Source organism: Ictidomys tridecemlineatus, chromosome 16 (genome assembly GCF_052094955.1).
Source record: "Ictidomys tridecemlineatus isolate mIctTri1 chromosome 16, mIctTri1.hap1, whole genome shotgun sequence".
Lineage (NCBI taxonomy): Eukaryota > Metazoa > Chordata > Mammalia > Rodentia > Sciuridae > Ictidomys > Ictidomys tridecemlineatus.
In genome coordinates this window covers 18,215,083-18,359,261 of record NC_135492.1, presented here as the reverse complement: position 1 = coordinate 18,359,261, position 144,179 = coordinate 18,215,083, and the positions used below count along the sequence as shown (strand labels likewise).

Here is a 144,179-nt window from a genome sequence, read left to right as displayed (position 1 = left end):
TACCCCAAAAGCTTACATGTGATACAATGCAGATAGGTTTTAAGGAGAAATTATTTGGTCATAGCCTTAACCTAATCAGTAAATTAATCCCTCAATAAATTAACTGTTGTTACTGGAGTGATAGTGTGTCACTGTAAAAAGTGGAAATTGGAGATTCGGCTTTGGAGTATAAATTTGTATATTCCCCCAAAACAGAGTCTGTCTCTGATTCATGATCACCATGTAAGTTTCTTCCCTCTGCCACAACCTTCTTCCATGATATTCTGCCTTACCTTGAGCCCTGAGAAATGGAGAAGTCTTACATAGACTAAGACCTCTGAAAGCCTGGAAATAAACTTTTTTCCTCTATAATTTCTCTGGTCAGTTTCTATAGTCATAGTTGTAAAAAAGGGTGATTAAAACAACTTCTAACTTCACTTCATCTGAACATCTAATTTTTGTGATGAGTTTGAACAAGTACCTTACACAAACACTCCGGAAACTATGACCCCAGCCCAAACATTTAACTTTAGATTGTATTTTATTATCCATTTACTTCGAGTGTTATTTTGGATATGGGTAAGCTTAGACCATTCAATTGCTCTTAACAATACAAAAAATACATGCATATGAATTCATCTTTGTGTTTGGTTTATACTATGACTCCTTGCTCTTTATCATTGTAGTATAGTTTTATAATATACATCAATGTCACGTAATGATACTACTAGTTCATTTGCTTCTCTGAAGCAGAGGTTTTAGGGGTATTTTATATACAGTTTTTTTCCAAGGTATTTTTTTCTTTAACCTCTTTCCTTTAAAAGCAAGGTATGCTGAAATTTGTTAATTTTTTTTTTCTTAGTTGTGGCTATACATAACACCTTCATTTTATTTATTTATTTTTATGGGGTGCTGATGGTAAAAATCAGTGCCTCACATGTGCTAGGTTAGCACTCTACCACTGAGCAACAACCCTACCCCACATGCTAAAATTTTCATGAAAAATATTACAGATTACATTCAGGGAAAATTGTTAATTTTGTATTGATGTGTAGTATCTAAATACATTTGTGTAATTGGGCCTTTTATGCCCTTGTTCAAGTTTTTATTTTCCAATAAATACTACAAAATTTCTTTTAAAACAATATACACTGTGTGAAGTAGTATACAAATGTGACATTTATATAATACTGATGTGGTGTTTTGTACTGTTGGTTAGGGTGAATGTAGTGTGGCTAAAATGTGTCTCAACCTTAGAAATAATTTTACTTGCACTTTATTATTTGTATCTTCTTATATGCACATTCTCTTTTCCTCCACCCTACAGATTTCAACTGTATGGACCATTCAGCTCTACTTTTATGTTGTTATGGTTTATAAGGGCAATAATTTCTGTAATTTAGTGCTACTGGTGGGGAAGAATCATGTCCTTCAATAGGCACACAATTTTTACAAAATGACAGCAACTTATACTTCATCTGTAATTTATCAGAACTTTTCACTCCACATCTTCATGAATACTATTTAATTTTATGTATTTGGTTTTATTATATTTAATCTTTTTTCTAATTTCTTAAAATACTAAGATTTCTATGAGTACTGAGCACTTAGATATCACCTGTATAAAGAGGCTACTCAAGTCTCTTGGCTGTTCTTCTTTTGGTGTCCTTGTCTTTTCTTATTAAATGTATTTCGTCATGTGCCAAGTAATTTATCTTACCCTTTAATGGTATGACTTCATTGATTAATTATTTTAATGCCCAATTTATTAATTTGGTAACATTTTGTTTTGTGCAACTTTGAAAAGAAATAAGTTTCACGTTTCTGTGTGGTTCTTATGATTGAAACAAAGGTGCTCTTCTATTCAAAACTAGACCCCAGTCTTAATGTTATACAAGGCAGAGTCTCAGTAAGTTGTTCATCCTCCTCTTGATATTTTTTTTTCCTTATTATTATTTTTTTTATTTATAAGAGACAGTGGAATGCATTACAATGCTTATTACATATATAGAGCAGAGCACAATTTTTTATAACTCTGTATACAAAGTATATTCACATAAAGTTGTGTATTCATACATATACTTTGAGTAATGACATTCAACATATTGAACCATCATTTTTATCCCCATGCCCCCTCACTTTCCCCCCATCCCTCTGCCTTATCTAGAGTTTGTCTGCTCCTCCCATGCTCCCTCTCCCTACCCCATTATGAATATTTCTCTTTATATCAAAGAAGACATTCAGCATTTGTTTTGAGGGGATTAGTTTTGCCATAACATCTCAAGCAGTTGATATTATGAGCATGTACCAACACATTCACAGTAAATGTCACCTTTTTTTGGAAGTGGGAGGTGAACTCAAACCCTCCATCTCCGCCCACCTGCACTCACTTCCCCCCCCAGAGGAAAGAGGATGGGAGGGAGAGGGAAAGAGAGGGCCTAGTGCCCCTGATCTACTTTCCCTGGGCCTTCCCAGCCATCCCCAGGCTGGACTCAGCACCCTGCAGCGGTGGAAATGTGGCTGGGAGCAGTCTCCTGCTGACCCACCCCAGACTCTGATAAAACTTTCTTTTTTATATAGTAACTATTGACTGTTTTATAGTTACATGTTAATTATCTCTGAAAGATTAATTATGTTATGCTAAGAAAGATTATAATCACTTTGTTATGTGTCACACAGATATCCCATAACTTCAGCAGATTTTTTAGAAAGGATGGATATTTTCTATTCTTCATTAGTGGAAACTTTCATTTTTCATTGTCTAATTGTAAAGTTGTTTTTCTTTTTTCTTTTTAGGGCTGGGATTATGGCTCAATGATAGAGTGCTTGCTTGTCACATGTGAAGCATTGGGTTTAATCCTCAGCACCACATTAAAGAAATAAAATATAGATATTGAGTCAACCTACAACTAAAAAATAAATAAAAAATAAGATTCTCTCTTTATTTTCACAGATCTATTTATTTATAACATTGTGATGTGTACATGTTTAAATTTATAACATACAATAATGTGTAGCATAATAAACTTTTAGTCAGTGATGGACATTATATACAACAAGAGCTACACTATATAGCTTAGGGTTGTAGTAATATACAGTCTAAGTGTCAGTTTACAGTATTATATTTGCAAAAAGAACAAAATCACTTTGAGTGCATTTTTGGAGTGTATGCCTGTCATTTAATGAGGCATTTTTGTACACATACCATACGTTGAAACAATAGATACAATTTTTATATGACTATTATATCTCAGATTTACCAGAGCATACTTGCAGTATTTATATGTCTACAAAAGCACAAACATTTGTAACTAATGACATATTAATGCCCATTACCGAGGATTAGATTATTTTGAATATTTATTTATTTATATTATTATTATTATTATTATTATTGTTATTGTTATTATTATTATTTTAGTATTGAGGGTTAAACTCAAAGACACCCAACCTCTGAGTGACATCCCCAGACCTTATTTGCATTTTATTTATAGACTTGCTTTTAGTGCCTCACTTTTGCTGAGGCTGGCTTTGAACTTGCAATTCTTCTGCTTCACCCACATTGTTAGTTGCACAAGATTCTTATCCTCTTTCTTCTTTGACATTGAGGCCCTACTAAACTCACATGGTGTCTATTACTGGACTCGGCAGTTTCAGGTATGCTTCCCCTAAACTTTTCACACCATTGTCGGCAGAACCAAGATCCTAAACTACATAGTCCTTAATACACAGTTTCTCATTTTGACTTCTTGGTGTTCAAGTACATAAAGAACTTGGAAAAATGTTTAATAGATAGGTAAAAACGATCTAAAATGAAACAAAAAAACAACAACCTATAAAAAAGTTAAAACAATCTGACATTTTTATTTGGATAAATAATTAATTGTAAATTAAGGTAGCACCAGCACTAGCTTATGGAGAAAAGTAAACATCTTCCAAAAAAGATAAGAACAAAATAGTGAGAAAAACCATAGAATAAAAATACATTTTGACCTTGAGGATTTGATCTTTGAGAATTTTCTCGCTAAATCTGCCACATAATTTTAGAGAGTTCAGAAATTTATGCCTCACAGGGATCTAAACAACCTCATGGTAAGAAAATTTTTGAAAGTGATACCTATAAAACATGAGAATAAATCAAAGAAGGGTCACCAATACTTCCCTGGAAAAGTAATTATCCAATAATATTATTTATTAAATGATTATTTATATACATAGTGACTACATAGCACTTTTTCCAGGTGTACAACTATGCTCAAATGCTGATTAAGGCCACATTTTCCAGAATCATATGGAAGAGAACATAATCAAATTACAGACAGAATGCTGTTTTATTTGAGGTTCTTTTATTTATTTGTATTTGAACTTAATCCTCCATTAATGTGATATGCAATTCAAAATAATTAAGCCATTTCTCTGAGTTTCTCTTTTATTTCTTATAAAATGAAAAAAAATTGGACTATATTATTTCTTAGATACTTTATAGCAAAAATCAGAGAGCCAAAGGTAAGTCTAAAAATACTTGGAGCTGGGATTGTAGCTCAGAAGAAGAAAGCTCACCTAGCATGTGTGAGGCACTGAATTTAATGCTCGGCTCCACTAAATAAATAAATGAATAGATAAATAAATAAATTAAAAAATGTATTATGTTTACCTATAACTAAATGATAAATGTTTAAAAAAATTAAATTAAAACCTCACTGATCTTTACTCAGAAAATAACATTTTATGATTACTTCTTGTTTATAAACAACTCCATAAAGGGGTTGGGGTTGTGGCATAGAGAAACAGCACTCACATATCATGTGTGAGGAACTGAGTTTGATTCTCAGCACTACATATAAATAAAGACCTATCAAAAATGCATGACAAACATCAAAAGAAAAGAGACTATTGATTTATGAAAAAATATGTAATATTACAGACTTCATGGGACAGTTTTGATTTACACTTATAGTAGCACCAAAAAATTTCAGAGTCCTTTTGACAGAATTATAATTCTTTGTCTTACAAGAGTAGAAGATAAATCAGTGTATTTTTGTTAGCTTAAAAGTAATTGTTCCCTATGTAATTATATACTATCCTTTTTTTAACTTTATATTATTTTTTCATACATTTGAATCAAATGGGATACAATATCTCATTTTTCTGAGTATACAGGTTGCAGAATCACATTGGTCATGCATTCACATATATACACACAGTAATAATAATGATGCCTGTTTTATTCTACTGTCCTCCCTATCTCCCCAACCCGTCCCCTTCCCTCCCATCACTTCTCTCTACCTAATCTAAGGTACCACTATTCTTTTTTTCCTCACATCTTCATACATGTATTTTGTATAACAATGATGGTCACCTTTCATCATCCGTGCAATGCCATTTATCCTTCCCTTTTCCTCCCACCCCTTTTCCCTATATAGAGGTTTTTTCTCAGCAAGGGTAATAGTATGTGAGGTGAATAAGGAGCCTATATCCTGGGAACAAATTTTTACCCCTCACACATCAGATAGATCTCTAATCTCTAGGGTATACAAAGAACTCAAAAAGCTAAACACCAAAAAATAAAATAAAATAAAATAAAAAAATAACCCAATCACCAAATGGGCCAAGGACCTGAACAGACACTTCTCAGAAGAAGATATATTATCAATCAACAAATATATGAAAAAAATGCTCATCATCCCTAGCAATCAGAGAAATGCAAACCAAAATTACTCTAAGATACCATCTCACTCTAGTAAGAATGGCAGCCATGATAAAGAAAAACAACAACAAATGCTGACAAGGATGCAGGAAAAAGGTACACTCATACACTGTTGGAGGGACTGAAAATTGGTGCAGCCAATTTGGAAAGCAGTATGTAGATTCCTTGGAAAGCTGGGAATGGAACCACCATTTGACCCAGCTATTTCTCTTTTTGGACTATACCCAAAAGACCTAAAAACAGCATAGTACAGGGACATAGCCACATTAATGTCTATAGCAGCACAATTCACAATAGGTAGACTCTGGAGCCAACCTTGATGTCCTTCAGTGGATGAATGGATAAAAAAGTGACATATATACACAATGGAATAATACTCAGCACTTAAAATATTAAGATAATTGTATTTGCAGGGAAATGGATGGAATTATATACTATTCTTAAGAATTCCTGACTTTTTGATGGTTATGTCTTAATCAATTTTTAAATAATGAATTTTATATTGGATAAAAGATTTCTAAGGCTTTAAAAAAAATGGCAAACTGGCTGGGCATGTTGGTGCATGCCTGTAATCTCAGTGGCTTTGGAAGATAAAACAAGAGAATCACAGGTTCAAAGCAACCATCAGCAATGGCAAGGCACTAAGCATCTCAGTAAAACCCTGTTTTAAATAAAATACAAAATAGGATTGAAAATATACCTCAGTGGTTTAGTGCCTTTTCATTCAATCTCTACTATTCATCCCCTCAAAATTGATAAAGTTCCAAGTGCATGCCTATCATATTACCAACTTGGGAGGTCAAGGGAAGAAGATCATAAGTTCAAAACCAGGCTTAGAAACTTAGCATACTTCATGATATCCCTAAGCAACTTGATGATAACCCTTTCTAAAAATTTAAATAAATAAATAAATAAATAAATAAATAAATAAATAAATAAATAAACCAATTTGGGGATGTTACCCAGTTAGTTAACTGTCCCTGGGTTTAACCCCAGACCTCCCCCAATGGTAAACTGAATATCATGTAAATGACAACAACCAAATGCATTTACATTTTAAAAATCATTTTGTTGATACATACATTCTATTTTCAAATGCCACACACAAGCAACTAGACATATAAAAACAGGTTTTATATTAAAGTTTTGCCACTTGCAAATTTCTGTCAAAACTAGATCAAGTCTAGACAGTTCTAATTGGGCTGCTTGTACTTTCATTTGGATGTTTCCTATCTAAACTTGTCCTAGATAAAGAAATCAAAACTGCAATAAAATTATAAAATGAACAGGGCTATGCTCCCTGCAAGCCTCATAGAAATGCACATACATATATAGTCTTGATATTATATACCTCTTTGTGACACTTCATAAATTATAAAATGTTAGTGATAATTTAAATTGCAAGAAAGAAATATTTTATAATCATATGCCATGGGTAAGCTGTATGTGTACTGTAAGAAACAAGATATCTTTGTTAAAAAAAAAAAAGGCCACCACTCTCTGGACAGAAGAATCAGAACTGTCAAAGAATTCAGACATCCAAAAGATTTTCTGGAGACAATTTATTTTTCTGTACATACCATGTTTTATCACTTATCAGCAATCATCTGAACATGTACCATCTATTTTTATTTTTGCAGACTTTTAACCACACAATGACATGGAACAATTCTTAAGTCACAGGGAGTGATAAATACTTCATGACAATGTCCATTTTAGAAGCATGCAATGATATCACCATTCAGATTTCTGTGACTTGTGAATTTTTACTTGTAGGAATTATATTTTTTTTTAATGTAGGATACTCAGCATTCAAAACTAATACTTACTTTTTAGACAAATACATCAAATAAAGATTATTTTTACTTTTATTAAAAATTATAATTTGATATGCTCTAATATATACATTTAAATTTTAAAAAAATCTTAATGCCTTTACCAAGTTAAAACACATGATTCTGTTCATATTTTAAGTATAATTGTGGTTGCAAGAAATCTTTTTTTTCTTATACAAGCCTTAAAGTGTAAAAGATTACAGAATTGACAATTTCAGATGGATTTCCCACAGGCAATTTCTCACAGAAGAGTTAATTAAAGTACACTGGGCAATGGTCACTGCATCCACACATCATTCTTAATATAGATCTAAAAAATTATCAGGAAATCATGTTAAGATTTACAACATTAAACAAGGCTGAGATATGAACATAGACATCAGGCCAGGGTAAAGAGTTCATAAATACATCTTGGAGCATTTTAAAGTAAAACAATTGAACATATACTTTAAAATTTAAATAAATTTATAAAATAAGACTCATATTTCACTCAAAAAAAGTGTCTAACTAAAATATAGGATCATAATTCTATACAGAGCTAAGTAAATTCCACAGAAGGTTGCACTAATAAACATCAATTGGAAATGATCAAAATGCTCATGAAAGTTAAATGATAAACCATGTTCTAAAAGAAAAGCACTGTGAATCAAAAAATCAAAAATGTTCATGAATATGAATCATTAAGAGAGGTAACATGATGCTGCATGTGGAAAGATCCACACCAGGCCTTATGTGACAGGTCACAGTCAAAACACAGGTGTGAAAAAATATTTCATAAAATTACCTTCACATTATTTGTAAAAGCTATCAGCAAATTATAAATTTTTGTAAATTAGAATGTCATCCACAAGACATTCTTCTCTCACTCTCCCTTTTAAAATAAATTTATGATATCCAAATTACTTTAGATATTCTCATTTGAAAAATTTTGGATAAAAAGTATTGAATCCTCACAAGTGAAGACTGAATGAGTCTACTGAAATACTCAGAAGATGAATAAGTATCAAAAAATTATACTAAATAAAATAAGTCAGACACACACAAAAAAAGTAATGAGTAGTTTGATTTATATAAGTTCTTGATGATCTGAATTTATTATACAAGGTCAGCAGGAGAAGAGGCATGGTTGCTGAGAATATGGAAATGGATCCATGTGGGTATATTTACATCAAAACATACCCCTACATAGAATAAATGGGTACTTATACTTTTAAGTATACTTCAATGAAGCTATGGGAACATTTCAGTTATTTTAACAACTTTTCACTTAGTGGACAACTACTACCTTACAAATGTAAGAGCTACCTTTTAACATTTCCTCAAGTTGCGAGCATGCCACACTAGACTTAACTAAAAAGAAAGGAGAAAAACAATGTTAAAAAAATTGGACACTACAAACCTTGTGTTTATGAGAAATCAATGACCACACTGGGTATCTCAGTTAGGGACTGGAGCTCTTTGCAGAGCTATGAATGCCATCTTCACCACTACTTCAAAACCTTAGAGTGTTTTCTTGTGGAAGCAATTGTGGTGAGCAATATACTGGTAGCATGTCATACTGGTTTTTCTTATTTACTTATTCTTTCCTTATTATTTTTTGGAAGAAAGCCAATTTAGTGTTCTCCATGTGTTGAGATTGTGGAACTCTCATTTTTGTAGGCTTTGGTTTTCTTTAAAAGGGATGGGGGTATAGAACTAATATAATGCTCTTTGGAGCTGACAGGGGACAGAATGGTAAGAGTCCCCCACCCTGTGTTTTCAGGGATGTGCAGGTGGAACCATCAAATTCCTGGGTGCCATGTTAAAACTGAGTTGATATCATAATTTTCTAAATTTAGACTATGCAAAAAATAAAGGGGATAATAAGATAGGCTTGGGTCCAGGTTGACTAGGTGGCAGATAAAGTAGTGTGTAGTGTTGGCTGTAGACTTCAGCTTATTGAAATCAGCGTGTGTGGGCTGGCATCATGGCTCAATGGTAGAACATTTCCCTAGCATGTGTGAAGTACTGGGTTTTAATCTTAGTACCACCTAAATAAATAAAAGTTTTTCAACACTAAAAAAATTACAAAAACAAAATCAGCATGTGTGGGTGATTAGAGCCTGGCACAGTATCACTCTGAGAATATGGCACAGTATCACTCTGAGAATATGGCATAGTATCCCTCTGAGATATGTTTTTTCTAGTTTGGGGAAATGGGAAACAAGAGGTTATAGATAGCAGAAGGCAGGTATATATGTGAGGGTTCTCAGAGCTGGAAACACACCTTTGTGTAGGGAACTAGGCAGAGGGGATTGGCCTATGCTCTTGTGTGTAGGGGAGGCTTTTTTTGTATGGAAGCCAAGTCACCTAAAAATTGCCAGCCTCTGTAGCTGTACTTTTATATATTGTCCTTAGTCTCCTGGCTCTCTCTTGACTCAATTTGAAAACTCATACTACACCTTCTCTGGGTTGAACTATGGATGCCAGTGTACATTCCTACTCTACACACACCTCCCTTTTTTGAATCTCCCATTATTCTTAAATTTCTGTCTGCCTTGGGGTAGGAATGTTGCCATCCATCTAGGCCAGCTTACTGCAAACTCTCCCACACAGTTGTCTCTACCCATCCCCCACTCACAATTAATAACTTTTTAGCAGAAAAAAAGTACCTGTAAAGGCTCAGTGCTTTCACTAGACAACACTTGCATGTTCAAACTAAGTCATATTATCAATGCAAGAAAATAATTAAACCACCAAAATATATTCCTGACAAATTATAGTATATTTGAATTTAGTGGTTTAATTTCCTTTTAAGATGAATTATTACATTTTTAAGAAAATTTATATGTATGAATAAGATGTTGGGGATGGCTTAAATTAGGATACCACTTGAAGACCTAATAATCATTGTCTGTTTTTTTTGTATGTATGCATTTCTTTTTTATTTTATTAAAATTTTTAATTTGTTATATATAAGAACAGAATGCCTTAAAATTCATATTACATGTATAGAACAAAATTTTTATATATCTGGTTGTACACAAAGTAATATCCTTTGTGGCTTCATAAATGTACTTAGGGTAATGATAAAAATCACATTCCACTTTCTTTTTTACACCTATGCCTCCTTTCTTTCCTTCCATACCCTTTTCTCCTTTGCTTTATCTGGAATTTATTTAACCCTCCCATCCTGCTCCTCCCTCATCATGTTATGAATTAGCATCCTTAAATCAGAGAAATCATTTGGCATTTGTTTCTTGGGGACTGGCAAAATTCACGTAGCATTGTATTCTCCAGCTCCATCAATTTACCTGCATATGTCATGATTTTATTCTATTGTAATGCTCAATAATATTCCATTGTGTATATATACCCACATTTTCTTTGTCCATTCATCTATTGAAGGACATCTAGGTTGGTTCCACAGTTTAGCTATTGTGAATTGTGCTGCTGTAAACATTGATGTGGCTGTGTCCATGTAGTATGTTGTTTTTAAGTCCTTTGGGTACAGAATGAAGAGTGGAATAGTTTGGTCAAATGGTAGTTCCATTGCAAATTTTCCAAGAAATCTCCATATTGCTTTCCAGATTTTCTGCACCAATTTGAAGTTCCACCAGCATTGTATGAGTATGTGCATTTTACCTACATTTTTGCCAACACTCATTGTGTTCTTATTCTTATATTATTGGAGTAAGATGAAATCACTGAGTATTTTTGATTTCCATTTCTCTAATTGCTAGGAATGTTGAAAAATTGTTCATGTATGTATCGATTGATTGTATATCATCTTCTGAGAAGTGTCTGTTCAGTTCCTTGGCTCATTTATTGGTTGGGTTATTTTGCTGTTGTTGTTTTTGTTATTGTTGTTGTTGCTGTTTATTTGTTTGCTTTTATTTTTGTTTTAAGATTTTTGAGTTCTTTAGAGATTAATTCTATATCAAATGTGCATGTGGTAAGAATTTGTTCCCAATTAGAAGGCTCTCTATTCACTTCACTGATTGTTTATTTTGATGAGAAGAACATTTTTAGTTTGAATTCATCTTATTTATTGATAATTAATATTAATTATTGTGCTATGGAGTCTTATTAAGAAAGTTGTGGAATAATCAGATATGATGGAGATTTGGGCCTATGTTTTTTTCTAACAGACACAGTGTGTCTCTGGTTTAATTCCTAGGTCCTTGATTCATTTTGAGTTAAGTTTTCTGCACGGTAAGATAAAGGGGTTTGATTTCATTTTATTGAATATAAATTTCCCATATTCCCAGCATCATCTGTTGAAGAGACTATCTTTCCTCCAATGTGTAGTTTTGATGCTTTTGTCAAATATAGGATAACTATAATTAGGGGGGTTAGTCTCTGTGTCATCTATTCTCTACCATTGGTCTACAAGTATATTTTGGTGTCAACACCATACTGTTTTTTTTTTTATTATTATTATTTATTATTTATTTATTTATTTATTTATTTATTTATTTATTTTTTTACTCTTGATCTGTAGCATAGTTCAAGTTGTGCTATAATGATGGTTTCTGCTTCAATCTTCTTGCTAAGGATTGCTTTAGCTATTCTGGGTCTCTTATTTTGCCAGATAAATTTCATGACTGTTTTTTCTATTTCTGAGGAATGTCATTGGGATTTTGAGTTAAATAGCATTAAATCTGTATAGTACTTCTGGTAGTATGGTCATTTTGACAATTTTAATTTTACCTATTAAAAACATGTAGATCTCTCCATCTTCTTATGTTTTCTTTGATGTTTGTTTTCTTAGGATTCTTTAGTTTTCATTGTAGAAGTCTTTCACCCCTTGCATTAAGGTGATTCCCAAATATTTTATTATTATTTTTATACTATTGTAAATGAGGTAGTTTTTCTCATTTCCCTTTCAGAGGATACATAACTGATATGCAGAAATGCCTTTAATTTATTGGTATTAATTTTGTATCTTGCTTCTTTTCTAATGTCATTTACTAGTTCTAGCAGTTTTCTGGTAGAATTTGTTGGGTCTTCTAGGTATAGAATTATATTGTCAGCAAATAGTGCTAATTTGAGTTATTCTTTACCTACCCATATCCCTTTAATTTCTTTCATATCTCTAATTACTCTGGCTAGTGTTTCAAGAACTATGTTAAATAGAATAGTGAAAGAGGGCATCCCTCTGCTTTTGCCAAAATATCATGTGCTTGAAGCTACTAGATTAGATAGGATAGACAGAGGACATTTCCATAATAGCAAAAAACATTGAATGATGATATTCTAAAAATTCCCAGGTGCAAATATTACAGACAATATGACCTAATTAGAGTTAAAATCTAGTACCTTGCCACAAATAAATGATAGTAACTGTGTTCCAATATACATTTTTGCCAGAAAGAATTAATTAATAAATAAAATAGAGTGGTGTATATACAGCCATTAGGTGCTACTTTTAAGAATTCTTTCCAGAGTATCTACCAGGTTGAACCTGAACTCTTCCAATTACAGGATTTCAAACCCCTCCCTGGGAGGCCCCCTCCCATTCAGGTAAATGTCAGTGACTCCTAAGGTGTCTTTTGTGAGAATGCCTCTTACCTTCTAGGTTAATGAGGAAACTGGCCAGGCAGAGGGCCACTACCACTGCTACTCCAGATAAGTCCTGTAAATGGGCATTCATAGCCATTCTATGAGTCTGAAACTGATGGGATTGGGACCACACTTAGGGAATCACTGCTCCAGCAGACTCCAATATTTAGGAGATTGGGCTGTTTTTAGAATAAGATGTAGAAGAATGTGACTCAAGCCAACTCTGTTACAAGCAAGGGGTGCTGTTAAAATAAGACACATACCACCACCAACAACAACAATAATAACATAAAGCACTTGAATTGGTTATTGTGGAAATAATGGGGTAACAGTATTCCATGTCATTTTTAACTATTGATATCACATTTTAACATTTTTTCTTACCTAAGCCTTTATGAATCAATCTCTCTCTCTCTCTCTCTCTCTCTCTCTCTCTCTCTCTCTCTCTCTCTCTCATCCCATTATGTTTTACAAATAATCTGTCTTATCCTTCTCTCCTCATTGCTTTTTCTTTTATTTCCACAAATGAGAGAATTTGTATGGTACAAATGTTTCCATGACTAATTTTATGTGACACGGTAATATAAAATTCCATATATTGTCTTGAAATGAGATGTTTCATTCTTCTTTAAGACAAAATATAATTCCATCATGTGTATATGCCACAATTCTTTCTACATTCATTTTTTGAAAGGCATCTATGTTCATTCTATATCTTACTGTGAATAGTACCAAAATAAACATGGTTGTGAAGGTATCTCCTTTGTATGCTGAATTTATTTCCCAAAAATATATACTCAGCAGTATATATCCTTCTGCATATATGGTTATATACGTGGCATCCATATAACACACACACACACACACACACACACACATATATATATATATTTTTTTTTTCTCCATACTGGCTAAAATAATTTATATATCCACCAACATTGTAGAAACATTTTATTTTTTCCAAATTTTCACCAATTTTCATAATACTACTTCTTCTTGGGGTGAAATAAAATCCTAATAAAATTTTGATGTGAATTTACAAAATTGAAGATTATGTTAAGCTCTCCTATCACTCCTAATTCTTTTGGGCACCATAGCATTTACTTTCTTGCCCCCCAGTCCCCTCACCCTGTGGCCTAGGAAGTGGATATGACCATCGCCTTCTAAGATAAACCACAGACCTTCTACTGCCATACCATAACAAGACACCCTTCTCTTAAGACCCCTTTCCTGAGCTCCCAGGTTCCCTGGGTTCATTCAGGCCTGGGTCTCACTCCTGGTGCCAACCTCCCACTGATTTCAGCATTACACAGAGGTCTGGTTCACTCCTAGGAAGCTAAAACACACACTGGCTCCAAGCTGATCCCAGTCTGTCCCAGAGCACAACCATTCATGTGCAACCTCCTATTCCCTATCTCCTGCTGAAGTATGGAGGTGGTGCACTCTCCATTGCCATGAGATAAGAGCCACTAGGGTTGTGCAACCACAAATTTCTGCCACACATAGCACAGTATAGCCACCCAAAAGTCCTGTTGGCAGTTATATGGCTCCTTTTGTGTGAAGACATTTGGAAAGGGACAACAAGGAGGCAGCCTTCTGCCCCCACACCAGGCCAAGGCATGGCCTGAGCAGACCATGAGACAGAATCAGCTTTTCTCCTAGGGGAATGTAGGCTTGGCATCCTGGAACCTGGGAAAAAATGCCTACAGAATTAAAATACAAAAGTGCTACAGAATTAAAATTTTCATCACTCTTATTTTCATCCATGTTTCCACAATCTTCATGCATATGCATCACTAATTAGTAATGCATTTTACCATACACATACCTCAATGGGGACAATCCCCAAGAACCTCCTACACAACCAATTACATAATCAATCCACATTATCCTGAGGCAAAAAACTCACAAGCATTCTTAGAATACTCTTGCATTAACTACCATCATAAAAAATTAACTATGTATAGGAACATAAAAACAAACAACGTTGGAGATGTGCTTGAAGCTATTGACACCAAATATAAATTCTCAAGAAAAAATAGCAGAAAATACCACCTTCACACATTTCAATAATTTCACACATTATACTAATAAATCATATCTTGCAACAATAAGAAGGAAAACTATACACTAGAATCAGCATGAATAAAATTCAACTTAATAAACCATACAATAGGAGAACACTTATAATGTTTCATGGAATTGGAAACACACATAAACACACAGTGTGACACATTGGAACTCAACTAAGCCACATTTCATGCTTCTAGAAAAGAGTCTAGTGGCATTATTTGACTATAGAGCACTTCCTATTGCATCATTCATAACACCATATAGTCCACAATCTGATCTCCAAACAGAAACCCAGACATATAACAAAATGTTGGTCATGTCTCTATAAGAACTAATGAGAGTAACAAGATTTATGAATACATCTCATAGTATAGATGACAACAAATGTACATCCATATTATCTGTATTTTTTTGGGGTGACCAAGTAGGTGCAATACACATGGACAACAGATTAGACTTTGAAATTTCCTTATATATAAAAACAGAAAACCAAACATACATAATATCATAACCAGACAAAGGATAAGACCCTAAACTTAACATAAATGGAGCTCTATGGATAGATGATTATGTAACACCAGACATACTGATAGGATTTCTACACTGGAGTCAATGTAAAATTCAATACACCTACTTCTACCCCAGGTTTAAGATAAAAGCAGCAGACAAAAGGCCTTAATCATGGTGGAAAACAGCAGGCATGAATTTTGATTGAGTATCACAATATAGAGTAGATCATAATATGCCCTACAATTTCTACATGCTACTACAAAAATGGAATAAGCCATGGGAATTAAGTCAATATTATTTTGTGGCTCACACAGCTCTATTTAAAAGAACTTTAATTGCTAAAAGATCATGGCAGAAACAGGAACATGTATTTATTTGTATTATCCATGTCCTTTCAAAGATGTTACATCAGGGACCAACACCAACCATGTATAATTGATAGAAGAGGTATTAATGCCACACATAAACTATTTTCAGCACATTACCCATCAGGAATGAAATTATATAGAGAAAGTCCAAGGCTAACAACAATCACCTTATGTAATACCAAATATACAAATTCCTTTACAAATAATTGTAAATCCCATAATTCAGAGGATAACATTAACTATTGACACAACACTATATGCTAAGGAGCTATATAAGAGATGCCATTAAAAAAAGCAATGCATATTCCAACAATACAAAGACAACACATTAGAAAAACAAGGGAGATTTTAGAATAGATAGCTATAGCTGGACAGCTATAGCATTAGAATAAATCTTTAGTGCAAAACATAGACGACATGGATGTTAGAATTACAGCCCTGGAACACATTAGAGACAAAGAAATTCATAGACTAAAAATAATTTCCAGATCTTTATATACAATCACAGATATTATACATCAAGCTGAACTACAGAGGTGAACTATAGTTCAGACACTAACAGCCCATAAAGAATATTATGATGCTTTTATACAGAAAATGGATAAGAGAATGAACTAAATAAACACATAAAACCACTAATATCAGAAATTAGCCTCAATGGAAAAATTTTACTGGAAGTTTCAGTGATACCAATTGACACATTAACTTACCTATACATAAACCATCATATAAACCATCATGAGTTACATACATCTAAGGTCACTATAATTGACGCACAGGAAGAAGTAACACGATTCAGAAATAATCTTTTTGCTGTCTGTTCACCTAATACCGTTAGCATAACTATCCATGTAAACATATATACCCTAAACACAAACAATTACAACGACACAAAACACATCTGACAGCAACTCCCATAGTGAGGATTATTATTATTATTACTCTGAATATTCTGACACCAATATATGTTTTGGTAAATGTAAAACAACCCATGAAGCACATGGAAGTTGACATTATACACTAAATCAGGTAAATGTATAACAGCTTTCTCAAATCAACAGATACAGATAAAACACACATTACAAACTAATATGGTATTTGAAGAAAATTAGAGGATAAACCAGACATACAATTGGAATGTATGAAGCAACTTCAAAACCAGACTTAACATATTATACAACAACTACAAAGACAGGATGCCCAAATAATACTGGATATAGCACACCTTAATAACAGAAATCACATTGTCTCACCAGTAGTACATGTAATAAAAACAGATTATTTATCATACAAACATAATGTAGTCAATAGATTATGATGCTCTTGGGCATATTAACTCTATAAGCTCCTCAAGTTTGACACAGTATGCTGGCACATTCCAAAATGGTTCCAGGACATAAAAGAAATTCTCCACTATGCACTGCTAATATGCATATTCATGATAGCCTTAAAATTTTTAGTATGCATGCTAAATGGAATAAAAAAATTAAAACAAGACAGAAAGATCTTTAAACACATGTAGGTAATATTAGATGGCTATGGGACCACTCTACAGTCACCTCTGAATAAGGAGAAGTGGATGTAACATATATGAATAATACCTGCACTTTACAGCACACTTGGATATAATTGGACCCAGTTATCTGTGTTAACACCCACCTGGATTTCCTGAGAGACAGACTGGGAAACTGAAAATACCATTTTATGACATTGATTGAAAATTACTTCTGCCTTCCATTTGATGCTAACATTTTGATATATATTGATTGTAATAACCTAATGATTCTTGCAAAATTGTTATAAGTAATCTTAAATTTAGGGTTAAGACTTTGCTGTGTGCTTAAAAAATTTGGAGTACTATATAGACACACCTTAGTTTAACTGCTGTGGCAGATAATTCCTAACAGGTTCACTGAAAATTAAGATATTTAGAATTTAAGAGAAGCTGGGAACAATAAAAAGTTAGACCATTTATCAGAATTTGACAGATGTTTTAATGACTACCAGACCAGATGTTTCTGACCCCAGGATAAGGGATGCCATGGAGAAATCCAGTGGTAGCTGATAAGGATTGCTAGGGGAAGGTCAAAAGCCTCAAAATATAGTGTAAAATATAGAGCTAATGGACAGGGATTCAGCCAATAAAAACAAGGATGCACTTGAGCTGGAGAGCCTGATGAGGACCTGAACTTCCAGCACTTGTCATCATTCTCCTGATCCTCTGTGTGATCCTCATCAATCTCAAATTCTACAGCCTTGTCTGAGAGACTTAACATCTCCCTATGACCCTCTCCTCAACTGATCACCCACTCTATGCTGGGAAAAGCCTTCCTTGGTTCCAGACCTGATCACTGTGATTTGAGTGAGTATGCATATGCTAGACATAATACCTAAGACTTGAGACTTTTGAATTTAGCATGCAGAGAGAATGTCTGTCACTAGCCTCTCATGACTAAGTGTGCTTTGCAATTCTTAGTATTAATCTAGAATTGTTTGCTGTGAATTGATTAATGTCTATTGCAGTGCCTAGCAATAAGGATTTCTGTTTTCTTGATTAAGAACCTATAGAGTAAAATTATATTGAGTAATTTGAATGAATAAAGCATTGAAAGGGGCAGAAGCATGTGGACATTCTTTATTTCTCCCTCGACTTTATAAGTCACAATTTTGCCCCGCTGTGACAGGTTGTTATTATTTTTAAAGTATAAAATTAAGGGATTCTTATCACTAAAGATTATGTTTGTCTCCAATTCTAAATGTTGACTTTATTTTTGGTATTATATCTGTATTTTGAATGTTATTAGGTTAAAGATGATTGATAGAAAATACTTCCTAAACTTGTACATGTTGGGTTATTGGGAATATATGGCTATGTGTTTGCTCTCAAAGCAGAAAAATAAAAAATGCAGAACTTATGATACCAGAAAGACAAACAGACAGACATCACACTTGCCAGAACATGCTGTCTTGGTCTCCAGCACCCACTTGAAGGATTTCTAGAATTTAATAAATAATATAGTTAATTTTTCTCAAATCTCAGTATTTGAATAATCCTCTTTGTTCTTCTGTACATTAATGGAATAACTACATTATTGTTTTGGTGAGAATCATGTCTGTTTTGGATAAGTTATAAATGAACTAGTATGATACACAGACTTTATAAACATTATGTAAGTTATAAGAACATGAATCCAATTTATAGAAATATAATTCTGATAAAAAGTGAGATCACATTATTTTGATGTTTATTATAATGCCTCTATTCCTTCCTGTAAGTAAATCAGAATTTTTTTATATATCACTTAATTCAAAGGCTTATCACAATTATTCATACTATGTATCATAAACTGAATTAGAGAACAAATTAAATATAATTGCTTTTATATGACTGATAGATAGTCAACTTATTTTTCATTGCAGAATAGCAAATGAGACTGTGCAGAAAGATGTATTTTAGTCTTGGCCAAATTTCATTATGGATTTAGACTTAATGACGTGGATTTATATACACATTTGTCTGTTGAAATCTCAAATTTACGAGTACAGTTAGTCCATATTATTTTTCCCAGGTACTCACAGTCAGCTATGACACATAGAATCGGAAGAATTACCCACTAAGACTGGTTTTTTTGGGCTCAGTGGTATAGTACTCACCTAGCATGTGTGAGGCACTGGGTTTGATTCTCAATAAAATAAAGATACTGTGTGTCCACCTACAACTAAAAAATAAATGTTAAAAACAAATATCCAATAGAAGCATGTGAACTCATGGCAGAATAAAGATGATAGTCAGGGAGACTCCCATGGCAGTTGTACTTAATACCTCAAGTCTTTGATTTTATAACATTTTCAATGTTGGTTAGTAAATCAGTGACAGTGCCAGTCATACCATGTCCTTGGCAAAATAGGGTGCAGCATAATTACAAAGGAGTGAGGAGGGATGGAAAAGGGATGCACTGAGGTACAAGATTGACCAAATGATGTATGTGCGTATATGAATAGACCCCAGTAAATTCCACCTTCATGTATATCTATAAAGCACCATTTTATTAAACAATATTTAAATGGAAGAAAGACAAATAAGGGGCATGGAGTAAAGGAAGGAGAAAAAAAGCAAAATAAAAGTACTGGGAATAAAATGTAGCAAATTATATTCCATGCATGTACGCATGTCAAAATGGACCCCACTATTAAGTATAATAATGTCCTCTAATAAAACTTTTAAAATGAGGAAAAATATATATACACTGCCAATTAAACTGAGACTTTCTCAACCAAATAAAAATGTAATTGATGTGTTTAGTTCCAAAAAAATGGAATAAGTTTTTAATAAATGCTGATATTATTAAGAATGATAATATTGGGGGGCATAGGGGAAAAGATTGGTTGAGAAACGAGCAGCAAGCAGCACTAGTGAGGAGAAGAACTCCAAATTATATTGTACTCTAGAGGATCCCAAAAGACAACAAAACTCCAATTTCTGCACACCCATTCACACTTTCTCACAACATTTATTGGCTATCAAGCCTCATAAATTTTCTAGTCTACCCGATATATGATTCTGCACAGAGTTTTTAATGGGAAACTTTTTTACAGATTAGGGGAATAACTGGCCATTCTTACCATACCTTTGATAAACATCTGTTCTTGGGCCTGAAGCCTGCACAGGTGCATTTACACTTCAAAGGGGAGTGGTCAGACCCTCAAGAGAAGTTCTCTACAATCCAAGTTGTAGAGACCCACAGTCAATCAGGCTTCCTGGAGAAAGACTGAGAGATGGCAATGGAATTGACACCTTACCTATTAGTAGGTTTCTTACCATAGTATTTTTTTTAAAGAGAGAGTGAGAGAGGAGAGAGGGAGAGAGAGAATTTTTAATATTTATTTTTTAGTTCTCGGCGGACACAACATGTTTGTTGGTATATGGTGCTGAGGATCGAACCTGGGCCGCACGCATGCCAGGCGAGCGCCATACCACTTGAGCCACATCCCCAGCCCCATTACCATAGTATTTTTACAATTTCATTTTCCAACCAGGTCTGTTTTGTCATCACAAGGTAACAAATAACTTAGTGATCTTAACACACTTTTCAATTTTCAATATTTTTTCTAATACTTTAACACTGAAAAAAAACAACATTAATACATCAAAGAAAACAAGTAATTAATTGCACTTGGGACCCATCCCCTCAGGCTCAGGAACCTCCATCAGCATTCCTGCTTATTCCCTACAGATTCACAGAAACCAGTGAGGTCAGAGTGTTAAATGATGAGAGTCACAGTCTCAAGAAACAGTACTTATTTTCAATGATACTGTACAAAATAGTGAAGGAGAGAGCTGGGATCAAGCTAGTTTTCCCTCAGATCTCAGGGCCAGGATAAGCCCAGCCTGCATTCCTAGCTTTTATTTATTTATATATTTATTTTATTATTTTTTTTACAAATCTCAATACAGCTTTCCAGAGTTGTGCTTATTTGCATTTCTACCAACAACATATAAGTGTACCTCCCCCAATGCTCACCAGCATGTAGTATTATTTGTATTCTTTATGTTTGCCATTATAACTGAACTGAGATAAAATTTCAGTGTAGTTTCAATTTTCATTTACCTGTTTAAACTTTTTTATGTATTTCTTGGCCATTTTTATTTATTCTTTTGAGAAATGCCTATTTATTTATTTTGCCAATTTTCATTGAGTTTTTTTGTTACTGATATTAAGTGTTTTGAGTTCTTTTATCTGGATATTAATATGTGGTTGGAAGAGAAGCTGCCAAAGATCTCCAATTCTGTAGACTTTTTTATACTTCTGTTTCTTTTGCTGAGCAAAAGCTTTTACTTCAAATTCATGACACTTATTTATTCTTAATTTTATTGTTTGAAATTTATGGGTATTTTCAAGGAAGTTGGAGCCTTGAAAATATATTGAAGAATCAGTTTTCTATGAGCCCAATATGGCCTTTTCCACGGACTTTCATGTTTATTTTAGAACACCATTATTTTGAATTGAATCACACAGAATAAATAGCACTTTACGTTTTGCTTTTCAAATGCTCTTCAACTTCTGCCATATAGTTCATTGTCCATAAGTATTAAAATATATGAAAAGAATAAAGAAAAAGAAGGCTGAAAAAAGAAAATGACTTTAAAATAGCCGTGCATTCCTCTCCCTTTTTATCTTTTTTCCTTTTATTCATTCATTCATTCATTCATTCATTCATTCATTTTCAGTACAGGGGAGTGAGTCCAGGACCTCATGTATCCTAGGTAGGTGCTTATCTACTGAACAATATCCCCAGTTCTTTTTTTATTTGGAGACACACTCTTGCTAAGTTTTCAATGCTTGTCTCAAACTTGAAATATTCCTGTCTCACTCTCCCTATTAGGTGGATAACAGGCATTTGTCACCATGTCTGCAACTTCCCCTGTTAACATTATGCAATGAACCCCTGTCACTTCCTTAGCATCTTTAGACAGCTAGAACAGTATAGGTAGTTTTAATTGGTGGTCCAAGGAAAACTGTGCCTGGATTCAGTGTGTCTGCAGACACCTAGTACTATGGAAGGTGGTGAGTATGGCAGACTCTCACTGCCTCTGCTCAGCTCAGCCTCAGCATAACCTAGATTGGGATTTCAGGAAGGAAGTTTGAAGATTGAGATGCTCTGAAAGTTAGTGACCACCAAGGCCTCTACTCCTCATCACCTCCTGCCCCCTCCTGCTCCCAGTTCCAGGCACTTAGAACCTTCTCCAGACCTCACATCCTCATAATGACTTTCTCCATCCTCCATATACCCTCTCCAAATCTTCACCTTTCTCCATATCCTGTTCTTCCTCCAGACCCCACCCGCATCCTCCAGACCCTAATACTTCTTTATACACCATCTCTTCTCCTGATTCCCCCAACTCTTCCATATCCACTTTTTACTATCATCCTGTCAAATTTGCAGTCCCTGCCCCTCTCCCAGTCTCCAGCCCTCCTCAAGTCTGTACACCTACTTCAGAGAAGTTCTCTGTTTCATGATCAAGCCCTTTTCCAGATACCGAGCTCCAGATCCCACCCAGATTGAACCTATTTCTGTATAACCTAACCCTTCCTCTGGACATGTCCCTTCCTAAAGACCCCAACTCTCCCATGCCTTGCCCTCCTCGAGACTCTGCCCTTACTTCAGACCCCACTCTTTTTCAGGCCCTGGCCATTCTAGAGACCCAACCTCTCCTCCAGAAGCAACCCCATTCTCACTCCACCAAATCCTGGCCCCCTCTAGATTCCACCCCATCCCAGGCCCACCTCTCCTCCAGACGCACAGTCCTCCTGTCTCTGCCTTCCCTCCAGATCCCACCTCTCTCCTGGCACCACCTGCTGGGCAAGGTGGAGCAGCTACACACTGTGTTTCCTCAGTGTGCTAATTGGCAGTTTTTGCAGTGGTACATAAAATAATGCCTATTTTATCAACATCTCTCCTGCAATGGATGAAGTACCTCAGGTTTTCATATGCATTAAACCAAATTAAAAAAAAATCCCCTCCTTCTGTTTTAAATATCTATCTATCTATCTATCTATCTATCTATCTATCTATCTATCTATCTATCTATCTATCTATTTATTTATTTATTTGCCAGTGATCAAAACCAGGGGTTTCTATCCACTGAGCCCCTGACTCAGTGCTTTTTTACTTATTAATTTATTTAATTTTGAGAAAAGGTCTTGCTAATTAGATGAGGCTGGCTTTTAATTCCTGATTCTCCTCCTCCTGATTTGTCAAGCAACTTGGTTAATCACAGACATTAAAATAAAATCAGCTGGGGTTGTGACTCAGAGGTAGAGCTCTTGCCTAGCATGTGTGAGGCACTGAGTTCAATTCTCAGTATTGCAATAAAAATGAATAAATAAAATTAAAAGTCGATCAACAGCTAATATATATATATATATATATATATATATATATATATATTTTTTTTTTTTTACAAAAATAAAATCATAATTTGTCAAAGGTTAATTAACAGTCAATGCTGATCCCTGATGATTCTGTGGTCTTTTTCAGTGAAAGATCTCTTAGCATCAGTCCATGTTTTCTATGTTTATTGGTCAGTTTATAGTTTCCTTATTTTAGAGTCATTTTATAATGTCTGTATGTACTCAGAAATCTTTCATGTCCAACTGTCTTCTAGTTCAGCATTTGTTTTTTTCTTTTTCTAGTTTTCAACAGAATCTTGTGAACTTTTGCTGTTTTGTATCAACAATATTTAAAAAACACACTTTTAATTTACTTTATTTTTGATTAAAAGACTTATCTTTTTGGAGATTCTTTTGGTATTGTTGACTTATTTTAATTAAGTTGAGCTTATTTAGACATCTTTAAGGGCTGGGCATAAAGCTCATGGCAAAGCACTTGCCTAGCATGTGAGAGGTCCTGGGTTTGATCTCATCACCACACATCCACACAGAAGATGTCTTTGAAGGACTCAAACATAAGAGGTATCCAGAGATATGGTTAAAAAGATCATGTGCTTATACATATATGTGCTCATAATCCACAATACATCTTTCTTATTTGGATGACATTATTCTAAGCAATTTTTTTTAAATCAGTTTTAGAAGATAGAAGCAGGATGGTGTGTTTTAATTTAACTTTTTTTATTTTTAGGTACTTGTTCTAATCAGTTATACATGACAGCAGAATCCTTTTCAATTTATTGTACACAAATGGAGCTTACTTTTTCACTTCTATGGTTGTACACAAGGTATGGTCATGACATTCATGAAATTATACATGTACCTAGGTTAATGATAGCCACCTAATTCCATCAACTTTCCGACCTAGGATGGTGATATTTTTCATATCAACTATTATAATGCATGATACTTAAAACCACTATAGATTAAAATTTCTCAGGACTCAAACTATTACAATGTGTAAGAGATAAGTCATGAGCTGCATTTTGTAATTTAAATACATTTTCTAAATAATCTATTTATTATATCTATTTATAATTATTTTTTATAATTTTAAAATTTAGAAAGCATATCCTTATATCTTATTAAAATATACATTCACCAGAAAGTTAATTATTTATTGGTTGCTAGTAAAAGGACAGGCTTTCTGATAAACATCAAACTTTATTGATATCAGGAATAATTGTTGTAGAACTCTATTATGCTTCACTCCTCTTCAAAATATCATTTAAAAATGCACCAATTGTGATTTTGGTGTTAGAAGTTTGAATTTTTTTCTTTGAGATTATTTTTTTATTAGGGCTATTTCTTGTGAAAGTTCCATGATAATATTTTATCTTAATGTTGGTGCCTCCATGTGCTTATAAGGTAGCTTTTAGAGCAGAGTCAAGTGTACATTCAAAGTATTTGGTGGATTCATTAGAAAAGCACACACACTTCTATTTTTTAATAGTTATAGATGGACACAATAATTTTATTTTATTTATTCATTTTTATTAGGTGTTGAGGATTGAACGCAACACCTCACAGATTCTACGTGAGTTTTCTACCACTAAGCCAAAACCCAAGCCACAACATATACTTTTTATAATATCTAAAACGTTATCTTTTTTTGAATTTTTGAAAGCAGAGTTTAGACATGTTAGTATTGTGAGTTCAGGTGTAGTTTAATAATTTTTTGTAAGTTTACATAGTGGCTTCTGCCCTATTCTACTTCTTCTATGATTGTCTGTGATCAGATATATGAGCTTGAGAATTTTTTGCACTGTTGATTGGACCTTTGGTTTACACATGCAGGGCAAGCACTGAAGTACAAATATCCCCCGCCCTCTTATAAAGTATATTTTGAGACGAAGTATTTCTAAATTACCAGGTAGGTCTCAAATTTGTAATCCTAATTCCTTAGCTTCCCAAGTATCTGGGATGACAGGCTAGTGTCAAAGTTTCTGGTGTGTCCTGGAGTATTTATGTCAGTATCATGTTTCCAGTATATTAATAATTTTCTAAGCTATACTATGCCCATTTATTTTAATTTCCCAAAAGTAAAAAAATAAAGCTTTTTTTGGTTGTTTTGGTGGTGTGTTTAATGTAAACATACTTACAATGTTAAACTGAAAGTTTCTCATAGTCTAGCTATGCAATTTAATGAGAGGAAAGTATTTTGATTCTGATAATATCAACTGTATTTCAGGTCCAACATGTTTTCCTAAAAGCAGCGATTATTATTATTTTATTTGATTATACAAATAAGGCCATTTGTTTTCCTTTTATGTGCTGGGAGTTTAGCCCAGTGCATTCTTAATGCTTCTACTGAGCTCCATCTGCAGTTCTCTAAATCTTTTAGTTATTATGACCTTTTTGGCTAGTTAGATTGATAATAAAATCACATTCAATTGAATAAAATTCAATTGAGGTTTTTCCCCTGATTTATTAAGGTGTCATTGACAAATAAAAATGATATATTAAAGCTATAGCATGTGATGTTTTCATATCCTTATACATTATGAAATGATTGCTACAACTGATAAGGCAACATAGTCATTATCTCACAGTTAACTTTCTTTTTAATGGGAAGATCATTTAATATATAATTAATATCTATTAAGATAATACTCTCTTTGCAAATTTCAAATATGCATTGTTAACTATGTCTATTAACAATATGTAGTATCAATTATAGTCCCCATGCTGTACATTTGGTCTCCAAAACTTAAGTGGTCATTTTTGTTTCAAGGCTTTTTTTTACTTTAAAATTTATTTATTTATTAAACATCAGAAATTTATTGTTTCTCAAAACATTACATTGATCTTGACATATCATATATCATACATTTGTTTCAAATGGGGTATGAATTCTTATTATTCCCACGAGTACAGATTACAGGACCACATTGATTATACAGCTACATTTATACATACTGCCATACTAGTGTCTGTTGTATTATGCTGCCTTTCCTATCCCCTTCCTATCCCCCCTCCCCAAATGACCAGGCAGTGTCCCTGAGTGGGCGCGAATCAATTGAGTCTTGAACCATTCAAGAGTTACAGCATCTAGTAATTCCTTGTGATTTTTAAAACATAAATTATTTTTTATAAGAAAGCACCTGGGCTGCCATCCATGCTGCTCTCCTCACACCACTTCCTTCAGAGCAGCAAGAGGAGGTGAACATTTATTTTCTATTAAACACTTCTGTTGGGAGGTTTCATTTATTGTGATTACCAAACCTATTTATATTTTTTTGACTACTGGTCACAGTAACAAATATTTGAATCTATCAGTGCTAAAGGATAGGCATAGAAACAAATTAAAGACACTTCTTTGGGAGTGATGATTCAGACACAAGTAGCCAAATTGCCATTGCAATATATTATATTTTTAAACAAAGTCACTCTTTTAAGAAAATTCAGCCATTAAATTTATATAGACGTTTATTTTTTTATTCCAGTGATCATATTCTTAGAAGGCATACACAAAATGTAGTGACAGAACATATATAATTTACATATGTGTCATGACTTCACATAAACATGTAAAAGAAGAGGCACATATCTTGAATTATATATTAGTTTGGATTCTTTTAATTTTCTTTTGGGTGCTGTGGATTGAACTCAAGGCCTTGTGCAGGTGAAGTAAGCACTCAACCTAGCCCTTGATTGGATCATTTGATTTTATTTAATAAATTTTCATAATATAATAGACAACTAGCTGAGTGTGTAGTTAACAGTAATTTACTGTATAAATAATTTTAAAAGTAGTATGTGTTTGAGAAAATAGAGCCATGTCTTTATGTTTTATTTTACTGTGATCTCTGCCCTACCAGTCTCTGCTCCAACCCCTTTTCTTACCTCAGCTCGGGTAGTCAGGTGGATGGAGCAGGTGCAGAGATGCAGACCATGACCTGAATGAGGTGTAAGAGCAGAGAAAGCAGAGGGCCATGACAGGTTCACCAAGGGACAGCAAGCCTTGCACTGGGCTGCCTGCAGGCTATGCTGGAGCAAGGTGGACAGTGAGGAGCAGGGGGGACAGAGAGGAGGAAAGGAGCTGGAACAGAAGCCCAGCTGTCTGCCTGAAAGAGCTCACATTGGGATGTGCACAATGTAAGAACATGGAATTAAGTGCTCTTGAGCATACTGGGCAAGGTGATGAGGAACAGCAAGAAAGTGCTCAGAGACTGGCGGGGCTGCATGGCCACAGACACCATTCTGGTTGCTCTGCAGAAAGGCTCTCTTTGCCTACATCAACCCCTGGTCACAAAGATGACAGAAAAATGGCTTGAATATTACTGTAGGCCTGGTCTTGTACATCCCTAACTGATGAGAGAGGAATACAAAGATTATGGCACATGATTTATAAAAACTAAGGAGCAGAAGCCCAAGGCTTCATGATCTGTGATGACCCTCAAGTGGGCCTGAGGCTCCACACAGAGTGTATGGAATGGGATGAACCAAATCTGGCAGGATCTGCTCAGAAGTGTTTTTGTGATTCATATCAGTGGAGATAATTAATGCATAAGCTGCATGAGGAATCAGATAACTTGTTGTGTATTTAACAAGTAATAATTTTAATACACAATTTTTTTCAAATTTTTAAATCTGCCTACAAATACAATGCATGTGGTTGTGTAAGTAATTGTGTAATAGAAAAGCTGTACCAGCATCTTCATATCATTGAGAATTTTTTTTTCTATTATGGTCACTTACAAAAAGCACATGGCAGACCACTCTTATTCCTTTGAGATATTCTCTGCATTAGAACCTGACATTCTATTTTACCTTAAATGATCCATTTTACATTAAGTCTGAGAAATGGAAACTGTACAAATTATCCACAGCAACACAGAGAAACAATCCACTTTTACTTTATTATTAATTTAGTTCCTATTTTAACCAATAAAATCAAATCTTTTAGGAATAAACTAATATATATATATATATATATATATATATATATATATATATATATATATATATATATATATATAGAGAGAGAGAGAGAGAGAGAGAGAGAAAACTTCACATAGCTTCTTTAAAGGGTATTTTTGTTTCCAATTCATCATATTTAGGTTTTCAAATATGCTTCTTTGAGCATTTAGATACTAGTGGATAGATAAGAAGGAATGCCCTCAAGTGAATGTTCTTGCTCTAGACTCTGGGCAGCAGTTGGGAAGAGAAGGAAGCAGCCATGCCTCTCACTGAGTAGATCATGTGAAATTTCCTTTTTCAACTTTATTCACATTTTTCTACTCCAAAATTGCCATGAAGAGAATCTTTGGATTATTCTCATCTTTAGTCATCATCTCTGCTCTAAACAAATGCTGTTTGAAAGCCATGTTGATTGGGAATACTATACAATGCAGAAAAATGATTTTTAAAATGCAGAAAAAACAATAGTAGATTATCTATGGCCTTTACCTTTAATGCTAAAGTAGTACTCATGATATACCATGTAAAATTAATATAATAAATACACTTGCCTTTCAATATAAATATAGTATCCATAGTATGCATCTAAATATACTATCCATAGTATGCATCTAAAACTCATATAATAACTTCTCTGTAGATTTCAGTACTAATATATTATTTATACTGTGGCTTCTAAATCTAATATGATAACTGTTTGGAGGCCTTTATTTCTACCATATTCATACTATAGCATGGGAAACTAATAAAATATCTGCCGTATGGCTTTTACTACTAGTGTGATTTTTATATTGAAACATCAAATACATAAATAAGAGCATTCAGAGAACTTTAATACTAATATGATATCCGAATTAGAGTATCTAAAATAAATAAAATCACTGTAGTGTGAACTTCAAATCTATTGAGAAGGTCATATTCCAGCATGTTGAACTAATATAATATCACCACTCTAGCTTTTAGTACTAATATGATATCCATATTATGGGCTCTAAAACCAATGAAGTAGATATCTGATTTTTTTAATATTAACATAACATTCTTTTTATACCTTATGAAACCAAAATACTAACATCTGGGTACATTTTAGTATTCATTTTATATCCATACTATAGCATCTAACACTACTATTTTCCAAGATTGTATAAAGATAAAAAAAGTAAAAGAAAAATAAGCAAAACTGTTTCTCAAATGAATAAAAATACATTCTATCATAATGCCTTCAACCACTTAATCCTCAGATTATTTTCATGTTTCTCTAGGAGCCTGATATTGTCCTTTATAAAAAATATCATTCAGAGTCATGAGATGAACTTAAGTGCTGTATTTTATAGATGCCTTTAGATTTAAATATTCCTTAGTCTTTTCTTGACCTTCATGACCTTGAATCTTTTAAGGGAGAAAGCTCATAGAATGTGCTTAAGATTAATTTTCTGGTTTCTTTATGATTGGAACTAGATTACATGTTTTTTGGCAAGAGTATCATAGAATCAATTCTGTGATTTTCTCTTTGAATCACATCATATGACCTATAATATCCTCATTACTGCTGATGTTAATATTGGTTATTAAGGTGGTATTTGCAGATTTTTATTTCTAATTTTTTTCTGGGGAGATAGTTTGAGACTATAAATATCTTAGTTAATTATTCATCACTAAATTTATTCATTTATTATACCTATACAGATTCATGGTTTATTTTATTGAGTATGCTGTTACTTGTTAATATTTTAAAAATTATTTTTCTCTCAGAAATATTCTACTTTTACAATCTCAGATTGATAAAACATTTAAAGTAGTAGTGAAAAGTTTTTCTAAGAAATATTCCCAGAATGTTACTATTTTGTTATCTTGTTGTATCTCTTCTTCTCCATTTCTAGATAAGTATAGGTACATAACAGTTTTTATCCCTGCACCATGCAAGATGCACACAATGTATTTTTATTCCTAAATACTCATATTTTCTAAAAATGAGAAATTATCTTCTATAACTATGGTGCAATGATCAAAATAGGAAAAGTATAACTATATAGTCTGTAAATTTTTTTCAAAATTCGTCAGTTATTTCAACAATTGTCTTTAAACAAAAATAAATTCAATTTTGGGAAATTTTTAGTATTAATTATTCACTGTGTCCTTGTTTCTTTTTTATTATTTTTTTTATAACTGGGATTGTTCCTGAGTATCTCTGGACTATTCATAACACCTTTGATTTTTGAATGATGTCTGTCAGTAGTAGTTCTGTAGATTTTCCTTCAGTTTAGAATCATATGTTTTCTCATAAGTGGATTCAGGTTATGCCATTAGAGGAAGACCATCATGCATACAATGCCTAGTTTTTACACTAGATTGTATTCTGGCAGCACTGACAGACATGATCACAAATTATGATTAGCCTCTAGTAATGGTGGACATATCCTCCCACATTTAGACTTAGCCTCTACTTAAGAGTAAACAAATATCTGGGGTCTCATTCACATAAGCCCGAGAAACTATGGAAGTATACAGTGTCTCCATCACTGGTTATTGTTGACTAATTATTTGGGTATGTAGTATCTGCCAGTTTGGTCTATGATAATCATAGTATTTATTTGTGTTTATAATTTATAAATATTTTATGTGGAGATACTTTGAGAGTTTGTAAATATCTGCTTGGTCCTTAAGATTTCACCCACTAGAATTAATATATTTCATTGATGATTCCTCCTTGTGTCAAATTATTACTATGATGGTAGCCAACGGACAATTTTTTTCATTGATTCTACATTAACAAATATAGCAAAAACCAACCAAAAGTGAGCAAGAAGAAAAAGCTTATCATTTTGGTACTCACATACCCCAGATATGGACAGTGACTGCCATTTTAAGCTGATTACACCAATTTTTTTATGTGTTCCTATTCATCCTGGAGTGCATTTGATTTTCTTGCACAACAAGATGTTTCAAGCACATCATTTATTTTCTTGTTATAGAGCTGGAATTAGCCATTTTTTTCTAGTAGGTCTGTTTTCTCTTAGAGGAAAAATAGCTGACAAGTATTTGTGATGGTTGTCATTATTACTTTTGGGGTTTTCATGTTAAGGACATTTATCATATATATAATATAAAAATGTGTATTTTTTTCTTTTTAATAGCTTTTTAGTTGTCAATGTCCCTTTATTTTATTTTTTAATGCACAGTGCCGAGAATCAAACCTATTGCCTAACACATACTAGGTAAGCGCTCTGCCACTGAGCCACAATCCCAGGCCAAAATGTGTACATTTCATATAAAAAAACATAAAGAAGGGTCTTTTGTATATATTTCTGAAATATCTTGCCATTACTATTTCTGGAAGCATATTTTTCTTGACTTTATATTATCACAAAGTTTACAAAATTTTTGTACATATTTGTGATTTAAAAAAGATCTTAAGTCTTCTGACATTGCTTAATAAAAATATTTTTAAATAGAACAGTCAATTTATGAGTCTAGAATATTTAAATCTACTTTACATGGGTGTATTTGTTTTAATCATTTAAATGAAATTACATAAATAGCAAATTCACTGTTTTCTAATGTAACAGAATTTAAAAATTGAATTTTTTCTTGTAAATTCATTGAAACTCTGAAAAGCCAAACTAGAGGAACATGAATTGCTGCAAATATCATTTGCCTAGAGAGTAGATAATTGCAAATTGATTCAAGATCAAACTAACAAAATAAAACAGCAAGCTCAAGAAACACACACACAAAAAGATCTTTTGTGTACATTGTTCATCTTGATTTTTCACAAACTGTTATGTCCAACATTTAAAAATTAGAGCAGTAACTTGGTGATCTTATTATATGCAATTAATACTCAGGCTGATTTAAGAATGAATACTCTTACAGAGCTGCTTTTGTAATCTCCAATTCTTTCCAGTTATGCTTCATAATTTTATAAGTTATTTCAATTGCATTGTAGGTGTGATATCGCCAGTTATAGGTGATTAGTTCTGCTTCCCTACATGTTGAAGTTTTAATATTAGAGAAACATGCAGAGGCAAGCATATGAATCAGGATTTATATAAAAAGGGGTAACATAGACTTCTCCCACGAGGAAGAAGGTGGCCATAGCTGGTATCATGATATCCCAAGAATCGAGGTGTTCTGTCCTTTTTATAAATCCTAGGCTTCCTTTGTTCTCCTGCTTTCCCCCTTTATCTTTCTTCTTTCTGCTTACTTGACAAGGTGCAGGAATGCTCAGTTGGATGCCCAAAGGTGGGAAACAAGTGGGCAAGTGTAGTTCTGAAGGGGGAAGAGCAGGACAAGTAACCAAGGTTACTTAACAAACTTATAGCTCCCTGTAGGGAGGGGATATTCCTGGCATCAGGATGGAGCAGGGACAGGTTTTTGATAAGATTCCTCAGGGGACAAGTCCCCAACTTCCCAGACTCACTCAAAGTTGGCTTGTTAAATGACCTAACTTGATTTACCTATCCACACTGACTGCTTGTCTAATTTTGACATCAGGTGCATATGCCTATAAAAACATGTTTTTGACATGCTGTAAATAGGTCTTAAAATATGAAACAGGAAACTACCAGTGATGTAGAAAGCAATATTAACAAAATGCATAAATGTTTATAAAAGTTAAAGTTAGAAGCTGATGTGTAGCTCTGTGGTAGCCCTGGGTCCAATCCCCTGAAAGAAAATATGAGAAATTATAAAATGTGCAGTGCTAATGATATTTGGCTTCAAAATTGCTGAAGTCAGTAACAGAAACTTGAAATCTAGAGGCTAATATCCATATTTTTTTTTTAGTCCACCAGTTCAAGCTTAGTTTTCAGTCAGAGTTTGCAAGACCTAATGGTGATATCTTTATCTTCATAGGATTTGGATTTTTATTTTCATAAAATACCATAGTAGGGGCATACTATCAGGCAGAACTTTCAGACAGAAAATAGATGCAAGTATACAAACAGCCCAATTGGTTACAAAGTCAGCTATCAGGTTGCAGATGGTGTTTGTCTTTTTTTTTTTTTTTTTGTCTCCCTGATGTTATTGGCTGGAACTTTCTGATAGTTAGGAGCATTCTTCTAGCTTGAATTTCAGTCTTCTAGATAGTAAACTAGATTACAAATGGTGGTTAATTTCAAAGTAACCCTGAGGGAAGGAGAGACAGAGTAGGAGCAGGGGTGCACAAAGAAGTGGAACAATGCTAAGCTCTTATGGAGTTGTAAACAACCCAGGATTTTTTGCTAAAGGGAGTAAGAGCCTGTACAGGAGCTTCCAGTCAAGTGGCATAAAGGCCCATGGGTATGCAAAAAATCATCCCACTAGAAAATGAGAGGGTGTGTGCACCTGACTTCATCACACACCTCAGCCACAGCTAAAACTTGCAGATTCTTTGTGAGACAAGACTCAGCAACAGCTCTATTGCTAGTTAAGCATCATGTGAGAGAAGTCACCATCATTTTTCTGAGGCTGTGGTCACTCCTCCAGGTTTGGCCAGGTTTAAATGTTTGTTCACTCTCTCAGGAGCTTAGGGATCAGGTGGTTCTCCATATTTGCAGGTGTTACACTCTCATATTCAATTAAACTTAGCTGCAACATATTATAAAATGTACTAATAAATGTAAATTTGTTCTTGTCATTACTGCTTAACTTATTACATGTTGTTTATGTTGTACTGAGTATTTTATGTAATCTACATATGTTTTAATGTATTCAGGAGGATATACAAAGAGTACATGCAACTAGTATGACATTTCATATGAAGGACTTAAGCATCCCTGGGGCTTTGATATCAATGGGGATTCTGGAACCCATTCAAGCTGGAAGTTAAAAGCCAGATTTCTGGTGATGCTGACCCTCTGCAAAAGGTTAGGTGAACTCTGCTTCCAGCAATACCTTCTAAGTCTGGCCCTTGTATTCTCATTGGCAAAGAGGAAATAATACAAGCTAGTGAGTTTAAACTGTTTCAGAGATTTAATCTTAATCATTCTAGTTAGCAAGTTGGATATTAAGAGCATTAATAGTAGTTTCATTTGGTAAATTATAATTATTTAATTTCATTTTACAATTAAATTCAAATTATTATAAATATATTATTTTTATAAAAAATTAAATGAAATACTGAAAAATAATTTGCATTGACAAGTCATTAGAAAACATGAAGAATTGTAAAAACAACAACAACAACAAAAATCTTCCAGTATAGGTCAAAATCCAGAAAAAGCTGAGTTGAGGCTGATTGATCTTCTAGGACACTTTTGTCACAAGAGGAGGTGGGTAATGGCTTCATAATTAGGCCAATTACACAGTTACATAGAAGGCCAAAAAATAAAATGGTAGAGATTGACATAGGAAATAAAAGGAAGAGATGAGGGCTACACAGGGTATGATATAAGGTGATGCAGAGCAAAACAGAAGATGAAGGCAAAAAAAACATGGTTGAGGGAAACACAAAAGGAGATGAGGAGCACTGCATAGAATATGTGATTATATGACACATGAGTACACTGGAGGCCATGAGAGAAGGAGGGGGGGTTGGAGGAGGTGGTGTAGTGGAGGAATACACAGGGGCTGTGAGAGGATATAGTGGATGGCTAACCAGGAAGACAAAGAGGAGGTAGGGGAGGGATTTCAGCACCCTTGGGAAGAGGTGGTGTAGGCAGAATTACTAGGCCAAAGAGAAAAAGATGGGAGAATACATTAATTTTTTTTATAAAAATTTAAAGAAAATAGTGAAAAATAAATTTTCCTTGTCATTACTCTTTAACCTGTTACATGTTGTTATGTTCTACTTGGTATTTTATGTAATCTAACCAGGATTACACAGAGGGAAAGAAGGTGGGGGAGATCTTTCTAGGGGCCATGAATTGTGGTAGTGTGGCTAATCAGGAAGAGGTAGAAGAAGTGGTCTAGGGATACATGGGAGATAACAGGATCCATGAAGAGCTATGCTGGAAGATGTGAGAAGAGGTGGTAAAGGGGTTAACTGGGGCCGTGAGACAAGAAAGGGTAGGGCATGCCATATATGTGTGGCAGTGGTAGTATAATCGACAGTAGAGAATGAAGAGAGGTTGTGGAGCTTACACTGACAGAGATAATAGGAGGTGGTATAGGGCCACACAGATGAGAAGAAATCATAAAGGAATGAAAGGAAAAGATGAGAGGAAATGATGGAGGTCTGCACAAGGGATGAGAAGAGTTGGTAGAGAGTTATACAGAGTGGGGAAGGAGAAGGATGTTGATGCATAAACAAGAAGCAGAGAGAGGCAGTGGTGGAGGGCTACACAGTAGCCTCTAAGAGATTGTGTTTGAGGGTTACACAGGTTGATGTGTAGGAGGTTGAGCAGAGATATACAGGAGATGAGAGCAGTTGGTATAGGAAGACACAGAAGTTGAAAGGTGGATGGCTGCAGAGAATAAGAAAAGAAATGAGGTTAGAGTGCTACTGTTGAACACACGATGCAAAGAAAAGACCACTGATGACAATTTTAAACCAAATTAAAGCTCATCGTTTTCTGGGTCCTGCCCAAGAAATATCACAGGGAGGCCTTAGGAAATCCATGCAATGAAGCTGAAACATTTTATTGATAACAATTTTATCCAGACCAGGTGTATTGTAGCAGATGACCTCCTAGACGTGTCTCTGTTCACCTTGGTGAACATTGGGGCCAGGGATGGGGTGGGGAATAAAGACTAGGGCTAGGAGGCAGTGCCCTTGATGCAAGCAGGGAGAGGGCCTGGGGGGTTGTCATGGAGGGCACTGGTATGGACACCAGAGGAGCCCAGATTCCAATGTTGTCTCTTGCCACTTCCTAGCTTTGTGACTTGGAGACCATTGCTTAATCTTGCCACTCCAATTTTTCCTCTGTAAAATAGGGAGGATGGTAATACCTTCTTAGGGCAGTTGTGAGGATCCTTAGGTGTCTAAAGACCTCAGCTGATATGATTACTATTTTTACTACTTTTACTGTGTTCCAAGCTGGGGCTGAGGCTCCCAGGTAAAGGGCCTAGACAGGCAAATGCGCACAAACACCTGGAGGCCATGTGAGACCAAGGAGCTGCCTACCACCTGGGTTTTAATCCTTTATGGGGTGGGCAGAGTGGATTCAGGGGCGCTGCTGTGGATAAGAGGTCAGAAGAACAGCTAGTCCTGACCATCAGGCGCCATTGGCACTTTAAAGGGGAGGGGCCAAGTTAGTTCCAGGCCGGGTTTGCTCAGCGGTGAGGGCGGGGTAGTGAGGAGAGGACCAAAGTCTCGCGAGATCTCACTGCGTTGGCGGTCGTGGCGGCGGAGGAGGATTCATGAGAGGTGAGCAGCGGGCTGGTAGGTGGCATGGTGGCCCTTGGGGGCTGAGGAGGGTGAGAGCAGCAGAGACCAAGGCCCCTGGCGAGGGGGACCGGTTGGGCAGGCGGGTGACCAGCATCTTTGGAGGCAGTCCCCCACGCCCCGTGGCTGCAGCAGCCGCCTGGTCTGCGCCATCCCAGACCTGTGGAGGTGGGGCAGCTGGGCCAGAGGCCAGTCCCCCTGCCCAGTCAGACCTCAGGATTGGTGCAACCCCGGTCCCACGTCAGTCTCCCAGGGTGGCTTGGTAGGCAATGCTGGCCATGGCAGCTCCACTTTGCTGTGTGCCGGGCACTTGTGCACTTCCATGCTCTGGCTGCCCAGAGAGGTGCAGCACCCTGCCCAAAGTTGCACTGCTGGGACGTGGTGGGATGGGGCTTCCAACACCCATGCAGGCTTGTGCCCTTTCCTTGTATCAGGCTTTACTCCCAGCAGTGCTTGCAGCTGGTTCCCTGGGCTCCTGGTGGGGCTTCAGAGCGTGTGTCTGAGACCTACTCTGAAATTGGATGCAGCATGGTATGTGAGTTTGTTGGGACAGGATTTTCCCTGCCTTTTGTCTGATTCCCAGAAGGTCTTCCACCTCTAAACTATCGTTTTGCCCTGTGTGAGAGAGCAGAGGTGGGATTAGAGTGACCTTTGTGTGCTAGGGGTGGTGGGGTCAGTAGCCCAATGAAAGTGGAACACTGGAGCCCAAGGCTTGCCTCAGGCAAAGGAATCTTTGATTCCCTTTGAAGCAAGTAATTCTAGTCTGGTACAGGTTGTTGTCAACCACAAAATCAAGGCTCCTCTCCTTGGTGTTGAACGTTTAAGGAGCCTACTTTGCTACTGAGCAGTGAGGTTTTTAAATAACAGAACCTGCCTACACACATAAGTGAAAGTGGGTATGATACTTTCAGTTACATGTAGAAGAGAAATAAAGGGAGATCATATGCAGTGCTGTCTCACTTATTACCATAAATTTCAGCTGTGGTGGAAGACAGCATGCATTCAAGTGCTTGAAACTGCTGCTAATGAAGAAGTTTGAGTTGGTTAAAAAAAGTATTAGGATCTAGAAAAATCAAAGAGGGAGATGAAGATGGAAACTAGGGAGAAAACATTTAATATTGGGATAATCTTATTTAAGCTAATAAAAAGCAGAGGCTAGATTGAAGTAGGGATGACATGCCAAGGTCAGTTACAGGCTGCCTCAGTCTATCCACAGGTCATACTATGGCCCTTGCATGGATCCTATTTCCCACCATGTTGCAACACATCCTTTGTGTCTTGTGCTTTGAGGTACTGCTACTTGAAGGAACAGTAATGAATTCAGTTGTTAGTAATAACAGTAAATATTAACAAGATTGAAATTTTTGGATTCATTAGGGTGCAACTTATTTGCCATCTCCTACTGTTAGCATATATACTAGTCTATGTATACTTGTTATAATTTTAAATTTATGTTGAGTTAATGTGTAGTGTGAAGAAATGAACACTAATTTTCAATTTCCTTATTCTCCTGAAGCATCACTTATTAGTTTGTCTTACATAATTTGAGGCAATCTGTGGGGTTTCTTATGAAAACTTTTAAATATTGTGTCTTAAAGAAATGCTCATTTAAAGTGGGCTTGATTAAACCATTTTAAAGATCAAAATTCTTGTGACCAGGATTAATCTTGATGATGCAGATCCATCCTACCCAAAGATTGTGTGAAGCCCAGATCCTGGCCCCCAAACACTAGATTCCCCAGGGTGTCCCCCAAACTCTTTGATAACTTTTTTTCTGGGAAAATTATCATTTTTTCTGAAGTGTCTAACATATAACAAAGACATGGTCTTGGTTTGTGACACTTTTGTCAATTATTCTAGAATCGTGGGAGGCAAGGTTATTTCCTGTCATAAAATTTTGTCTGTATTTGATGAGAATTCACATTAGAAATGTTGACAACTAAACACTAGAACCATTTTATCAGTTTGATGTGAGAAAAGAGTTGGGAAGTGAAAGCACTGTGTATGATAGCAGGTCTGAGTTTAGTAGAATATACATTTTTGTCATCACTTAGGGGCTGGGTTACTTATAGAGTTTGGATTGAACCCATAGGCAATCTACCACTGAATTCCAGCCCTTTTCCCCCTTTTTGAAATGGGATCTTCTGAAGCTATTGAAGCAGTCTCAAACTTGGGATCCTTCTGCTTCAGCCTCCCAGATTTTTGGGATTACAAGCAAGCAGCAACATGCCCAGCTGTAATCACTTTTAAAATAACCCTTTCTACTTACTGGTGTTCATATTAGCAAATTTGGGAAATGTAGATAAATGTAGATATACCAGTCTTCGTGGTATGACTCATTACAAATTATCTTTTCATTTGAAACACTGCTAGTTATGATAGAGAAAAATTAAAGTTTAGCTTAAACTAGCTAAAGTGTAACCAAAATTTCTTCAACTTGATTAAGTCTAAAAAGGATATATATTTTGATTTTTAAAAAAAATCTTGTAAGGTGTCTTTTGCTTATTACTATTGAAACGTGCTATGAAAACAAATATTTAAGTAAAGACTTCTTGGAAAAGGATATATTTTCAATTGTCTAGAGATATATTGAATCTCTTTAACATGAGAAGTTAGCCAAGTTGAAAATAATTTATTTTTATTATTTTGAGGAAGTAAAATGTTCCAGAGTAAAAGAAGTCAGTACTGTTAAAAATACTGTTAAAAATCATTCCTTTTTTTCATATTCACATGTTACTACGTAAACTAAATAAATAACAAATTACAATGATTTTGAAAATGTTTCAGTTTCTAAGCATAGTGGATGTGTTTTCAATGGACAAAACATGCGAGACTTCATGGTGTTTTACATGTGAGAGACATAAGAGTTAGCTAGGAGGAAATCAAATAATTTGCCCTACAATTCTGTGGTTTATAATTAAGGCATTTCATTGATTTTTAAGATGCCCATCTGAGATTGATGGAATCTTAAAATTGGCATGTTTTAACCACATGGCAGTTTTTCTTCTGAGTGGTACATAGAATAAGAATGTTCTAGTGTCTTAAAGGTGATGGCATCTCAGAGGCAATGAAATAGGAAATATATAAAAATGTCAATTTATTGGTTAATTTTAGCACCAAAAACTATTCAATGGTGACTTGCAAAATGAAGATACACATTTCTTTATCCTTCTTTTTTTTGAGGGGGAGGTGGTGAGTACCAGGGATTGAACTCAGGGACATAGAGCCACATCCCCAGCCCTATTTTATATTTTATTTAGAGATAGGGTCTCACTGAGTTACTTTAGTGCCTTACTGTTGCTGAGGCTGGCTTTGAATTTGAGATCCTCTTTTCTCAGCCTCCAGAGATGCTGGGATTATAGGCATGTGCCACTACATTTGACTTCTAAATACTTCTGTCTAAACTAGAATTCTTTATTTAGATGATTCCTATAGAGATCTTTGTCCTCATGTAAAACAAATGGAAGACCAGTGTTCATAAACATGAGTACCTTTTATTTTGAAAAGTGTTTGAGGGAAACAAACTTCTTGGTGCTTTTTCATGGAGAGCACATGGTGGGCAGTTAATTCATTTGAGGTGAAGTTTCTCAGAAAACACAAGCAGAATTTATGAAATATGGATTATTTTTGTTTATTTTTCCTATTTCTGAAAGCTTGAAGGTTCATTTATGAAACAACATAATGACAAAAGTAAGTCCTCATCTCCTGCACAAAGAAATGGCCACCATTAACACACTTTTGGAAACTTATTGATGTATATGAAAGTATATATAGGACTTTAAATAAAAATCAGTCTCTATATATATGAAGCTATGTGGTCATTTTTAATGTGTTTTATATATCTCTATTTGTGAGTTGAAACTGATGTGCATAATTATCTGTGATCATTTTACTGGCTGCCTCTTTTTTTTTAAATTTTTTTTAGTTGTCAATGGATCTTCATTTACATATATGGTGCTGAGAATTAAACCCTGTGCTTCACACATGCCAGGAAAGTGCCCTACCACTGAGCTACAACCCTAGCTCTGGCTGTCCATCATTTAGAGGCATCATACTTTATGTATCTACTCCTTTGATAACCATTTAGATTGTTACTTGTTTTTCTTTCTTGTGAATAATGGTATGTTAATGACAGTATACTTATTTATTTATCTTCTTAGAGGTATAACTGCCAGGTCAAACATTATACATTTTAAATATTGATAAATATGGCTAAGCTTTTATCTGTAAAAACTATTCCCCTCAATTTTCATGAGAATACTATTTTCAAAACCCTTGCTCATACCAAGTTTTTAAAATCTTTTTAATCTTTGCTAATCCAATAGGAAAAAAAGAGCATTTTTGAGGTAACATGTTTTTTATTGGTACTGGAGTTTGAACCCAGTGGCACTTCACCAGTAAATTAGATCCCCAGAACCTTTTGTTTTATTTTATTTTGAAACAGGGCCTTGCTAAGTTGCTGAGGCTGTCATTGAACTTTTGATCCTCCTGCCTCAGTCTCTTGAGTTGTTGGGATTACAGGTGTGTTCCACTGTACCCAACTATTGAAGAAAACATTGTATTATTCAAAGACTTCTTTTATTCAATATTCTTATTAACATAAAAATTCTAATCCTTAAGAACATACTTGTGATGCTTATTTGTGATATATTCTTAGGTATTAAATGTAATGAAAATATTTAAACATATTGAGTTGTTTTTAGGTCTTTTGCCTTGATTTTAACTTATTATTAATATTTGAAAACTTAATGGTTGGGGATGTGGCTCAAGTCATAGCACACAAGCCTGACATGTATGAAGCACTGGGTTTGATCCTCAGCACCACATAAAAATAAAATAAAGGTATTGTGTCTACCTTAATTCTTTATCCTTTATTTCTCCTGTTACCTGCATTTGTTAATTTTTTTATACTACATTTAAATAGATATTAAGACATAATTACATGGCTGGGATTATGGCTCAGTGCTTGGCATGTGTGAGGCACTGTGTTAGATCCTCAGCACCACAATCAATCAATCAATCAATCAATAGAGCTATTATGTCCATCTACAACTACCAAAAAAGACTTTATTACATATTAAATGGGTTGGATTTTGTGCATTTGGAACAGTTTCTTCCTATATTAGACATAAAGCTTAGTTTAGACTGGCATAGTAAGTGATCATTTAATTGGAAAGTTGGGTAGACAGAGAAGTTCAGTCTTCCTGTGCACAATTTAAGACTTTGTACCCTTTGAGATGGAACAGCTAGGCAGTCAGGGTGGTAGTACTGAGCTGCAGTGGGAGGAGAGATGCCAAGTGCTGATGTACAGTGTAGATGAGAGCTGCTCAGGGTTTCCTTCTGTAAACACTGCTACTGACCAGGTCTCCCCCAGGGGCACTGTTAACTCAAAGTCTTATGGGTGGAGTTTTAGAAAAGGGAGGAAAGAGGAGTAGCTTTGGGGTACAAGGTCCATAATGAGCTCAGAGCTTAGTGAAACTCTTTGGGGATATTCCAAAGTTCTTAGAAATTCCCATCCCTCTGAGGAATTTCCTCTCTTCTAACACTGAAAGTTTTTTCCAGTGTGTGGCATGATGCAAATTTGTGTGGAGATATGCAGAGTGAGTCTATTACTACAGAGTCTAGATGGTGTCTTTAAATAGACATCCAGCAATCCAGCATGGGAGTATGGCTGCAAACCACTATCACCTTCCCCACACCTTATCTATAGCAGTGCAATTGAAATTTCACACAAGCTTTTCCTTCTTTGGTTTGTACAGAGAGGACACCTTGGTGAAGCTTCTGTTTGTGTATGTTAAACCCCATGTATTTTGTTTTAGATATATTTCAGTCTTTTCTAATATAAGAAAGTTTTTCAGTATGAACATTCTAGCAACCATCACTCAAACATTAACTGCTGTCAATGGGAAAGGATATGTTCCCACATCTTCTCTTGGTGCTTGAAACCATCCCACTTCATTTTTCTTTTACTTTAAGAGCAGATAACAGACACTTGGGAATTATAATCAGATTGTATCATTTTTTATGGAAAGTTTACCAATTATTACACTGCAAAATAGTCATTTCATTCTAATAGAGAGTGTTTCTCTCCATGTCTCTCTTTCTCTTTCTCTCCCAGTTCAGTGCTCTGAAAATACCTCATCGGTGAATGAATGCTTTGTGTCATGCCCTGATTTAATATGTTTAAAAGAGACATTATTGATAGGTTTTTCAAAAACCTATGTGGGAGGTGGATGAAGGAGAAAGATTATTCATTCAATGTGAAATCTTCATAGATATTTAGATGTTCACAAGTTAGAAGGATGGCCAATGTTAATCATCCATCCCTACTCTGATATAAGTTCTGAAATGAGTATTTGCTGTGAAGAGTTGTGAACAGTGAGTATTTTTGTGGTGGGCTGTGGATTGAGCATTGCACTGTGCTCTCTGTGTACTTTACTTCATTTTGTTCTCAATACAGCAAGGACTCAGTAAAATTGTGAAGTTTGTCCTTGGGCATGTAGCAAGCATGTTTAAAAAAAATGAAAACAAACAAACAAAAAACTTTCACTTGAATTCAGTTCTCTCTATCTCTAAGATCAAGTGCTTTCTTATGCATACAGAAAAGGGTATTGGTAGAAGCTTAGAAAATTATATGCGACTTCAGAGGCTGAAAGAGGAAGATAGATAGTATAAGGCCATCTTCAGCAACTTAGTGAGACTCTGTATTAAAATAAAAAGGTCTGGGGATGTAGCCCAGAGGTTGTACATCTCTGTGTGGTTCAATCCTCAGTTCCACAAAAAAAAAAAAAAAAGGAGAAAGTTGTTTGAATGTTTTCATGGTTGTAGTCTAGATGATGGAAGTGTTGAAAAGACTGACAATAACTTTTTTCTGTCATCACCACTGCCATTATTAATACTATCCTCTTGGGATGAGGATGTGGCTCAAGCGGTGTCGCGCTCTCCTGGCGTGCGTGCGGCCTGGGTTCGATCCTCAGCGCCACATACCAACAAAAGATGTTGTGTCCGCCGAGAACTAAAAAATAAATATTAAAAAAATTCTCTCTCTCTCCTCTCTCACTCTCTCTTAAAAAAATACTATCCTCTTTATTTTTAATGTTCTTCAACATCAACTAATGAAGTCTAGGAGCATGCCAGGGTGTCTGGCTCATAGGCTTGTATAATTTAGCAGCACTCCAAAATGAAAAGTTCATGCTGCCAAGTACAAACAGATGTTCTGTGGATTGTTAATTTGGTTATAGGAGAGAATGCTTGTTTTTCCTTTCTATGTGCTAATAAAGAATCTGGAAGATTTTCTTATAAATGTAATGGATTTTGACTTGTTTAAATCGATGTAATTGAAAAGAAGTGGGCATTCCTAATAAACATTTTTTTCTTTTGTAGTGTTTGGTTAGTTTCATTCTGTAACCTGCCAGCTAATTGTGAATTGCATGCTCATTTGTTCTTTGCTCTTTTTACTTTGGATCTGGTTTTATGGTTGGTTTTAATAAGAATTTATTGGTAGGAACATAGATTATTTTCCAATTTGAACACATTGTGTGTTTTTATGACAGAATATTCTGTCACAGGCAGACTGATTCAACCAGACCCTTATGCAGAGGTGTTACTATATGACTTTGTGCAATCATTTTAAAAAAGAACAGTTTTATTGATATATAATTCACATTGCCATCAAGATCACTCCTGAAAAGTACAATTCACTGAGTTTTAGTATATTCACATAGTTGTGTGCCTATCTTGCTGTCTAATTCTGAAACACTTTTGTCATCTCCAAAGAAGACCCATACCCTTTAGTCATCACTCTCTGCTCACTCTTGCTTCATGTATCTATGAATCTCCTTTTTCTCTTTGTGGATTTACTTGTTCTGGATATGTTATATAAATGTAATCATTCAATATATGGCCCTGTGTGTCTGGCTTCTTAGCCTATTTTTGAGGTAGCCCATATCAGAATTTTATTCCTTTTTTATTGCTAAATAGTGTTCTTTTATATGGATACACTACAGTTTGTTTATCCATTTATCAGTTGTTGGATATTTGGATGACTTGCACTTTGTGGTTCTTATGATCATGCCACTGTGAATATTTGTGTTTTTTAGTTGACTTATGTTTTCTTTGGGTAGATATTTAGGAGTATCTAAATAATGGATCATAAGTAACTCTACCAGACTGTTTTATAAAGTGACTCTACCATTTTACATTCCCATCAGCAATGTTTGAAGATTTCATTTCTCCATATTCTTGCCAACAGTTTGCCATGGTATTTTTTTTCATAGTAGTCATCTTAATGGGTATGAAGTGGCATCTCATTGTGGTTTGGACTTGCATTTCCCTGATAACTAATGATATTGAATATCTTCATGTACTTTTTAGCCATTATTTATCTTTGTTAGACAAATGCCTATTCAGATTCTTTGCCCATTTTAAAATTGAGCTGTCTTTTTCTTGTTCATTTGTAATAGTTCTTATGTATTCTGGATATACACAAATGTACTCTTATGAGACATGAGAAGTATAAAATTTTTCTTATTCTATAGTCTTTTCACTTCTTATGAAGCAAATAGATTTTTTGTTGGAGTCCAATTTACCAGTTTTTTTGACTGCTTATGCAATTTTCTCTGAAATTTTCTATAAGTTAAAAAAAAGACCTTATTTCTCAACATCTCCTATTAAAATTTTTTTCTACAGAAACTATGATCATTTCTTTAAATACAAAATAGGTTAGAGATATTAGAAAATATTTTGTGTTTTCAAATATTTTCTTCAAATTTAATGGGTGAAGCCCAAGTTTTCAAACCTGATATCCAGTGTACTTTTTTTTTTTTAATCAAAAAATGTCTTTGAGTGTTCTGCTTAGCTCAGAATGCACATATTATTCTGTAAACATTTATAAATGTCTAATGTATTCTGAAGACTTGACTGGGCATGGAGATCCAGGGATGCTGGGAACATGGTCTTGTCCTTAAAAAACAAGAGGTCATGTGCCAGGCTACAGATTTCTATGGAGTGTAGTGGCACCAGTGGAGGAAGAGGGGCACTGTCTGGGTGAGAAAGCCTCACAGGGAGTCAGTGCTGGTATTCTGTCTGCAGAGATGTGTGGGTGATCAGAACCTTTAGTTATAGTATACGATTCTTTCTTTCAGACACTTGCTGTTGTGTGTGTTGTGTACCTTGGTGCCAGTTATATAACAGCAATATTTATGAATATTGATGTAATAAAATGTAAATATCAATATGATGACTTTGATACATAGAAGAAAGCCTGAAGAAAGCCACTTTTCTTTGATTTCTCCAGGTTTTCAAGAATGGGAACTTCCTACTTACTAATTAATTCAGTGTGGGGTGTGTGTGTATCTGAGTTCCAGCCCAAACCCAAGCAGTTCTGGATAATCAGAGCTAAAATGTGAGTCAAGGAGGAACAGCTATTTGGATGGAGAGAAGATTGTGTATAGACAGTGGGGTGAGTCCTGTTAAGGAATTTAGATCTTTCTTTAATAATGGAGGTCCATTGATGAGTTTGGGCGTATGTGGGGAACATGGACTCTCCTGTTAACTGTACCACAGATGATGGTTTTGAGGACTAGAGATAGGAGATTTGTGGGGCTGTTGGACTAGTCCAGATGAGAGCCAATGAGGACCTAAGCTAAGGCAGAGATGATAGAGGTGGATACACAGACTGGAAATGTTTAGAAGGTGCAAGTTGGGATGCTTTGCTGCAATCAACCATCATAAATTATAAGGAGGATTATTGAAGATGGAAGATTTCTGAAGAAGGATTAAAGGAATAAAATGCCACAAAAGCCAGCATGATTTTAGGCCCTTGGGGGTAAAAAGTGACATAGCAGGGGGCCATTTTCAGGCTCTCCCACAAGAGGGATGAAAGAGAGTCTCCTCCCATCTGTTTTTTTTTAATCCTAAGAGCACTCTTTTTTAAAAAAAAAAAAATTATATTATTTTCTTTACTTGTTAATGAACTCTATTTTTTTTTTTTACTTTTATGTGATGCTGAGAATCAAACCCAGTGCCTTATACATGCTAGGCAAGTGCTCTAACACTGAGCCAAAACAACAGCACTCAAGAGCACTCTTAGCTTGGGTATTGTGGCCCCTGCTCAGGCAGAAGCTTTGCTGGGAGTTTCTGCCATCATCACTAGCATTCCAAGAAGAGGGGAAGGATTGTGGAACAGAACCATCTGTTTCTCTTTGGTAATTCAAGCTGGCTTGGCCAATTGTTGAGATCTGAAGAGGAAAGTTGAGAATAGTTCAAAAGTTTGTGACATGGATAGCCCACGATTACAGCATTTCTGTGCAAGAACAAGGTTCACAAGTGAGTAGACAAGAATGCAGGAAATAAACAGAGTTTACCTTTAGACCAGTTTTGTTTTGGATGTGACTGTCCAGATGTTATGTTTTTGTGACTATTCCCCTCTAGAGACTGGTTGTTTTCTTTGCTATGACTTTCCAGCATGGATTTTTAGAGGTACCCTTTTCAGCTTCTAGAAAAATTAATTCATTTTATACAGTGCAGCTTATTGAGTTTTTTGTTTTCTGCCTTTTTTTTGTACTAGGAATTGAGCCCACAGTGCTCAACCACTGAGCCACATCCCCAACTTTCTTTTTTCTTTTCTCTTGAGACAGAGTTTTGTTAAGTTGCTTAGAGCCCCACTAAAGTGCTAAGGCTGTGTTTGAACTTGCAGTCCCCCTGCTTCAGGTTTGCAAGCCATTGGGATTACAGGTGTGTTCCACCAACCTGGTTGAACAATCTTTCTTAATGGACAAAGAACAGTAGATGCGGTTTAACTGGTTCTTGCTCCTATGTTAGTGAAGTGTGAATTTAAATTTCTTTATGCATCTCAAAGAGAACACAATATTGTACAGCAATTCTAAAAGGGTGGAAGTTATGTGGTTTCTGTAAACTACTTTTCTTGATGTTATCCATGAAACATCAGTGTGTTTAGCAGTTAAATAGAAATTTTTGTCAGAGGACAGTGGAAGGCTGGACTGGCACTACACTGTTACACCAACAGCATCATTCAAAAACAAGCATTCTTGGCTGGGAATGTGGCTTCCCTCACATGTGTGAGGCCTTGGGTTTAATACTCAGTTCCACAAACAAATCACTGTTCTATGTTTTCATTAATGAAATACAAAGTCATTTTTGGAGGAATGAAGTATAAATTACTCGTTTATATATCTTATTTGTTATAACATGACATGAATCATTTGCTTATGTGATAAACACTGCTACAGTTAAAATCAGAATTGTCTTGAATATATAATGTAACTTTAAACATGGTCAGGATTAATAATAATAATGCTGGTAAGGCCACTCTATAGATGTCATTTTACTAAGGATCTTGATCTTGCCTAACTTTCCAAGATATAACAATAAAGGCTAGCTGAAAGCCAAAACTCGGAAGATAAATTGTTGCACACACTCAGCTCTGCCACTATGTTTTTTCTCCTCCATGCCACAGCAGATGGTCAGATTAAGGTGAATTCGAGAAAAATAACTGTACTGAGATTAAATTGGGAGTTACTCATGATGGGATGAATCCAATTTGTCTGGCAGGTTTGGTCCAATTTGGAGCCCTCTTGTTAAAAGGTTCAAGATATACTCTGTGTTGTCAGTAATGGGAAGTAGCTCAGTGACCTTGGACAAGTTATTTAAGGTCAGTTACACTCTACCTTTCTAAAATATTCTCCATTGTAGCATTGGATTGAGGATGAGCACAGCTGCTGCATATAAACTGGTAAGCACAGTGCCAAGCACATTACAAATTACAAGTAGATCTTACTCCATGAAACAGTGTTTTTCTTCAAGGTAAAATGCAGCATGAGGGCAGTAATTGACATTGGACGTATCATGAGGAACCACAATTTGGCTCTTAGCTTCAATGGAACTCAAGCTGTAGCAGGTATTATTTCACAATTTTAATTAAAATAAGTATCAGAGGTAAGATGTAAAGCTTCATAATTTTAATTAAAAGTGGTTAAATGTTTTTGCTTTTTTCACCAATTTACCTAAAGCAAACCATTTACATTTGTAAAACTCCAAAAATCAATAATTAGAAGATGCAATAACTGAATACTATGGTTTGTTTCATCTTTGTTTAGTGAATATTGCTTCTCCATGAGGATGAGAATTCTTGAATATTGTGCTTTCAGAACTCATGTTCTGCATTCCATGGTTACTGAACACTTAGGATTAGTAGTGTTTAATGTAGATATGAATTTGGGTATGATGTGTTTAGAACACATGCAGAAGAATCCTGTCAGTCAAAATTTACTAAAAGCTTATTGTTTAGCAAAACTCTATCTTTGAGAACACAAAACATGACAATTCTGAAAAACTTGAAGAAATTTAGAAGAGTGACTTTCTAAGCGAATCAGAAGCACATGCCATCCATAGTTATTGCTAACAATTGATTTTTATAGATTTTTGTGTACCTGGCATGGGTTCTTTGGATTCTTTTTTAAAAATTATTTATTAGTTATAATCAGTTATACATGACAGTAGAAAATGCTTAAATTCATTGTATACAAATGGAGCATATGTAGGGTTCTTTTAGAGAAACAACCTTAAAGGATAGTATCATTTCAAGGGAAAAAGATAGTGGAAGATTTACAAATGGATTCCCTTGCTAAGCTGTAAAATGTCTTGTATATTGTGGCAGAGCTATGGATCATTTTATTTGTGATGTATAATTAAGCTTGTATCTTCTATAAGATATAGTAATTTCCATACTTAGTCCTGCTAACTGAACTCAGTAATGAAGAATATGCTGCTACAGAGTATTATCTTTGATACCAGCTGTTAGAGAATTCACTTAAAACATCCTATTTGTTATTGGTGTTAAAAATCATTTGGGGTCTGTCTTTTCACATCCTTTCATATTTCTAAGCCAGAATGACCTCTTAGAGCTGGCAGACTTCATACTCACTGTGTGAGAAAGTAATTTGTAATCTTTGTTCTGAGTTCACTTAAGATATGAGAAGTACTTGTAATTTTGGAATTAAGCTGTTAGGATACAGTTCTTCAGTCATATTATCATTGAAATTTATTATTTTAACCTTTAATTAGGAGAGTCACTGTTCTTGGCTGTCTGTGGCCTATTTCCATTGCTATTCTTTCATCATGTGATTTAAATGTTTCTAAATCTTACAAATTATTTCAAAAGAAGACATGGAATAACTTTGTAGTTCGGTACTGTCCATTCTGCATGAAATCCAGCCCTTTCAACAGTGGCATACAGAGAGCACATGTGCAGTAAACATTTATTTGAATTAATAAATTGTTTTAGGGCAGCTTGCAAAAGTAATGTTGTCAGTATTCAATCACTGAGCCTTCAGTACTGGTAGTTCAGCTAAACATTCAGACTTCATTTGAAGCCAGTAAACAGACAACTGTGCAATCCAGGGAGACCAATTTGTTAACTTTTCTATCCAATAGTAATTTACTTTTTTTTTTAAGAGAGAGAGGGGAGAGAGAGAGAAGAGAGAGAGAGAGAGAGAGAGAGAGAGAGAGAGAGAGAGAGAGAGAGAGAGAATTTTTTTTAATATTTTTTTTTTAGTTTTTGGTGGACACAATATCTTTATTTTATTTTTATGTGGTGTTCAGGATTGAACCCAGTGCCTCACGCATGCCAGGCAAGCACGTTACCACTTGAGCCACATCCCCAGCCAGTAATTTACTTCTACAATCATGTTTATGTAGAGTAAATGTCAAAAGAAAAGGTGTATTTGAAGCAGTTACATGAGTAAGTTTGCTACAGTGAAAGATTTTTGGTATGCTGATGGAAAAGGGACAATTTAAAATTTATATTATAAATTCAGGTTGCTCTTTTTAAAGACAGTTTTATTGAAGTCTAATTGACATCCAATAAACTTCGTGTTTAAAGTGTATGATTTAATCAGTTCTGACACATGTGCACACCCAAGAAACTATTATCACAATAAGGAGAATGAACAGATCCATCACCACCCCAAATTTCTTTGTTCTTCTATCCTCAAGGTCCTCTGTCCCTTTCTCCAGGCAACCACCAACCTACTGATCTACTATTACTGTAGGTTAATTTGCTTATTCTAGGGTTTTATGTAAATGGAATTATAAAACATGTGTTCTCTCTCTCTCTCTCTCTCTCTCTCTCTCTCTCTCTCTCTCTCTCTCTGCCTCTCTCTGCTCTTTCCCTCAGTGTAATTATTTTGAGATTTGTCTCTGTTTCTGATTATATCAGTAGTTTGTTCCTTTAAGTGCTCAAAGTATTCTATTGCATGGATGTGCCTGTTCACCACTGACAGACATTTGGGTGTTTCCAGCATTTGGCTCTTAGAACTAAAACCCATCTGAACAACTGTATTACAGATCTTTGTGTGGACTTAGGCTTTCTTTTCTCTTTGTTAAATACCCAGAAGTGAAATGAGTAGATCATGTGCTAGGTGTATTTTTAATTTTTTAAACTGCCAAACTATATTCCAAGTTATTGTTTCCTTTTACATTCCTAACAGCAGTGAATGAGGAATCAGTTGCTCCAAGTCTCTATCTTAAATATTACAGTGGTAGTCTTTTAAAATTTTAGTCCTTTAAAAAATACATAGTATTACCTCAATGTGATTTTTAAATTTTTTTTTAGTTGGATATATACACAATGCCTTTATTTTATTTATTTATATTTATACAGTTCTAAGGATTGAACCCAGTTACTTATATGTGCCAGGCAAGTGCTATGCCACTGAGTCACAACCCCAGCCTCTCATTGTGATTTTAATTTGCATTTTCCTATTGACTGATTATGATGTTGAGCATATTTTCATGTGCTTATTTGCCATTCCTTGGTAAAGTATTAAATCTTGTTTGTTATTATTTATTGAGGTATTTGTTTTTCTTATTAAGTTTTAAGAGTTCTTTATATATTCTAGATACAAATTCTTTATTAGATTTATGATATTTTGTCCCAGTCTGTCATGTTTTACATTCCACTAGCAGTGTCTCTCAAAGAACAGATGTTCTTAATTTTGATGAAATTCAATTTATGAATTGTTCTTTAATGCACTTTTGGTATCATATCTAACAACTCTTTGCCTAACCCCAAGTCACAGAAGTTAGCTCCTGTTTCCTTGAGGAGGTTTATTGTTTTCGGTTTTACACTTAGGTATATGACCCATTTTGAGTTAATTTCTGTATGTGGTGCAAGGCAGCAGTCAAAATTCATAAGTTTTTGTATATGGGTATTTAGTTCTAGCACCATTTGTTAAAAATGAACATTGTCTCTTTGCTGAATTGCCTTTGTACCATTGCCAAAAATCAGTTTTTTTGTGTACATGGGTCTATTTTGGCCTCTATTTTGTATCATGATCTACTTGTTTATCTTTATATCAGTACCACATTGTCTGAATTACTTTACCTTTGTAATAGTGTTTTATTCCAGATTTTTTCTTTGCAACGTTTTTTGGACTGCTCTGGGTCCTTTGTATATGCATTGGAAGTTTATAATCAGCTTACCTGTTTATACAAAACAGCCTGCTGGGATTCTGAGATATTGAATCTATGAATCAACTTGGAGAGAACTGACTTCTTAACATCATTGAGTCTTCCAACAAATGAACATGTTATTTCTTCCCATTTGTTTAGATTTTCTTTAATTTCTCACAGCAATCTTTTAAAGTAGAAGTTTTGCATATCCCTTTCAAATTTGTCTTAAATATTTGACATTTTTAGTGTTATTAAAGTATGTTTTAAAAATTCAATATAAAATTTTTCATTACTAACATAGAACAAGAATTCAGTTTTGTATCTAGCTCTTGTATCATGCAGCTTCGCCAAACTCACCTTGCACTAGCTTTTTTGGGGGCATATTTCATCGGATTTTTCTATATAGATAATCTCATCATTTATAAAATGATGAATGTCAAGTTTTTCTTGCCTTATTAATCTAAGCAGAATCTCTGATATATTGTTGGATAGAAATGATGGGAGTGGTCGTCCTTGTCTTGTTCCTTATATTAAGAGAAAAACATTCAATCTTTTTTAATTATGTGTGCTGTTAACTCTAGGGTTCCCCCCCCTTGGATTCCTTTTATCAGAATGAGACTGTTCGTTCTATTCCTAAGGTTTTTATTGTTGTTGTTTTTGAACTAAGAATGGGTATTGGATTGTTATTATTTGTTTGCTAATATAATGATGTGCATTGTGTTTTGAATGGAAAACAAGCTTCACAATATTAGCATAAATCTCATTTAGTCATGAGGTATTATTCATTTTATATATTATTATAATTAATTCATTAAAATTTTGCTTGGGAATTGGATGTGTTGGCATACACTTATAATTCCAGGTACTCTGAGGCAGGAGGGTCACAAGTTCAAGGATAGGCTGGGTAACTCAGTGAGATCCTGTATCAAAATAAAAAGGACTGAGGATGTGGCATTAGCCTAGCCACATTAGAGCATTAGCTTAGCATGTGTGAAGCTCAGGGTTCTATCCCTTTTCACAACCACCCACCCCCTCACAATTTTGTATAGGATTTTGCACCTGTGTTAATGAGGGGTATCCGAACCTCTTGTAATGTCATTGTCTGCCCTTGATAGCAGGTTAATGCTGGCCTCAGAATAAGTTAGGAAGTATTTCCTCCTATTTAGTTTTCTTATAGAATTTGTATAATTTTTTTCCCTATATATTTATTGGAATTTTCTAGTGAAGCTATCTGGATCTGAAAAAAAAAATTAAGAGAAGATTTTCAAGCTATAAATTTTCTTAAATATAAACCTGTGACTATTCAATTCAGATTTTGATTTTAGGTGAGTTTGGTGGTATCTTTCTAGAAAATTTGTTCTCTTCATTTAGGTTGATGGATTTATTGGCATATATCCTTTTCATGTCTCTACAAACTATGGTGATATCATCTTTTCTTTCCTGATTTTAGTAATATGTATATTCTCTCTTTTTTTTTTTTTCTCATTAGCCCAACTGGAGGTTTCCAATTTTTTTTCTGTCTTCTCAAAAAACCAGTGGTTGTTTTTGGGTTTTTTTTTTGTTTTTTATTTTATTTTATTTTATTTTTGGGGGGGTGGAATCAAGATAGAGCCTTACACATGGTAAGCACACACTGTACTATTGAGTTATACCCCAGCCCAAGAACCAGCATTTAATTAGTTTATTATTCTGTATTTTCTCTATTTTTTGTTGTTTATTTATTCATCTTTCTGCTCTTTCTTCATTACTTCTCTTCCTCATTTGCTCTCTACATGTAATTTAATTATTTCTTTTGCCATATTTTAAAATTTTTATACATAAAATATGGTTCTTTGAAGATTATGATTCAAATTGTTCCCTCCCTGAGACATAACAATATTGAGGCACAGAGTAGTGTGTAGCTCAGTGGTAGAGTGCTTTCCTCACACATGTGAGGCACTAGGTTTGATCCTTAGCAGCACACAAAAATAAATAAATAAAGATTAAAAATAAATAAATATAGATTAAAAAAAAGAGGAACTAGGAGAAACTAATGTCTGAGGTACCTTACTTTGTTGACATCTGTGGAAACATTTCTGAGAACAAATCCTAAGTGTTACTTTTTTTGTCACTTTCTTTTACTTTTTTGCAGTGGCAGGGATTGAACTCAGGGATGCTCTGCCACTGAACTACATCCCCAGCCTTTTTTATTTTGGGGAAGGTTCTCAATTGCTGAAGTTGGCCTTGAACTTATGATTTTATTGCCTCTGTCTCCCAAGCAGCTGGGATTATAGGCTTGCACCTGTGTGCCCAGTTTTCTGCTGTTAGTTTTATTTATTTATTTTTTTTAGATGGACACAGTACCTTTAATTTATTTATTTTTATATGGTGCTGAGGATCTACATGAGAACATGACTCTCTGAGGACTGGAAGGTAAATATAATTTGTAATTTCAAAGTGGATTCCTGGAATTAGTGAAAATAGTAATTAAACCACATCTAATGAAAAGTGGCATAGCACATTTGAAAGGAACCCTCTTTTATGATTTTTAGCTCCAGAATATGATGTCAATTAGATACTGCCTTTGCCTTATTGAGAGATTTGCATCCCCATGGAACTTTATTTCTGGCAAGGGTGACACTGACGTAGCTCAGTGGTAGACTAGCTTTGTTTTCAACATGTAGTAATATAAATAAATAGGCCTAAAATGTTGACCCCATGCTTTATTTTCCAAGAAAATTCTGGCATAAATGGACAGGATATGTAACATTCCTTAACAAACTGTTATCTGCTGAAGAAATGCAGTTTCAAAATAATGTTTATAAGAGCAACTTAAGTGACCCTGAAGTGAAGAGTTTTGTGACCTTGCTATAGGCCAGATTCTGGAACTCAGATAAATAAAGATAATTCTTAATAATCATAAAATCTGTGAGAGTTTATGCTTAAGAATTCAATTAGAAATGGTGAACATGAGCCTAATTAACCTAAAGTTGTCATGGCAGAGGATACTTGAGAGTTTGATGTTATCCTGCTGTCAGTCCATAGTCAAGAAGTGTACCTAGTCAGGACTCTTTGGGATCTTTTTTTAGATCTTCAAAAAAACTGAAGTTCAAGAAAGTCATGCTATTATCTTTTCAGAGAGAACACACGTTCTTCTGTCACAGTGTCACCCTGATCTTCCTTCACATCACTTCTAATAAACTCATTGCCTGCCACTCTTATTGATAAGTTTGGAAAGTTATGTCTTGATTGAAAAAAAAAGTTTGCATTTGAAGGGAGTGGTCTTCATTCTACCTCAATTTTTCAGAGTGTCCCAGCCCTGTATCACTAAAAGATCCTTGCCAGCTGAAGGGCTATCAGAGACTCCCTGGAGTGTCTTTACTTCATAGTTTATACTGCTCTCTAGAGGGTGAGACCCAGGAAATGATATTCACTAGATACTCCAAAAGAATTTAGACATGGTGGAGAGACCCAGGGAATGATATTCACTAGACACTCCAAAAGAATTTAGACATGGTGGCTCTTCAAACCTTTTGTTAAGCACTTATGAAACCCACAAGTAGGACAATGTAGGAGGTTAGAATGAGGACACATCACACAGGAAAATCTTAAAGGAGAAATTTCAAATCAGATGTTCCTACACATCCTGTCTGACAGGGTCACAGTGTGGGGGATTCTGTGGCAGGGCTGCACAACCTGGAACCCAGAACCATGGGGAATGTTAAGTGTTTTGTTTATGATACTCATGAGATAGATAATAGGGCATACAACAATCAATAATAAAAGTCCATGTTGCCTGAGATTGCAGGAAAATTCCCAGAATGGGATTAAGGATACGACCTGAGATGTATTTTAGTATCTTTGACAATACAAACAATAGTGTTTTTTTTTTTTTTTAAGAAATTCACAGGGAAAAGATTGCAAATCAAGGTTCCTGAGAAAAGCTTAACAATTTATACTAAGCCCCTCATTCTAAAGCCACAACCTATGCAACATACATTCCCTTTACTAACAGAGCCTTCTTTTCCCTACACAGGAATTTATGATGAAAATAGGAAACACATAGTCAATACTAATAGCAAATGAGTTGAAATGCAGAGCCTGCTCTTTAATTAAAAATTATAAAGACATTAGAATTCATAATTTGATGAAGGATCAAAGAAACTCTTTAAAAATCAGTTAAATGGGTCATGTGAAAAAAGAAAATTACTTTGGAAAAACAGAATAATGTAAAATTTTATATAGGTATATTTTAGAGTCAGTTCAGAGGAGTAGGCTTTTAAGTAATAGGCTTTCACTGTTTTAAGTGTGTATTATTAGGACTTTAGTTTAGAAGCAAAAAAGCTTACCAATAATCATATGTGTGCTTTAAAGTTAAAAGTTAATAGGTCATGATACAGGTAGTCAAGTTGCATAGTCTAGTACTTAGTGATTGAAGTGAAAATGTAAAAGCTTAATCATGATTGGCAAAGGTTACAGAAACATATTTTAAACAATTTGTTCAATATCTTATGAAGTTAATATATGTCAGAAAAGATTGCAACTTTTGAAAATTATGTAAATGAAAAAAGTTTTGGGCTTTGATGCTATTTTAACCACATGAATAAATACCTTTAAAAAGGGTAAAAAAATAAACACCCCTCTATGGGCATCAGATCCTTCTGAAGGCTGCTTGTAATTTGCAACCTGTTATCCTGTCTCCTCTTTTTTTGCTGAGACCACATATCCTTCAGTATCCAATGTCATTCATACTCAGGACCCCTGGATTCCTGCTAGGGATGGACCCTGGCAATAATAATTAAAATTTTCTTCATTTAAATTTGAGGTTGACTCTGTTGATGGGCTATATTGAATTATAGAAAAAAAATATATATAGACATAATGCCTGTGATTTGTGCTAATATTCTCATAGTACCCCATACCAAAGAAAAAACAGACATCATAATTCTATTATTATGCTCAAGGCAAAATTGCAAATACTTTATTTTTTAATTCCTTATACTCTAGGTTCTGGAATACTGAGAGATCTAGAGACCTGGCACCATTCACCTCTTGTTTATTTTATTAAGCTAGAAACTTTAAAATTTTATTTTTGCCCCAGTTTTTGTAGGGGAGTAGGGACAGTGCTGCCTCAGGGAATTACTTATGAGTTGAAGTCTCAAGCTCTTTTCTCATAAGGCCAGAGAACAGAAATATTAAATAAAAATTTAAAGTAATTGTGATATTTAATTTTTATATAAATGCACTTCTGTCTGTACTAGATCTAAATATTGGGATGAAACTCTGTCATGAAATAATTTTATCCTGAGGCACTTAATGCAATTCACAGCAAAAAAATAAAAATAAAAGTAAATAAAATAAAAAGATTCCAAGGCTGTGGAGCAGTCCTCTAATATTGTAATATCAGTTACTTGAAAAGCCATCAGAGGAGAATTTATGACCCTTCCCCAGGACTCTGTGTATGTTTCTATCAATTCATCAATCCATTCATCTGTGGTCCTGGGACGCTGTAGTGAATAATACCCATGGGTCTGATCTCCAGTATTTTTTTTTCTACTGGCAATTGAACTAAGGGGCACATTACCACTGAGACCACATTCACAGCCCCATTTCTATTTTATTTAAACACATAATCTCAGTGAGGTTCTTAGTGCCTCGCCATTGCTGAGGCTGGCTTTGAACTCACTGTCCTCTTGCCTCAGCCTCTCCAGTTGCTTGGATTATAGGCATGCACCCCTGCATGCGGTAGATCCCCAGTGTTTGAGAAATAAAACAGCAGACAAAAACCTGTCTTTGTGTCCTTATTTGATTGTGATCTGGATGAAATTTACTATTACTCAAACAGTAGGCCTACTGAATTAGGCAGTCAGTGTAGATAGGTAAATTGAGTCAGGATGAATCTAGGAGGCCAATTTTGAGTGAATCTGGGAAGTTGGAGACTGTCCCCTGAGGGATATTATCTAGAAACTGCCCCGCTTCAAACTGTTACCAAGGTAACCTGTCTCAGGAATTTCCCCTCCCTACAGGGAGCTATAAGATTGTAAATGTGTCCTTGTCTACTCCATCCTGCCATTCCCCCTTCAGCCCACCGGTTTTCTATTCCTTTTGTTTTTGGAGCCTGCTATTCATTGAATCCATTTCTCTGCTTCCAGGTTTCTGTGCTACACTGGAGCTGAAAAAAATATATATATGGGGAACACTAAGCATCTTGAAAGCCAGGAAATGGTAAGTGTGTGTTCTTATTTTGAGACTGGGTAGGGAGGCTGTTTGAAGCCAGTGGGATTTGCAATGATGGCTGGAAACTCCTCATAATTGTCACCAGAGTCTGGTGGCTAGAGGGTCTCTCTTGGCAGCTCAGGCTTCAGTTCTCTCTGACTAGTCTAGTGAAGCATAGATCTGTATTTGAGACCTCAAGTGTTTTGTTCCATAATTGAATGGTGTTTTCAGGGCCTTCATGAATTTCTATGTGGGCATCTGTGTGGCATTAGCTCAGCATGTCCATGTCCCTAGATTGTGTGGTGAAGTCTGGGATAATCATCAGAAGAGGACCCCAACTTCATCCATTGTGTTCCTGTGTGAGAGAAGCTGTGGTGTTTTTCAGGACCCCTGTTCTTATTCCTCCTGTTTATTGTTGTTGTTTATATGTTTGTTTATTTTGGACCAGAAATTATTCCCAGGGATGTTTATCTACTGACCCACATTCTCAACCTCTTTTTATATTTTTATGCAGAGATAGGGACTCACTGAGTTTCTTAGAACCTCACTAAGTTGCTCAAGCTGGTTTTGAACTCAACATCCTCATGCCTCCTGAGCTTTCTATATGCAGACTAAGAAGTATCTAAAATCCAGAATGGCTATCTGATAGTTTAGCTATTTATAGGTCTGAGATTAAATCTCAAATTTCCAGCTCTCTTCACATTCTCAAAGGCAGGGTTCCCTGCTCACCTTGATTGAGAAAAAAATAAAATAAAATAGATAGTAAAATGACCAGGCAGCGGCATAATGGACATCTTATTTAACCACACCTGGAGGATAATGGATAGATATGTTAATGAGCACCATTAAGGCCTGTTCAAATTAAAAATCACTTGAGACTCACTTGTGGGAATACATCCAACCAAATTCTTTGTCCTTGGGGTGCAGCCAGTTGGAAGTCACTGGAAGAAGGATGGGTTACAGAAAGGACAATCAAGAACCCAGTTGGTAATAAGAATGCCTTTTTCAATACTTATGTAAAATAGATTTTTCCCCATGCTCTGCCAAAAACCAGAAATAAACTTTGAAGCTGACACCAAAAAGAAAAAAAAAGGGGGGGGTTCTTCTGCTTTCATGCCCTCTACCACATTGTGGGGGTTATATTTCTTCTTGCTAAAATAAATCCTATTATTTTACTATTACCTCCCCTGCGTGTCCATAGATTTGATTCTTCAAAACTTGTGAGACAAGATCCCAGAGAAAATTGGTTAAATGGGAAATTTAGTTTTATCTCAAAACTTCAGTTTCAACATAATTATTTTTTCCCATGTTTTGTTTTAAAGGGATGCCTTATTTGTAATATTTTCTCTAAGAACTGAAGGGCAGTTTTAAAAGATTTTGATTTATCTTTATGAGCCTTTCACATAAGAAAAAAGCAGGGAAAATTAGATGACATTAAAAATAATGACTTTTTTTCTAAATAAAATAATGTAGTCCATGTGTCCCAGTTTCCAGGGTTCAAAATTGTGACATATGCAGTCAAGGAGAGAAATAAAATGTGTCCCCATGCTTCTGCCCTTTCAATGCTTTATTCACTCAAATTGCACTCTATAGGTTCTTACTCAAGAAAATAACAATCCTGCATGCTAGGCACTGCAATAAACAATCCATTCACAGCAAAAAAAATAGGTTGATTAATTTACTGCTAACAATCCTAGATTAATTCTAAACACTGAAAAACTCACCTAATCAAGACAGGCTATTGACAGACATTTCCTCTGTGTGCTAAGTTTAAATGTCAGATCAAAAGTTTTAAGCCTTAGGCTTTTAGTCCAGCAGATGCACACTCACTCAGACAATGGTGACCAGGTCCAGAACCAAGGCAGGCTTCTCCTGGCTTAGAGTGGACAACAGGTTGAGGAGAGAACCTTATGGAGAAGTTGTGGCTTTCACCAAAGTTCAGATGAAGTGGTAGAGTTTGAGAGATGAGAAATTCATGCAGAGGATCAGAAGAACAATGAGAAGTGATGGGATGTCAGGTCCTCTTCAGGCTCTTCAGCTTGAGTGCATGCTAGTTTCTGCTGGCTAAATCCCCACTCATTAGCTCTATTATTTATACTAAATTTGGGGGCTTTTAACCTCTCTTTCAATTCTTATTAGATATCATGGGATTTCTCCATGACATCATTTATCCTGGGGTCAGAAACTTCTGGTCTTGTGGTCTCCACTCTGATTTTCTTGTCTTTCTCTCTTATCAGGCAAGTGTAGCCTGCCAGATATTTCACTCTGTTTATAAAGTTAAGGGGAAGTAACTTATTTTAGGCCATACTGGAGTATTCTGTGTGTGTGCCTGGTGCCACTGCATGTTTAAAACACATCCCCAGTCCTTTTTATGTTTTATTTTGAGACAATTTGGAGAAAACAGGAGCCACTTAAGTGAAACTAAAAATGTATCTGATGCCAAGAAAGCAATTTTTTCAATGTACAGCATTTATTTTATTTTGAATATACCTCCTCTTTTCACCTATTTTTTTTGGTTTCAACAGCATGGACAAACATATCTGTAGCCTTATGCTATCATATAACTACATATTATCAGGATCAGAAACACAGTATTTTATATAGGCTTTGCTACTGTTTGAGGAATATCATATATATTAAATAAACACTTTACATGAAAAATAATAGCAATTTATATTCTTTCTCTAATTCAAGAGAAATTGTTTCTTGTCCTCATCAATACTGTGTAATTTTTTTTTGGCATCAGATATTCACTTGCATTTTTATAATTTGTTAAGGTGTTAAGAGGTTTTAATTTTTGAACATTTCTCCTACCATAAGTGTCATTTTCTTTTTTATTAAATATTCTTAACTTTTATGTGAGCTCATAAGTTCTCCCACTTCTCTTTATACCTTTTCTTAAAATTATGTTATTATTTAGTTGTGACTGGACATAATACCCTTATGTTATTTATTTATTGCTATGTGGTGTTGAGGATGGAACCAAGGGCCTCACATTTGCCAGGTGAGTAATCTGCTACTGATCCAGAACTTCAGCCCATCATTGTACTACTTAATAAAAAAAAGTTTATTTCTTAATGTTGCTCAATTTATAATTTTTTAACATATTTATGTAACTTTCTGAAAATAAATAACTGCTCTGTTTTGTGATTCTTGAAATTTAAACCAAAGTTGCCATTACACTCATCAACATCCCCAGGCATTTTTTAAAAGTCTTATATAGAGACAGGTTGTTGGCAAGTGGCCAAGCTAACCTTGAAATTTTAACCTTTCTGCCTTAGTCTTCCGAATAGATGACATTAGAGGCAAGTACTATGACATTTTCAATATAAATCACTTTTATTCATGCTGGGGATTTAATGCAGGGACAACTGACAAATGAATCACATTCCCAGGATTATTTTATATATTATCTAGTGACAGGGTCTCACTGAGCTTTTTAGTGACTCTTTTTATTGTGGCTGGCATTTAACTCACAATCCTCCTACCTCAGTCTTCAGAGTTTTGAATTGGAGGCATGTGCCACCACATCTATCATAAATTCCTTGTCATAGTAACTTTTGACAGATATAGATGGGTTATTGAATCTAGGGGTGGTATACCCTTAAGTCACAGCCATATACCCAGGCCATTCAATATTTTATTTTGAGACAGAAACTTCCTCATGGTGGTCATGGCCTTCCTGTGTTGACAAGGCTTTCTTTGAAATTTTGGTTCTTCAGCCTCTACCTCCCAAGTCATTGAGATTATTTGTGTAATACCATCCACAGCTCTATTTTATTTTTATATTGAAGTATATAATACTTCTGAAAATGAGTTTCTTCTGGTATTAAGAAACTGTATAATATAGTTTTCCCCAAAAATAATTTCTTGACCCAATGACTTTTTGGAAAGAATGTCATATTTCTATTTGTGCAAAGCACTTCAAACTTTCTCTAAATTTCAAGTTTCTTGTTGTTTGTTTTGTTTCATTTTCTTTTTCTTAATAAAGGTTCTCTGTTACTTACATCTATTTATTCATATTATTATAAGGTACGTAATTATTTCTATAAGTTCATATTGTACAACAATGTGTGTTAAAATTCATCTGTTGTTCAGTGATGTACTTCAAGTAAATATAATATGTAGCCTGAACATTTGGCAATACAAAATTCTAGATGTCAGTATTCACTATGACATATAAAAAATAAATTAAATAAATTTTTAAAAAAAGTTAAAAAAAATTAAAGTTCATTTCTTGCAATGTATACCTATTATTAAATGAGGCATATTTGGTACAGGTACATATATATTACTATTATATACAATTAATATTTTATTGCTACATCTCAAATTAATCATATCTTTTTCAATTTAATTTTTCTTCTGGAAACACCCATACATGACACTCTATGCAGATGTACATTTTTTTGTGGTGAGAAAATTTTGCTTTTGCTTAGTATGTTCTGCCCTTTACTCTCCTTTTTATGAAATTGTCATTTCAAAATTATACATTTTCCTGAATTTTAGACCTTTTAACTAGTGAAGTCTGTAGATTTTCTTTTTATCCTCAGCTTTAGGTGCTTCCCACTATATAAAGTTCTAATGTTCTGTAATTGACCTCTAATATTCTGTAAAATTTACCCCCAATTCTTAGCACTCTGGACTATTGATGTCTGAATGAAAAAATCTCAAAATTATTTATGCAAAAAGCAGGAAATGGATGGATCAGAATGTAAGACTGGTGGATGCTAAGTATGTAGGTGACATTGTTTTTTTTTTTTTAAGTATTGGTGGAGGGGCTGGGCTTAGCTCCAGATTTCTGACCTAGTACATAAGAGGCCCTGTGTTTGATCATCAGCACCACATAAAAATAAATAAATAAAATAAAGATATTGTGTCCAACTACAACTGAAAATAAACACATTAAAATTGTGGAATATATGGGGGTAGGAAGGAAAAGATAATGAAAAAAAACTTGAGCAGCAGAAGGGTTCAGATGCAACAAGTCTACAATGGCATCATGAGGTTAGAGGGGTAGTGTTCTTGAAAGCAGAAATAAAATTTGGGAAGAAACAAAAAGGTAACTCTTGCACTATTCCCAAGTGAGAGAGCCAGTTGAGTGGGTTCTGTTTTTAACTCTTCCCATCTATAAGTGGAATTTACAATTCATGAGGTATGTCTCAGCAAGTAATAGAACACCATATCGAAGTACCTTTACACTTTTTCAAGGCTACAAGCTCTCTTTTACAATTGCAGTCACATTACATCTTTGTACTTTTAAATTATTCATTCATTAATTAAATTATTTTTTCTTTATTTACTCACTTTTTCTTGTCATTGTTTTTATATTACTAGTGATTATATAATGGCATAAATATCCCGAATGTTAACTTCTCTAATATTGGTTTATGTGTTTAGGTATATACTTATTATTTGAACAATTTCCCCCTTGCCAAGCCTGATTAATATTAGATCTTAATCTTGTTTTATAAATACTTGATAAAAACACATTATTTTAAACAGCTTAAGGATCTATCTCCTGAGCATGATTCCAATCACAAACTAAAGTGGGCATCTGGGTCAATTAAAAGCTGTGTCAAATATTTTCTTTGTTCCTATTTACACCTTAAAATAGGACTCCTCTCTCACTTGTATATGTTTGAGAACATACTAATTTTTGAATGTAGCATTTAATAAATATAGATGAGTTTTCATCAACAAACCCACTATTGTTTTTAAATTGTTTAAATCCTTGACACTGAAAGTTTCACTGATTACCCCCACATCTCTCTCTCTCTCTCTCTTTCATATTACAGATTGAACCCAGGAATTCTTTTCTTCTAAGAAACATCCTCAGCCCTTTATAAAATATTTTATATAGAAAAGGGGTTTTGTGGAGTTTCTTAGAGACTCACTAAGTTGCTGAGGATGGCTGGCTTTGAACTAGTGATCTTTCACCACAACCTCAGAAGACTCCAGAATTACAGGCATGCACAACTGCACACAGCTTTTGATACTCTCTTTAAAATAATCAGTCACAACTCTAATAATTGAAATTGCATTTACATCACTCTTTTCTAATGCAGTAATATATTACCATCTAAAATATTTTTTGAAACAAATTTATTAGATGACTACTATTTTATTCCCAGAATTTATTCTGTTTCCTCTTTAGGATTGATAAATGGTCTTCTTCCTCTTCTTTCTTCTTCTTAGATATGTGTGGTCTCTTGTTATCAAATGGGTCTATGATAAGTGTGTTGAAAATTATGATTCTAAACCTATCAAGAATCCCAACATTTGCAAGAGTATTGAGAGCAGAAAAAGAACAATATTCATAACTAATGAATCACTTTCAGTGGAAGCATAGTACCAGTGTCCAAGGTGGAATGCAATCAAGATGCTTCAGTGGTAAGGTGGTGTCAGAACACCACCCTAGGGATTTGGGGACCTCCAAAGCCCCATGTCCATATTAGAATCTTTTATTCACCTTTTAAATACAGTTATTGCTGCTTGCATACAAAATAAAACACTATATATAAGAAAGGTGAATGAGAATTAAATCCTCTGGAGACACCAAGATTGATCTTTAATTCTAGCAGATAATTAGTAAAATAAGAAAGACCTTGCAATAGCCCCATCTTTCCCAACTACATGGAGTAGAACATTTAGATGTACTGAACTGAAGTGACAAAAATGCATTTCATGGAGGTGGTATCAAAGAAATTTTAATGGCAGAATCCTGGAAATGTTAGATAAAAATATACACATACATATACAGTTATACAGAGAAAAAGATAAATGATAAGCTCATAAATGCAAGGGTAAATTCAGTGTACATGAGTTGTATGTACAAGGTAGTGATAACAGCATGAGTTGTATGTACAAGGTAATGATAACACTTAAAAGATGAAGAAAGTAGTAATTGAGGTGATTCAGAACTCTATAATTGTGGGAAATAATAATAAAAATTTAATAAAAATAGATACTGTTATATCCCTTTGGGTATGCCTCTTTCCTCTGCTTTTCATCTGAATTTGATTCTCTCAAATAAGCTTAGGTGGGTAAAGTGCTTTCTGAATTTTTGTTTTCTTTTGTTTTCAGGATTTTGTAAGCTAAGTCTTATAATGCCTAGTCCTGAACTCACTTTTGCTGCTTTTTTTTAACAACTTATTCTCATCTTCAGAGGCACAAACCCACTTCACTCATTTTGTTCAATGAACTGACTTTTTTATATCTTTGCACACAATGTTTGGAATAGTCAGTCTATAGGAGGGTTTTCCATATCATATAATATGGTTCTCAGACCCTGTGGGAATTGAGGGTAGTTCCCTGCTGTTTAACTATCATCTTCCCTGTGAGAAGGCTTATCTATCTACTGTAATCCACCAACTCAGAAGAGAAGTATTTGTGGTCACAAGCTAAAGAACACTAGAAGCTATAAGATTTGAGAAAATGCAAGGAATAATTTTCTCTTAGACTTTTATAGGAAGTATGGCTATTTCATCAATTTGATAAAAATTTATATACTCACAGTCATTAACACTGTGAAAGTCTTGTATTTAAATAATCCATAATTGTAAGTAATAATTTCTGGTTATTTCATTCCAGTAAGTGACTTAATTTTCTTAGCCATATTAAAAATCAGAAATTACTGAAAATCAAATCTATGTATTCAAATTTTCATCATGATAATATGATCAGAATTAAGTAGGAATTAAGAGAACATTGAACAAAGTTGCTATAAAATATGATTGAAACTTCCCTGCCTTTTCTGAGTGTAAGAAGCAGGTTGATAAAGCAACATTAAATTTCTGAATAGTATGTAAGTTTATTTGTGATTCATTTTTCAGTACTAGTTTCCAGTGCTGAGGATATAGCTCAGTAGGCAGAGTGCTTGCCTTGCATGCATAAGGCCCTGGGTTCAATCCCTAGCGCGCGCGCGCGCACACACACACACACACACACACACACACACACACACACACACACACAGAGGGGAGAGAAGACCTGTTTCTTTGTGATGTAACTTATTGGTATTCTTTGCTAAACCATTCTCTTCATATTAGATACTCACATGTTCTCTTTGATTTTAGTTACTTCTGATAACTTCTGCCTTAACTTTTATTTTCTTATGAATCTTATAGGGATACATTTTATTATTTGGAACTAAAAAATAATTTTCACAAAAGGAGGTTTTTTATTGTTATATATATATACTCTGATCATTCTAGTTTTATATTTTGGTGATTGGCTGTTTTATTTTCAGCTTTTTAACTTACTCAATTTAAACTTGGTCAATTTGTTGGCTAGTCTCCTATCATTTGTTTCATCAAGTGAATGTAGTTTGATCAATTTTATGGTCCCATTCTCTACTTTTCTACCTCATTGATATTGGTTTCTTCAAAGTTTCCCATCAAAGTCTCTGATTGGTGGTGGGGATAATTAGAAACTAAACTCAGGGCTACTGGAGTACTGAGCCTCATACCCAGACCTTTTTTGTATTTGATACAGTGGCAGGGCTTCACAGATTTGCTTAGTGCCTTGCTGCTGAGGATAGCTTTGAAGTTGAAATCCTCCATCCTCAGTCTCCAGAGCTACTGGGATTCTAGGCTTAAGCCACCTTACCCAGCTAGATCCTGTACGTCTTAATTTGATGTCATTTTAAACTTGCAAATACAACTATGTTGCACTTACAGAAATATATTTCCATTCATTATGCAACTATTATTGTGGTAGCAATTTTTTTGGGGGGCGGTAATGTTTCTCTCTAATTATTCTGTTGTACTTACTAAATTAAATATATATATATCATATTAATGTCATGTTATTGGCAGTGTTTTACAACATTTACTATTTTTGTAGTTATGTAGTAACTAAAAATGAATAAGCTCATATTTCTTCAATCTTATATGACCATAATGTAGCTAGTTTCAGACATACTTTTTACTGTTTGTACTCAAACTTTTCATTTTATGATGAGTATGCCAATGACAAAATTTAGTTTCATTCAAAAAATCAGTATTTAATTGTATTTATTCAGGTTATCATCACATCTGATAAGCCTATAAAGAAAATAGTAGTGTGACTACTTCATAGGTGATTGTGAGTTGTTTTAGTAATTAATGTTACCACAATATGTCCATTAAAAACAGCTCATAATTTACTCAGTGTACATTCATTAAAATATGATATTTTGGGAGACCTTTAGCATGACAGCATGAAGATATTCATGAAAAGTTAGCCCAGCAGAACTAGTGAACAGGAAAAAAAAATCCAACTATTTATAATTGCTGGTCCAGAAAAGTATCTCAAGAAAATAGACAAGTAAAGGTACAAACAAAAGTATAAAAGGCAATAGAAATAAACATCTTCTAATTTCTTAATGGATATTAAAAGCAACATATAAAACTGCATATTTAGAATATATGTCCCTAGTTCCTCAAAAACCCTACACTCAAAACTAAAAACAAAAACAAAAAAACCTTTCACTATGTGGTAAGCATTCTTAGTATTCTTCTTTATATTGTTTGACACATATTTTGAGGTTTCTAAAAAAAAACATGTAAATAAATAGAGAGTGTCTTCAGACTGAAGTGTTTAACATTTTTTTTCATCACCCATACACATACATTTGGCTTGGTACAAAAATCCTTGTTTAATTCTACTAATTTGAACTTTTTTTTCAGAGTGCAACCAAATATTTCAGGATGTGGATCTTCTAGTCTAGCATGTACTTAGTGCCACATTAGTTATTCACCAATGGAAATCAGTCCTCAAAAGGCACTGATTCATTAATTATTTATTTTTTAATTTTACTGTGGAATTGACTTAAGTAAATGTGTGGCTCTTTATTTTATTCTTCTTATTTTTGTTCTTCTTTGTACTAGGGATAAAATCTAGCAGTGCTTTATAATTGAGCAAAATCATCTCTGCCTACGTTGCCCAGTTAGGTTTGTACTTTCATTAGTATCAGGAATTAAACCCAGAGGAACTTAACCACTGAGTTACTTCAAAAACTTTTTTTTGGTTAAATTTCTGAGATTGCTTTTAACCTTGAGAATTACCTGCTTTTTTTTCTGAGCTACTGGTATTACAGAAGTTCACCATCATAACGAGGAATCTTGTACTTATTTGGTTGGCCTCACTATCACAACTTATTAAATTATAGATGTACACTGTCATGCCTGGTGCTTGCTGAGCAAGTTTGAGGTACTGGGTTCAATTCTAAGCATCACATATACATAAGTAAATAAAAATTAAAAGTCCATCTACAACAAGATACTTACTTCACATTTATTTTTTATTTTATTACTAAATTAATATTTGTTAATAAAACTGGTTATTAAACCCATACTATTATAATTAAGCTTTATGAAACTGAATAATGAACTAAAAGTAATGTATATGTCCTGGTCTCAGGAGATTACAGTTCATCAGTTATTTACAATATATATCATGTTCCTTTGATTTGCAACTGTTAGTTATCTCCTTCAAATACAAATTAAAGTAGAGGCTAAAAAACTTTTAGGCCATATTTGTTTCACCTAAGTGCTAATTTTGTAATTTAAAGAACTATTAGATAATTAATTTTTAGTATATTTCAGATATTAGTCATTTTAAGGGTTTTGGTGATTGACCCCATTGACACTTTACCAATGAGTCACAGCCTGAGAATTTTCAATTTTAAGATATGGTCTCTCTTTGTTGCATAGGATCTCACTAAGTTGTTGAAGTTGGACTCCAACTTGCAATCCTCCTGACTCAACCTTCAACATTTCTGTGATTACAGTAGTGTTCCACTGCCCCCTAAAGTTATTAGATTTTATGAGAGGACAATTGGAAATAGAATGACCTTGCTTAGTTTGCTTTGTATTTGTAATCCTCTGACCTCAGCCTCCAAAATTGCCAGTTTTACCAATGTATGATAAATTGTGTAATTTGCATCTTTGTGAATTACTCATATAACTTATGTGTAAATAACATGTCAGGAAACTTTATGCTCAGGATCTTATTTCTCAGGTTTCATTTTGTCTTTTAGTAAATGCCTTGTGACTCCTTTTTCATAAATCTGACTGTCCCTATGCATAGTTTCTTCTGTCTGAAAACATGGCTATGAATTATGGATGATTTTTGTTTGTTTTAATGCAGACTTGTTCCTTGCTATGTTAGAGTAAGACACATGACATATGCAAGAGCATAGATAAGAGAGACTGCCAACACTGAACTAGAGCAAAAGCATGAGTGAGGAGGCTGAGGAGCCCAGAGAACTGAGGATTGTGTGAGACTGAGCACACTAATCAGTAGGGAGATCAAGTTTATATTCAACATAAAATAAATAGGCAATACAAGAAAGCATATATGTGAAGTATTAGAAGATACTAGTTAATCATGTGAAATTTTTACTCTCTCATAAAACAGCAACAACAATCAACAGAGTATTAGCAGAATGTTAATTAGAACATAATAAATGTTTACTTTTGCAATAAGAAATATATATAATACAGTTGAAAATTGGCATTAGATATCTTTTCAATAAGTGAAAATAGATATAGCGAGACACGCCTGTAATCCCAGGACTGAGGGCTGAGGCAGGAGGATTATAAATTAGAGGCCAGCCTAATACACTTAGAAAAACTCTCTGCCAAAAAAATCAAAAGGACTAGGGATGTAGTTCAGTGGTAAATTACCCCAGGGTGCCATCTGTGATCAAATATACAAAACAGAGAGAATGAGAGAAAGATAGAGAGTGACGGGCTAAGAGAGAGACAAAGAAAGAAAGAAAGGGGGAGAGAGAGAGAGACAGACAGACAGAGACAGAGACAACCAAGATTAAAAATATATATTTTACATGGGTTGTGGCAAAACAGTCAAACACCTGCCATGCTTGTGCAAAATCTTGGGTTTGATCTCCATTGGTGCATGCACACACACACTCACAAAAATGAATATTAATTCATATAAGAATATTAAAAACTGACGACTTTACAATAGTGGTTGATGTATAGACATAGTTTTCTTATAAACTTATTACAAATTATAAAGTAAAAATGAAAATTTTAAAAGTCACAGTATATTCACATAAATGTAAGTGGATCTCATAATGAAAACTCAGTGGTTTTTTTTAACAGTAATAAGTTACAATTTTATTTCCCCATTTTACAGGCTTTAATTTTGGCTGCTTTATGAATTCCATAAATTATTTATCTTTTCATTCCTAGAAAGCACATGTAAACTTAAAATTAACTTTATAAATATTTTCAGGGTGTAATTCTTTATCATTTAGTATATTCACATGTTTACCATCCCCAGAATTTAGTTTCAGAAACTATTTTAGATGAAAAGAAAGTAGTGCCCACTAGGAGTTTTTCCTTTTTGTATTTTTCACATAACTCTAGGTAATGACTTATATGTGTTTTGGATTCATGAATTTACTTGTGCAAAAAATTAAATATAATATTAATTGTAAATCACATTACAGTTTCTCTGTTTACTTTCAATTACCTAAAGGTTTCCATGTACACAGTCATTGTAACATTTAGTGCTCTCATGAATCATATTTGCTCAATATGGCTGGGATAATAACTCAGAGGTAGAGTGCTTTCCTAGCCTGTGTGAGGCCCAGAGTTCAATTTCTAGCAACTCGAGTATAATATTCCTGAGTAACAGTCTACTGTGAGGATTTACATGTTTCCATTTATCTATTTACCTTGAATTGATTTTACATATTCGTTCTTATGAATAGTTCAGTTATAAATATTCCTATATGAATGACAGTCTCAATAATTTCCAGTTACTTTTGGTATATTTCAGAAATAAATGCTTCTTCATCTAGTACTTCTTTATTTTACCAAGAAACCATCAATGTAATTTTACTTTTGTATCAGAGAGGCATGGAATTTTCAATATTCTGCATATTTACATTTTTTTCTTTTCCATATTGTTTTTTGTTTTAGGGTATTTTTGCAAATATTTATAATTTTTTTTTACATAATATAAAACAGTTGCTTTAGATAGGCAAAAGGAACAAAAGAATAATGTCAAAAATAAACACATAGTTGTTCACTCAAAGGTATAACAAAGACATATTAGAACTGTGGTAGCAGTTCTATGTACTCTGTACTATATACTATGTACTATGAAGTCATCTAGATTTTAGGAATTTTTATTGACTTAACAGCTTAAAAATTTGGGGGTCTCTGGGATGTATAACATTTTTTTTCAATGGTTTAGCCCCTTTTGTTGGGTAATTATGAAGGGTGCATTTTGGCACTGGAGTATGAGAGTCTAAAAGGTAATTATTTGGGCTCTGGGCTCAATCATCCTCTCAATAAGGAGGAATGACTGCCCTCTAGCCAAGGCTAAAAACTTGGAAAAGATAGTTCTTAGCAAACAAAAAGGAAAACTTTATAATTATGTCTTCACTTTCATGGTGAAGTTATTTTTTGTACAGAAGTTTTTTCAAGTCCAATTTCTTATTTTTTATTTTTACTTTGGAAGCATAATGAAGACTCCACAGCTGAATCTGATTTATAAATATGTAATTGTTTTTTTTTCTTAATTTTTTAGTTTTAATTCTTATATTCTAGAATTAAAACACATTTTTGTTAAATATTGTACATAATTTCATGTAAAATCTAATAACATTACTTAAATCATAAACATGCATTTATTTCAATTTACATTAAAGAAGAGACTACTTATTCTCCATTTAATTTTTCTGACACAATTGTCAAAATTAAATTGACCAGAGGTATGGAGTTTACTTATAGACTTCTAGTTTTCTTCCATTGTTGTGTTGTTCAATCTTATTTGTATATATACTCCCTGAATATTCAAATAATTATAATGATTAAGGTAATAGGATATGTCAATGTTAGTAAGATATAATATGCAATGAAAGAACATTTTTACTTAATTTTATGTATCATTAACAAGAACAACTAGTAGAAAAAAATGAAGCACAACATTTTTAGAAAAAATAAACAACACTTTTTTTTTTTTTTTTTACCTTGGATTGAGTCAGAGGCACTTCACCACTAATCCACATCTCCATACCTTTTCATATTTATTTAGAGACAGAACCCCTCAAAGTTGCTTAGAGCCTCACTAAGTTGCTGATGCTAACTTTGAATTTATTATTTTTCTACCTCTACCTCTTGAGCCACTGGGATTTTAGATATGTGCCATCATGTTTTGTTAGTTTTTGTATTTTATAAAGATGAAATATTGTTAACTTTCATTATTGAAAATCATTCTCACAGAAGTGTTAATAATCAGAAAACTTTAGGATAAATGTGGCCTCTTTAGTTAATAGCTGGAACTGAATTTTTATCTGTATACCAGGGATTACTCTTGTGACAGAGGGGGGTTTACGTACCTCAGGTTTCTCTTAGAATTGATTTTTATTTAAATTATTTTTGGGTTTCTATTCATTTATATTTTTTTTACTCTAACTCATATATGGATTTCTCTTGTTATATTTAAAATAATTTTTGCAATTAAATTTAAAATAGTGCTCTATCAATGCATATATATCATAATCATGGAATGCATTTCCCAATTATGTCTATTTGAAATCCTTTTGTATTGACACAGGTTCCATGTAGCTTTATGTTCTCATATAGAAAGGCACAGATAATAATCTCATCAGGGATTCTAGTGTATTCCGTGGTATCTTGTTTAAAAGTGCTGTGTTCTTCTACACACTTTCATGGGTTTTTAAATTTCCATTTTTAGCAATTTTGGGACACAGATGATGTATTCTTTTTCTAAAATTTCCATAGAATATTTTAATGCCATGCCTGTGGGATGCATTGTAGCATTTTCATATTTCTCACATGGTAAGAAATTAAGAATATATTGTTGATAAATGATTTTTTTTAATTGAGACATCAGTCATTACTCAAAATTATTCCAAGTTCTTTTTAGAAGGCTCAGAAGTACACTCTTGAGTATATTATCCCCACTAGTGATGTACACAATATGGATACAGATCCTGCTCTTTTTGGTATGTCTCTGTCCGAACCCTAAGAGAGTTAGCAAATTTGCATGTAGTATGTGGTTTAGTGAAAATCTTTGGGTTTGGAGTCATGCATAGTTGATTCTGAATTCTACCTGGTAAGCTTAATAGCTATGGATATACAAACACATTTTTTCCTTCAAACCATTATATAAGCTTCATGTATAAAATAGGGTTGAATGATATAGAGTGCTTGATATCAGCATTTCTTCCTTATTTTCTGCCTTTATAAAGTACGTATTGTGTTTTTCATCTTCACCTGTTAAAATGCAGAATCTAAATTCCTAAGTCTATCTAATATTTATTTCTTTTTTTTAATTGGAGTGGGGGTGGAGTACCAGGAATTGATGTCAGTGGCACTTGGGTACTGAGCCACATCACCAGCCCTATTTTGTATTTTATTATAGACAGGGTCTCCCTGAGTTTCTTAGTTTCTCAATATTGCTGAGGCTCAGTTTAAATGTTTTTAAGAATTCTCCAGCCACAGTATTAACACTTGTATTGAGACACTTGTATTAAGTTCAGGCACCACTGTTATTTGCATTTTTTTAAAATTTATTGTGGCTCATAGGAACCAGTAAAGATGAAAGTGAATAGTATAGTACCTACACTCAGAAGATCTTGATTTCTTTTGATTTTACTTTTAAAATTCTATTGTGTCCAAAATAACAAGAATACATTAGTGGAGGAATTATCAAACCAGAGAATCAAGGTGCTTCTTTTGAGGATGATAGCTAACCCTCTGAAGTTCACCAGCCATCAGCTAACTTTTTCTACCAGAAAAACCCAGATAAGCCCAGCTTGAATTAATAAAGCAGCCCAATCATAATCTAATAAGCTCTAGAGTCAATTATAAATCATTCACCATTTATAATTGGAAACCAAGATTCTGTCACATACTTGGAGAAAATTCTGTGGAAAACAGCAGTTGCCTATTGGTAGTGTTTTCTATTTCCCCTAAGTAAAGTCTGGACCATTATTGAGGTGCTTTTAGCTTATGCAGACATGTATACATCAGATTGATGCAAAAACTGTCACAATACCTCATACAAACTGAGGAAAAAATATCAGCCTAGGTAGGCATTAGGTCAAAGGCTAAGTTACAAAATAAGGTATTTGTCTTTAATATATTTAAGTTTTAGTGTCAAGGCTGTGAAAAGATATACCAAAATGAGACATCCAACTCTTGGAACTCTCTGTTTTGCTATCTGACATCTGAAATGAGAATGAATCTGTGTCCAGCATCAAATAGAAAAAGAAATCATTATCTTATATACTTTGTCTTTTGGTCTTCCTTCTCTTTCTGAGGGCAGTGTCACTACTGATGTTTGGTTTTGTGAAAAAGCATTTATTATAAAGTGTATTCTCATATCTCTTGTATGGAATGCAGGGGTCCACACCCTTTGACTCCCCAAGGACAGGGAAGCCATATTCTCAAAATGAAATGTGATCATTATGAATTAATTTGTGCTAGAGCATTAAAATTGAGGGAGTTGTGAGGATGGAGTTCTAAATACATATATATTCTTTATTAGTAATTTTATATTTGTCTCATAATAAGAATACTCTAGATATATTCAGTTTTGTGATTAAAATAAATTTCAACTATGTCTATTTTATTTTATATACTAAAATAGTTAAATCTACACCTGTGCCTAACATATTATTTGTAGTTGGAGATTAGGGGAGTGCTTCCCAGTTCAGAGCTCTAACTGTCTTAGATCAAGAGACTTTAATTTAAAAAAAAAAAATTATTGCTCATTATATAGTTTTCAGCAATTAACAGTATCTATGCATTTAATTCATACATTGATATTATCCTATATAAAAGGCTTAATGTAAATATCCTATTGCCAGGATAGATTCCATAACTTTTGGATAAACTCTCCTTTTAAAAAAAGCTGCTGTCTGTACACAATTATAATCACCTTTAAAAAATGAAGTAAATGCACACAAGAACATGCATTTCTTGACTCATTCTGGCTTCCTTCATTCCTGGAGTTGATGCCATCTACTGTTTATTAGATAGTAGGCTCAGTGGATTCAGACTAGGAGAGCAGCAGTTTCCAATCAGGTGCTCTTGGATGATAATTGTTTAATCCAACATATGATAAGTACAAAAGCTATGACTTACACTATCTGATCGAGTTTTGATTTCTGGAGCTTGTCATTCTTTCAGATTAATTTCTAGGCTTTTTTCACAGTGATCAGGAGACTGAGGTTCTGCTTCCACCTAGATAATAAAAAAATCTATTGGGAAAATGCAAGTCACCCTGAAAGCCAGGCAATAGTTACTGTGCAGTGTATTGAGACTGTATCTATACACTGTAAAGGGAGAAGCACTCTGAAATATTGTGTGGAGATTATCTGGAGAGTAGTTGGATGCCCTGCACCTGAAATAAATCTCCTGAAACAACCTTCGCTTAAGTCTTTTTTTTCTTTGACTATTGGTAATACTGCTACATGATAATGGGCATGCAGTCATTTCTTTTACTTACTCATTTTAACTCCTTGAATTTATATCCAGAATTAATTTAACCATGTTATAGGTTATTTCTGTTTTAAATAATTCAAGTTTACATTATTTTCACAAATGACTTTTTTAAACTTACATTTTCACCAACAGAGTGCAAGGGTTTTCTTTTTTTCCATATCCATAGTTTCTTGTCTCTTTGTTTGGTATTAGATTATTGACAAAACTATTCTTCTTTTTGGGGGGTAGGAACTCGGGATTTAACTCAGAGGCACATCCCCAACCCTATTTTGTATTTTATTTAGAGACAGAATTTAACTGAGTTGCTTAGTGCCTCATTTTTTCTGAGTCTGGGCATTGAACTTGAGGCCCTCCTGCCTCAACTTTCCAAGCTGCAGGGATTACAGGCATGTGCAACTGTGGCTGGTGACAAAAGCTACTCTACCACCTGTGTTCAGTATACAAGTGTCCATTATTTGACTTGTTTATCAAATATGTCAGGGAAGATTGTGGAGTCCAATTTGTCAAGTATCCACAGAGAGAGTGTGTGGAAACCTTTTCTGGGAATTAACAAATATATGTGCTTTGAACACCTTATCTGAACTACTGCTTGGGATTTTAGAAGCCCATTTAGATGCTTGCAAATCAATAATAAAAAAATAAATATTTTGTGATCTAGGGGAGATTTGCATATGATCAGTAAGCTTTATTCCCAGAACTTGAACATATGGAATGGCTTTTTATTTGGGGTCCTCTGCCTAAGCCTCCTACTTTTCTTTCTCTAGAGTGTTTTCTTATATGTGAGGAAACTAGTTTCTTCCATTGAATGGAAGATGTTGAGATACATAAGTCAGTACAAAAAAATTTTTCTGCTGGGAAAAATTGGCTGTCATGGAATTTTTAGAGGGGCAAGCTGAAGACTGGAGCTCTTTGTGTGCTGAACACCCATAAATGCATAAACCAAGTTACTTGTGATTTAACTTCTCTGTCCCAATCCCAGGGTCTTAAGCCCATGGATGCCCTTGCAAGAACTATCATTTTTTTTCTGTATTCTTAGTAGTTTTAATGTGAGCATCCTTCTTCAGCACAAGCAAAATTAAGATCTAAAGCACAGAAAACAGTTTAGAGGTAGGGTGTTATATATATGGTCCCAATCTTCCTCTTCTTGGGGTTTCACTAGCTGTTGGTAATTCTGTTCCTTTTACATAGCACATTGCCTAAGCCTGGACTAAAATCCCAGCCTACCCTAGCTTTTTTAAATCATCAAAGTGTAGACATTTTCCAAGTTGTAGAGTTTATATAAATCTTTCAACTCATTTTTTACTTTGCCTAAGAGGAACATAAAATATAATATTTCCATTTAATGTACTCATTAATGGAAAGTGAGTCAGGAGGTACTACTTATTTATATTCCCAACATTGCCCTCACTTAATGTATGCCTTTTATTATTGGGCTATTATTGTAATCCTGTGTTTTGCAGATTGTACACAAACTATTCCAGTGAATTCTTCTCCCAAGTTGATCTTTCTTCAGATTGACCATGTCAACCATTCACATGTGATGTTGTTCTTGAGGTGTTTAGATTTATGTTGACCTTTCAATTTCTATTAAGTATACATAAAGTTTTACATACATATACATTCATCTATGGATTTTGTTTTTTATTATTTTAAAATAAGTTCTTTAAATTCAGAATTTGGGGGTTGCTGGTTTCATATATAACATATAACATTCCAGATGAATTTTAGAATTTTTTCTCTGGTCGCTTCTCTCATTAAAAGTAAAATATGCTAATATTTTAATTAAGTGATATTGTAGATTTAGGGGAAATTTTACATCTTGGTAATGATAAGTTTTATCATGTACACAATGATGTGTATGATAAAGTCTTTTATCTTTTGTATATTTTTATTTTCTCAAACTACATATTTTTATACACGCATGAATGCAAAATAACACATGTATGACATAAAATTATGTGATGACTCACATATTTGTCAAACTGGATATGTTATGATGAAAATGGGTTTTGAAAATCATTTTTCTCACTGTATTCCCTTTGCCTTTCTAACCTTATTCTTGTTAAATCTTTCTCAGTGTACATTGCTTTTTCTCCATGTCCTGGATTTCAGCTGTTTGGGCCAATACAGCTATATCCTTATATGTTGTCATGGTTCAGATATGCAGTAATTTTAATAAGCATATGCTTCTGCTGTGGAATAGACATGTATTTCAATAGCCATTTCTTAAAAGAAATAACAATTTTTACTCTCTCTTTAGTTCTGAAAATTTTCTTGCTCCATGTTTTTATATATACTATTTAATTTTTGTGCCACAGATATGATTTTAATTGTCATTTTCAAATTTCTAAAGCTATTGAGCTATTTTATATTTATTGAACACTATGTTTCCTTTTAAAAGGTGGCTATTGAAGTCTTTTCCCTTCCTTTTATTGGCACGGAGAATTGAATTCAGAGGCACTTAACCCCTGAACAACATGCTAGATTTTTAAAAATATTTTCTTTTGATACATGGTCTCACTTGATTGCTTAGGCCCTTACTAAACTTCTGAGACTGTGTTTGGACTCACAATTCTCTTTCCTTTGTATCCTGAGCTGCTGGGAATATAAAAATCTGCCACCAATCATAGCTCTTACTTTCTCTATTTTGGAGTCTCTGTGTTTTTATTTACTATTTTAGTGTCCAGTTTTAAAATCAGGGATTCTTAACTACTGTGCAACATCCCCTAATATTTTTATTTTATTTTTTTAAGTTTTAGAAAGGGTCTCTAATTTGCTTATGGGCTTGGATGTGTTGCTATGGCTTGGGATACTCTTGTCCTAGCTTCTGTTACTCCTTTTTTATATGTGAGGCAATTAGTTTTTTCCCCAATTTGTTACTTCAGTTTGTACCCTTTAATGGTATCATATTATAAATATGATTTTCATTTAAGTATTTTCCTGGTTTGTTATAAAAATATCATTTAGGGGATGGGGATGTGGCTCAAGCCATAGTGCACTCACCTGGCATCTGTGGGGTGCTGGGTTTGATCCTCAGCACCACATCAAAAAAATAAAATAAAGATGTTGTGTCCTCTGAAAACTGAAAAATAAATATTAAAAAATTCTCTCTCTCTCTCTCTCTCTCTCTCTCTCTCTCTCTCTCTCTCTCAAAAATAAATAAATAAATGAAGGTATCATTTAACTTTGAAAATAAACAACCATATTTCTGTCTCTTAATGTTATTATTATTTTCATTCTTCATGATTAAAAAAAGGTGTGTCATACTACTCAGACACATTCACAGCCATTTCTAAAGTTTATTTTGAGTAAGGATCTCACTAAGATGATTAAGCTGATCTTAATTTTGCAATATTTCTTTCTTTTTCTTCCAAGTAGCTGGTATTACAGTCACCAACCATTAAGTACACTGTATAAATTTCTTTCTTGTAAAAACTTTGGCATATTTTATATTTTTCTTTTATATTAAGGTGTATTTTACCAGTGAATGATTTATTAAGTAATAACAGGAAATGATACAATGGCATCTTTTGTTATGTAGATACTCCATTGTTTAAGCAGATTTTTTGGAAAGTTTATTCTTTTTTTTTTCTCCTTCATGGTAGTTCTGTTTCTGTGTTATATTATTGTCTAAGTGGCCAGAGTCTTCTTAAGTATTCTGTCTTTAGTTCCACAGGGCTAATAACTCACCTCATCATGATATCTATATTGATTGCTATAATGTTAAATCCAATAGCCATATGTAGCACAATGTTTTCATTAATGATGGAATTTATGTACTCTAATGGCTAAATTATAACCTAGTTGTGTAGTGGTATATAGCATGTAGAATTATGTTAATACCCTGCATCATTAGTAAAATAACAGAATCCCCTTATGGTGTGTTTCCTATAATGTATCCACATAATTAAATGAGGCATCATTATACATACCATACATTTTACAAGTATATAATATATAAATAATATAAAAATTTTACTTATAAAATTTACCAGAGCTCTTTTAATTTTACTTGTGTTCTCAATGCAACATTTGGAATTACTGATAATTTCTATGCTATATTCACTGTTAATATGTTCAAGTATTACTCCTTTGTTAGTATTTTCCCTATACTCTCTACCTATAAAAATTCCCTTTCTCAAAATATTGAGACTGATATTTAGTGAATGAATTCTTACTTTAATTTTGAATTAGTCATTTAATAGTGTAATTTCTAGTAGCCTAATTTTTTAGTCTCCCTTATGCTCTTCCCCACCAACTTTTATGAAATTAATTTGATTATATTTAAAAATGCAAATACTTGATCAGCATCACACTCTACCGATTAATGAATTATTACAAGAGGAACATACTATATGACTACTATTTCTATTAAGAAATAGAACATTAATGATGCTAAGAGAACAGCTTCATGTCCTCTTGCTTTCACTATACACTCCAGTCACCCTAGTGGTAACTTCAACTTTTTTGTTTCAACTAGTTATTTTAAAGTATTCTTTAAACAAACAAACAAACAAACAAAAAACAAGTGGGACCATTTATTTATTTTATTAATTGTACAAGAAATGAGTAAAATATGTATCTATTTGTGTAGGAAACAAAATCTTACACCAATTATGCCTGAAGCTTTTTTGGTGGAGCAAATATGAGGGTGATTCAGGAGTCATAAAAAAGAGGGGTAGCTCAAAATGTCAGGGATGGAGCATTAAGTGTTCAATTATGAGAGGTTACCTGAGTTTAAGGATTGGTGGGATGGTTTGAAGAAAAAGAAAAAAAAAAAGATTAGGTATGAGTTACTGAAGACAATCTGAGGGAGCTCAGACAGAACAGGTTCAGAAGTAGAGGACCAGCAGTTTTAAGTTGGATGAGCAGTGCCTGGAGAGGGATAAATTCGAAGTCTTGAAAGAAAATGAGAGTGACATTTCTGGTAAAGCTCTAAGAGCAGGAAGCCAGGTGTGTGGAATACTTGATTGATTACAGCATTATGGTTTTTAGGAATGTCCAAATATGAGGCCACTGTGGTAAGTATCTGGCTGCCAAAATATTCCCTGTCTTTTTCCCCATGGGATCAAACTCTTTTCTCATCTAATACACAGTTAGCAGTTTCTTCATCCTCCTTAGATTCATTCATTTAGTCAGTGGAAGATGGTGGCAGAAGCACTGTATTTTCATGATGAAAACAGCAGTGACAGTAACCTGTTGGAAAATTCAGAATATTTTATTGTCCAAGAGTAGAACTGATGACTCATTGAGGTATACCTATGTAGGCAGTATAAAATCAATTTTCCACAAGGCTTGTAATTTCAGTCATTTTTTTTTTGCCATTCTATTTCATGTTCTCCTTCCTGATTGATATGCAATAGTAAATTTGCTTTTTTTGTAAACTTGTCTAAATAGTCATGATTTATACTCCTTTTTGTAAATTTACATAATGGTTTAATATTTCCTCTTTAATTAAGTGAATTTAGAAATATTTTGACTGAAACATACTCTTTTGGTATGCCTTCTTTTCCTCACAAATATAAACCACTTTCATTCTGTCATCAACTTTTTGCTACATATGTACTTTGTAAGTATTTTCTCTCACTTTATATTTTAGCTTGGATACCTGAGTGTTCCTCATCTACAGTATTAAAAATTGGCCTTCACATACATAAATCCATGAAAATAAACAGGAAAGAGTCTTAAAAATTGAGTAATATAGGTCACTTATATAGTTTCTCTTTTCACAGTATTCAAATAAGTACCATGCACATTCATTGTAAGAGGATGACCAAGGACAGGCAGAAAGTATAAATAGAGTATTAGTTGGAATAATCCAAAGCTCCATGTAATTGAAAGGGTTTACAGGGTTTCAAGAAAAAAATAAGACTTCCACTCTGTACACAGCTCTGTCCTCTGCTCTGCATCTGGAGACAATGTATTATGTCATAATTTAATCTATCATAGTCAATTTTGTGCATAATTAACCTGTCTTGCTATGTTCTCATGGATAAATGTCCCCTCTCTTCCTTCATCCACTGTGCATGAAATTTTATTTTTTGTGATTCTGTCAAATACTCTGTGCAAGAATAAAAATAAGCTCAATGGAGGATCTAACATCTACGTTGCTATAATTCTTAGATTCTATGAGGCTTGAATGTTGTAACTTGTTATGACAGCACCATTCCCTCTTGCGCTCTCTCTCTCTCTCTCTCTCTCTCTCTCTCTCTCTCTCTCTCTCTCCCTCTCTCTCTCTCTCTCTCTCTCTCTCTCTCTCTCTCTCTCCCCTCTCTCTCTCTCTCTCTCCCTCTCTCTCTCTCTCTCTCTGTGTGTGTGTGTGTGTGTGTGTATAGTCTCTCTTTATTCTTTTGAAGGCTGTATTAGTACTATAAGAAGGGAAACATTTGTAACCACAGAAAAAATACTAATAGCCATTAAAAGCAGTAATGATTTTCTTCCAGAGTTTCTGAAGGAGTGTGTCTTTGCTAAAATTTGTTATTAATCCTCTATCCTGATAATAAAAACATCCATAACTATAAAAGAATGAGTTTCTATTATTTTAAGCTGTTATATTTGTGATTATTTCCTTTAGTAGCAATAGGAATCTAGGAATTTTTTGCAAGTTTAATTGACAATGTAACCAAACTGAATCCTCCTAAAGTGGTAGGTATCAAATATAAATACTGGTTTTCCAGGTTGTTTATATATATTTGCAAGTTTAATTGAAAGCTGCCTAGCATATTTTCAGAAACAGAATGAGCTTGGTAAGGCAAATTCTTCAGTATTTCATTTATTTATTTATTTAAAATCTTAGCTGCTGTTTACTGCAGATGTTACTCTATCTTTTATATAACTTCTCATTACTTATTCTTTATAAAATATTTTGTTCAAAAATACTTTTTAATATATTTTATTTTTGCAGTATTCAAAAGTGTAGGGATGATTGTGACAAACTTTCTGAAAATGTTTTTATTTTTAAAAATTGGAGGAATTCTTTATTGCTTCTCTCATCTACTTAATTGAGAACAGAAAATTTACAGGTTCATGTTTCTTTCACTTCTTTCACTGAGTGGATGTATTTGTTTCTCTTTGGTGGTCTTGTTTTTTTTTTTTTGTTTGTTTGTTTTGTTTTGTTTTGTTTTGTTTCTGAATTGTAGATTTTTGAGATTCGAACCAACGTTTTTAATATGGTAAAAGTAAGGTATATACCAAGTAGCTTACTTGTGTCTCTTGCTATTTAATTTTGTTTTTTCCCAAAATGAGTTACAACAGAGCTAAAAAAGTAGATATTTTCAAGGTCACCATAAATGAAGTGTGTAAAAATAGAAAAAAAATATTAGACAAAACGGAAAAGTCAACAAAACATATGCACTTGGGCTTCTGACTAATTTGGTAGATTTCTCGCTGAATGTTATCTAAAGTGTGCTGTCATTGTGTACATAAAAATTTGAGAGTGAAGACTTAAATTCAGAATGGTCACATAGAAGTGTTTTTCATCTCTAATGTGTGTTAGAGTTTTTACCAGGGGTATTAAAGAATCTCTATACTCCTTATTGGGTAGTGTTTAGTGACTTTGAAATCGTTTATGAATTCACTTTCCTGAAAACTTTAAAATGCTGAGAAAAAGTATCTTGTAAAACATAAAACAATCATTATAAAAGTTCTGTTGTTTAAATGGTATCTCAACCTATAAATACTGATATTAAAAATCTATACTTAGAAATATGTGCACATAGCAAAGAAAATTTACCAAAAACTACATACCTATTAATATTGCAGCCAAAATGTCACTAATAACATTTTATAATTTCTCAGTATTATCTATTAAATTCTGTATGTGGTGCATTATTGTCAAAGTTTTACCACACTGCCTAAATTTTGTAATATATTAGAAATCTTCTCTCTTTTTTTTTTTTTGGTACCATTGATTGAACCTAGGTACACTTAAGCACTGAGACGAATCCTGTGCTCCCATGCCCTTTTTATATTTTTATTAGAGACAGTGTTTTGCTGAGTGACTTAGAGCCTTGCTAAGTAGCAGAGGCACTATTTGTCCTTATGATCGTACTGCATCATCCACCCAAGTCACTGGAAGTATAGGTGTGTACCACCATGGCTAACATATATTAGCAACATTAAGATTGACACTTGTTTCTCTTTGTTTTTAATAACCTATGGTTATTTTGTACAAAAATTATGCAATGTATTTTGGGATGTATAATGTGTACATAAACATTTATAGTACTTGCACAAAGTGTACGAGAAAATAAATAGTCTGTGGTAAGGTTTTTATTTTGTATTTAGTAAACTCATGTAATATTGGCTCTAAGTAAATTGAAATGATAAGATGGGAGTTATAATTTTCTTAGCAACCAGTAAAAATAAAATATAGTGTCATTGAAATACTAGGAAAGAATAAGCTGAGTGGAATAATTATTTGTTTAAAATTATTGATGGCCCCACTCATCCTAATTGTCCAAAATAAGAAATAACTCAAATATTCTTGAATGTTGAAATGAACAATTTGTAGTGCATCTATAAAATACAAAAGCAGTCACCAATAAAAAGGAACACTTTACTAATGCACACATGATTATTGACTCTTACAGCAGCTGTATTTAAATTATATTGCATTATGACAGGCAAAATAAAATTATAGTTTTTATAATACATTACAGTAACATCATTCTGGGGAAAACAAAGTTGCATGTAAAAGAAATTTTTTTTTGGGGGGGAGCAATGATGTAAATACTTTGTGCTTAAAAGCAGTGAAGGTTTTTAACATTCTAATTTGTTAAAACTGTATAATGTATTTCTATGACATTCAAGATTTGTACATATGACCTCACTGAAAAATAAATATACAAGGAGGATGGCTGGCCTATGTTGTGAAATGGGTAGAAGCATAAAAAAATAAAAATGGCATACAATACACAGGTATTAAATCTGGGTAACTGGTAAAATATTTACTTTTTTAAGATGCATTTTACATTTATGTAATAAGACATTCCCATGCTAGTTATTAAGAACCTTTTTTCTCTTTGGGATAGTAGATGAAAAAACTTATTTAGACTTTACTGAGCAAGGCTGATACAAAATGTGTTTACTTTTGAGTAACTTCTGAATCTTTTCATAAATGCTTTATGTGGTTTTATATGTGCATCATACTTTAATGAAAATTTTAAAAGTTATGTTTCTGAAATAATTATGTTTCTCAGAATACTAGTAACAATTTATGATTTGGTATAAATCTCAAATTGGTTTTCTTTCTATTTAATATTTTATCATTCTCAAGCATTTATTCATGTTCTAACACTTGGACATAACTTTATTTATTTATTTAATTCAGCAACCATTTGGTAAACATTATTTTTTATTCACTTTTTTCCACAGTACACAGGGTGGAAGTAAGTATCACCAAACACACACACACACACACACACACACACACACACACACACACACACACACCAGTGGAGATATATATATATATATATATATATATATATATTCATTCATTCACTGGTAAAATATTCACTTTGTGAATATACTTTTTTTCCTTTGAAATGACACCATACTATGTTATGAATTCTGTCATTGAACTTGCAATCCAAAAGCATAAGTTACATTTATTGCTAGGATTATTGGCATGCAGCACAACACATGGCTTAACACATTTTTAAAATAATTTTCTCCAATTAAATTATTTGATAAAATGATGTGGTTCATAATCAAGGCACTTAAAACTGTGCCTGGTGTATTTCCAGTAATTTTTAACTGAGTTGAATTGGCAAAATGAATATCAATGATCCGTGTATGCAAAGGATATCAATAATATAATATAGGCACTCTGGTTTGAATAATTGCCCGATAATAGTCCATATATTTACGGTTTATTTTCAAGGGTGTTTTATTTAGTGGAAACTTTGCAAAAATAAATCATATTTGAAATTGTTTAGTTCATTGTACAGTATGTACTTGAAAAGAATTGTTGATACCTGGTGCTTCTGTTTGCCATGGGCTTCTGTCATAATGTGCTCACTCACCTCAAACATAAAGGAATAACACCAAGCATTTATCAACCATAATCTCCAGAACTTTGATTTAAAAATAAGATTTTTTATTTGTTAGTTGATTATCACAAGTATATTTCATAGCTTAAAAAAAAACACACAAAAACAAAAAATACTGAGAAATTGGGTGGCCAAAGTAATGAGCACATATCTTATATGTCTTTGCAACTCATTCATCAAAAGATGTTAATTTAAAGTAGTAGTTTTTTGTTTTTACTACACATGATAATTTATTTCATATCTTTCAAAGACACACATGCCTGGGTTTCTCTCCAGGGATATGGATTACATTGTTTTAATGCAATATTTATTTATTTTTATTTTTGGAAATTAAGGAGCCCTTTAGGTGACTGTACATTTTAGCCAGAACTAGGAACCATTGGTTTATAGTTGAAATCACATTAGCTCTGTGTGGTTTTCTTGTGTGTTGTGTAGAGTTGCCCACTTCAGCCTTGCATGTGGGGGTATATAGAGAATAGATTTGCCATGTTGAAAAAAAAATCAAAGAATTTTATATATATATGTCTTCAGTTGTTTAGTCAAACTAGTTGTGGAGGAAACATTTTTTCAGTATACCTATCTTGTTCTCTTGCTTTCTTTAATTAAAAATAATATCTAGGGTTATTCTAGGTTAAAAATTATAAGTAGACTATGAACACCAAAAAAAGAATAAACTAAGTTGAAGATACATTATGTGTTATGCACATTTTTACTATTATTTCATGATGAAAAGTAAAAATAAATCATTTAGCTTTAATTTCAAAACATAGTCCAAATAGATTTACCCAAATTATTCCCTACTAAACACACACACACACACACACACACACACACACACACACATACACACCCACATGCACACAAACTTGAATGTTCTAAAAAGTGTTTGAATAGGAAAAAATAGTAAAGGATATGAGGCTTAAAAAATTGTGCTTCTATAACATAGGTGTAATTCTTCAGTTTCTTAATTTTTAGAACAATTTTTTATGATTTTTTTTGTGCTGGGAATTACACCCAGGGTCTTTTGCATTCAATTGAACTATATCAAGAGCCCTAGAAAAGTTTCATGATTATTGTGACCTGGGGAAAATCTGAATTCTTGAGGCAGGCTGTTGTGATTCTAAGTTTAAAACTTGAATAACCTTTTAGTACCTGTGGCATTGTAAAGTTTTATTAATTTAGAATAAACATAAAACTTATTCTCTGAAAAAAAAGAAAAAAAGCATAAAATGCAAAAATATCTCCAGTTCCATATCCTTTCCTGTATCCCAGCAATTGTCAGTATTCTTTTATAACTGTCCTTATGAAGAGGCAGTATCTCTTTGCCAATATGTGAATTTAAAAATAGCTATTATATTACACCAAGTAGAAGAGAGAGAATATGCAAATGTACTGGTATTGTGCTTAGATCTAAAGTGTCTTGAATTCTTCCTGTTTTTGTCTTTGTAAACTTCATCATCTTAAGAAGAAGAAGTTCATATTAAGCTTATGAAGGAGAAGAGGTTATGTGGATGAGAATGAAAAGACCAGAGTGGACAGCCATCTCTCTTCCAGAAACAGGGTAACCATGTCAAGTAGCTGAGCTTACACTTGTAAAGTATCTGCTGAAATCAGAATAGCCCAGATAAACCCAGTCCAAATTTGGCTTGCTCATTAACTGCTCATTTGAATCATGAATTAGTTGGCTGGTAGTTTGTGATACTTAACAGCTTTGTAATACTTAATAGCTTAAATACATTTAATAGAAACAGAAAGCCAGAATTTACACATGCTAATTTCAAGTTAACTGCATAGATTTAGGCTTGGAAGAAGCACTGAATTTATTTTTCTTGATTTAATGTTGAAAGTCCTATAAAATTATATTGAGTAATGCCAAAATTCATGTAGACATGAAAATGTTATTAGTACATTAACTCACAGCATACTCTGCAACAAATATAAACCAGACAACCATAGCTGGATTACTAGGATGAAGGTCCAATGAGAAAACAAACAAAAAAAATTGATTTTTTTGTTCACAACTAAATTTCAGTTTCAAGGTGTTGACAGATATGAAGACATGAGGACACTTTTCCCTGGATTTTTATCATCCTTTGTTTTCTGTCTAATATATGAAAAGGCTACTGACCTTAACAGTTTTCAGTTTGAAAGAATGGCCTGCCTCAGGCAACTCTCACCTTATAGCACACTCCTGGGTCTAAAAATACCATTTCTTTCTCATTTGGTTTAAAGGAGAAATTTTGTTAAAGAAGACACATTTCCTCACCTCTGATAAGAAAGAAGGGTTTTAGTCATTCAATTATCTGCAGTCCAGGGAATCACAGCATATCAGATATACACTTGTGATGTGACAGCCATTTGACACATGTGGCTAATGAGTTCTTGGAATGTGGTTGATCTTCATTGAGAAGTATTAGAAGTGGAAAGAAGTGTGAGATTTGAAAAAATTAATGAAAAATACATGAAGTTAGCAAACAGTTTTCATTGTTTCTATATTGGAATGATAAAATTATGAATATTTGGGTTAAAATATAAAAAAATTACTTGGAAATTATAATCATGATTTTATTATATAATGTAATGTTTAATTATTTTATAACTTAAATTATTATAAAGTACCAATTATTTGTAATAACCTATAGGTTCTAAGAATTTGTAGGAATTTATTTATACATTCTTATAATTATTTATTTTTTTTGTTTTCCTTACAAACCCTAAAAGTTCAGTTACACGTATATTTATCATTTTATTTCTTCCAACTATGATGCTGTAGAAGATTGTCTACTTTTTATAAAATCTAGTTGCTTCAAAATTTCTGAACATGAGCTGGGCATGTTGTTGAATACCTGTAATGCTGGTGCATCAGGATACTAAAGAAAGTTAATCATAAGCTTAAGGACAGCCTCAAACACTTAGTGAGATTCTGGCAAAAAAATAAATAAATAAATAAATTTTGAAAACAACTGGAGATGTTCCTCAGTAATGCATCCCTGGGGTCTATCTCTGGAACAAAAACAAACAAACAAAAAGCCTTATTTAGCCAGAGTATGAAGGTTATGAAATCCAAAAATGTAAAGTAATTCTCGCTCTATTATTTGCATTTGTGAATCAGTCATTGGTATTACTGTCATTGATAATTGATATAAAATTATATTCAACATTAAATACTTATGTCCCCTTTTATGGCCAGGTACTCTTGCACATAGAAAGCTCTGTCTGAGAAGGAGTATAATTAACATTTTGTTATTTTTGGGTCCTACAGCCTGAATTGAAATTATTCACCTTGTACTCAGAGGCATAGGGGTCCAAGCATGGTATTTTTTTCTATTCAGGTAAAAATTATAAAATAAAAATTATTGAGGTGATAATTATTGAATCAAAGGGAAAAACAAAGAATAGAGGTAAGGCTTCAAAATCTGGGAAACAATTTATCTCTGTCTCAGGCAAATCTCTTGATACACCTCCAGGTTTTTGGATGCATGAATGGCTGTGTAATGGACCCTTTCCTTCTGACTTTCAGGGTCTAGAGTATTTAAAAATAAGAAGTCTTCAGGGCTGGGCATTATAAAATAAAAACAAATGGGCTGAGTAAAAGTATTCAAAACTAATTGTGAGAACTGCACTTTCCTGAGGTCACCTTTGTAATATTTTAACCCTAGTCTAAATTTGATAGAGCTCAATATACTGCCATGTCTGTCCCATGGGGTTGACAGTCAGGATTCTACTTTTTGTCCTCTGTATGGTGACCTCTGTCTGGCCTGAAACCAGCTCTGTACTTTCTTACCTACACCCCTTCAGAGTGGTTGTTAAATACAGGATAAGGACATGAGAATTTTGACTCATATAAATAATTCATATTTGAGAGGAGTTGTGGTCCAAGGAGTTTTCATTTTCTCTTTTTTTATCAGGGGGCACCCACTTTTTTAAATGCATCTTCCAATGTAGGCAAGCATGATTTTCCTAAATGCCATATTTTCTCTGCTGTATATTATGAAGTATTGTTCCCTGCAACATTTCAAATTACACAGAGTTTTAATTCATCTTTTCTCTTAGCTTTGTATGGAATTTTAAAAAGTGAGTGTGTGTGTGTGTGTGTGTGTGTGTGTGTGTGTGTGTGTGCATTTGTGTGGTTGTACTTTTACATGAGAGGAACGTGTGGTTATAACTTGAAACTCTTTAAAAAGTATTTGTACCTAATGTCAGGTGTGAAGATGCAAGTTCATAATCTCAGCATTTTAATAGGCTGAAGTGAGAGAATTAATATATTGAGAATAAAAAATATAAAGGAGAGGTGAATGTTTCTCAGTGTGTAGGCACTGCTGAATTTAATCCTTGATATTAAAATAAAAAAAAATCTTTAAACTTTTGTTTATTTGTCTTTCGTAAGCATAGACAGCAAGTTTAGGTCTCCCTTAAGAAAGTTTAGAATATGATGTCTCTTCAGTATCTGCCTTGTCTTTGAGTTGCTCTGGGGTAAAAATTACATGAAGCTGACTCAAGGTCTCATCAGGTTCCATGTTTGTTGAATTTCCTAGAGAATGCTAACCTGTGTGTAATCCTCTCTTCCTACAGAGCAGCTTTTGGTCAGAGAATGGAACACCTTGTTGGACTAGCTGGATACTCTAGATACTCTAGAGATTACAGGAATATCCTTTATAGGTTTCATCTAAATACTTCAGATATTGGAATATTAATATTATTTTCCCCAAATGTTAGGTTCAGCTCCCCAGAAACACATTACTGCTCAGATCTATTGATTGTGTAACTGAAAAGAAAGGGAAATTTGATTTTTATCCTCTTTTTTCTTTCTCATGCAGGGAAGATTGAGTATAAGGGGCCAGAATTTGAAATGAGAATAAGCTGTAGCAAGAATTTAGAAAAAACAACATCCTAGTGTTTTTGTGCACACGTCTTCAAGGAAAAACTCAGTATATGCTAATTGGAAGACATAATGTAATACCTCAAGTTTGGGGTGGTAACTAAATATTTAAATAAATAGGATGGTGGATTTAGCATGTCTCACTTAGTCTAATATTTTTATTACCTATAAAATGCAATTTATCACTAATATTTGAAAGATTAAGAAAAGTTGCCAAAGAGAAAATATACAGGCAAATTTCAAATAAAATTATACTCAAACTAAGGTAATTTTTTGAGCCTGAAAAAGAACATCATTGAAGGTTAAGTAAGATCTTAGTTGTATCTGTGGCTATAATTTTCTTTGCTGTGGAGCTATTTCTAGAATGTCAGATTGGAAAAAAATTAAGAGATAGGTAATAAGTAGCTTTTGTTTTTTTAAATCTACTTTGCAATACTTCAAATTCATCAAATATAAGATATGGATGCATCCAAAATCTTAGGCTGTCAAGTTTTTCTTTTTAGAAGAAATAGCAAATAAATAAGGTGAAATGAAAATGGACCAAAGAAAGTTAGAGCATTCATATTTTTCTGGGCATATTGTAACATGCCAGAAATCACAACAACCTGGAGGTTGAAGAAGAAAGATCAAAGCTGAAGCTTAGTGTAGCAACTTAGTGAGAGACTATCTCAAAAAATAAAAATAAAAGGCCTAGAATATATCTTAGTTGTAGAACACCCCTGTACCAAAAAAAATCAAAATTCCAAATGAAGTATCCTTTTCCCTGAAGCCAATGAATACTTAGGAGTTTTAAGAAAATTCTGTGTATGTTGGTTTGGGCTGCCATGAGATGGCTCAGTATTCTAAGGGTTTCATATAAAGGAAATTATCTAAAGAATACCAACCTGTTTTTTTTTTTAAACAAATATTTTGTTCTTACCACTGAATGTAAAAGTGTTCAATTAAATATTATTTTATGTAAAACAATGGGAATATTCAGAATGAGTATCTGAATCAGCATATTTAAAATAGTTAGGATCTTCTAAATCACATTGGGAAAGGGCTCTTCTATGGCACTACATAAAAATTGGAGGTAATATCTTCAACCACTTATTTCTTAAAATGGCCTATATAGTGTCCCATTTTTCTCTGACTTTTTTTATATTCTATGCAAGGTTTCAATTGTCAACTTCCATATTTATATAATTTATCTCAAGCTGGTATACATAACTGTGTTATTTTTTTATCAGAATAAATTACTTGAGTGAGTAAATGTAGAGTCCCCTAATTTATAGGAAATTGATTATAAATATGAATATCGTTCTATTCTGGGGCTTGAAACTGGCACTTCATTTAGTAAAATTTGATAGGAGCGAACACCAAACTTTTGGGATCTGTACTAGATGGTATCAGAACTGAATTATTGGACTACTAGTTGTTGAAATATTGGTTGTTGAGCAAATTTACACATTTGGTATCAAAAGTAGTTGCAGAGTCAGGAACGGTGGCACAAACCTGTAATTATAGTGATGTGGAAAGATAAGGTAGTAAGAAAGTAAATATGATTCAAGACTCAGTAATTCAGAGACCCTAAGCAACATTGTAAGCCCATTTATCACAATAAAAAAAAACAAAACTTCTTGAAATGCATTTCAGGGGTAGAGTGCCCCTGGATTAAATCTCTAAATTAAAAAAAAAAAAAAAAAAAAAAAAAAAAACATGCTGTTTCAGAAAAAAGACATCACAGATCAGAATGTTAAACTAACTTCATGTATGTGTTTGTTCACTAGTGATAATTGAGACCCTGGTAAAAGGAGTATTTCCAAGCTGTCAGAGAGGCATTTAGGGTACAAGAACCGTTCAGAATTTTTTTTTTAACTGCTTATTATTCTCTCACTTTCTACTTTGAAATGAGCCAAGTGAGGATAGAGTTTCACAGTGAGAGTGGTTTTACAAATCTGGGAATGGTAAACCTGATATGTCTGTTTCCTTATGAACTGAGAGAGTAACAGTCTATTCACTTAATTTGCTTTTTTATTTTTATATTTTGTTATAACTTTTTGCCATGTGATTCAAGTTCACCCAAGTACCTAAGTGTTTTGTAATAGTTTGATAGTTAAAAATTTTATTCTTTTGTATTAGAAGTGAGTTGTGATTTTGTAAAAGTAATTCTTTTAAATACAGTATAGATTTATGTTATATTTAAATAATGAGAAGATAGACAACTTTGGTGATAAACATTCAAATAATTATGTGGACTGTTGAAAGTTTTGGTGTGTCTTTAGTGATCTCTTATGTCTTCTATACACTAAGGTGACCACTGTCATATGAGTATAGTTATTACTTACAATTTTGCTATGCATATTTCAAGTATCATTGATTTGTTTCATTGTGCTTCTTTTGAATATTCAATAACTAATTGCAACTATTATTTATCCTTTGGAATTTTGTTGGATTTTTTTCCACTTTTTTTGCTTCATTGATTTTCTTTACATGTGCTGCTCCCTGGGTTTTATTATAACAAAATTATCCACCAATTTTAATTCTTAAATTAAATTATTGAGGCTGAGGATATAGCTCAGTTGGTAGAGTGCTTGCCTTTCATGCAAAAGACCTTGGGATCAATCCCAGGCACCACAAAAAACGTATCTTATTGAATGGTTGATATCACTACCATTTGTGAAACCCACCTCTTTTAACTCTCATTAAAATTTGTATGAAATTAAATACTATGTCATTAATCTTATGATTTATGTATTATGTATTTCTTCATTTTTATTTCAGGAACCATTGACATTAAGGGATGTGGTCATTGAATTTTCTGAAGAGGAATGGAAATTCCTGGACTCTTCTCAGCAGACTTTATATGGAGATGTGATGTTAGAGATCTATAAAAACCTACTCTTTATTGGTAAGCCTAAATTTCATTCAGAATTTTTAATTCAAAACCAATATTTATTTTTCTAACTTTATACAGTATCTTATGATAGATTTTATTCTGCATTAAAAAGTTTGTTTCTTGTTTTTAGTACAAAGATTGGGAATTTGTTTATGTAGAAAAGGAAATATTAAAGATTTTTTTTTCTTTTTATGTTTAACTTATCTTTTCTAAGTAGTGCTCACAATGTAGAGAATGAAAATGGTTTCAAAGTATTTTAGAGTTTTTGTCTAGAAAAAAAATGTTTAAGAAAATAATTTTGTAGACTCTTATAGGATATTTTCTCTTTCTTTTTATTCCTAATAAGGGTAACATTAAAAAGACTTCTTTAGTTTCCAAGAAAATAACAAAACGTGACATATTACATCAAAAAATATTGATGTCTCTATGTAATCTTTGGTCACCATTTGATCTCCAATGAAATAACCTTGGGATTTGAAGAGAAAAGTGACAGTAGACATATCAAATTGGGTAGAAATCAATGAAGCAAAGATTACAGATAAAAGGTCCAAAATTAAAGAGGAATTCACATTTAAAAATGTTAATTGATAAGCTAAAATCTGACAGAAAATATTTTTTCAAGCCTAGGTTTGTTTCAGTTGCAATCATTAAAGAGCATTTCATTCTCTCCATTTACCATGCATATCAATTATTTAAGCTCCTTTGCTCCTTCTTGTTCTTCAGTGATCTCCCTACATTTAAATTAACATATTGTAGGAAAATCAAAATAAGAGGGGCTGGGGATGTGGCTTAAGTGGTAGCATGATTTCCTGCAGCCTGGGTTCGATCCTCAGCACCACATACAACAAAGATGTTGTATCTGCCGGAAAAAAAATATTAAAATTCTCTCCCTCTCCCTCTCCCTCTCCTTCTCCCTCTCCCTCTCCTCCCCTCTCTCCCTCTCTACCTCTCTCCCTCTCTCCCTCTCTCCATCTCTCCCTTTCTCTCCCTCTCCCTCTCTCCCTCTCCCTGTCTCTCTTTAAAAAAAAAGAAAATCAAAAGAAGACACAGACAAGAGACAGGAAATGTGACATAGTACAGAGAGGCCAAACTGCCAAGCTTTATTTATATCAACAGGTTAATTTAGGTCATTGGCATCACTAGTACATACTGTTTATTTTATTACTAGGCAAGTTACAAACTTAGCAACATTATGCAGCTTATTTCTCAGTTATATACTAAGTTGCAAAGTGCAGTGTTAGGAGTTTTGTGTAGCTCTCAAGAAAGTCCATTTTATAAACTTACTGTTTTGTGGACAGGTTTAGGCTCAGTGAAACATTGTGCTTGTAAAAAACAGAGTTTCTTTATTCCAAGAAGTTGTGTGCCAGAGATTATGTTTGAGGCTGATAACATTCTAGTGCAGAACCTTTTCAAGCATGGCACTGCCATAGCAGCTTGACATTGCACATGTATTTAATTACTTGACTAGTTCCTAGGGAAAATTGCAGGGAATTCTAAGGCAGGGAAACAAAGTACTGTTACCCTTGGGAGTTTTCTCACCAGAGGAATGCTTCTCTGCATATTTCCACAGTCAGAATCCCTACAAATTATTCCACAATGACTGTGAGGATATGCATAACCTGGCATTTATTTGCATTTGGGGGGTCCCTAGAAAATCTGCTCATTTCCAAATATCTCTAGGTTAAACCATTGTAAGATATTAATATTACAGGAGAGTGTCTTTAATATAATTTAAATATTTATTCAAATTTTTCTCATCAGAACTTTATATGAATGCTTATATTGAATATTCTGTGAAGTTTTTCTGCCATGTAATGAATAGCAGTATTTCACAATACCTGCTCCTAGTGGTTATGTAAGTATAGCTGATCAATGTGGTTCAAAGAAGAATTTTCAGGGCTAGGGCTGTAATTTAGTGGCAGAAGGCTTGCCTCACACATCTTTAGCACTACCTAAAAATAAATGAATAAAATAAATGCATTCTATCCATCTATAGCTACAAAAAAATTAAAGGAAAGATTTCTATTATAATACAATTATTCATATTATTGTAGGCAACATTTCTCTAATTCTTGTATCTTTCTTGAATCTCACTCTTTAGAGAGCTTTAGTGTTCATTATGTTTTATCACATTAGTGATACTGTTTTTGTTTTTATATCTATATGTAATAATTAAATAGAAATTATTATGACTTGTCACTTTAGGACAACATTAGGTAAAATTAAACTGCACGTGACCCATCTGCTAATTCTCAATCAAGTTTTCTATGCTTTTACTTACATGTATAAATATTTCCTCTGTTTTATATATAATTGTATATAGTGCTTTGATTATTTACTCTGCTTTTGTGCTTAATCATATAAGTATCTAAATTTTGTTTATATACACACACACACACACACACACACAAACAGCAGATTGAACTCAGAGGTTCTTATAATATTGAGCTACATCATCACCCCTTTTGACTTTTAGTTTAAAATAGACTCTTGCTAAGTGGCTAAAGTTGGAATTATATTTCCATGTTTCAGCCTTCCAAGTAGCTAGATTTAATGGTATATTCATCATCTCTCCATATATGCATCTGTTCTTTTGTCTAGGAGTAAGACTTGAGCTTTTTAAAGGTACCATGAAGATTTTACAATTATTTTATTTTTTATATATTTGTCAAATTTGTAATTGTGGTCAAAACTGTATATCTTTTCTGAACTTATTGTCTCATATATTTTAAATTTACTGGTCAGTTCTGTTCATTCAATTTTTTTGTAACTTTTTTTTTCTAGAAAATTTGTATCACATTTTTTCTTCAAACAAGTGCTCCTTTGTCTTACTTTTTCATCCCTAATGCCATTCCTTTTGGTCTGTATATTTGGCTACAGCAGATATCTCTCAGAAGTAGAATTACCTGGTATTTGTTTTATTTTATTTTTTATTTTATTTTTTTGGGGGGGGAGGTGAATTATTATTTTACTTAACATACTCTCCTGAATGTTGATCATTGTAGATATTATATAATTTATTATATTTGAAAAGATTTCTAACTTTTTCATTCCAAATTGCCTTCATATAGTCATTTGAAATGATATTTGATTAAGTTGCCACATTTTTCTCTTTTGAATGTTGTTTAATGAGAATAGGTCTGTAAATATATTTTGACCATCAAGTTGAGGGCTAATTGATATACTTTCAATTTTATTACTCATTGCTTTCTCACTTAACTTCATTCCATTGAATATTGTAGCTTTTATTATTTTATATCAGGAAGTACTTTTAATTTTTTTATTATGTGTAGTTATTGATGTACCAAGAATATTCCAAAGAATTGTTCAAATAACTTATTTGGATTACACAAAATAATATTGATTGTTTGGTATTACATAGTCTTCTTAGATTTTTTTGGGTGCTACTTGCACTTCTTTTTAAAATAGGTGCTTAACCACTGAGCCACATCAATAGCTCTTTTTGGGGAAGGGTACTGGGAATTGACCTCAGGGGCACTTGTCCATTGAGCTACATCTCAAGCCCAATTTTTAAATTTTAAATAGAATCATGGTCTCCTTCATTTGCTTAGCACATTGCTGTTTATGAGGCTGGCTTTGAACACAATCCTGCTGTTTCAGTCTCCCAAGCTGCTTGAATTACAGTTGTATATTACTGTGCCCAGCTGGCAGCTGTTTTTATATTTTATTTTGTGACAGTGCCTAGGTAAGTTGCTTAGGGCCTTGCTTAATTGCTGAATTTGGCTTTAAACTCCTATTCATAAATTTTGAATATCACTTTCACTTTTGCTTTCCAACTTATTATTTTATGTTATAAAGCAACTTCAATATTTTAATATATTTAACATTTGTTTTGTATTTTTAACCCGATCTCTTTGGAACAATATTCCATACACTATAAAGAAGATTGTCTCTTTAAACCTAATTATTTTTTAATGCTTTTTGAAGATTTTCTATTTTCTGGGTACTAATGAAGTGATATATATTTTTTTAATTTGCATCAACTGGAGATTGATGTATCCTACTATTACTGTGTTTCTTTTTATGCTGTTGAATTTTTTCCTGTGATTTCTTTATATATATAAAAAAATATGATTGAAGTTACAGCGTGCGCTGCTGGGGACTAAGCCTATTCTTTTGCATGTGGGGCAAGAATTCAAACATGTGAGCTGTGTCCCCAGCCTGAGACATTGTTTTTAAAAAATATTTTAGTATATAATTTCTAACTTTTATGTTGCTATTTTTTCTATTTTTTAAAATTTTCTACATTGATAGTTTATTAAATACATTTCAGGTGGATTTCTGGCATTAGTTAGATAATTAACAACATCAATTTTTGAAATCTCAATTACTAGTATTACATTGTTTGTTTGCTTGAGTTGATTATACTTTTTATTGTGTGAGCTATTATTTTCATTGGGATTTTTCTATTTAAAATCTGTTCAACTAGATCATTATAGTCATTTTGGAAAATATTTGGAAGTTACAAAGTAAACAAAAAAGGTGATGTGCAATGATATATAAATTTAATTCCATATAACTGGAAAGCTGAGACAGTGGAATGCCAGTTTAAAATAATTTTTAGCATCTTTTTGATAAACTGTCTTTAAAAAAGTATATAGATATAGAAATATAGAAATAGATATAGAAACATAGAAATGCCTGTGGATCTAGTTTGGTGATAGAATACCCCTGTGTTCTCTTATGAAATAATCCCCCCAAAGATAAAATATAAATAAAAAAATAAGAGATATTCATTTCCTGAAATATTTGAGTCACAGGTGGAGTCTGAATATGTTGAAGTGAAGGGCTATGATTTGACATTGTTGTAGTAATATTAGTCAGTTTGCATTTTGTCCTCATCTGTGGTGCTATAATTTCTTAAGATAATTTTCAAAGTTCTCAAGGCTTTTGTCATCATGTTGTAGTAAATTCTATATGTTTCTTGAGTAATAATATCCTTGAATCATACTGTTCTGTGGCTATTTCGTCTCACTTTGATAAAGTTTTATATAATTGCAGAGTTATTCACCATAGTAAGTGAAATAACTTCCTGTTATTTTTTAGGTATGTCTTCTAATCAAAACCAAGAATTTTCAGGAGAGCAAGAAATACAATATTTTTTGCAAAACTTGAAAAAGCAAAGGTATGGAAAGCAGGACAGTTAATACTTGGTTTTAAACAAGAAATTGAAATTGAAAGAGAGGGAAGTTCATAAAATTTGTCTTAATGAATGGAAAAAATACATGAAAATTATTTATTCAGAAAATTACAAGTTCATCAGGTTATATTATTACAAACATCTCAGAAGACTGACTGCTCAACTAGTGCCATTCAGTTTTCTTTGGTTAAAACTTTAAATTACATTATTGTAATTGTAAAATTTTTACTACTCAGTATTTTTTGTAAAACCACTTGCAATACACAATATTTTAAATTGCAAAAACATGTATCAAATTACATTTACACAATGTTTACAGGGCATTATGAAGCTGTATCTTAAAAATACCTTTAGAAAAATAAAGACAACCAGTTTGCTCAGCTTTAGAAATAAGATTAGAATAGAAATAGGCATTTTAATTAAAAAAACTCAAAAAGTTATAAAATGCTTATAGTCAGTTATGTTTTAAAAACTTTTAATAATCTCGACATAAGCGCAGGATAGAGAAAAGTGTACAGATCATTATTTTAAAGTTGCAGCATTCTAATCTGTCTTTCTTATAAAGTAATAAAAAGATTTTCTACACAGTATAGACAGATTGTCTAATTTAAACACATGCATAGTATTTCTACTTAAAAGAAATACATGCTGATTAAGGAAATGCTGAAACAAGTCTTACTAAGACATTTCTGTTGAAAAGAACAATTCAGTAATTAAATGTGCTTACAGGGAAAGTTTGGTAGGTATTGTGTTTAAATGCAATAATAATTAAGCAAAAGAGAAGAAGAAGATAAACAGTTTAATATTTCTAAAACACATCAAATAAGCATACAGCTCATCTATCATGTATGACAATCGAAACACAGGAAAGTCTCAGGAACTTCTAGCACAGTCTCCCAGAAAACCCACAGCCCAAATGGCTTGCAGGAATGCATCACACCCCAAAAGCGGAGATGAGGGTCTTGTGAGAATTGCGGAAGACTTCTGACACTTTTCTGGGCTCGTGCTAAGAGGTAGAAAACATGCCTGGGACAGAAGTACTAGGGCCGGTGTGGGGCAAATGAAGAACAATGAAGGGCATAAGCTAATAATTGTAAAACTCTTTGAGAAAAGTAAAGCAGCCACAGTGGTGAGGTAAGACCACCTTTGAATGAGAAATGGCTTACTATGAAACTTAACCTCTGTAAGAAAAAAAAAAGATCTATAATTTCTTTGTCATTTCATGATTCTGTCTATCATTGCAGAAGCCCACTTTTGTAGACCCTTCTCCATGAAACTTGATTTGAGTCAAAGGTGCTTGTAAATAATTATTTATAATTTTAATTCAACTTGAAGCAGTCTTTGTGTAGTTACCAATATATTTATGGCTCATAAGTTAGCATAATAACTCCATGTCATGGGACATCAAGCATCCCACCTGAGAAATTTCTTTTTTAGAAGGTTATGAGCCATCTGAAAAAATATATATCTGAAATAATTAGTAAAGGAATATAAGACCAGGCAAGAACTTATGTTAAAAGAGGTAAAACATCTTATAGATTCCCTAGACCACATAAGTTCTGAAAAATAATTTCTAGATAATTTTTCCGGTTCTTTATTTAAGGAAGTGTGCATCAAAGTAGGAATAAGATTTCAAAAGGAAGAGTATTTCTTGAGACAGGTTGATTCGCATTCTGACATGTCTCACCATCTCTGTGATGCTATGTGGCTCCAATGGATGATACCATTTCCAATGCCATGCTGAATTTAGACAAAACTAGGTAGTACATAAAATGTACTGGATAGTCTTAAACCAGCTGGATTTCAACTGTGAGTTCTCAGATACCAGATTTTTTTCCCTAAAGGCTTCCATGCTTTTTAAAAAAATTTCATGCAGTTTATAGATATCTTTCAGCAGCTCCATCTGACATGCACTGCTTCATCTTTTATATTAACAGGGATTTTGACAAGACTCCAAGTGAATATTCCAAAAGATCTTTGGACTTTGTGGTTTTGGGTGGAATGGAAAAAACATTCCAAGTGTGAGAAACAGAGACTTTCTGGATCCTATACATGTCCCTAATGAACTAAATCCTGTTGCCATTAGATTTTTCTGAGGCCAAGCACTACTTATCTGTGCATCTCAAGGAATATGTTTTCAACAAATCAAAAGTATTCTCTAATTAATTTCAGTAAGCTAGTTACATAGAAAGAATTTTAAAAACACCCTCAGTGATAGATATTTTTGTTGGAAAGTTGAGCAGCTCAGCTCACATGGAGTTTGCTCTTTGGCTTAATGAAGAATGCTCTGGCACATCAGGGCCATGATTATGTCCCAGTGCCTGCAGGATTCCCAGCAAATTAAAACTAGACAATAGTGTGTTGGAGGCAAGGTGGAACTCTAGGGATGTGGGGCATTGGCTAAGCTGGAGAGAGACAACAACACATATGGCAGTACAATTTGAGGACCTGTGTGTGCTTTTAAATATATTTGCACAGCATTTTGTAATTATACCCTTCCTCTAGAAAATGAAACATTTCCTATGGAGTCTATTTCATGCTTTTTAGTCACTGGAATAATTAAAAATGCACTATTGAGTAAATATCCACAAATATTTCTTTAGACAGGATAGAAGAAAAAGAAGGAGAAGAAGAAGAAAAAAAAATTCTGAGTTTTATTAGTTTGTCTGACTGTTACTTTACAAAAATGATGAAATGAACAGTTTCTCCTTGTGGCAATGCATGAAATTATAATGAATGTGAGAGTATTTGTACTTACCTAATATTGCTTAATTTAAAAGTAGACGTAGATACTCAGAAAGACCTATATTTACGATAAATCTTTTAGGACCTATAGACAGTCTCTACCCTAGGTAATTAGCAATATAATAGATTTGGTGTAAAACAATGTAAATTCTGTGAAAGTAATTAAAATTTTCTTTTTTTTTAATTCTAGAAATCACCCATAACATGGTTTAAAAGAGCTTTACAATGAGAAAAGTGTAAATTTTTTTAATCCATACCCAAAATTTATTTATTCAAGCTTTTATAATCAAGAGACAAATTACAGATATAAGGTATGTGAAAGCATTTTTAATAAAACTAGAAGAATTCCTGAACTCCAGAAAATTAATATTGGTGGGAAGCTCTACAAGTTAAAAAAATATGTAAAATCATTTAAAAATTCCTCAATTCTTTATCAGAGCAGTGATAAATCCTCCATAAGTAAAGAATGTAAAAAATATTTTAATCAAATTCTATTTGTTACTAAAAACAATAGGTTTTACAAAGGAGATAAACCTTACAAATTAAAGAAATGTGAAAATGTCTTTAAGTGTTGGTCAAACCTCTTTAAACACTATAGTAATCATACTGGAGAGAAAATCTGGAAATGTAAAAAAAGTGTCAATGCTTTTAATCAAAAATCACACCTTACTGAACACCAGAAACTTCATACAGGAGAAAAGCTATACAAATGTGAAGAATGTGGCAAAGCTTTTTATCAAAGTTCACACCTTACTGGACACCAGAGACTTCATACTGGAGAAAAGCCAAACAAATATAAAGAATGTGGCAGAGCTTTTAATCGAAAATCACACCTTACTGAACACCAACGACTTCATATCGGAAAAAAGCCAGACAGATGTAAAGAATGTGGCAAAGCTTTTAATCAAAAATATTGCCTTACTCAACACCAGAAAATTCATACTGGAGAAAAGCCATACAAATGTAAAGAATGTAGCAACACTTTTAATAAAAAATCAAAACTTACTCAACACCAGAGACTTCATACTGGAGAAATGCCATACAAATGTAAAGAATGTGGCAAAGCTTTTAATAAAAAATCACACCTTACTGGACACCAGAAAATTCATACTGGAGAAAAGCCATACAAATGCAAAGAATGTGGCAAATCTTTTAATACAAAATCAAACCTTATTCGACACCAGAAAATTCATACTGGAGAAAAGCCATACAAATGTAAATCATGTGAAAAAGCTTTTAATCGAAAATCACACCTGACTGAACACCAGAGACTTCATACTGGAGAAAAGCCATACAAATGTGAAGAATGTGGCAAAGCTTTTAACCAAAAATCACAACTTACTAGACACCAGAAAATTCATCCTGGAGAAAAGCCATATAAATGTAAAGCATGTGGCAAAGCTTTTAACCAAAAATCACAACTTACTAGACACCAGAAAATTCATCCTGGAGAAAAGCCATATAAATGTAAAGCATGTGAAAAAGCTTTTAATCGAAAATCACACCTGACTGAACACCAGAGACTTCATACTGGAGAAAAGCCATACAAATGTAAATCATGTGGCAAAGCTTTTAATAAAAAATCACACCTTACTGAACATCAGAGACTTCATACTGGAGAAAAGCCATACAAATGTAAAGAATGTGGCAACACTTTTAATCAAAAATCAAAACTTACTCAACACCAGAGACTTCATACTGGAGAAATGCCATACAAATGTGAAGAATGTGGCAAAGCCTTTAATCAAAAATTACAACTTATTAGACACCAGAAAATTCATACTGGAGAAAAGCCATATAAATGTAAAGCATGTGAAAAAGCTTTTAATCGAAAATCACACCTGACTGAACACCAGAGACTTCATACTGGAGAAAAGCCATACAAATGTAAAGAATGTGGCAAAGCTTTTAAGAAAAAATCACACCTTACTGAACACCAGAGACTTCATACTGGAGAAAAGCCATACAAATGTAAAGAATGTGGCAACACTTTTAATCAAAAATCAAAACTTACTCAACACCAGAGACTTCATACTGGAGAAATGCCATACAAATGTGAAGAATGTGGCAAAGCTTTTAATCAAAAATCACAACTTACTAGACACCAGAAAAATTCATCCTGGAGAAAAGCCATATAAATGTAAAGCATGTTAAAAAAGCTTTTAATCGAAAATCATACCTGACAGAACACCAGAGACTTCATACTGGAGAAAAGCAATACAAATGTAAAGAATGTGGCAAAGCTTTTAAGAAAAAATCACACCTTATTGAACATCAGAGACTTCATACTGGAGAAAAGCCATACAAATGTAAAGAATGTGGCAACACTTTTAATCAAAAATCAAAACTTACTCAACACCAGAGTCTTCATACTGGAGAAATGCCATACAAATGCAATGAATGTGGCAAAGCTTTTAATACAAAATCATCCCTTACTCAACACCAGAGACTTCATACAGGAGAAAAGCCATAAAAATGTAAAGAATGTGGCAACACTTTTAATCAAATATCAAAACTTAATCAACACCAGAGACTTCATACTGGAGAAATGCCATACAAATGTGAAGAATGTGGCAAAGCCTTTAATCAAAAATCACAACTTACTAGACACCAGAAAATTCATACTGGAGAAAAGCCATATAAATGTAAAGCATGTGAAAAAGCTTTTAATCGAAAATCACACCTGACTGAACACCAGAGACTTTATACTCGAGAAAAGCCATAGACTTAAAAGTCATTTCCTGTAATATCAAACCTCATTGGTCACCAGAAACTTCATACTGGGAAGAACAATTACAATTGCCCAGAAATAGCTCTGTAGCATTGACTCCATAAAATTGCAACCCTTGCCCAAATGGCCATTACTCATTAGCCCATGGAAGTGGGCAGGAAGCATGATTGGATGCTTCACCTTCTTTCCTTCTGTGGACCTCTCCAGGTTCAATTGTCCTTTCCTCAGTTTCTCTGTATTGATTGAAATCAAATCATTTTTTTTTTCAAAAGCTATATCTGGACTTACAGGCCTATTTGTACCAAACCAACACATTAATAAAATTATCTTATGCCTGAAGTCTATGGTCACATCAATTTATTCCCCATAATCTCAGCTGGAAAGCATGGTCCTATGTCGATGTCTTATTTATTTAATTTTGTTTTGGTTGTATACCGAGGATTGAATTCAGGGGCATTCAACCCCTAAGCCACATCCCAGCCCTATTTTGTATTTATTTAGAGACACAATTTCACTGAGTTTCTTAGGGTCTCACTTTTACTACTAAGATTGGATTTAAACTTGTGATTATCCTGCTTCAGGCTCATTCACTGCTTGGATACAAGGCATGCATCCCTGCACCCAGAAATCAATGTCTTTTGCTTTGTAGTTAGTTAAAAAATTTTACTCAGGATTTTATGTCCATAAAAAGATGGTTTTGTCACACTTCAGGCATCAGATTCTGGCTTTTGAAATGTCCTGCATGAAACATCTTAGCTTTCTACATCAAATGCAGAGATCACAAATTTGAAACCAGGTGGCTGAGAAACAAAGATATTGAACAGTAAAATGCAACATATGTTGTGGTTAAATCCACACATGTAGTGGGTATGAATGCTCACACTAAATAGACATCAAGAGGCCTGTCCATGACCCCTGAGGATCCTGAGCCTCCAGAGAGTCTGCAAAAATGAGAAAGAAGCACACTACATTTTCCCACCTCTAGACATAGTATAGCTTTTACTAGACAGACCAGGGAAAGCACTGTGTGTCTTTGTAGCAAAGTGTGGCTCTGCTTGCATATATATGACATCTGTTTTAGAGAACACTGAGACAGTACCTGATAAAACATAGTTGCCCTTTTTTCTCTTAATAGAAAACCACAGCCCTGCAAATTTTTTAAATCAATAATTTTGTTACAGTTGAAAAATAATAATAATGGTTAAAAATGGTGTCAATGAAAAGCATTTGAACTAGTGAGTCCATCCTTCCAGTAATACTTACAAGGATACAGCTCTGTCACTCAGAAAAAAGTCTGTCCCAAGCCACACAGTGAAAGCTCAGAAAGTTACATCTTTTCCTGGACCCATCCTTGGCTCTTCAAATTGCTTCTTCCAAGTAAATGATGTTTTTAACAGTTAATAAAGTATGAGAAAATCTCTTCCACTGAAGTACTTCAGGTCCTCTCAGGATTCTGGAAGGCTGGGCACACTTTTCATCCAAGCAGCAGGGGAGTTCAAGGAAGGAGAATCACAGTTTCAAAACCAGCCTCAGCAATTTCACATGAATCTAAGCAACTTAGGAAGATCCTAACCCTAAATAAAAAGATTTTGGGATGTGGCTTAGAGGTAGAGAGCACTTTGGTTTGATCCCAAGTACAAAAAAAAATAAAAAAGACAAAGATGCTCAGGTCTTGTGGTCATCAGACTCAGTTTTTGCTGTACATAAGTCTGAACAATTGCATTATTTAAAAACTTTTTTTTAAAAAAATGTACTAACTATAGTTACTTAGTGATCACCATAGTACTATAAAGCAGAGATACCTCCACTAACTTTTACTGTCACAGAAATACCTCCATGATAATCCCAAATATTAATATGGTACCTCTGTTGATGGAGCGATTCATCTGTTCAATTACTCTCTCACAACAGGTGTGCACTAAATCCCTGAAAGTTTCAGTAATTTAGACTCAAAAATCATGCCTTACTCAATACCAGAGAATTCATACTGGAAAAAAACCCATACAAATGTAAAGAAGGTGGGAAAGCTTTTAAGAAAATATTATGCCTTACTCAACACCAGAAAACTCAAACTGGGAAGAAACCATTCAAATATCAATGATGTGGCAAAGCTTAGAAACTTATGAAGCTAAATAAAGCAGACTCCAAGAAGGCACAAAGACACCCATGCAAACTCCACTGCAGGTGTGAACTTAGTTTTTGTGCCTCACTGCTAAGTAGTTCTCAGCCATGGCAATGGTTACACCAAGTGGATATTGGGCATTCTAGAGGCATTTTTTATTTTCAAGTAGGGAATAGGATTACTAAACATCATCATGATGGGCAAGCCCCTTACCAAAAACAAGCTTTGGTCTCTAAGTATTACCATGCTGAGGCTCAGGGTAGATCATACATGCTGAAAAAAGAACTGATATTTCTCTAATTTATTTTTTCTCCCAGTGCTTTAAGCACAATGATTGTCTCCCAGTAGTGAGGAAGGGAAGAAAGAAACAAAAGAAGGAGCAGAAGGAAACACACAGCATATTATAAGAAGAAACATAAAGCCTGCAGGCAGGAGAATTATTAATTTGGGCCTGATTGTGTTGCTACTAACTCTGTCAAAGAGTTCTACCAACCTTCTAAAACTTACCAGTCTTGCGTCAGTTGTCAGTATCAAGCCAGATTCCCCTACTTGAACAACAGGCAAGATTCTCCTTAGCAGAAACCCCATTCAATAAGCAGTCTTTCCACGTCTTCTTTTCCAAGAATGAATAGTGAGTCATTGAGGACTTCACCTGCATTCTTGTGTTCATTAGAGACATTTGTCTGTAGTTTTCTTTCTTTGAGGTATCTTTGTCTGGTTTCAGAATCAGGGTGATGTTGGCCTCATACAATGAATTTGAAAGCGCTCCCTCTTTTTCTATTTCCTGAAACAATTTGAAAAGTATTCGTATTAATTCTTCTTTAAAGGCTTTGTAAAACTCCGCTGTATACCATCCAGTCCTGGGCTTTTCTTGGTTTGCAGTCTTTTGATTGCTTCTTCTATTTCATCCATTGATATTGGTCAGTTCAAATTGTGTGTATCCTCCTGACTCAGTCTGGGCAAATCATATTACTTAAAAAATTTATCAATGTCTTCACTATCTTATATTTTATTGGAATATAGGTTTTCAAAATAATTCCTAATTATCTTCTGTATTTCTGTAGTATCTGTTGTGATATTGGCTCTTTCATCCTGTATGTTAGTAATTTGAGTTCTCTCTCTTCTCTTCATTAGCATGGCTAAGGGTCTGTCGATCTTATTTATTTTTTCGAAGAACCAACTTTTAGTTTTGTCAATTTTTTCAATAGTTTATTTTGTTTCAATTTCATTAATTTCTGCTCTGATCTTAATTATTTCTTGCTTTCTGATATTTGCTTTTGTTTTGCTCTTCCTTTTCTAGGGCTTTGAGATGAAGTATGAGGTCATTTATTTTTTGGTTTTTTCTTTTTGTGAGAAATGACCTCCAGGCAATAAATTTCCCTCTTAAAACTGCTTTCATTGTGTCCCATAGATTCCGATATGTTGTGTCTGTATTTTCATTTTTCTCTAAGAATTTTTTGATTTCCTCCTTTATGTCTTCTGTAACCCTTTGATCATTCAGTAACATATTGTTCATTTTCCATGAGATGTATGATTTTTCCTTCTTTCTTTTATCGTTGATTTCCAGTTTCATTCCATTATGATTAGATAAAATGCATTGTATCAGCTTCACCCCTTTATATTTACTGAGGGTTGCCCTGTGGCATAATATATGGTCTATTTTTGAGAAGGATCCATGTGCTACTGAGAAAAACATGTATCCACTTGATGATGGTTGATATATTCTATATATGTCAGTTAAGTCTAGGTTATTGATTGTTTTATTGAGTTCTATAGTTTCTTTATTCAACTTTTGTTTGGAGGATCTGTCCAATGGTAAGAGAGGTGTGTTGAAGTAACCCATAATTATTGTGTTGTGGTCTATTTGATTCTTGAACTTGAGGAGAGTTTGTTTTATGAATGTCGCAGCACCATTATTTGGTGCATAAATAATGATAATTGTTCTGTCTTGTTGGTGAATGGTTCCTTTTAACAGTATATAATGTCCTTCTTTATTCTTTTTGATTAACTTAGTCTTGAAGTCGATTTTATTTGATATGAGGATGGCCACCCCTGCTTGTTTACAAGGAGCGTGTTTGTGGTATATTTTTTTCCCAATCTTTTACCTTCAACCTGTGTATGTCTTTTCCAATCAGATGTGTCTCCTGGAGGCAGCATATTATTGGATTTGTGTCTTTAATCCATGTGACCAGCCTATGTCACTTTATTGGAGAGTTTAAGCCATTAACGTTTAGAGTTTCTATTGATATATGGTTTGTACTTCCAGCCATGTTTGATTATTTATCTTTTTTTTTAATTTAATTTGCTTCTCCATGATTATCTTTCCCCCCACCCTCTGTCTTTATTGAGGTATTTCCCACTGTTGGTTTTGGTTGTTGTTTTTCAATTCTTCCTCATGTAGTGTTTTGCTCAAGATGCTTTGCAATGCTGGTTTTCTGGCTGAAATTTCTTTTAACTTTTTTTATCATGAAAGATTTTTATTTTCTTGTCATACCTGAAGCTCCGATCTACATATTGTGGGGTCGGGCTCCAAATTTTTTAATAGAACACCCATAGCACAAGAGTCAATAACAAGAATCAACAAATGGGACTTACTTAAACTAAAAAGTTTTCTCTCAGCAAGAGAAACAATAAGAGAGGTAGATAGGGAGCCTACATCCTGGGAACAAATTTTTACTCCTCACACTTCAGATACAGCCCTAATATCCAGAGTATACAAAGAACTCAAAAAATTAAACAATAAGATAACAAATAACCCAATCAACAAATGGGTCAAGGACCTGAACAGACACTTCTCAGAGGAGGACATACAATCAGTCAACAAGTACATGAAAAAATGCTCACCATCTCTAGCAGTCAGAAAAATGCAAATCACAACCACCCTAAGATACCATCTCACTCCAGTAAGATTGGCAGGCATTATAAAGTCAAACAACAACAAGTGTTGGTGAGGATGTGGGGAAAAGGGTACTCTTGTACATTGTTGGTGGGACTATAAATTGGTGCGGCCAATTTCGAAAGCAGTATGGAGATTCCTGAAAAAGCTGGGAATGGAACCACCATTTGACCCAGCTATTGCCCTACTCTGACTATTTCCTGAAGACCTTAAAGAGTTTACTACAGGGATACTGCCACATTGATGTTCATAGCAGCACAATTCACAATAGCTATACTGTGGAACCAACCCAGCTGCCCTTCAATAGATGAATGGATAAAAAATGTGGCATTTATACACAATGGAGTATTATACAGCACTAAAAAATGACAAAGTCATGGAATGTGAAGGGAAATGGATGGCATTAGAGCAGACAATGCTAAGTGAAGCTAGCCAATTTCTAAAAAACAAATGCCAAATGTCTTCTTTGATATAATGAGAGCAACTAAGAACAGAGCAGGGAAGAAGAGCAGGAGGAAAAGATTAACATTAAACAGAGACATGAGATGGGAGGGAAAGGGAGAAAAAAGGGAAATTTCAAGGAAATGAAAGGAGACCCTCATTGTTATACAAAATTACGTATAAGAGGTTGTGAGGGGAATGGGAAAAAACAAGGAGAGAAATGAATTACAGTAGATGGGGTAGAGAGAGAAGATGGGAGGCAAGGGGAGGGGGGATAGTAGAGGATAAGAAAGGTAGAAGAATACAGCAGTTACTAATATGGCATTATGTAAAAATGTGGATGTGTAACTGAAGTGATTCTGCAATCTGTATATGGGGTAAAAAGGGGAGTTCATAACCCACTTGAATCTAATGTATGAAATATGATATGTCAAGAGCTTTGTAATGTTTTGAACAACCAATTAAAAAATTGTTTTTAGTTTGAGGTGGATGTATTTTTTTTTAATTTTATTTTATGTGGTGCTGAGGATCAAATCCAGTGCCTCATGCATGCTATGAGAACACTCTTCCACTGAGTCCAGCCCCCTTTAGTTTTTAAACACGAGATTAGGTATCACTTTAATCTCTGGAAGAGAAGTAAAGGTTAAAATGTTTACAGGGATTGACTCTTAGCTCTGGGTGTTGTGGTTGAAGGTCTTAATAAGGTTATTGCAACAGTATTCTGTGAACATCTCAGCAGTAGAGATCCATGCACCCAGGCCCTTGCATCTCAGGGTCGCTCCACCAGGGCTGAAACTATACAATTTTGGATTCATGTCATTAAGGTATAAGTTAGTGAGGTCAGAATAACTTTTTTTTGTAAAGTGGAGAAAAAAAAAATTGTTCTTGGAAGAGAGACCAAATCAGGGCATAGATTGTAAGCCCCAACCAGGCAACTGAATAGATCATAAAAATTAAGATTTGTGAGCCACTGTGAGTCTCATATAATAAAGCTGAGCTGCAACCTGAGAACCCACATTTCTATCCAGTACTCTGATAAAACTGATGTTTGTCTGGGGCCCAATCTTTGTGATGTAGGATCAACAACAGTATGAATTAGGCAAAACTTCTTGCCAAATGATAGGGGACAGATGTTAGTGGTGAGAGCATGAGGTTCAGAGAATAATTCTATAAAGTGGGGGTCACTGTGCTCACCCCCCCCATGCTTTTCTTTTCATGAAGAAATTAACCTGCTACCCTGCCTGCCTTAAGTGGACAGGGTATATCACATTTATCAGTAAACTGTCTGTTATCTGCAGGAGAAAGACAGGTATAAAATAAATGTCCATAATAGGAAGCCATGTTACCTTTAAGAAGGAAACTTTTCTGATTCTTTCCACATACCAGCTTCTGAAACTCAGAGAGATAAAAATATTTTTTCTAGCTCTAAAATCTACAAGAATTTATAGTTAAGAATCCAATTCGAATCACTTGCATTGGCCAAGGTGACTTAACGTTATCTTAGCAGTGGGGACTTGACAGTGAGATGCCATCCAGCAGTCAGTTCAAAGTTAAGTAGTAGGCCTGTGTGGGACTCTTTGGAAACTTCTCTGGGATACCCAACAAAAGTGGATTGCATGAAAGGCACACTGTCTCTCTCCCCTCTCAGAGGACCCATGATCTACTATGACAGTGTCCCCTTTCCTTGTTTATCTATTTAATAAACGCATGCCTGTTATTCTGAGTGAAATGTCTGAAATCTTTCTGACTTAGTTACAAGAATTAGAGTTTGAAAGGGGGCCTTCTTACTCTCTCAGTTTATTTGAAGTCACGAACCTTGTATAATTAAACATTTACAAAGTTCTCATGATATACATTAAGCTTGCTCCAGCTATATTTTCAAGATTTACAAAGTTGTAGTCTCCAGCTCTTTCTTTTACCATTTTTAAATGGTGTGACTGTCTTTTTCCTCACACTCTAGTGGTTAGGACCACCAGGAGATAAGGTTGAGCCCAGTTCCTGTGCAACAAAGACCTTTGTTTCCCACTTCTGCATCCAAATTACCAATGAGGTTAGAATGGTCATCATCCACAGTATGTGAGGCCAGATATGAGATGTTTTCACAAGATACATGTGCATTTTCATTACTTTCAAATAAAGATTTGCATGTGAGGTGTTTTATGCTAGAAACTCACCAAAACAAATGGTAAGCCTGTGCACTGGGGAACCAGAAGAATTTCATCAGAGGATCAGTTCCATCCTGTATCTCCAGCATAAAGGGCTCTGGTAAATGCTTGGCTCAATAAACCACTCTTAGTTTAGAAATAAGCAATAGTCTGATCTCCACCCACAAATTCTTCTCAGCCTATTCAAACCACTAGTACATGTAGCCAATCAGAAGTTATCCCTGCTCATGGGACACTCAAGAAACTGGAATCCATAACATGGCTCTACCTGTTCTACTCACTCAAGAAATGTATCTCAGTTGATATGGTTTTAATATGCATTGCAGAACTAGTAAAAAAAAATAATGTACCTGAAACTAGAAACAAATTATTGGTTATGAATGTATGTATGTATATATATACAGTAAAATAAAAAAACAACACTTTCAGAGTTAGTTTATTCACTGAGCAACATCCCCAACCCTATTTTGTATTTTATTTAGAGACAGAGTTGCTTAATACCTTGTTATTGCTGAGGCTGGCCTTGAACTCAGGATGCTCCTTCCTCAGCCTCCAGAGCCACTCGGATTACAGGCATGTGCTACTGCACCTGGCCACAAATTTGTTTTCTTTTACACGTAAAATATCTGTGGGTAGTTCTGACTGAGGCACAGCTGACATCAGGAATCTGTGTCTTTTCATCTCTCACTTCCCATTTTATTTTCTGGCCCTGTAGTCATAGTTGGCAATAAGCTTTCCATGCTCACTTTCTATTTTTATTTGTGGCCCTCTGGATGAGTATGTTCAGGCCAGCTCAAACCCACTTTGCAGGTTAAGAGCATCTTGTTCAGGGGGTTTCATGCTATGACTTCCTGGTCTGAGTAACCTTTCTGACTCACCCCACATGGAGTGGACAGCAGAAGGGGATTCCCAGAAAAAAAAAACACAAGCAACTTCTGGAAGAAGAGAAAAGAGTCACTGGTGATAAATAACAAATCAGACTCCCTTCTGATCTCCAGGAAAGCCATTGTCTATACTGTAAAGCTGAGAATCTATTTTAGTTCATGACACTGTTTAAGCACTCAGGGCTCAGAACATCTCTATTTTATAGATGAGGAGACTAGAGCTCACAGGGAGTTTAAACTTTCTGTCAAATGCCACTGGCCTTGAAAGTTGTAGACCTGAATATGAAGACAAATCCAGACTGTTTTGAATCAGTGTTGAAATCCCTGCTCAAGGCTGTACTCTCCATCAAGTACAAGATGATTATCATTGACATAGAGGAGGAAGAGGGGAGGCAGGAAAGATAAAGATCCCCTGATAGAACTTCACATAGACCCTGTACTGGTAAGTTTGTTCTTGAGTTTGGGAGGTTTCCTGCCTACTAATATCTTGTAGTGGTTGATAAACATATATATTTCCACATCACCTTTCCAATTTTGGCATTCATATTGTTTTTTTGTTCACTTATTTTTCTTAAGTCAACTTGTCTGGTATACTTACAGAAATGTCCTCAAAACCTTAAGTGTTTGTGGCAGTTTTAAATCAAAATGAGTAATGCTTGCCTCAAATAAAAATTACATTAAAATTCCATGAAAGAATTAAATAAAAGGCTAGCCATCTGTTCACCTTTTAATATCATCCCACAACTGAGGTAGGGTCTTCTGAATCAATTTGAATAATTAGAGCTACCAGGTCACACCAGAACACAAATGACCACTATGCTTCTCCTCCACATGCAGTTTTCCATTCCTGTATTATCCTCTGCACTCTTAAGAGCAAGTCTAAGGAAGTACCAGGTCCTCTAAACCAAGATTCCAGGTTACCCTACTCCAAATGTGGCCAAGTCTCCACACATTTCCTCAGGCACTAGATCCTGGCCACTGCACTCCCTAGTTTCTCAACACATAGTTTATAGGTTAATAATTTTATTCAGGGGCCTTGGTTTCTTCCAGCATTATTTTGTGTGAATACTATCATGTTGTAACTCCCATTTTACCTTTAGTGTGATTATTGCTTAAGTGCCCTTGGAAGAAGTCAACAGGATTGCATTGTGTATCCAGGAAGCCAGGCCGTGCTAGGCCTTGCACATCTTTTTCCACTTTTTTTCTGCCTATCTGTTGCACAAATGTCTGTCTTAGACGAATTTTCAGGAGAAGACAGAGAGGCTACCTACCTCAGAATAAAGAAGAGCCTTTGAGAGTAAGAACAAATACCAGTCAATGTGAAGAGAAAAAGAGTCAGTCCTCAGGGACCTGGTCTAACAATCTTGCACAAACCACTAGGACAGAGCTGTATTTGATCAATATCCCCTGATTCCTTGCACAAGGATTTCTTTTATTTAACTGAAATTATTTCTATCACGAATGACATTGATCTCCTTTCTCTGAGAACAGAGTGTGCAAACTTCTCATTTTAAAATTGACTAGTCTCTGTGGAACAGCCATGTAGTAATAATGACTTTCTCTCACTTAGGAGATGAACCATGTGACCTCCTAGAAGCTAATGATCCTATAGAAATAGAAATTAAAAAAAAAAAACTTGGAAAAACAAAAGGATATAGAGAGCCCCACCACACCTTGCCCTCATCCTGAAGACTCCAAGACATTTTATCCTGTGTATGGAGAAGGCTTCATGTGATTGCATAAACCAGAAGGCTGCACATAAAGTACATTTCCTCTGTCTCAGAAAGCAATATGAAGTCATTGTAGCTTGAACTCTTTTCTCTCACAGTTGGCCACTCAGCTCCCTTCTGCTCAGCCATGTTTCACAACTGGGTTTCAGTCTGGCTACTCTCTCAGTGCTGGTAAGGGTCATCCTTAGGAGGTCAATACATCCCATCTGCTCAAAATCAGTACAACTAAACCAGAAAGAAAGATGAGTATGGGTAAGAGACACAAAGAGTCTAAGGAGTAGAGGTCCAAACAATTTAAGGACAGATATTATCCCAAAAGCCTAGACTTCCAAGAAAGTCTGGTCTTGTTAAAAAGGGAAGGGAGAGGAAAGAAATAATTCCATAACCAAGAATATTTTCTCTACACTCACTTCTTGTTTTATTATTTGGCATAAGATGTTTATTATGATTATTTTTAGAATGGCTAAAAACTATAAGAAACCCAATCACCCAAATAGTAATATGGCTGGGTATCTATGGTGCAACTATTCTACAAGCTCTTATGCAGACCTAAGAATGATGGTTTAAAAGTATGGATGATTTATTTCAGATAATGTTCATATGTAAAAACAAATAGTTAATTGTGTGTGTGATGAGATTACTACTGTGCTAGTTGATGCTGCATTTCTTGAGCAAAATATTTCAACCCATATACAACTATAGTGGTCCTAGTGAACTTCGTGCTAGTGCATACAAATATAGAAATACATGACTGAAGTATAATCCCTGTTTCCACTCAGTGCCTCAGAGTGACCTGGGATACTCAACTCTGGCCTGCATGCCCTGTACAGCTGTCCCTTAGAATTTATGCTAGGAAGCTCATCCAGGTACCAAACCTGTCCTGCTTCATAGGAGGTGCAACACAAAGAAGCATGACACTGTATTTTGCAGAGTGAATGTGGTCTTGAGGAATTTTTTTTTTTAATTTAAGGCTTGGAATGGACATTCCTATGAGAATGTTTGTATCAGTGTTGCTTGGGGGTTGAGCCCTGACCCTAAACTCAGGGGGTTTACAATTCAAGATGACTATTAACAGGTCTTGCTCATTCTCCAGTATTGTAAGAGAACTCAAGGTCACTAGTACCTGTCAAGTACCATGACCACAGTTCTCCGTGTCTGTTTCTCTGTCTCTTCTTGCTGCCCATTTTTTTCAACAGGATCCCACAGGAAGTTTCTTCATAAGCACTATGTAAAGCCATATTTGGCATGTTTCTTGTTAACACTGGGATGAAACTAGAGCTTCCTTGTTGGGGCTACTACCTCTACTGGTCAGAAAATACAAGGGGAGTGTGGGTCATGTCTGCCATTACCAAGAGTCTGTGCCAGCATTAATATCAGCTCTTGGACCAATGCGCCCAAAAGGGGTGTCCGCATTAATTAAACCTTGAAAATTCAAGAGGATAGTTACCTCAAGTTGTAACTTCCAGAGATACATGACACACCATAGCTGGGAGCATCTTGGGAACATTGCTACCAATCTCAGGTTGGCTTAGCTAAGCAACTGGTCTTTGGAGAAATGGCCCATCCCTCTCCTATACATCTGAGGACCAGGCCTGGTTTGGATTCACTTACACTTAATTGAGGAAGATATATTTCTTTGTCCCCAATATGTTTAAACTCTTTCTTGCTCCCTACTTTTTTCCCTCTTCTCACCCTATATTCATTTTTTCCATAATCATGGTCATGACAACAATGTAAAAGTCATCCATGGACTCATGGTCATGTGTATTAAGCTTCAGAGTCATTCCTTCAAGTGAAATCTTGTTCACACTTCATAAATAAAGCAAAACTGGTTCCCAAAATGCCATAGATGCTGCTACCAAGAAACAAAAGTCAAAAACACTGAGAAGGCAGCGCCTCTAGCATTTAGAGAAATACAAATTAAAACTACACTGAGCTACCATCTCATTCCAATTATAATGCCAATTATCAGGAATATAAGTAAAAGCAGATTTTGGTGAGGATATGGAAAACAAAAGGAAACACTCAAACATTGTGGTGAGACTGCAAATTTGTGTAAACTCTCTGGAATGCATTGTGGAGATTCAAAAAAACAAATATCTAGTATTTAACCCCCCGACTTTGAACCAAATATCACTTGGTATCAGCATAATACAGTGTTACAAAGTCACATCAATATTTATAGCAAAACAATTAACAAGAGTTGAGCTATGGGACAAAGCTAGATGCTCATCAACTAATAAATGGATAGAAACATTGTTGTATATATAAACAATAAAATATCACTCACCCATAAAGAAGAATGACTCTATTACATATCCCAGTAATTAAATGGATATGGAGACTCATTGTGAGCAAAAGAAGAAAAAAAAACATAGGTGGAATGTTTTTGCTGATAATTGGAGGCTAAACCACAATAAATGAGAGAGGAAAATGGGAGAAGTTCAGTAAATTATCCAAAGAAACCTTCAAGAAAGATAGAATAGATAGAAATAGGAAATACATTAAAATGAATAATTAAAATAATTATGAAGTATTTTTTTAACTGGACAAGATATCATTATTTATTTTCATGGTGCTGAGGATTGAACCAGATCTTTACATGTGAGGCAAGCACTTTACCAATGTACTATATTCCCAGGTCGAAAAAATTATGAATTATAAATGAGAGTTTCTATGCTTGTATAATTTTATCAAAATGGATTCTGTGCCATGTAAACTTATGAATAACAACTAAAATAAATTTAAAACTAGGAAATAGAAACATGAAACAAAATTGATAGAATAAAAGTCTGATGATTAAATGTCTTTAGGTTCATTTCAGAATTTTCTGAATCTCTCCCTATGTGGAGTCTGCCAAAGGTATTCAGGACTGAAAGAAAGGTAGAAGTTCAGGATGCTGCAAAGAGAAGAAGAAGGGACTGCACCCCTGCTGCATTGATATACAGGTGAAGGCATCCAAATGAGAAGATAATCTCAAGGTCCCCCATGTTTAACTAGGGCAGAGAGGAGCAAGGTGCTTGATTATATGTTTATTTAATGGCACATACATGGAGATATATATAGAATTATAAAAATCTGAAATTAGTTTTCCTGGATTTACAAATGAAAGCCAAATGTTTTTTCCTTGAAAAAAGAGTTCCTTGACCCTCTTTTAACACTAAGTCTCATCTGTATTATATGACTTTTTGCACCCCTGATGTTTGGGGAGAAAGATACAGATCTCTTTTTTGAATCTTATCAAAACAAGCAGGCAGAGGTGAGAAGTAAGTAATGCTGTTTTTTTTTTTCTTTGTAAAGTACAGAGTGTCCAGATGCAATTAAGGATGCACCCCTTGGCAGGGCTTTTTTGACTGTTGTAAGAAGGCAGGTGAGCACCCAGGTCCCAGAATCAAGGTGAGTGGTGGGAGGCAGAAAGATTGCCCAGGTTTGCCTTGTTCTGTGGAAAGCTGCCATCATGTGGCCACCATAGGTATTTCTTTCAAAAAATGTCTCACCAGTGACCAAGGGAGCCCAGGGACAGCTGGATTTTACACGTCTGTGCTCTCCGATGTCTCTTCTTTGCTAATCTTCTTATTCTGCCTCCAGAATAAACCACTTAGAGAAAAACCAGGCTCTAATTCTGACATCCACATCCAAGTCTACTACAGGGCACCTGTAAAGGCTGCTGGAAGCACTCACCAATGTGGGCAAAAGGCAATGTGTTTATTTGGCACTGAATATTTCTTTTCTGTTTCTACTGTTTTTGTTTTAGCTACCTGCCCCTGGTAGTCCATGTATCAGTCAATTCTACTGGCCTTCCAGTAATTTTACAAGATGTACTGACAACTTTCCAACAAAATGAAAGGCCATATTCATTTACATATGTTTAAATATATAAAAGATGAAACGTCAGCACTCCAAAGAATGCTTTGTGATAGTCTTATTATAGGAAGTGGCCCAGGTAATGAAGCTTTCAAATCAACCTCAATTTTTTAGCATTAGAACCAAATAGAACTTAGAACTCTGGTAACCAGGCACACACATTCCATAGAGGGTGCATTATTTATCTCATGTAAAGGGAGATGAACAAGATAAAGAGATGTTTTCATGATGTATTCAAACCTTTCAGGGTTCTAGGCAGAAATATGTCCAAACCACATTTGCACGTTGGCTCAGCCGTCACAGCAGGACCTATGACTATTTATCAGAAGGCATTTATGGGTAAAAGAGAGAAGTTCAGAGAAGACCAATCCAGATAAGTACTCATCTGGGATCACAGCTGGTAAGTTTTTTGACATTCCCCTTGTGTGTGTGAGGGGGGGGAGTAATTGAGGGAAGAATTAGGTTATATCAGGACATGGGTGATAAGGTGGATATATAAATATTGGGTCCTAGTTTTTTTTTTTTTTTTTTACTGAAATTACTATTCAAAGACCTTATTCTGTAATCCAATGTGTGGAGGTCTATGCATATATTCATCTATTTATAATCTAAAAAATTTTTCGGTAGGAATGTCATCTTTGGAAACAGCCAGTATTAATTATTGTCCTACATGTAGAACAAAATTTTTGCCAAGCTCCTTGTAGACCATAATGAAGCTACTTGTTAATTCTGTCTCCTGGGGAAAGAGGAAGTGCACCAGAAAACTCACAGTGATATCTGTGTTGCAAGGTTAGCTAAGCCTTCTGGAGAATTTTCTCTTCAAGAGAAAAAAAAAAAGCTGGAGATGGCCAGAATATGCAGAACAAATACCCATGATGAGGAATCTCCTAAACTCTAAGAATTTTTCCACTTGAATAGTCTACATGCCCATTTCAAAAGAATTCTAGATTGTATTATTCTCCCTTACAACATAATACATGTAAATCTTCAGATTATATACGTGGAGAAATAACAGAGAAATCATTTTCACTTTGTTGTCAGTGTTTATTGGGCACTTATATTTCTTTTCTGTTGCTACTGTTTTTGTTTTAACTACCTGCCCCAGGTAGCCCATGTACCAGTCAACTCCACTCACCTTCTAATCCTTTATGAAACTTATATATGAACATCCTTACTAGGAAAGTTTTGACACAAAGAGAAGTGGGAGTTACACAAACAAAGGAGGTAAATGTAGTCTATATTGTTTTATGGATGTGCCATACCAGAAAACAAGTCTCTATAGCCCCATCCAGTAAGAAGCTATGTCCTTGAATGCCTTTAGAATATTCTAGTAAGAAATTTATTTATTTATTTATTTTTGCAGCAGGTCAGCCTTTCAATGCTGTTGGAATGTGATTTGATCCAATTGTACATTCATTCAACCAAGGGGCAGGGACAGTATATGTGTCCTAATGGGCTGCATCAGTGTCACAGGGATCTCATTAGACAATGAATAGATTGAGTTACACAGATATTTATTTGTCCTAATTCTTGAATTTTTATATCAAGATACTTGCTGGAATGATTTCCTTTGAGACCAACTGTTTGAGATGTAGATTGCCATCTTCTGTCTCCATGTTTGCAAGACATTTTTCTGGGCTTCTCTGTGTCCTTAGAAAGTAGGTTGCTCTAAACATTAAAGCTTCAAATACAATTGATCATACCTCCTGGCACCATTTGCATATTAAGTGAACCAAATAAATTACCAATAATTTGAAAAGAATATCCTCATTTAAGAGTCGTAACTCAGTCTTTATTGAACAGCTATTTTGAGAATAGCTTTGTTATTTTTCAGCCAGTGCCCATGTAACATTATTCTTTGCAGCTCATAGTTCTGTTCTTCAATAGATGTTTAGGTGTCACTCTTACCCCTGAATTGTGTCCAGCTTCTAGTATTAATTTGGCCAGGCCTATTGTTTACTTGTACAGCTGTGGACTTTCCCTCGTTTTTTTTTTTTTTTATTGAGCTGCATTTGATATCACTTTCTCTATCTTATCAATCTTATCAATTTTATCTTATCAATTTTATTTACTTTTGTCTAATTAAAGGCAATCTATTACAGAATAGTCTCTTTGTGATTGGTTAAGCATTATTTCAAGGTTTTCTTTCCTATCTCTAATTCAAGATATTTTTATAATGCCAGACAGGTTTTTTTTTTATTTTGAGATTTAAGTTGTTAACAACAATATTTGGTATACATTTTAAAAGATTGTATTTTTAATCTAAAGACAATATTCTGACTATAAAGGTTTTAAAAAATTATAATTTTCAAAAGAATCATGAAAGCTTGGATTAAAATATATTTATGCAGCCAAGTGGCTTCACTTAAATGAAGAAATTTTATGTAAGTGTAAAAAGATTTTGTTGTGCTTTGTTGTTGAAAGCAGATATTCCTAAGACAAATTTCTGAATAGATTTTATTAAAATTATGAAAGTAACTGTGGTATAAACTTTTATTCTCCCATAATGAATCACCAATGAAATCTTCTCTTTAAGCCCAGTTTGGTCATTTGTCCACCTTGGCCTCCAAAGACTGTTTGAATCTATAGTATTTTTAAGCTTATTTAGCAAATATTTTCATTTTGGTTATTGAAACAGGAAAACAATCCTGAAATATATGTAAAAGTCATATTTAAAAATTCTAAAAGTATTAATTACCTTAGAAAATGTGGTAACTGCTATCATTTTTATTTTTTATGAAAAGTAATTTAGATATAAACTTTATATCAAATTCAATCATAAGAGATGCCTTTTTTGTTTGGGTGAAACAAAAAAGAAAGAAAGAAAGAAAGAAAGAAAGAAAGAAAGAAAGAAAGAAAGAAAGAAAGAAAGAAGGAAAGGAAGGAAGGAAGGAAGGAAGGAAGGAAGAGAAAGAAAAAGAAAGAAAGAAAGAAAGAAAGAAAGAAAGAAAGAAAGAAAGAAAGAAAGAAAGAAAGAAAGGAAGGAAGGAAGGAAGGAAGGAAGGAAGAAAGAAAGAAAGAAAGAAAGAAAGAAAAGAAAGAGAAAGAAAGAAAGAAAGAAAAAAAGAAAGAAAGAAGAAAGAAAGAGAAAGAAAGAAAGAAAGAAAGAAAGAAAGAGAAAGAAAGAAAGAAAGAAAGAAAGAAAGAAAGAAAAAAGAAAGAAAGAAAGAAAGAAAGAAAGAAAGAAAGAAGAAAGAAGAAAGAAGAAAAGAAAGAAAGAAAGAAAGAAAGAAAGAAAGAAAAAAGAAAGAAAGAAAGAAAGAAGAAAGAAGAAAGGAAGGAAGGAAGGAAGGAAGGAAGGAAGGAAGGAAGGAAGGAAGGAAGGAAGGAAGGAAGGAAGGAAGGAAGGAAGAAAGACTCAATATCTCATTGCCTTAGAAAATTGTTAGGCTGAGCAAATGGCAGTGCAGAGTTTTATAGAAATATTCTAGCAAATATCACTCAGAGTTACTGAAGATTGAACTCAGGGGCACTTAATCACTGAGTTACAACCAACCCCATTTTTATATTTTATATAGAAATAGGGTCTCACTGAGTAGCTCAGTGCCTTGTAATTCCTGAGGGTGACATTGAAATTGTGATCCTCCTATCTAAGCCTCCTGAGCCACTGGGATTAAAGGCATGCTCCACATGGCTAGCTGTGTAAGATATTATAAATCAGTATATGCAAGACATTTTTTACAAGTTTATGTGTTACTCAAAGATGTATAGTTTTTTGTTTCTAATGAAATTCTACTTTTAGTTGAAGATGGAAAGACAGTCCTGCATTGCTCCTGCCCATATTGTTGACAGGAAAAATCATATGTCATCAGATGTGTTCTGTACCAGCAGAGGTGCTTTTTAGCCTGATAGATGTTGGGAACCTCTCTGGACAGTACACACATTTAAGTTCTGAGTAAGGGGTACTGAATGATTATTGCACCCCACAATATATTTGATTTTTACCCTCACTCCAATAATAAGGTGTGGTTCCAATTTTGGAAATCACTCAGTGAGGTTGAGTTACACACTCCTGTTCCTTAGGAATCCTATCCCTTTGCACTTTTTGGGATAAAATGCTCCATGGAACTTCCCCTTGTGTGTCCCCTATAAAAGAATAAAAATTTCAAGTGGCTCTTTCTTTTTCCATGGAAACTAAAGGTTGGAGAGCAATCCCAAAGTGTATAATGGTACCTTTTTTTTGTCTTATGTGCTTCTTTTACCATTTTCTTACTTTTTGAAATAGTCAGAGTTGTGAACACAGCATACGTCACCAGCTCCATTGCATGGCAATAGGAATATTTGTCTGGAAGCATCCTACACATTAAAAGATTGCATCAGCTTTAAATTTCCTCAGTTTGCAGACACAACAAGAGTGAGAGATTTTTATCGAGAAAGAGGAACCTCTTCTCCACTCCTACTACTTGTTAATGTTATCTCATGTTGAGCTTTTATGCTTACATGTAATTTTCTTTCAGTTTAAAGAGAAACCATAAGTCTTATTTTCCAACTTGAAAAATTACTTATATAGCCTACTAATAGTTTTAGTGGCTATTATATATTGAGGACCTCTTGAAACATCTTTTTTACTTCCTCCAATTGGATTCTGAGGCAAGTATAATTAGTTTCACTTAGAATCCTCACAACTGCAGATTAGAGCTGATAACTTACCCAAGAGCACAAAGGATGAGCTAGGATTCCAACCCAGGTCTACACACCATGCTCTCTTCTGCATCAGCCTAATTCTTCTTTACAATTTTCTCGCTGAACTTTTTTCATGCTCTTGATAATTTTTTCTCATATTGTTTTTCTTTTTCTTCTTTTGTGTAGAAGATTGGCTTTCAATTTGAAAAAAAAATTTCACTTTTGGCTAAAGATGGAAAGGCATTTTACTTTTACTGTTGCCCAAATGGTTTGCAGGCAAAAATCAGATGGCTTCAGCTGTGTTCTGCACCACTAGATATTTTTTTAAAAACTCTGAAACATTTGACCAAAAGTTCATTGTGCAAAATAAAACAATTTTATGCTTGTTATGTAGGTTTTATTTAGACTAACCTCAGTTTGTTTAGCAGTGTCAGTTATTTCTGTAATTCAAAACTATAATCAATAATATTTTTTGATATGGTATTGGCAAACAGCCATGGATAACACTTAGGATTTCTGGCCTGATCAACTGATAGGATAGATCTTTTTCTGAAATGATGAGACCCTTTTTATATTTATTTATTTATTTGTTTGTTTGTTTGTTTGTTTGTTTAATTATTTTGAGATGCAAGTTTGTGTGTGTGTGTGTGTGTGTGTGTGTATTGATGGTTGTGTATGCAGTTTATTTTGGACATTTGAAATTTGAAATATATATTTCTTAGTGAATGTTTAGAGAGTTGTATGTATTGAATCCAAAGTAAGCAAAGGTATCTAGGTTAATTTTGGCATGTTAATAAAATTTAAAGTTTTTTTACAAACCTTTAAAACATGTGAGGCAATAGGTCCAGCTCAGAGACTCCCATTGCATTAGGCAAGCTCTTATCTTGGAGTCACAGTGTTGGTTTTGGTTTTTTGATTCTATAAAAATCATTGACATCCCATTATTGCCTAATTTAGTACTCTAAATTATCATTTACCAGTGCTTTTTAGAATTTTGCAAATTTTGAAATCTACATCATTCCAAGAACTTTGGAAAAGTAATTCACTCCTGATACATTTATTAACATTTTTTTTCTTAATTTCAGTCTGGATAGAAGCTGCCATATTTGGACTAAAGTTACTTAGTGAAATTATAGCTAAATTTAAGAATTTTGTAGAAATGAATTTGAAATGTACTTGTGTCAATTCAATTTGAAGTGAAAAAAGATATTGGCAACCTGCCTTTGGCTGATCTCTGATCCTTGTTTGTGAGTGGACTATCTAGTTATTTAGAGCTTGGCCTTCAGCTACCAGACTGTTTATGAATTTGAAAAATTGTAAATGCCATGGGTACAAATTAATAATTTATCTGATTTTGTGATGAAATAAAGAATATTCGCTGTCAGGTAATTTTGAAAAGCATTTAGTAATTAAAATATAAAAGGATTCTGAATTCTTCATTGAAAACATCCTTTATTTAATACAATTTTGTGTTGTTACTATTAACGTCTTTAGGAATATATAATTGTTACAAATTGAAAAGAGGTAATGCAAAATGTTAGGTAAGAATGTGAACTTAGAAATCTGACTGACTGCCTGGTCTCAAATTCTGGCTCTGCCATGGCACAGCCACGTAGCCTGGGCACACTACTCAACATCTCAGGATTTTTCTTTCCTTTTCTGTAAAGATGGCATAATAATAATGCCTGTGTCAGGATTGCTGTAGGATACCTGTTGAAAAATGTGTAGAAATATGTAAATCTTTGGGCCTTAAGTAGGTCATAGAAAAGACCATCATAACTTTTCTTTCTTTCTTTCTTTTTCTTTTTTTTTCTTATCACAGGAGGTCCCTTTTATTCAGTTTCCTTTCCATAATTTTAGTTACTAGGTCAGCTGCAGGTCTAAGTTGTTGCATGGAAAATTCCAGAAATAAAGAATTCATGAGTTTTAAATATGTGCTATTCTGAGTATAGTGATGAAATATTGATCCTTCCCATTGAGGAATAATCTGCTGGCCACTCTGAAGATGCTCATAATGCCCTGATTCACTGGGGAGAGCTCCAGCAGATTGTTGCTGGTGTTTGCATGCAAGCCACCTATGGGACCGTCTGGGAGCACCTGTATGTGGAAGCCAATTCCCACGTTGTAGTATAGCTGATGTAGCCGCTTGATGCCTAGCAGGTAATTGAGCCGCTTGATGCCTAGCAGGTAATTGCTGGTGCCACTCTGGATGGCAGCCTCTATGTGCTGTGAGGCAACCAACAAGCGCGCCAGCAGGCTCTCCCAGAGGTGCTCCAGCTCCGCCTCCAGCGTGCTGCAGTGAGGTGGTTCCTGCAGCGCCCCCTCGGCCTGCCTGGGGCACCATCAGGGTCAGCAGGAGTGCCAGGAGCAGAGCCTCCCCGGCCTTTCTGGCCCGCCATCCCAGCCCAAGGGCCTTTGTGTCTGTCAAACAGTCCATGCCCCTGGGAAGCAGGGAGCGAGCTGTTCCAGAGGCGCCCAAAGGAGTGCATGGTCTGGGCCCAGAGGAGTGGCTGAGAGAGGAGCTGGCAGTGAGCGACTGGGTACCCTGGCATGGATGCTAAGCTACTTGGGCTGTAGAGAGATGTGTGGCTGCAGCTGGGATTCTACCAGGCGGTGCATACCTCCCTGCTCACTAGTTATGCAGGTTTTAAAGTTACTATCCAAATTTCTCACAGTGCTTTTCAAACGACATTGTTCTTGGTTACAGAAAATTCTTGGCTTGATTCTTCGTATGAAACTGGAAGTGAAAAGCACATCTTCTCTTTGCTTCCTTTTCTCACCTTACACATTAACCCTGAAAGTAAAACCCATTCTGTGGACAACCCTTCAAAGGTGCTGTCCATCATTCAAGACCCTGTTTTAGCAGACAGAGAAGGTGCTGGTGATCCAGACCTTATTTCTTGTTATTCTGAGGAAAAAAAAAATGTTGCTGAAAATGCCTGCTGAAGGGAGGGTCCCGCCCTCACAGTCTAGGTCAGAGAAGGAGGTGCACAGTAACAATGACAGATATTTTGCCCTCTGCATCCTCCAAATGCATCTCATTTTACATGGTAAAACTATGTAATGTATCTTCAAGTGTGTGTGTGTTTGCACAGATGTGCATATGTGTATCAGACAGCCAGTATATCCATTTTATTTCATTCTGAACTTTGATAATTAGACTTGATAATTTCAATTTGATGATTAAATAATCAGATTATTTCATTTCCATATATTTAACTTATTACAGGGTAAAAAGCTTTGATTCTTGTCCATGTTTCAAGTAAAATCATTATATTAATTTTTAGACTAAGATTTTTATTATTATTATTATTATTTTGGTGCTGGGGATTGAACACAAGGCCTTTTGCATGCAAGGCAAGCACTCTACCAACTGAGCTATATCCCCAGCTAGAGAAAGATTTGTAATTAAAATAAAATATCTCACATCAGAAAAGTGAACATACATGTTTTTTTTCCAAGTGTGGTAGTTTCAGTTGAAGAATAAAAGCAGAATCTTGTTTCATACATACCGATCATCCTATTAACATTTTTAACTAAAAACGTTCATGGAAGTAGGATTTAGGTTCAGAATATATTTCTTTGGTCTCACAGTTTGTTGCTCTACTTTCTTTGAAGCTGTTCTCTTAGAAGTTTCTGCTGATATTGAGCATTGTTATATTACCACAAAGGATATGTTGAAGAGAGAGACCATTTAGACCATATGTCTAGAAGTTGCACATGTGAGTGTAGGGTAACCGGATCAATTTATTTTGCCCTACATTGTCTCTGTTTCAGTGGTTAATATTTTTTTAGTCCCTGGGAATGTCAAGGTGGTTGGCCACACTTCTTGTTCACTGTTTCTTGGGTTATATAAAATGCCCTATTGTATTTGTATTTTATTTACTACTGTCAAAGTTTCTATATTTCCAAGGAACTATAGAAAGTTCAATGCTAAGCAAGGCTGAAATATTTTGTGAATAAAACTGAATTTATTTCCAAAATATTATTCTCAGTAATGTACCATTATCCCTTCAGTAGAACTTACTATAAATTCCACTTATATAACATTATTAAAATTAGTAGATGACAGGCTGTTGGGGGTTAGTGAGGTAGGGGAGAGCCAAAGGTTAGTGGACTAGAGAAGAAGAGCCCAATGGAGCCTTATGGCCATGGAAATACTCTGCATTGACTGTTTCACAGCAGCATTCTGGTCAGGTGTCTGGTTATTATTTTTCAGGATGTTCGCATTTCAGGAAATTTGGTAAAGGGGATGCATCATCTGTGAATTATTATTTATTAAAAAACCTGTGAATCTGTCATTATGTCAAGAGCTTAGACACAGGGAATGGGAAGAGAAATATTAAACCTGCTATCAGTATTATGCAAGGTTTTATTTCCAGGTTTGGTCAGTGGCTTAGTGGCAAAATAGCTTGCCTAATATGTGTGGGGCACTGGGTTTGATCCTTAGCACCAAATACATGAATAAGCAATAAAATAAAGGCATTCTGTCCATCTAAAACTACAAAAAAATAAGGAAAATGTTTCATTACCAAAGTCTGGATGGTTTCCATAAGGAAACTCCTTTAGAAATTCTTTATAGCTGTTCCTTGACAGGCAGTGTATTAAGAACTTTGAGACCATGGATACTCATTGTGGTGATAGCACAGCTACTGCTTAATTTTTTGTTTGATGCTGTACATACCATGTTTAGCATATTAGTACTCTTTCAAAATGTAGAAGCTTCTGAGTATTTCTTAGAAATGTGATATGCTGTCTCATTGCCCCAAAGAGCAGTGGAGTGAAAAGGAATCTGTGGTCAGTACAGTCTGGTGGTGCAGAGCCTGGGCTCAGACACCACACCAGGGTTCATGCCTTAGCTCTATTTCCTCTGGGTAGTATAATCTTTGGCAAATCAGTTATGGTTTTTGGCATTGATTCTTAAATGTAGCACGAGATCAGAAAAGTCAGTTGTGTCTCTACAGGGTAATGTGAAGAATAATTGAGACAATAAATGCATTCTATGAGTGCTTTGTAGATGCCAACTTTTATTCAGTTATTATTTGAAGCAGTTATAGTAGTGGTGCAGGAAAACCAAGAAATATAGTTCTTCTTTCATTTCAATAACTGTGATTTGTAGAAAGTCTCTTAGCCTTCCATAACTTTGTTTTCTTCTGTGGAATCTCATAATGTCTTAGTACATGAAAAGTCAACAGGTTTCTTGGTTCCAAATGCTTGGATTATAAGGTGAACTTTCTAGAGGCAATAAAGCCATGACTGAAAGCACAGGCTAGAGTCTCACAGGCTTCAATTTGTATCTTGCCTCTGCCTCAGTTTCAAGGCACATACATCTCACTGCTTATCCATATCTTTTCCCTCTGCTTTTCTATAAGACTGCAATTTTCTTTTCCAGAACAGAACTGTAATCAACCCACCCCAGGTGAAAATCACAATTACTCCTACAGTTCTAATACCTCTAATATCACTACTCATTCTCTACTCAAACTATTACCCAATAGGCAAATTTACCATTGCCACCACCTTCTGCATTATTTTTGACTGCATTTACTGATTCTTTACACCTTGGCTTTCCTTCTTTTTCAGCCCTATGGTTAGAGTTGGGTAAGTGAAAGAAACCATAGAGTCTGAAAATTCTAGCTGTTTACTCTTTGGTTCTTTGCGAAACATATTTGCTGACCCTCATCTAAGAAAGTTATGACAGACACATCCTTCAGTTTCTTGGTTTGCATTCCACCTGAGGATTTGTGGCATGTGTTTTCCTCCTCCATTTTCTGGTTGAGTTGTATTAAATTGTTTTAAGGTGAGATGTTTTTGGTGTGATAATCCTCCATAATGATATAGCAGTGAGCATGTGGACAGGCTAGGTGAAGTGGAACAGAAGGAGGGCAAGGCAGAATTCTCCACAGCCATGCCACAGCTGCTTTCTTGCTCCTAGGCTACCTATATTAAGTGTTTTATTATATATATATATATATATATATATATATATATATATATATATACATATATATATATATATAATATTTTTGTAACACTTTTAAAACCATTGGTTGTTGTTGCCTGTGACTAGATGAAACAGACATAATATATAGTCTTATTAGTAAAATTGTGAAAAAATTGTTTGACTTCTCTAACCTTCAGATTTTCTATCTGCTTCTCATTTTAATAATAATTATGATGATAGGTTATCAATATAAAGCTTTGTCTCAGTTATTTTTTGTGAAGTAAGCAAGTAATTGAAAGTTATTATTTTTATTTCCTAATAAGTCTATACATTATTTTAAATTTCTTTGAGTCTATGTCTATGTGGGCATATATTCACCAAATTAAGTACCTTTATTTAGAAATAATTTGACAACCAGAACATGTATTTTAGCTGCAAACAAAAAAATATTTCCTCTGTAGATGTAGTTAATTTGATCATCTCTGTGGAAATAAATGTTTTGTATTTGAGTTGAGCTACAAATATTTTTGCTGAATGTTTTAGAAAACATATGCATCCATTTTTTAGAATATTGTCTCAAGCAAGCATTCAAATGTCATTTATGCTATTATGTAATGTTTACAATTTATAACAGAAAACAATATCAAATTTTTTTCTTTTTAAAAAATAAATGATATTAATAATAAAAAAAATGATGGATACTAATTTGGGCAGGATCTGAGATCTAAATATAGCATTGTTTTAGATATTTATTTCATGGTACTTAATCCATAAAACTTGTTAATGGCAATGCCATGTAATGATGGCTATTTGAATGTACAAAATTCAAGAGATGTGTTCCTTAGTATTCCTATGATAAAGAATTCACAATTACTGCTTTTGACTGGGAGGACTTTAATACAAAAGTAGCCATATATTTTTTCCTGAGTTGTATTACATCAGGGATTTGAAAAAAATTATAATTATTTTAATACAAGTATATCTAAATTGTTAGCTGTAAAGAAATTTTTTCACAATATTCAGATGATCTGTTTATACCCAACCCCAACTAGGAATAAAGATATTCAAATAATGTATTGCTGCATTAAACCACCTCATGTCATGCAGGCATGAGATGTCCATAAAATGACTTAGTTTTTTAACCAAGTCACCTATCTGGGATTTCAAATTGGCCAATGAATCTCAATTATAATGTCATATTTTAAGCAGGCTATCTCAAGCCTCATAAAATTCAGGAAACAGAGATAGGTACGTGGCTTCTTGGAAATATAAGTGTTATGATTTAGATATTAATTTTCCCCCAGAAGCTTATGTAAGAGACAATGCAAGAAGGTTTAGATGTGAAATGATAAGTTCATGAGAGTTTTACCTATTCAGTAAATTAATGTTCTGATAAGGATTGAATGGTAGCTAGAGGCAAGAACGGAATAGCAAAAGGAGAATTGTCCATGGTGTCAGGTCTTTGGGGTTTATATTTTCTCTCGAATGAGCCAAGTACTGTCTGTTTCTTGGCAACATCTTTTCAGCTTCTTTTTTCCACCACACTCTACTGCCATTGTATTTTTTCTCATTCCAGACCCTGAGGAATGAAGTTAGCCATGTCTGCCCTGAGACCTCTGAAACTTTGAGCCCCAAAATAAACTCTTCCTCCTCTAAAATTTTTCTTGTACTTAATTTTAGTCACAGCCATATAAAAGCTAAATAAAACAGTAAGATGCTTCCATATTTGGGTACCTAATTTTAGACTAATAGGCAATCTATGCAAGGCCTTACAAAGTTCAGATAAAGTGTTGACTCTGCACCAGAATTTCAAGATTCCTTTGAAAAGTTAAAATAGCATCATGACAGGACCTGCCATAGGCTAGTCTGGCACATATAAAATGGTAAGGCTATATACATATGAGAAACAATGTATACTTTTTGAAGATCTCATACAAACATTAAAGACATACTGTGATCAGTAACCTATGTGTCAGAAGACCTTGACCATACAGTTAAAAAGGGTTTTCCTTAATTTGGGGTATAGTTGTCACATTTTTAATAGCACAAAATATTGAGAAACCCACTCTCAATTACTTCTTTGGGGTAAAATACATATCAACAGAGTACTGCAGAAATGATAATTTTTTTAAAAATCACATAGGAGGAAATATTCAATTGATACATAAATATATGAACATGAGTACAAAGCAACACTATTTGAGGAGCTAAAATTTAAGCCAACAGAGAGACTATTGTACACTTACCAGAAAGAAAAAAAAATAAGAAAACACACAGAAGAGACTAATTGTAACAGACATGTTAAGTGATTGGAATTGTCTAGCCTGCTCTGGCAAGGTAAAAGTTAATGACACTTTGAAAATGGGGTGGTAAACTATCTACTAAGGCATATACTATGGACCATTAATTCTAATCCCACACAGAACTGAAGTGGAACAAGCATTCTATAGAAATGCTCTAACTGACCCCCATCACTGTTGCCTTTACCACTGGGAACTAATCTGCCAGCTTCCACCACACTCTTCTGTCTAGGATTCTCCAACCTGGACACTGATACCTAGTTTTCAAACAAATCTAAACACCACTTTAGCACAATGTCAGAGAAGGTAAACAGGTAGTGCTCTTTTAATGCCAGGGACCTGAAGAATAAGAAAATGAAGAATAATGCAAACAGGAAAGACCAAAATAAAGAATGAGAATGAGAATGAGGAGAAAAAAATTGTCTGATAAGGATGTAGAATGGAATAAATAGGATACAGAAGGTGAGGAAGAAGATAAATTGAAGCCCAGTTGGCATAAATTAGAAACTGTGGTGACAGTAGTAGAACCCTTCCAGTGGGTTTGGGAATGGGTTCCTCTTGGGTAATGAGAGTGAAAAAAAAAGTGTGAACATTTTACCTGCTTGTAGCTTGGGTAGCTGCTCCAGAGATGACACTTTTTAAAATTCAGTCTTTTTATTTTCACCTATCTAAATGCTGACCTGCTTGCTCTACCATTGTTACACCAGCTGACCTGTTCCATTTGAGCTTTACCCTGGTTTCCAATTTCCTTTCTCCTCTTCTTTTCTCTTTTTCTGCATCCTACCACTTATTCTCTTGGATCCTCTCTTAGCAGGCCCCAGCATTATGTCCTACCTTAGCCTCCTCCTTCTACATATCAGGATTTACCTCAATCCTCTTCTATCAGAGAACAGTGGGCTAATGTGAGGTCAGGGTTTAAAAAAACCAAACAGATTACCTTTTTTTATATTGAGTAAAAAAGGAGTAACCCTTCTTTTTTATTATTTGCTTTTTTGAAAGAAATGAATAGCCCTATATAGAAAACAAAAAGAGTAATCACCATTGGGGATTATGGAGGGGTTTTAAGAGGAAGAGAGAATGAAGTGATTTTCAGAACATCATTAATGTTCAATTTCTTGATGTAGAGAATAATACATGGTTTGTTTAATTTGTGATAATTCCAGGATCTCTATCAGTTTTATGTTTGCCTATTCTTACTGTGTTCAAGAATATCAGATTTATTAGGTAAAATATTGTTAAGGAGATTAAAATGTGGGATTTAAAGTAACTCTAGGAGACATAGTAATGGACATGATAATTTTGTTGATTTTGATGCTGGTTTCATGGGTTTGTACATATACAATAAGATAAAAATATACACATAAGATATATACAGACAAATATGTGCCAATTAAACCTCCACAAGGCTGTCAAAAGTGGCATGCCTCTAAAGTCAAGTTTAAAAAAAAAAACATAAATTAGTAAGCCATAAAATAACTAGGAATTTGTTAGTAAATTATTTATCTAAATATTTGGAAAAGTACATTTTAAAAAACTAAGGGGAAAGAAAATCTAAACAATAGAGCAAAATTAGAAGCTATTGAAAATTAACATACATGAGAAGAATGTCAATGTTGGTTCTTTTAAAATGCAAATAAGCAGGGCTGAGCCTGGGCCTCAGTAGAAGCACACTTGCCAGGCATGTGTGAGGTAATGGGTTCAGTTCACAGCACCACATAAAAATAAATATAATAAAGCTGTATCAACAGCTAAAAAAATTAAAAAGCAAATAAGCCACAGTAGTGGTGAAATCTTTTAATTTCAATGACTCAGAAATCTGAGGCAGAAGGATAATGATTTTAAAGCCTGTCTCAGAAACTCAGTGAGGCACTTAGAAATTCAGCAAGATCTCTTCTCTAAATAAAATACAGTAAAGTGCTGGGGATGTGACTCATTTTTTAAGTGTAGACTTCATAATAAAATAGATAAGTGGAGAACTCCCGACAAAACCCTTTCTTGCTATTTAGGCAGTGGTACCTCATAGATGTTATAGTGTATGGAAGAAGAAAAATGGCATTCATTCCAAAAGAAGATGTTAGAGTATTGAGACATCTGTGTGATAACATAATGCTATTGTGCCCTTCACTAATACCACATAACAGCTTATTTTCACATACTAAATATTGAATATAAGAATTAATAATAAATATTCTTTAATAGAAAAGAAAACACAAAGAATTCATAAGTTAACATAAATAAGAGGGACATACAATTTATATTTTGTGCACACCTGAAATATTCTGTACTCTGAAATCAATAGCAAGAGCATCACAATTCTAAAGTAAAACCACACGACTGAGCAAAACCCCATCTCATAATAAAATTTTAAAAATAGTTCAGTATATAGCTCATTAATAGGACACCCTGGATTTAATCCCCAATATCACAAGAAATAATAAAAAATAAAATCACATCATTTACACAAATATTATTGATTAACATATGAAATAAATGCATTCTCAAAAAAAGAATATAGAGTTTAAACTCTTATTATCAACTTTTAGAAAAATTTTGTTATTAAACATACATGATACACTCCTACCGCATACAGAAACTAAATTTATAAAACTTGCACATATGAGGATACAGTTATATTCCTTCAGATTTAAAACCCAGGGCATGTTTAATGTGAATGTACATTTAGGAAGAAATAAATAATATATTGGGGAAAATAATGACTATAGAAGCCAGATACTTTTATCGTATTTCATTTAGTTTAACAAAAAATATGAAACACCAGGTACATTTTTTGTAGATGTCACATGAATGTTGCATTTTATATGTAAGCATATTATAAAAGGAAATGTGCACAGTTTGAGAAAATCAAAATACAGAAGCACACAAAAGACTCAATGTACACCCTATTTATAGATGATAAAACTGTCATTATAAAGAAGACCATTTTCCCCAGGTTAACCTATAATACCTCATCAAAATTTTACCATACTTTGCTTTTTGTTAAAAAAAAAGTCAAAACAAAAATTTTAAAATTCTCTTAAAAGGTTAAATGTATATAAAATTTGTCAAGGACTTTCTGATATATAAGAGCAAAAGTACCAGCTGTCTTTACCTGACACTAATATATGTTATAAAATTAGAAATCACCATAGATAAACTCATATGCATATAAATCACACTTTTATTTTTAAGAGCAACAAATTTTTAGTGCACCAGCCAAGTGTAAGATCTTCTGTAGCCAAAGTTAGAATAGCTACTATATAAAAGTTAAACAATTATATGAATGTGGAAGAAGGTAACACTTTCACAATATACGAGAATAGTAATTTAGTGGAGACATTTTTTTAAAGCAGTGGAATTTGAAATTTTCTTTCAGCTACTTTTCTGAGAAAATATACCTATTATATTTAGACTTATCTTTAACAAGAAAAGATCCAAATATTGACATGAACAAGACTCTCAAAAGACATAAAATATTCCAGCTGTGGGATCCTCATATCAGAAAGTTCTGAAATACAGTACCAAGAAAATACCAGAATGGGGAATGAGAACACTCTGACATAAATTTCACAAGAGGGATTCTCTGAACAAAGACGCTTTGACAATGTGACTGCTTTTGGAGAGACAAAGAAAAAACAAAGAGACACATTTTTTTCAAAGGTTAAGTGATTCTTCTCCAATTTTCTATCATGTAAAAATGTTCATAAACAAACAAAAAATCAAACTTTTGATGTTGAGTTTTTCTAGGATACTGGGAATTTGAAAAAGAAGCATGGTAAGTCTGAGGTACATATCCAGTCCTTGTTTTAAAATTTGAGAAAAGTCTTTCTAACTTTCCCATTGTCTAACTTTCTCATGTTGACCTTGAAAATGTAATCTGTGCAATTATATGCATTTGTCATTGCACCCCACAAGGAAATCAATCCTTTAAAACATTTCATGCAGGGGCTGGGGATATGGCTCAAGTGGTAGCGCGCTCGCCTAGCATGAGTGCGGCCCGGGTTCAATCCTCAGCAGCACCACATACCAACAAAGATGTTGTGTCCGCCAAGAACTAAGAAAAAAAATGAATAAATGTTAAAATTCTCTCTCTCTCTCTGTCCCCCTCTGTCTCTCACTCTCTCTTAAAAAAAATGAAATAAAATAAAACATTTCATGCAGCTTTTAGTAAAAACAAATAAAAATACTGGGCTCATTTTGTATTTAATATGTAAAAAGTAATTGATAATACCCGGAAAATGTGAAGTTGTCATTGGGAATGTGGGCACACGCATACACACACACACACACAAAAAAAAAACACACACACACACACACAATATTTAGTCTGGAAGACAGTGTTCTAGATTTGAAATTTTGCTTCTCATCAATTTAGAACATTCAAGAGTATGCAAGCATTGTGACACAAACCTATAGCACCAGAAACTCAGGAGACTGGGGCACAAATTCAATATCACACTCATCAATTGTCTCAAGATAAAAAAAAAATCAAAAAGTACCAGGAGTGTAACTAAGTGGTAAAGGTAATCTGGATTCAATATACAATACCATGATCTCCCAAAAAGAATAAGAAAACTCAGGAAGAGGAAAAAACTAAGGCACCTACAGGCCACAGACCCCACCTCATGTAGAAAAAAAATCATATATTTCTGATTTTGAATTTTTTAAAATATACAACATATGTTTGAAAAAGATAGACAGAAATCAAAACAAGTTGAAAGAAAATGTCGGAAACTTCCCAAGGCACAAAGGGAGCAGAATAGTAGAATGATGTCAGAGTACCATGCATATGTGATTTTTAAAACAAGCGAGGTGGAATTTAGAGGAGAAGCCAAAATGAGTACTTCCGGTTTTACAGGCTATCTTATTTATCTGTAATGTGCTTTAATTCATTTCACTTTAAATTGTATTTTGGATATATACATTATATATATATATTCTATATCTCTTGAGGAAAGATGTTTTGTAGATTTCTAAAAGGAAGAATACATTTGATGCCCCCTTCTAATATCTCAGTTTACATTATTCTTATAGCTAATTTTAACTGAGTAATGATTTTCTTAAAATAATCATGTGATATTAGATAATAGTGGGCATAAATAAGACTATGATGAGAAAAGAAAAAATGTGATATAGAAATATAATATACTTTTAAATTGTTAGATTAAATTTTTCAACTTTTATATTTTGAAATAATTCTATTATTTTTTAAATTGTCAGATGATCTCAGTACTTACATGAGAATGATTCATGACTGAGAGCACACTTCATGGTAGATACCTAGCCTAGCCTGTGCCAGGCCTTGGGTTCCATTCACAATAGAAGGGAGGTGGAGAAGACAAGAGGAGGAGGGAGGATGGGGAGGAGGAGGGGGGCAGGGGTTAAAGAAGAAAAGGAGGAGAGGAAGAACTCAATTATTATTAGTTCAGATTTAGTGTAATTGATACTAATGACAGAAGTTTAAAGTCTAGCATGTTTTTTTCTTCACATTTAAAATTGCTGTCTGAATTTTTGACTCAGAACTAAATGAAACAAACACATAATAATTATTTGGATTCTAATTGATTTTAAAATATATTATTTTTATTTTCTATAGACACAAGCATCAGCTGCAGAAGTTACAGAGTAGTTAAGAAAGACTAATTTTGCTTCAATAAAAAGTTAGATGCACATCAGAATTAGCAATCTGGAATCTGAAGGAAAATTCTAAGAAATACAACTGAAAGAATATAGGCACATTTGTATAGAAGAATCCAAATTTTATAAGTATCTCAAAACCTAGAATAAAAGATAGCAACCTAATCTCATTAATTTGTCTCTAGTGCATAACTTTGAGACAGGTTCCTGAGATCAATAGCATACAAAAGCTAACTAGACCATATAATTTGTTGAAGCAATGTTAGGAAATGAGTGTATTTTTGAAATATTTGTATAGAAAGTTTATCTCTCACCCCACTTTGCATTTCACATTTTTAAGTGAACTATCAACCTTTTTTTCTTAGTTTTCTCCTATGTGAAATCTGGTCTACTTTTTGAAGTTTTCTAATTCAGATGGTTATATTTTGACCAAAATTTTTCTAAGTATTCCATGAACAAGAATACTTAGAAACATGAACAAGTTTAATGATTTTAAAATGATTATAACCTAAACCCTTAGTTTCCAGTGTGGCTATAACTACACTCTGTGCAAATTCTGACACCTGATCGATTTACTGCTTTTATTTTAATCTTTGATATTATCCTTAGATGATACCTAGAAACAAAATATTCTATATAGTTTTTTCCTCTCTACATTGTCATACTGGTGAAAAAGGGAAAGATAATCACAGGATAAAGGGAAATATAAATTACAAAGTGGTTCAAAATATTCTCATAGTCAGTTTTGGGTCTTGTAAATTACAGAATAAATAGGCAGGAGTCTCTTAAACCCCTGGTAACAAATTCCTGAGCCTACTTTCTTGGCAGCAGCTTTAATCTATCTTGATCACCAACCCAACTATCTTGTTCTGCACCAGTGATTGTTGCTCTGAATTGGCTCAGTGCCAAATGCTTAATTTATCTAAGTAATGGGTAGAATGTACATATGGCAGTAGTAAATGCTTAAAAACACCTTTAAGTCCTTGAACTGTTTCTCTAAATATGAAGTTTCTAGCTTTACTAAAATTTTCTGGTTGCATATTTTTAAGAAAACCATGATAATTTAATACACTTTCAACATATTAAAATGGCTTTGGTATTCAAATAAACTATGGTATAGATCATCTGCTCTATTTATCTTTAAAATACCATTATTTCTAATGGCATCCTCAAGAATCTTCCAAAGAGAGTCTTTCAAGGAGGCAGTATTGTTACATGCAAAATCATACATCTCTGATTGCTGTCTCTCATCCACCTACATTGATTTACTTACAAGTTTGAAGCCTTCCTAGAATTATGTACAATTCTTTTGAGTAAGTAAAAACATATAATTGCATGCATTACCTCTTCTCTCACTCTTTATATTGTGTGTAACCTTACTGTAATCTCAGTGTCTACTTAGAATTTCCACCTGCTCTTTTTTTTTTTAATTTATTCTTATTTTTTTATTGGTTGTTCACAACATTACAAAGCTCTTGACATATCATATTTCATACATTAGATTGAAGTGGGTTATGAACTCCCAATTTTACCCCAAATGCAGATTGCAGAATCACGTCGGTTACACATCCACAATTTTACATAATGCCCAATTAGTAATTGTTGTATTCTACTACCTTTCCTATCCCCTACTATCCCTCCTCCCCTCCCCTCCCATCTTCTCTCTCTACCCCATCTACTGTAATTCATTACTCTCCTTGTTTATTTTCCCATTCCCCTCACAACCTCTTATATGTAATTTTGTTTAGCAATGAGGGTCTCCCTTCATTTCCATGCAATTTCCCTTTTCTCTCCCTTTCCCTCCCATCTCATGTCTCTGTTTAATGTTAGTCTTTTTTTCCTGCTCTTCCTCCCTGCTCTGTTCATAGTTGCTCTCATTATCTCAAAGAAGACATTTGGTATTTGTTTTTTAGGGATTGACTGGCTTCACTAAGCATAATCTGCTCCAGTGCCATCCATTTCCCTGCAAATTCTATTATTTTGTCATTTTTTATTGCTGCATAGTACTCCATTGTGTATAGATGCCACATTTTTTTTATCCATTCATTTATTGAAGGGCATCTGGGTTGGTTCCATAGTCTAGCTATTGTGAATTGTTCTGCTATAAACATCGATATGGCAGCATCTCTGTAGCATGCTCTTTTAATGTCTTCAGGGAATAGTCTGAGAAAGGCAATAGCAGGGTTAAATGGTGGTTCCATTCCTAGCTTTCCCAGGAATCTCCAAACTGCTTTCCAAATTGGCCGCACCAATTGCAGTCCAACCAGCAATGTACAAGAGTACCCTTTTCTCCACATCCTCGCCAGCACTTGTTGTTGTTTGACTTCATAGTGGCTGCCAATCTTACTGGAGTGAGATGGTATCTTAGGGTGGTTTTGATTTGCATTTCTCTGACTGCTAGAGATGGTGAGCATTTTTTCATGTACTTGTTGATTGATTGTATATCCTCCTCTGAGAAGTGTCTGTTCAGGTCCTTGGGCCATTTGTTGATTGGGTTATTTGTTATCTTATTGTCTAATTTTTTGTGTTCTTTGTATACTCTGAATATTAGGGCTCTATCTGAAGTGTGAGGAGTAAAAATTTGTTCCCAGGATGTAGGCTCTCTATTTACCTCTCTTATTGTTTCTCTTGCTGAGAAAAAACTATTTAGTTTAAGTAAGTCCCATTTGTTGATTCTTGTTATTAACTCTTGCACTATGGGTGTCCTATTAAAGAATTTGGAGCCCGACCCCACAATGTATAGATCGGAGGCAACTTTTTCTTCTATCAGACGCAGAGTCTCTGATTTGATATCAAGTTCCTTGATCCATTTAGAGTTAACTTTTGTGCATGGCGAGAGGAAGGGATTTAGTTTCATTTTGTTGCATATGGATTTCCAGTTTTCCCAACACCATTTGTTGAAGATGCTATCCTTTCTCCATTGCATGCTTTTAGCCCCTGTATCAAATATAAGATAGTTGTAACTTTGTGGATTTAGTTTCTATGTCCTCTATTCTATACCATTGGTCCACCCGCCTGTTTTGGTACCAGTACCATGCTGTTTTTGTCACTATTGCTCTGTAATATAGTTTGAAATCTGGTATCGCTATGCCACCTGATTCACACTTCCTGCGTAGAATTGCTTTTGCTATTATGGGTCTTTTTTTTTCTTTTTTTAAAAAAAATTTATTTGTTCATTTTAGTCATACATGACGGTATAATGTATTTTGACATGCTATACACACATGAAGTGTAACTTCCCATTCTTGTGGTTGTGCATGATGTGGAGTTACACCAGTCATGCAGAATATTGACAATTGTTTTTTTTTTAATTTTTTATTTTTTTATTGGTTGTTCACAACATTACAAAGCTCTTGACATATCATATTTCATACATTAGATTGAAGTGGGTTATGAACTCCCAATTTTACCCCAAATGCAGATTGCAGAATCACGTCGGTTACACATCCACAATTTTACATAATGCCCAATTAGTAATTGTTGTATTCTGCTACCTTTCCTATCCCCTACTATCCCCCCGCCCCTCCCCTCCCATCTTCTCTCTCTACCCCATTTACTGTAATTCATTACTCTCCTTGTTTATTTTCCCATTCCCCTCACAACCTCTTATATGTAATTTTGTATAGCAATGAGGGTCTCCCTTCATTTCCATGCAATTTCCTTTTACTCTTCCTTTCCCTCCCATCTCATGACTCTGTTTAATGTTAGTCTTTTCTTCCTGCTCTTCCTCCCTGCTCTGTTCATAGTTGCTCTCATTATCTCAAAGAAGACATTTGGTATTTGTTTTTTAGGGATTGACTAGCTTCACTAAGCATAATCTGCTCTAGTGTCATCAACTTTCCTGCAAATTCTATGATTTTGTCATTTTTATTGCTGCATAGTACTCCATTGTGTATAGATGCCACATTATTTTTATCCATTCATCTATTGAAGGGCATCTGGGTTGGTTCCATAGTCTAGCTATTGTGAATTGTGCTGCTATGAACATCGATATGGCAGCATCCCTGTAGCATGCTCTTTTAAGGTCTTCAGGGAATAGTCTGAGAAGGGCAATAGCAGGGTCAAATGGTGGTTCCATTCCCAGCTTTCCCAGGAATCTCCAAGCTGCTTTCCAAATTGGCCGCACCAATTTGCAGTCCAACCAGCAATGTACAAGAGTACCCTTTTCTCCACATCCTCGCCAGCACTTGTTGTTGTTTGACTTCATAGTGGCTGCCAATCTTACTGGAGTGAGATGGTATCTTAGGGTGGTTTTGATTTGCATTTCTCTGACTGCTAGAGATGGTGAGCATTTTTTCATGTACTTGTTGATTGATTGTAAGTCCTCCTCTGAGAAGTGTCTGTTCAGATCCTTGGGCCATTTGTTGATTGGGTTATTTGTTATCTTATTGTCTAATTTTTTGAGTTCTTTGTATACTCTGGATATTAGGGCTGTATCTGAAGTGTGAGGAGTAAAAATTTGTTCCCAGGATGTAGGCTCCCTATTTACCTCTCTTATTGTTTCTCTTGCTGAAAAAAAAACTTTTTAGTTTAAGTAAGTCCCATTTGTTGATTCTTGTTATTAACTCTTGTGCTATGGGTTTCCTATTAAGGAATTTGGAGCCCGACCCCACAATATGTAGATCGGAGCCAACTTTTTCTTCTATCAGACGCAGAGTCTCTGATTTGATATCTAGCTCCTTGATCCATTTAGAGTTAACTTTTGTGCATGGCGAGAGGAAGGGATTCAGTTTCATTTTTTTGCATATGGATATCCAGTTTTCCCAACACCATTTGTTGAAGATGCTATCCTTTCTTCATTGCATGCTTTTAGTCCCTTTATCAAATATAAGATAGTTGTAACTTTGTGGATTAGTCTCTGTGTCCTCTATTCTATACCATTGGTCCACTCGCCTGTTTTGGTACAAGTACCATGCTGTTTTTGTCACTATTGCTCTGTAATATAGTTTGAAATCTGGTATCGCTATACCACCTGATTCACACTTCCTGCTTAAAATTGCTTTTGCTATTCTGGGTCTTTTATTTTTCCATATGAATTTCATGGTTGCTTTATCTATTTCTACAAGAAATGCCATTGGGATTTTGATTGGCATTGCATTAAACCTATAGAGAACTTTTGGTAATATCGCCATTTTGATAATGTTAGTTCTGCCTATCCATGAACAGGGTATATTTTTCCATCTTCTAAGATCTTCTTCTACTTCTCTCTTTAGGGTTCTTTAGTTTTCATTGTATAAATCTTTCACCTCTTTTGTTAGGTTGATTCCCAAGTATTTTATTTTTTTGGAGGATATTGTGAATGGAGTGTTTTTCCTCATTTCCGTTTCAGAAGATTTGTCACTGATATACAGAAATGCCTTTGATTTATGCGTGTTGATTTTATATCCTGCCACTTTGCTGAATTGATTTATTAGTTCTAGTAGTTTTTTTGTAGACCCTTTTGGGTCTTCTAAGTATAGAATCATGTCATCTGCAAATAGTGATAATTTAAGTTCTTCTTTTCCTATTTTTATGCCTTTAATTTCTTTCGTCTGTCTAATTGCTCTGGCCAGTGTTTCGAGAACTATATTGAATAGAAGTTGTGATAGAGGGCATCCCTGTCTTGTTCTAGATTTTAGAGGGAATCCCTTCAACTTTTGTCCATTCAGAATGATGCTAGCCTGAGGCTTAGCATAAAAACCTTTTACAATGTCAAGGTACGTTCCTGTTATCCCAAATTTTTTAAGTGTTTTGAACATTAAGGGATGCTGTACTTTGTCGAATGCTTTCTCTGCGTCTATTGAGATAATCATATGGTTCTTATCTTTAAGTCTATTGATGTAGTGAATAACATTTATTGATTTCCGTATATTGAACCATCCTTGCATCCCAGGGATGAATCCTACTTGATCATGGTGCACAATTTTTTTGATGGGTTTTTGTATTTGATTCGCCAGAAGATTATTGAGAATTTTTGCATCTAGGTTCATTAGAGATATTGGTCTGTACTTTTCTTTCTTTGAGGTGTCTTTGTCTGGTTTCGGAATCAGGGTGATGTTGGCCTCATAGAATGAATTTGGAAGAGCTCCCTCTTTTTCTATTTCCTGAAATAACTTGAAAAGTATTGGTATTAATTCTTCTTTAAAGGTTTTGTAAAACTCCGCTGTATACCCACCTAGTCCTGGGCTTTTCTTGGTTGGTAGTTTTTGATGCCTTCTTCAATTTTATCCATTGATATTGGTCTGTTCAAATTGTGTGTATCCTCCTGACTCAGTCTGGGCAAATCATATGACTTAAGAAATTTATCGATGTCTTTACTATCTTCTATTTTATTGGAATATAGGTTTTCAAAATAATTTCTAATTGTCTTCTGTATTTCTGTAGCATCTGTTGTGATATTGCCTTTTTCATCCCGTATGTTAGTAATTTGAGTTCTCTCTCTTCTTCTCTTCGTTAGCATGGCTAAAGGTCTGTTGATCATATTTATTTTTTTGAAGAACCAACTTTTAGTTTTGTTAATTTTTTCAATAGTTTCTTTTGTTTCAATTTCATTGATTTCCGCTCTAATTTTAATTATTTCTTGCCTTCTGCTACATTTGCTGTTGTTTTGCTCTTCCTTTTCTAGGGCTTTGAGACGAAGTGTGAGCTCATTTATTTGTTGGTTTTTTCTTTTATTGAGGAATGACCACCAGGCGATGAATTTTCCTTTTAAAACTGCTTTCATTGTGTCCCATAGATTCCGATATGTTGTGTCTGTATTTTCATTTGTCTCTAAGAATTTTTTTATT

The 144,179-nt window shown here is 34.2% G+C and overlaps 2 protein-coding genes across 4 annotated transcripts; both read left to right on the top strand.

The window, feature by feature from the left end:
* Window positions 1-54,999: 54,999 nt before the first annotated feature.
* LOC144371484 (zinc finger protein 69-like) lies at window positions 55,000-119,305 on the top strand. Of its 3 annotated transcripts, none has more exons than XM_078033786.1 (7): window positions 55,000-55,079; window positions 58,799-58,871; window positions 94,058-94,184; window positions 99,240-99,318; window positions 117,861-117,995; window positions 118,348-118,443; window positions 119,159-119,305. In XM_078033786.1, exons 2-7 carry the CDS (start codon window positions 58,836-58,838, stop codon window positions 119,286-119,288), a joined length of 603 nt encoding a protein of 200 aa, XP_077889912.1. In that variant the 5' UTR covers window positions 55,000-55,079; window positions 58,799-58,835; the 3' UTR covers window positions 119,289-119,305. The 3 variants fall into 3 exon arrangements, with proteins under 3 accessions (XP_077889912.1, XP_077889914.1, XP_077889915.1); XM_078033788.1 differs by having other exon boundaries at window positions 118,348-118,417; window positions 119,159-119,256; XM_078033789.1 differs by lacking the exon at window positions 117,861-117,995.
* On the top strand, window positions 100,394-105,148 carry LOC144371395 (uncharacterized). The gene is given in 4 exon segments (XM_078033727.1): window positions 100,394-100,467; window positions 102,356-104,183; window positions 104,185-104,229; window positions 104,231-105,148. Coding segments are annotated over 4 exon segments (2,520 nt in total). The 3' UTR covers window positions 104,804-105,148.
* Window positions 119,306-144,179: the final 24,874 nt, after the last annotated feature.

What these genes read in the sequence shown, in the direction of transcription:
- LOC144371484 (XM_078033786.1), top strand. Translation starts at nt 58,836, where the DNA reads ATGGGGAACACTAAGCATCTTGAAAGCCAGGAAATG. An exon ending in CAAAACTTGAAAAAGCAAAG is followed by an intron (nt 99,319 to 117,860) that starts GTATGGAAAGCA and finishes AAATGTCTTTAG; the next exon opens with GTTCATTTCAGAATTTTCTG. An exon ending in ACCCAGGTCCCAGAATCAAG is followed by an intron (nt 118,444 to 119,158) that starts GTGAGTGGTGGG and finishes CAAACCTTTCAG; the next exon opens with GGTTCTAGGCAGAAATATGT.